The sequence below is a fragment of the Choloepus didactylus genome, chromosome 8 (genome assembly GCF_015220235.1).
Source record: "Choloepus didactylus isolate mChoDid1 chromosome 8, mChoDid1.pri, whole genome shotgun sequence".
Classification (NCBI taxonomy): domain Eukaryota; kingdom Metazoa; phylum Chordata; class Mammalia; order Pilosa; family Megalonychidae; genus Choloepus; species Choloepus didactylus.
In genome coordinates, this window is record NC_051314.1 from 1 (window position 1) to 109100 (window position 109100).

A 109100-nucleotide genomic window follows, 5' to 3' on the forward strand; every position below is an offset into this window, starting at 1 on the left:
TCACAAAGTCATAAATGACAAGAACTATAATTTCTGGGCACAAAACTGAATACTGAAAATGTCAGTAAATAAAATCCCAAACAGTAAGCTGTTATACATTTCATAATCTCTTCTTGGTTAATAAATAAGTATTTTAAACATTCATAAGGTGACATAAGTCCAAACACAAATCAAAATATTTGGGATGAAGTGAAAACAAAACTGCATTTATAAGCCAAAGCAAAGCCTGAACTCTGTTCACCTGCAAAGAAGAGAGAGGAAAACCAGGCAATCGCGGCCTGCACCCCTGCGGAGACTCTGGCTGAGGGTGGCAAGATGGTGTGTCCTCAGACTGAGGTCCTGACTCACCAGCTCGAGGCACTGCTGGCAGAGCTGTCTGCTCTGACCTCACAGAGGACCACAGTGATGATGACAGCACACAGGACCCAGGTCCCTCCTCTGCTCCTGGAAGCTTTCACAGTCCTCTCTGTTCACACCTCCCTCTTTAGGCTCCTAGCTTCCAACTGAAAAGCAATATTGTTACATTCCTGAATCTCCAACCTGATTGCTGGGGTCTTTGGCTTATCCAGATTATGATTCAGTGACAGACTGAATCACTCATTAAGCTAGGGTGAAAGTCAGGGTCTCATTGATTTACTCAGCAAAAAGGATACCCCCAAATATGGAAGACTGATTGTTGGGGACTATTTGGGTCTGTCAAAATGGCCAAAATGCTCCAGAGTGAAAACAGCTTCAAGGAAACAGTGTGTCACCCTCAAAGAAACCAGAATTAAAACAAACAAAAACCTCCATTTTATATCAAAGCAAAATGTGAAAAATAGGGAAAACTGTGTGTGTGTGTGTGTGTGTGCGCACGCGCGCACGCGTGCACGTACGTGCGTGGAGGGGTGTATGGAAACTCTACTTACTGAATAATTTTTCTGTAAACTTACAACTGCTCCAAAAAGTAAAGTCCATCAAGAACCGTAATGAAAATATCTCTGTGTATCAAATGATCACTTCTACTTTATGTTGCCATTATGTGCTCATTCAGGGAGGAACAGAGTTCATACATAGAAAAATGAAAAAAATCATAAAACTAGAATTTGTTTAGTATACTGTCATTTAAAACACTGAAAATTAATGTGTTTTATTTCTTTGTCAAAAACGTTATGGAGAGTAATGCTTGCTGCTGTGTATTTGACGTTTAACTTTTGTTATGGAGCACACATCTTTTCCTTGCTTGGATGAACTGTCACGCTCCTTTCCAAATTTGCATCAGCTTCCAACATTTTATCCGTTGCCCTTTTATGTTGTGCAGTATTTCTGAGAGTACTTTTAATGTGATGTTTGGGCAGCATCACTTCATCTGGGACATCTTCGTCCTTTTCTTCACAACCACTTTCCTCATTTGTGCTTCTACGTGAGATGGGGAATGTGAGCCTGAGACGGAAGGGGCAGGACCCTGTACTATGAAGATGGGGTAAAAAGAAGTTCCTCTACGTGGCAGAGCCTAAAAACAACCACAGCATTTCAGCTTCCTCCCCCAAGCTGTGGGCAGCGGACAGTGGGCTTAGACAGACCTTTCCCTTCCAGCTACAGTAACTGAGGCTCTGCATGAGGAGTCAGTGCACACTGAGACGCTGGGGGAGGGCGCGATGGGAACAGGGCTCCCGGGACTGGTCCAGGGCCCAGGGCTCCCTCCCAGCCTTGCACTCATGCCAGCCTGCTGCAGCTGTGCCTTGAGAAGTGCCAGAAGGGGGACATCCCACTCTCTATCCATGTATGGCACTGTGGACAGGGCCAACAATGAGAAGGGAGCCAGCAAGTGGGTGGTGTTGCCCCACAGTTGGGGGCTCACAGAGGTCTGGCTCAGCAGAGGGGACTGCAGGAGGATGGGGGTAGTACATACTTAAAGGGGAATCAGGACAGGCTGGTGCTCCCTGATACAAGGCACCTCAGCTCAGGAGCTGTCCTCCCAGTAAGTGAGGCTCAGAGGAAACAACTCCCCACCTCCACCTCCTTGCTAGACGTAAGCAAGGATCCTACCCTGAGCAGACCTCATCAGCAGGACCTGGAACTATTCAGAACAGATGGGGCTGGAGGCTACTCCCACATGTGAGACAGCAAGAGGAGAGGAGAGCCCAGGGCTGGGGCTGCGGGAGGCAGAGCTCTGGGGTGTCTCAACCATGCCTAGGCTCTGCTCTGCTCACCTCCTCACATTCTGCAAAGGTGAAAGATGCTAACGAGGGGAACTTCTGGGCACCCAGAGCTGATCCTCTCTTCCCTCCTGCCCAGGCTCCCTGGGGTCATGGCCCTGACCCTATCCCTCTCTGCATGTTCCCCTCCTCTCAGGGTCTTGGCCTCAGTCTGCCCTGACTCAGCCTCCCTCAGCATCTGCGGCTCTGAGACAGACAGTCACCATCTTCCGTGTAGATGAAAGCAGGAGATATAACTGCATTGTCACTGGAAGCAGCAGTGCCAATGGCAGTTATAGCTAGGTATCCTGGTGCCAGCAGCGCCCACAAACAGGCCCTAAAGACTTAACACAAGGGGTCGTTCCCAGACCTAGGGTTCCCAGCTTGATTCTCTCCCTCCAAGTCGGGCCACCTGGCCTCCCGGACCACCCCCATGATGCAGCTGCAGGACAAACCTGTGCATTCTCACCGCTCCTTTGCAAACAGCTCCTTTCCCACTGAGCCCAGAAGGAAGTGAGCCCAAACCCCACCTGAGCTCACACATGATCCCCTGCCTGGCCCCCCAAACACAAGGTTGAGTCCTTGGTGTCTGATGCCCTCTGCTCTTTCATCCTGGACATGGCAGTGGCTTTGGAATGGACACCCTAACACACTGCGGTTAAGAGGGAGCAGGCGAAATGCACCTGCTGCTTCTTTCCCCTGCCAGGGGCTCAGCAGGCAGACACAGCCTGTCTCCTCAGGGACACGGACGGAGGGAGTGGCAGCTTAGGGCCATCTTACCTGAAGACGTCTTCTGCCCACTCTGGTTCAACTTGGACTGGCCTCGAGTCTTGCAAGACTTCATTTCTCAGGTCTCTTATGGTTTCAGTGTCCCGTTTCCACTGAAGTCAAAGTACAGTTACCAAGACACTCTGCAAACAAAAAGATTGTGTTTTTTCCACATCCATTTATAAAGCAACGGTCTCTTGTGAAAACCTCTGCTATCAGGGCTGAGGTAACTGAAAACTAAGACCCAGTTCTGCCCTTTCAGTGTGTCCCTCCTCTTTGCCCTTCACTCTGAGCTCTGGGTCCTCACGGGCTGAAACAGGGACACAGTGGGTGACACGCCCGATGCCCATCACAGGTGACTGACCGCTGCCCTCCCACCCCTTCGTGCCCTTTGTTCTCCGTCAGGACGCACCTCCGTCCCTCCAGGAACAAGGCCTCGGGTGAATCTGCACCCTGGGCCTCCTGCCCCATGCTGCCCCCCACTTTCCAGCACGGCAAGACAGCCGGACGGCGAGGGCCAGGCCACTCGGTCTCAAGGCAGTTACCCCGTTAGCTAATGAGCTCAATCAATCAGCACACACGTGTCACTTCAACCACCCACAACTGCGGCTGCTCTCACCAAGCGGAAGCCGGGACCGACCCGAGGGAGCGCATGATCCGATTCTGCCCTCCCAGGAGCCTGCACTGCGATGTCCCCATTTCATAAACGGTGAGCAGAGCCCCAGGAGAGTTCCCGGTGCAGCCGGAAGTCACTCCGCGCGGGAAAGGAGGAACTGGGGTTTGAACCCACGCGGTTCTCGGCCATTCACCCTCCCCAGGGCGGTCCCGTGCTCAGGAGCTGAAGGGAGAGAACGAGGCGCCGACTCCGCGCGTCCCCGGAGTTCAACGAGCGGGAAACACCATCGGCATCGTCGGCGTCGCGGGTCCGACCGCACCTGGTCTCTCCTTCCCGAGGCCGCATCTCAGAGTTGCTCGGGGATCTGGGGGGGGGTCGCCCCGGGGGGCTGGAAGGGGTTTGTGACGTGGCAGGGGCGGGGGCCCATGGAGGAGCCGCGGGGAGGGCGGTGCGCGGGGCTGAGCCGTCCTGGGGTCCCAGAAGCTCTGGGCTTGGGGTGGGGGAGGGGAGGGGAGGGGCCGGGACTGGCGCGGGGGGGGCAGGGCTGGGCGCTGAGAGGCGGGGTCGGGGTCTCCCCCATGACCCACCCGCCAACTGCGCGGCTCCGGGCTGCGGAGGGCGAGGGCGAGACGGGCCCCGCCGAGGCCGCTCCTCCCTCGGATGTGGGGGTGCCGAGCGCGCCCCTCTCCCTCCCCCGGGGGTCGCCGCCCCGGGCCCGCGAGGCCTCCGCTCCGCGCCGCCCTTCGCCCCGTGTGCGCCCCGGAAGCGGCAGCCGCGCTCGGCCCCCGGCGACGCCCTCGGAGCCGCCTCTCCGGGGAACGTTTCTCCTCAGCCGCCCCCTGGACTCCCGTTCTCCGGCCGTTTCCACAGAAGCCGAAGCTCCCCCCGTGCCCCACGCGGCCTCCCGCAGCCCTGATGACTTCACCCTTCTCTGCCCTCTTTCCCGCGCCGGCAGATCCCTTCCCAGTCACCCCGCGGGGGAGACGCGGCCTCGGGAGGGGCTGCGGGGGCGGCCGAGGGGGGCACCCGGGGCGGGGCGGCTGGGGGGGCGCTGAGCCGGGAGGGGGCGGCGGGGCGGGAGCGGGTCCCCGAGCTGCGCCCCTTCGCCGTCGGGCCTCGGGTCTGCGGCCACCAGGGGCGCACAGGCTGCCCCGGGGCTGTCTGAACCGGTCTGAGTCGGGTTTGGGCACCTGCTTCTGCGGGGTCCGTCCCGGGGCTGGGGGGGTGGGGGAGTCAGGCTTTAGGACAGATGGGGAGAGCAGGACGGGTGAGGGTCCTTCCCTGGTGGAGAGAAGAGGCAGGAGTGGGGGGAAAGTGAGGGCGCCAGCCCTGTCATCCAAGCCGGGACAGGAGACTTCTTTTGGGTCTTATTGGGATCTTACTTTGGATCACTCTGGCTTGGGAAGTACTCAGCGTGGTTGGACTGTGCACTGTGTTTTTGGAAAGAGATGGGAGGGAGTGTGGTCTGGTACGTGTCCTGTCATTTCAAGAGACCCCAGATCTTTTACCGCAGGCCATAGGGCGGTCCTGGTGCCCCCAGAGTCACAGCAGGTTGTCAGGCTGGCTTTTCTTTGTGGACCTGCCCTGCTTTTCCCCCAGACATGTTCCGGCTTCTGAGCTGCAGAGCTTCAGTCTCCCAGCTACACAATGAATGAATGGATGGATGGATGGATGGATGGATGGATGGATGGAGTGAATGATTGAATGCATGCGTATAAATGAGGTCATTGCATTTATCCTCATTAGACCGGGGGTACGCATATAAAAACCTCCATTTTCTCGCCTGGGATGGAGACACTCAGCTGCCTCCTCCCTCGTTGACTCATTCAGCATTCTTCCTTGAGTGGGTGCAGATGCAGTGCTCAAAAGAAACACACCTGCTGTGACTGGTGAGGCTTAGCTGAGAACACAGGAAAAAAAAAAACACATGCAAACAAACCACGACCTTTGTTTTGAAGTAGCCAGTTGTATCTAATTCTTGAAGAAATAGGCGGCATGATATAGGAAGTGACAAAGGCAAGGGAGCTTGAGTGGGTGGCATTCTGGACATCATGACACACTGCTCAAGTTCTGACGTAAAGCCTTTGGCCAGTTTGAGAATAGGAAGAAGCCATGGAAAGGAGGGTGGAGGTGAGGGAGATGAGAGGGGCAGGGAAGGCTACAGATCATGGGGGAGAAGAGATAAGAGGGCTGGGTGTTTTGCTAAATGAAAGGAGGATCCAGTGTTATTCTCAAGTCCAGATCCATGTTTTATAGCTCACCATGGTGATGCTGGTGGGAGCCTCTGTGGAGGAGGGGAGAACCCTGAGCAGGCAAGACTGTCTAGGAGAGCCACAGAGGTGGACAGACGGGGGAGGTATCATGGTGTTGTCAGGTTGCAGGAGGTTCAGGTGTGGGGCAAGAGGGAAAGAGTGGCTGGAGGAAACTGAAACAAGTAGTTACCTATTGCTACATTAAAAATTACTCCAAGTATGGGATTATTTGGTTGTTTTTTTATTTTAATTTTTATTTTGTAGTAATGAAAATGTTCTAATATTGATTGTAGTGATGTATGCACAACTGCATGATGATATTGTGAGCCACTGATTGTATACTTTGGATGGTTTGTATGGTGTGTGAATATATGTCCATAAAATTGCATTAAAAATTACCCCCAAACTTAATGGCTCTAAACAATTAATATTTATCATTTCGTATTTACTGTGGTGTAGCTGAGTGTTTCTGGTTCTAGAGCCTCTCATAAGGTTACCCTCAAAAATATTGTCTTGGGTGGCTTCAATGGGTCTGGAGGATCCTGTCACAAGATGGATCTCTCACTTGGAAGGAGGCCTCATTTCCCCCTTGACTGCACCCAAGGATCCCAGAGACAATTTGAAGACCTAGGGGTAGCTTCCTTGACTGCTGCTCAGAGGGGCTCTGCTTGGCCATGGGATACCCATGGGAGAAAAGGTGAGGGGAACAGGTAATTTCCTGAGCTGTCCTCCTGTGGGAGCACATCTCCATGATGACTGGGGGAGGCAGCCCCTATGGCTACAGGCTTTGATGAGATCAAAACTAGACATTCCTCCTATGCAAACAGCACATTATGCAGGCACCTGCAGGTGGAGAGATCTGAGGAGACTATACTCCCCCTTCCTAGTACTCCTCTGGCTCGTATTCCCTTACTGACTGTAGGCCCATATACTTTACGGTACTGTTTGTTTTCTCTTAACCTGTCTGCAAATGTACCTTGTCCTTCTCCATGGAAATTACTTTGGGTAAATAACCACTTGCCATAGAACACCTTCCCAGCATCTACAGAGCGGTCTGGGCCCTATACATCTTTGTTGTGTTCCAGAGTCTCCTGGGAGCTGAGCTGTCACCTGCACAGCCCCTACCTGTCCTGGACGGAACCACCACCATTGGCTACTCATAGAGTTTTGCAAAGTATCACTCTGGTTTCGGGGTGACGGTGAAGGTGAAGGCTTCATTGGCAGGAGGGCTTCATATGGAGAATGATAAGCAGAGACAGAACCTACCTACAGCAGGTAGGTTTCCATCCCAGTTGCTCGTCTGAAATATCTGGAATCTGGCCCAGCAACATCTAGGAGCTTTAATAACACACACTCCACCTCTGGAAATACTGATTCAGTTGGTGTGGGAGATGGCCAGGACATGGGTGTCTTTACAAGGTCCTAGCCATGGCAACTCAAAATTTGTTTCACAGTTGAACCAAATGGGATCACCTGAGAGCTTGGTAGAAATTCAGGCTGTCAGGCCCAGCCCAGAATACTGTGCACTTTAACAAAATTCACAGGCAGTTCGCTTAATTTATTGAATCTGAAGAAGCAGGGCCTCAGTGACTCAAAAGCACAGTCGCAAGTAGGAAGCACAGACCCAGATCCCTGGCTTTGCTTGCACCTCCCAACCTCCCTCCACGTTGCAGGACATCCAGAAGCCCCTGAAAATAAGGGTGGGGTTCCTGGAAATTCTGAGGAAGAATAATTGAATTTATCTAATTGAATTTTCTAGGTGTGAATTTCCTAGAGTCTGTATGTTTAACAAATGTCCCAAGTCATTCTAATATTTGAGGAATTTTCAAAAACCAAATCTAAACATGTTGTCATCACATTTTTCTTTCTTTTCCCCTGAAGTATTTTTGCAAAGTTACATTCATCATCAAACATTTTTCGGTTGTTATCCAAAATTTTTCATCATAAGTTTAAACCCTGGAAAGGATGTCATTTCTGGCATGCTATAAATATCAACACTAAATGAATCTATTAACATAACTCTTTTAAAGGTTTCCAAAGACTATAAATAACATAGGATTTTGATACTTAACATCGTTTTTTTAACAAAGAAAAAATACACGAATGAGCTGTTATTAAAGGTTAAAACTTTTATTCAGTTGCTTTAACTCCCTCAACCCTTGTTTCTAGTCTACTTCCCCCACAAGGTTTTATGATAATGTGACAGACTTTATGCATGAAAATCTTTTTAATTACCTTCTCATATCTGCCTACATAAAAACAATTTATAAATTGAAATTTAAGTTTTAAAACTAATTTCCTGGGAGCATAGGCTTAAGTGTTTTTTTAATTGTTATCACTTAAATTATTAATATAGAATTGATGAAGCAACAAAAATACATTACAAGTATTGATACATAATTTTTTAATGTAAAAAAAGATAAAACTTCATTGGAAATGGAGCTTTCCTTACACTGTAAAGGAAAAAAAAACTCGAGAAGATTCAGGTGTGAGCCCTTATGTTAGTTTTATTACAAACTTGCTGCCAGGAAAAAGGCAAAGCCAACCAAAATCAAGGCAAGCCAAATGGAAGATTTACTCTTGGTAAGGACATGTTTTAGAAGAATAGAAACTGTTAGTAATCATTTCACTAAACCAAAAAGGAAAATAAAGGGAAAGGTCAGTAACTCCACTGAGAGTCATCTGCAGGAAGAATTTACTAATTATGAAAAACAAATTTTGACCTTTTGTGTTTCCTTCACAATCAATCAAAACAGGACAGAAAAATCCCCGGCCCCCTCCGCCCCCGGCCGTGCCCACCGCGGCTCCCCGCGCCCTCCCCCGCCGCCCGCACTCGCTGCTCCCCCGCTCGAGGCGCCCTGAGCACACCGGGGCCGCCCAGAGAGACCCGGAAACGCGGGGAAACGGCTGCCTCGGGCACGGGCGGCGGCGCCCACGGCGAGAATCTGCAGCAGCAGCAGCAGCACGGACACTGCTCGGGGGCAGCGCCCACCCAGGACACTGAGCCGTCACCGCTCGCTCCGCTGCTGACACCTGCAGCAAGATCGGCCGCCATCGCCAGGTGAGGACGGGAGAAGGCCGGGGCTGCAGCCAGCGGGGCATCCAAGGTGGATGGTGGTGATGGGAGCACAGCATTGTGCATACAATTAACACCTCTGCAGATTTCAAAGTGGGCAAATGGGAAATTTTATATTACATATATGGCATCACAATAAAATAATAAACAAAGCAAAACAAAAAGCATCGACCTGTGCAACAAAGTGAACTCTAATGTAAACCATGGATTTAGCTAATAATTATAATATTAATAACCGGGGAAAACTGCATGTGTGAGGAGGGTATAAGGAAACTGTGCTCTGCATGATTTTTCTGTAAACCTACAAATGCTCTGAAAAAAAAAAATGAATTAAAACTGAGCTACAACCGTGTGCCAGTTTGAATATATTGTGTCCCCCAAACGCCATTATCTGTGATGTAATCTTGTGTGGGCAGATGTTATCAGTGTTGATTAGATTGTAATTCTTTGAGTGTTTCTTTGGAATGTGCCCCACCCAGCTGTGGGTGATGACTCTGACTGGATAATTGCCATGGAGTTGTTGCTCCACCCATTCGGGGTGGGTCTAAGTTGGTCACTGGAGCCATATAAAAGAGCTGACATAACAGAAGGGACTCAGTGCAGCTGTGAGTGATGTTTTGAAGAGGAGCCACAGCCAAGAGGGGCACTTTGAAGAAAGCACAGGAGCTGCAGATGAGAGAGAGTTTGAAGACGGTCATTGAAAGCAGACTCTTGCTCCAGAGAAGCTCAGAGAGGACAAATACCCCAAGTGCAACTAAGAGTGACATTTTTGAGGAACTGCAGCCTAGAGAGCAACATCCTGGGAGAAAGCCATTTTGAAACCAGAACTTTGGAGCAGACGCCAGTCACGTGCCTTCCCAGCTAACAGAGGTTTTCCAGACACCATTGGCCATCCTCCAGGGAAGGTACCTAATTGCTGATGTGTTACCTTGGACACTTTATGGCCTTAAGACTGTAACTGTGTAACCAAATAAACCGGCTTTTATAAAAGCCAATCCGTTTCTGGTGTTTTGCATTCCAGCAGCATTAGCAAACTAGAACAAACCAGTAATGAGATGAAGGAGCCACTCTGAGACATTTCTGGCTGTTTCTGGGTGCTAAATGTCACCTTGACCACTTTCAACAAGCATCGTTTCCACCACCTTCCAAAGCTGACACTTCCTGGAATCTTCTCACCAGGATGCTGCTTTTGGAAGTAAGGAGGAGTGAATAGCAGCTTTGGAGAACAGGCACACCTGTTTGCTGCCTGAATCACAACCACATAAGGAGTTTTGGGTTGCAGGTCAAGACTGTACTGTTCCTCTCCCAAGAATTGGACTCCACGATTGCAGAGAGTGACAACATCAGATGGGAGCCATCCCTCTTCTTGTCTCCAAGTTCACCGGCATCGCACAGCACACACCTCAGTGAATCACAAATAACTGAGGGACCTGGATGATTTCCCAGTCTGAATGCTCTGATCCACTGTCAGGCTTTCCATCCTTTCACTGAATCTATTTCTAAATCTATCCAGATACGTTTTGTTTGTTTAACAAATGTTCTTGAATGCCAGCTATATTCTAGGTACTTAGGATATATTAGTGAATGAAACAGACAAAAAATTGCCTCTCTTCATAGGGCTTAAGTTCTATGAAGAGAGGCAGACAATAAACATAAATCACTAGTAATTAATTAAAAAAATAGATTGGGGTGATGTATGCACAACTGTATGATGGTACTGTGAACAGTTGATTGTACACCATGGATGATTGTGAATATATCTAAATACAACTGAATTTAAAGAAAAAGAATGAATGTGGACCCGTACATTGCATCATATACAAAACTTAATTCCAAATACAAAGACCCAAATATAATATCTAATGCCATAAAATTCTTAAAAGAAAATGTAGAGAACTATCTTCAGGACTTTAAAGTAAGCAATGATGTTTATATTTTACACCAAAGAAACAAACAACTAAAGAAAAATACAGATATAATGGACTTCATCAAAATTAAAAACTTTTGATAATCAAAGAACATTACCAATGAAGTGAAAAGAAAACCTACGAAATGAAAGAAAATATTTAAAAAGGTATCTCTGATATTACTACAATATGCAGAATACATATAGAATCTCTAAAACTAAATAACAAAAAGACAAACATCCAAATTTTAAAATGGGCACAATACTTGAATAGATGTTTCTTCAACAATAACAACAAAAGAAAGACATACAAAGGACCGATCAGCATGTGAAAAGATGCTCAACATCATTAGCCATTAGAGAAATTCAAATCAAAACTGCAATGAGACACTCACTAGACGGCTGTTATTAACAAATCAGAAAATAACAAGTGTTGGTGAGACTGCTGAGAAGTAGGAACCCTCATACATTGTTGGTGAGAATGTAAAATGATGCAGCCGGAAAGTTAAATGTAGAACTGCCATATGAGCTGTCAATTCCTCTCCTACCCATATACACCAAGGAATTGAAAGCAGGGACTGAAACAGATATTTGTACACCAGTATTCATGACATCATTGTACACAATAGCCAAAAGGTGGGATTAACCCACAGTCCATCAACACATGAATGGATAAGCAAAAATACAGTATATCTATACAATAGAATATTATTCAGAAATAAGAAAAGGAATAAAGTGCTAGCACATGCTAAAAGAAGGATGAAACTTGAAGACATGAAGTTGAGTAAAATAAGCCAGACACAAAAGGCCAAATATTGTGTGACTGCTATTATATGAAATACATAGAATAAACAAATTTATGGAGACAAGAAGCAGGAAAACAGTTACCAGGGTGCTTGAGAAGAAGGAATTATTGCCAAATGGGCATGAGTTCTGGTTTGGGATGAGGAAAATAATCCAGAAATACATAGTGGTCAATGTCACACAAAATTGTCAATGTACTTAATGTCACAGTGTTGCCCACTCAACATGGTTAAAATCATTTTTATGTTATGTATATTTTTCCATAACTGAAAAAAATTTAAAAATCAACCAAGAAAATAACATTGATAGAATGAAGGACAAAAACCACATGATCATCTCAATTGACTCAGAAAAAATTTTTTTTAATTCCCACACTCATTTCTAATAAAATCATTCAGAAAGCTAGGAATAGAACACTTACTCAGCATGAAAAAGGGAATTGATGAAAAACACACAGTTAAAATAAGCTCAGTAATGAAAGACTGAAATATTTCCCCCTAAGTTAAGGAGCAAGACTTCATAAAAAACAAACTGAAAAAAAAAACCAACTTTTGTACATAAAAGGAACTTCTCAAGAAAGTAAAAAGAAAAAACCTAAGATATTGGGAAAAATACTTGTAAATCATATGTATGATAAAAGTTTAATATCCAGAATAGAATACTACTAAAACAACAAAGAGACTAATATGCCAATTTAAAAACAGGAACGCAATTGAATAGACATTTCTCCAAAAAAGATAAACGAATGACAAATAATCACATGAAAATTTGCTAGACATAATTAGACAGTTAGTGCATTGGCTAATTACACATTAGAGAAACACAAATAAAAAGGAAGAACTACCACTCTTCAAAAAATAGAAAATAAGTCCAAATAAATTTTTGTTACTTGAGAGGATGTCAAGTAACAGAAACCCTCATACACTCCTGGTGGGAATATAGGACAGTGAAGAAACTGGAACCCACTTAGGCAATAACTCAATTAGTTTAACGTAGAATGACCATATGATTTAGCAATTCCACTCCTACTTGCATACTGAAAAGAAGTGAAAACAGATATACAAACAAAAACTTATACACAAATTGTCTTAGCATCATTTAGCATTATTTTAAATAGCCAAAATGGAGGTTTTAAATAGCCATTTAGCATTATTTTAAATAGCCAAAGGTGGAAGCAATTAAAGTGCCCATCAAATGATAAATGAAACAAAATGGTATATACCGACAAAGGAATAGTATCCAGCTATAAAAAAGGAATGGAGTTCTGGTACAAAATGAAACATAGATGAACCTTGAAAACATTATGCTTACTGAAAAAAGCAAGAGAAAAAACTATGGCATAGTTGCACTTATATGAATTATGTAGAATAAGAAACTACAGGGAGACAGAAAGATTACCGGCTATCAGGGGCTTGGGGTTGGTGGTGGAGAGTCACTGATAATTGAGGAGAGTTTCTGTTTTGTGTGATGAGAAAGCTTTGGTGGTGGAAGGAGGTGATAATTGCACAACATTCTAGATGAAAACAAGACCAATGAACTGCACACCTGCAAATGGTTAAAATGGAGAAAAAGAAATGATTAGAAGGGGTTTTCCTTGGCTCTTAATGAGCCTCCAGGTGCTCAATTATGACTGTTTATTCAAGGACTTCCTAAAGTGGAACCTGCTGACATGTGTTACAAGTAATGGTGCTAAAAACATTGTGTGGATTTGGGTGTTCTTTTTTCACTTTTATTTTTTATTCTTGTTCTGGTTCTTTCTGATGTAAGGAAAATGTTCAGAGATAGATTGTAGTGATGAACACATAACTATGTTATCATACTGTGGACAGTGGATTGTATACCATGGATGATTGTATGGTGTGTGAATGTGTTTCAATAAAACTGAATTTAATAAAAAAAAAAAAAAACATTTTGTGGAGCAGGAAAAAGCTTACAGTCAAACAAAAACTTGGACACAAATTGTCTTAGCATCATTATTTTAAATGGCCAAAGGTGGAAGCAATCAAAATGTCCACCAAATAATAAATGAACAGAATGGTATATTCCTACAATAGAGTATTATTGAGCTGTAAAAAGAAATTGAGTTCTGGTACAACCTGAAACATGGATGAACCTTGAAAACATTACTCTCAGTGAGAGAAGCGACAAACAAAACTATGGCATGGTTACACTTATATGAATTATGTAAAATAAGGAAATACACAGAGACAGAAAGTATAACATATACTTTAATTTGCTCTCGTGCACACAACCAGCATTGACAGATGCACATCTGCCATCAATTTTGAAGACAGGGAACACTCACCTAGATGCTCATTAAGTGAAATGGTGGTGTCCATTCTTCTCATTATACCACGTGTTACAAAATATAATTAACAGTACTGAATTATATATGAAAATCTGGTTTAAAACCATAGGACTAAAAAATACAGTGAACCCTATTGTAAATACTGGGCTATAGTTAATAGTTGAATTATAAAAATGTTCTTTCATGAATTCTAACAAATATACCACAATAATGCAAGGTTAGTAATAGGGTGGTATATGGTTCCAGGATCTCCTGGAACTTACGTTCCAGTATTAATAAACAAATTACCTAAGGAAATAATACAGCTTATTGGAATATAATGAGTTCTATGGGAAAAAGTAAACAGGGAAGCAGAATAAGGTGGAGGAGGGCTGGAACTGTAAACACTGTAACGTTTAAATAAAGACGGGACGATGGGTCCGCGGGGTCCAGTATGAGCGTGAACCCGACGGTCTCCCGTGTGCAGAGGCCCAGGAACGCACCCGGGTCTGAACAGGATCGCTCTGGCCGTGAAGGCGGAGTTGGAAGGGGGAACCGCTCAGGGGGTCCTGGTGCTGAGCTTCCCCTGGTGACGGGGAGGGCGTCTGGGTTCTGTGTGTTTGAAGGTGGGAAGTGGGGTGTCGGAGAAGGAGCACAGAGGGGCTGACAAGGTTGTGGGGATGGAGCTGCGGTTGGTGACGTGGGAGGCGGCGGGACCCACCTTGAGGCTGGCGTGGTGGCATCGGGACAGGTGACAGGTGTTGCAGGTGAAGTGGCGCCAGCTCCGTCCTCCCCCTGCGTCCATCCCGCAGTCAGGGCAGAAGAGCAGCATGGCTTTAGCTTCCCATCGCCCCCCCTCCCCCCGGCCCCACCTACCTGGCGGCCCCGCAGCCACACCCCACCTGGATCTCGTTTTTGGCGGCGGTCCCTCCCTCAAAGAACCAATAGACTCTAATTACTCGCTTCTAGCCCCCGGGGCAGGACACCTGTGTCAGGCCCCAGAAAAAGAGTCTAACACATAGAAGGAATGTCTGATAACGGGCCCTGCTGCTTATCTCATAAATACCAGGTGTGCCATAAACTAAGGGTTGAAGGCTGTTTTAGGAATCCCATCACAGTGGCACCTAGACTCCAGGGGGCAGACAAGGCAAGATCAGATATCCCCATAAAGATGAATGACCACAAACAAGCCAAAAGGCCTGCTTCCTCCACATAGATAATATAGTGCACATCAAAGAAGACTAGTGTGTTAAAACCCTAGTAACCAGTCAGCAGAAACTGATAAGCACTCACCCAGTCGAGGCCCAGAACACACTCAGCAGGACCTTCCCCCCCAATATCCAACGTGGGTTTTTCCTTTTAAAAATGCTGCTCTCAGATAGAGGGCTGGAGCCATTTTTCCTTTCTTTCTTTTCTGATGGCTCCCACCTGCTTTCTTCTGCTTTCTTCCTCTAATAAACCTTAAATTCTCTACTTAAACCATGACTCACTGCGTTTGTGTGGATTCTTGAATGGCTCTGAACCTAACAACCTGGGCTTCTCATTGGCAGCGCGGCTCCGCCGCTGAGCAAGGGGCTACCTGCACTTGTGCACATGTGCACCCCTGACCCCGGGAGCCGGGGGTAGGGGCTCGACCCTGCAGCAATCCGGGCCTGGAGCCGAGGAAGGAGTGAGGAGAGGGTGAAGAGAGGGTGAAGGAGGCAGTGGGCAGATTCCAGGCGGGTCCTGCCCAGGTGCTGCAGGACCCCCTGCTCTGCATGTACCCACCCAGGTGGGCGGGGGTTCTTCCCCGCCGGGAGAGCCTCGGGGGCGCCGACCTCCCCATCCAGGTGCTGATGGGGCCCGCTGTGTCCGAGGCCTGAGGAAGGCGCCCCAGGGCACTATCTCAGCCTGACAACCACCTACCTGCTCAGTTTAGGTCCACCCGGCCCCTCCCACGTTCAAAGCGGGTTCATGGAGACCATGGAAGCACCTGGAAGCAGTTAGGCAACACGGCAGTGAGCTAAACACGGAATAACCATATGATTTAGCAATGCCAGTCCTGCTTGCATACTGAAAAGAAGTGAAAACAGACAGTCAAACAAAAACTTGGACACAACTTGTCTTAGCATCATTATTTTAAATAGCCAAAGATGGAAGCAATCAAAATGTCCATAAAATAATAAATGAACAGAATGGTATATACCTACAATGGAGTATCATTGAGCTGTAAAAAGGAATTGAGTTCTGGTACAACCTGAAACGTGGATGAACCTCGAAAACATTACGCTCAGTGAAAGAAGCAACAGACAAAACTATGACATGGTTGCACTTATATGAATTATGTAAAATAAAGAAATACACAAAGTATAACATACACTTTAATTTGCTCTCGTGCACACAACCAGCATTGACAGATGCACATTTGCAATCAATTTTGAAGACAGGGAACACTTACTTAGATGATCAGTTAAGTGAAATGGTGGTGTCCATTCTTCTCATTATAACATGTGTTACAAAATATAATTAACAGTACTGAGTTATATATGAAAATGTGGTTAAAAACCATAGGACTGTAAAACACAGTGAACCCTATTGTAAATGCTGGACTGTAGTTAATAGTTCAATTATAAAAATGTTCTCTCATGAATTCTAACAAATATACCACAATAATGCAAAGTGTTAGTTATAGGGTGGTATATGGTAACTCTGTTTTTTATACATTTTATGCCTGGTATTTCTGTAAACCTACAACTTGTCTAACAAAAACATTATTCAAAAAATCAAACATATTTTTAAAAGTAAAGGTGTTCAAAATACATTACAAAAGAGAAATTCTGAGTTATAAAACTGTGCATCACCCATTTGCTAAATATCAACTTTATTCTAGGTAATTAGATTATAACAGAGGAGACAAAGCAAAAAAAAAAATCCCTGATCTCCTAGAGCATATGTTCTTGTATTAATAAAAAATTACCTAAGTAAAAAGGGGCGGGGGGTGGGCTGGAACTGTAAATACTTAAATAAAGACGGGACAAGGGGTCCGCGGCGCCCAGTGAGAGCGTGAACCCGACGGTCTCCCGTGTGCAGAGGCCCAGGGGCTCACCTGGGTCTGAACAGGATCGCTCTGGCTGTGAAGGTGGAGCTGGAAGGCGGAGCCGCGCAGGAGGTCCGGGCCAGGGATGAGCTTCCCCAGGTGATGGGAGAGCGTCTGGGTTCTGTGTATTTGAAGGTGGGGAGTGGGGTGTCGGGGAAGGAGCACAGAGGGGCTGACTCGGGGGTGTTGGGCATGGAGCTGCGGTTGCTGACGCGGGAGGCGGCGGGACCCACTTCGAGGCTGGCGCGGTGGCGTCGGGACAGGTGTGGCAGGTGACAGGTGTGGCAGGTGACAGGTGTGGCAGGTGACAGATGTGGCAGGTGAAGTGGCGGCGGCTCCGTCTCCCTCCTCCCTCCATCCCGCAGTCAGGGCAGAAGAGCAGCACCGCGACGGCTTCCCCCGCCCCCGGCCCCACCTACCTGGCGCCCCCACCTGGAGCTCATTGTTCTTGGCGGCCGCCCCTCCCTCAAAGCACCAATAGACTCTAATCACTCGCTTCCGGCCCCCGGGATAGGACATCTGGGCTTCTCATTGGCCAGCGCGGCCCCGCCCCGAGCAAGTGGCTTCCTGCACTTATGCGCATGCGCAGGCCTGGCCGTGGGGCATGAGGCGTGGGGGTGTTCGACCCTGCAGGAGTCCAGGCCAGGGCAGGAGTGAGGGGAGGGTGAAGAGGGGGCGCTGCCTCTGAGGCGGTGGACAGATTCTAAACGGGTCTCCCCAAGGTCCTACAGTACCCCCTGCTCTGCATGTACCCACCCAGGTGGGTGGGGGGTTCTTCCCCGCCAGGAGAGCCTCGGGGGCGCCGACCTCCTCGTCTAGGTGCTGATGGGGCCCGCTGTGTCCGAGGCCAGAGGAAGGCGCCTCCAGGCACTATCTCCGCCTGACAACCCGCCTACCTGCTCAGTTTAGGTCCACCCGGCCCCTCCCAACGTTCAAAGCAGGTTCATGGAGACCCCAGGAGCTGAAGGGAGCCTATAAAAATATTTTCAGAAGGGCCCCGAGACCACCGAATCCTGGCAGGGCGGGCTGCTGATCAGGAGGCGCCGCACCAAGGCCTCCCCGGCAGGCTCCAGGGTGCGGGTGTCTGAGGGATCTTCCGCAGGTTTCGGAGGCGGGGCCAGGAAAGGCCTCCCCCGGCCTCTCCCCTCAGCAGGGTCTAGTCCAGGCCACGGAGTGGGACTTTGAAAACTATCCAGAGGCTCATCCTCTGAGCGGTCCCCGGAATTCCCCCCGAACAACACTGGGCATCTTTGCTGAGCCTCCCAGGCGGGCTGGTACATGAAGGGACTTGAAAAATCCTCAGGATGTTCCTACAACCAAGAAGCTACAACCAGGATCTAAACCAGACCTACGGGCCTGGGGACCCCAGATCTCCTGCTCCAAGTCAGATTCCAGTGGTTTCCATCATAAAACGTGGACATAAGAAGGTTTTGTGGTGCATCGTATGCCCTCAGATCCTGAAAAGGGATTTGGATTACCCTCCCACAGAAAATTAAAAGTGGCACTGAAAATTTCAAGAGACTCATCTGTTGACCGGGTAAGCAATCTAAGTTGTATATGAGATCCCTTCCTCAATGTCCACAGACCTGATTGCTGCATCCAATGTCAGGGGAACAATCCAGAGACAGGCTCATATGGGAGTGGGTCCCTCCAGAAGGGGACTTGGAGAATTTGAGGAAAACTATTTGCAACCATCACCCTAAACTCAGCCCTGTTCCTTAAACCTGATCTTCTCCCTAACCCTCACCCTCACCCTACCTCTACATGTACACGCTGGAATCTGGCCATCTGGTCCACATTCTTGACATCATAATAGGTCAACCACTGTGGTTCAGACATCTCTTCTAAATGACCCTCTCACTCAACACATCCTGCTGAATTTGAAAATGATACACAACATGTCTCCCAGGTGGAGCCCAAAGACAAAGCACACTCTGTGGGAAGGGAGGGCACCTGAGATTTGAGATCACTTTTCCTGACCAGGAGCCTGAGGGAGGATGGCCTCAAGGGTCAGCACAGCCACATTCCAGCCACCCAAGGGGTCCTCGGAAAGAATTTTGGTTGCCCCAGAGACCACCTCGTCCCACTGAGGATGGCTGAGACAGGATCAGGGGAAAGCCAGACAAGGGAGCTCCCCAGCCAACAGGGCCTGGTTCTGGCTATGGAACTGGACTTGGAATCTCTCCCAGAGGTGCAGACAAGCTGGGCACTGCCTCAGGGGCCTCCAGGCAGATGGGATCTGGGGCTAGTCCTGGAAGATCCTGGCGGATGGGCACAGATTCACAGCTGGGGACATTTTCTGGAGGCTCATTGAACAGAGGGAAGAGGAGACAACTGGGTCAGGTAAAGGGAATCCATTGCCCAAATTCCCATAGGGCAGGATGCATGAGTCCAGATTCAGTAGGGCAGGCAGCAAACTGGCAACTCTGATGAAGGTGTTTGATGAACTCCAGCAAACACTTTGCTGGCTAGCCAAAGAAGAAGTGAAAGTTCTCTATCTTTCTCCCTTAAAAGTCTTCAACTGATTGGATTAAATCCAGATGATTGAATTCTCTCAGTGCAGAAGACATGCCCTTCATTGATGTAATCAGTCACAGGTGCAGTCAATTGACTGATGGTTTAGTAAACCAGCCTTCCGGTTTATGAACCAGCCACAAACATCCTTGTAGTAACAGTTAGGCCAGTGATTGCTTGACCAGACAACGGGGCACCATCACCTTGAAAAGTTGACACAGGAACCTAACCACATAATCTCTCAGGGTATCCAACACACCCCCTGAGGGGGCTTGAAAAGTGTTCGGTTGAATGCAAACTGTTTCTGGTGGTCCTTACTAACAGCTATTGAGAAAAAAGCATTTGCCAAATCAATAGCTGCAAACCAGATACCAGGGGATGTGTTGATTTGCTCAAGCAATGATACCACATCTGGAACGGCAATTGGACTCAGCACCTAGTGAAGTTTATGATAATCCACTGTCAGCCTCCAAGAACCTACTGTTTTCTGCACAGGCCAAATAGGAAAGGTGAATGGGGATGTGGTGGGAACCACCACCCCTGCATCCTTCAAGTGCTTAAGAGTGGCATTAATATCTGAAATCATTCTAGGAAGCTGGTATTGCTTCTGATTTACTATTTTGATAGGCAGGGGCAGGTTGATGGCTTCCACTTGGCCTTTCTTACCATAACATCCCTCACTCCATGAGTCAGTGAACAAATGTAGCAATTCTGCCAGGTGCCAAGTATGTCTATTCCAATTATGCATTCTGGAACTGTGAAAATAACCACTGTACCCACTGTGAGATGTACCTAAGCTAAAACTCCATCAATCACCTGACCTCCATAAGCCTCTACTCTGTGGTGGACCAGAGTGACATTTTGGGTCTCCTGGAATTAAGGTCACTTCTGAGCCAGTGTCTAATAATCCCCAAAATATCTGAAATCAGTGCACAGTTATCCTGGTAAAAGGCCATAGGTCTCCTTGGGGAAAGGTGGGAGGAAGATTCACAGTATAAATTTTTGGCAGTGTAACAGGGTCCAACCCCAAGGATACCCAGCCTTCCCCTCATTCAAGGGGCTCTGGGTCTATAAACTGTCTCAAGTCTGTGAATTTATTAAAGACCTGTGACTCTGTTTTTGTAATTCAAGTTAGACTTTTGTTCACTTGACCTAGGATTCTTTGCTTCTACAGTTCAAACAAGAGTTTAGTAGGCTGCCCACCTATTTTAACTCTAGGTACCCCCATGATCTACTAGCCAACCCCATAAGTCTCTGTGTGTCAGATTATTTTGAATACTGCTTTGAGCCTGCTGTCCATTATGGTAGCCATGCCCACCTTGTCTTTGGTGATAAAGTGCTGCCACGTGGCTTCTGCTGACTTGGAATCTGATTATCCCCAGAGAAGGGTGACTACAGAGTTCATCAAGGATGATGGAGCTAGTCTCAAAAAATTTATTCCTGAAGATGGCAGTGTGGTGAGGTGTAGGTTGTAGTTACTCCTCTGGGGCAGTTGGTAGAAAGCCAGGAACTGCATGGATGAGACACTGCAGAGGAATTCGAGATGAACAAACTTCGTACAACACTCACTGATGTGTGGAACAGCTGAGATCAGCAAAATCTGTAAGTTCTCATGGCACAGTCCCATGGCAGGAGGGGCCATCAGTTCTGGGAACCAGGAGGGAGAACGAAAGCTGCAACCATAGATAAACTGGAGCAGACACTGGAAAATCTGGGAGCTGTCAGTCCAGTGGAGATGAGTTAGGGCTAGAAAAACAGCAAAAAAGAAAAAGAAGAAGAAAGCAAAATAAAAACAGAGACTTTGGAGTTAGGTGAACATAATACAGAGAAGGGAATGGCTCCAACACAATCAGACGCATGCAAATCCAGGGAGGGAGAGCCCCGGTCTGAAAAGCCAGCTTCTCTGCCTCTTTGATTGTTCCTTTATTGCCCGCAACACCTGGTCTCTTAGCATTTCGATAGTCCATTAGATCTGCAAGGACCATAAATAGTGCATACTGGGCCCTTCCTCTTTTTTTATTTTTTTTTTTCTCTTTTTCTAAAACAATTATTCTAAGAAGCCCACTACAGAAAGCCTCAAAGACTTGCAATTTGGGCCCAGGCAAGAGCAGACCTAAGATAGCTCTGAGAGACAAAGCAATAAGTCTGGTGGTGGAGAAAGTTCACAGAACACCATAACTTCCCAGCCCTTTTGGGAACTCAGATTCCAGGGGCTAGAATTCATTAACTAGCTTTAGTCAGCCATGTCCCTGACAGGGTCAGGGTCATCAGGAGAACTAAAGGCTCCCCTCCTCCTTACATGTGTGGGGGAACTGCAGGCTGACAAGAACCACCTGCTGAATAGCATAGGAGAAGCACATAGTCTAAAGGCCTCACAGGAGGGTCTCATTCTCAAGGAAACTCCATACCCTCCTCCTGAGACCTGGGCCTCTCTGGACTAGGAAAACCTGACTGGGGTGGAACATATCTGAGGAGATCACCACACAAAAAGGCTATATAGAGTCAGGGCAAGAAACAGAAAAACAAGAGGTGAAAAACTCTGATCAACTAATCAGAATCTAAGTTAAAGGTCTAGAATAAGCTGAACCAAACACCAAAGGTTAGAGAACAAAGCCAACCAACAAAAAAATCTGAGGTAAATGAGTGAAAACAAGCTCCAGAATAAACTAATCAAGAAAGTCAGATGCCTAGACAGCTTAAGATAACAAGCTATACCAGGAAACACGAAAGTATGGACCAGCCAAAGCAACAAACTAATAGTTCAACTGAGATACAGGAATTGAAGCAATTATTGCTAAATCAATTCAATGAGCTGAAGGAAGAACTAATTGGAGATGTTCAAACAAATCTACATCAATTCAAAAATTAAGTCAATGAACTGAGGGAAGACATAGCAAAAGAGATGAAGGATATAAGGAGGACACTGGATGACCATAAGGAAGAATTCATAAACTTGAAAAAGTAAATGACAGAACTTATGGGAATGAAGGGCATAGTGGAGGAGATGACAAAGACAATGGAGGGATACAACAGTAGATTTGAACAGGCAGAAGAAAGGATCAGTGAATTGGAAGAAAAGACATCTGAATTCACACACATGAAAGAACAGATGGTGAAAAGAATGGAAAAATATGAACAGGGTCTTAGGGAGCTGAGTGACAACATGAAATGCACAAACATCTGTGTTATGGGTGTCCCAGAGGGAGAAGAGAGGGGGAAAGGGGCAGAAAGAATAATAGAAGAAATAATCACTGAAAATTTCCCAACTCTTATGAAAGACAGAAAATTAGAGATTCAAAAAATACAGCATACTCCAAATAGAATAGACCCCAACAAATGTACTCCAAGACACTTACTGATCAGATTGTCCAATGTCAAAGACAAAGAGAAAATTCTGAAGACAGCAAGAGAAAAGCAATACATCACATATAAGGGAAGCTCGCTAAGACTATGTACAGATATGGTGAGAAGACAGTGGTATGATATATTTAAGATACTGAAAGAGAAGAACTCTCAGCCAAGAATTCTATATCCAGTAAAACGGTCCTTCAAAAATGAGGGAGAGATTAAAATATTTTCAGACAAGCAGACACTGAGAGAATTTGTAACTATGAGACCAGCACCACAGGAAATACTAAAGGGAGTGCTACAGGCTGATAGGAAAAGACAGGAGAAAGAGGTTTTGAGAAGAGTGTAGGAATGAAGATTATCAGGAAGGGTAAAAAGAGAGGAAGGAAAAAATAAGACATGACATATTAAATCCAGAAGACAAAATGATAGAAGAAAGTACTGCCCTTATAGTAATGACACTAAATGTTAATGGATTAAACTCCCCAATAAAAAGACACAGACTGGCAGAAGGGATTAAAAAACAGGACCCATCTATATGCTGTCTACAAGAAACTCACCTTAGACACAAGGACAAAAATAAACTGAAAGTGAAAGGTTGGAAAAAGATATTTCATGCAAACAGCAACCAGAAAAAAGTGGGAGTAGGTATATTAATGTCAGACAAAGTAGACTTCAAAAGTAAAACAATTAAAAGAGACAAAGAAAGACACTATATATTAATAAAAGGGTGAATTCATCAAGAAAACATAACAATCATAAATATTTATGCACCAAGCCAGAGTGCCCCACTCTGGCAGCCACTGAGAACACAGAAAGGAAAAGTATATAACTCCACAATAATAGTTGGAGTCTTCAATACACCACTCTCATCAATGGATAGAACATCTAGACAGAGGATCAACAAGGAAACGGAGATGTTGAATTGTATGATAAATGAACTAGACTTGACAGACATTTATAGAACACTACATCCCACAACGGCAGGATACATACTCTTCTCAAGTGCTCATGGAACATTTTCTAGGATAGACCACATCCTGGGTCACAAAGCAAGCCTCAACACATTTAAAAATATTGATATTATGAGAAACACTATCTTGGATCATAATGGAATGAAGTTGGAAATAAATAACAGGCAGAAGATTGTAAAATTCACAAATATATGGAGACTAAACAACACTGTCTTAGAAAACCAGTGGGTAAAGGAAGAAATTACAAGAGAAATTAGTAAATACCTCAAGGCAAATGACAATGAAAACACAACATATCTAAACTTATGGGATGCAGCAAAGGCGGTGATGAGAGGGAAATTTATTGCCTTAAATGCCTATATTAAAGGAGAAGACAGAGCAAAAATTGAGGAATTAACTGTCCACCTGGAGGAAATAGAGAAAGAACAGCAAATAAATCCCAAAGCAAACAGAAGGAAAGAAATAACAAAGATCAGAGCAGAAATAAATGAAACTGAGAACAGGAAAACAATGCAGAGAATCAACAAAATCAGAAGCTGGTTCTTTGAGAAAATCAACAAAATTTATGGACCCCTAGCTAGGCTAACAAAAAAAAAAGAGAGAGAGAGAGAGCAGATGCAAATAAATGCAATCAGAAATGGGAAACAAAACATAACTACTGACCCTGCAGAAATAAAGGAGATAATGAGAAGATACTATGAGCAACTATATGCAAAAAAACTGGACAAATTACATGAAATGGACAACTTTCTAGAAAAGCATAAACAGCCAACATTGACCCAAGAAGAAATAAACAACCTCAACAAACCAATCACAAGCAAAGAGATTGAGTCAGTCATCAAAAAGCTCCCAAAAAAAGAAAAGCCCAGGACCAGATGGTTTCACATGTGAATTCTACCAAGCATTCAAGAAAGAATTAATACCAATCCTGCTCAAACTCTTCAAAAAAATTGAAGAGGAGGGAAAGCTACCAAACTCATTCTATGAAGCCAACATCACCCTTATACCAAAATCAGACAAAGATACTGCAAAAAAAGGAAAATTATAGACCAATCTCTTTAATGAATATAGATGCAAAAATCCTCAACAAAATACTCGCAAATAGAATCCAGCAGCATATTAAAAGAATTATACACCACGACCAAGTGGGGTTTATTCCAGGTATGCAAGGCTGATTCAACATAAGAAAATCAATTAATGTAATACACCACATCAATAAATCAAAGCAAAAGAACCACATGATCATCTCGACAGATGCAGAAAAGGCATTTGACAAAATTCAACATCCTTTCTTGATGAAAACACTTCAAAGGATAGGAATAGAAGGGAATTTTCTCAATATAATAAAGGCAATATATAAAAAACCCACAGCTAACATCATACTCAATGGGGAGAGACTGAAAGCTTTCCCTCGAAGATCTGGAACAAGACAGGGATACCCACTGTCACCATTGTTATTCAACATTGTGCTGGAAGTTCTAGCGAGAGCCATCAGCCAAGAAAAAGAAATAAAAGGCATCCAAATTAGAGAGGAAGAAGTAAAACTTTCACTGTTTGCAGATGACATGATTCTATATCAGAAAGGTGGTTTCCACCTCATGCAGATTTCATTCTTAAGGATCCCTGGGATGAATGAACTCTGGACATAGGAGGGGCCACAACCTCCTCTCCCATAAATAGTGAGGTCCCAGTGAGCTCTGCTTATACCAACCACAGGTATACGGTCTAGTATATACAAGTATCGCATTTACCATCCAAAAGTCAAAAGACTACATAACAAATAAATAAGAATAAGTAAAAAAAAAAACAAAAACAAAAAACCACATGATCTTCCCAATAGACACAGAAAAATCTTTTGACAAAATCCAATACCTTTTCATGATAAACAAAACAAACAAACAAACCAAAAAAACCTCTCAAAGCAGGAACAGAAGAGAACGTAACATGGTAAATGGCATCTATGAAAAACCCACAGCCAGCATCAGACTGAATGGTGAAAGACCCCTGGACTCTCTGTCCCCCAAGCTCTGTCCCCAGTGCTCTGTCCCCTGGATGTTTTGTTCCCCATGCTCTGTCCCCTGTGCTCTGTGTTCCGGTTGCTCCACCTGCAGAGGGAGCCTCTCTGCTGACTCCTACCTGCTGCCCTGCCCGGGGGTCTGGGAGCCCAGGGAGGAGGTGCCCTGGGCATGGGCCCTGCTGTTCTCCCTCGGGGCAGGGGTGGCCCTGAGCTCTCCTCTGGCTTTTCACAGAGAAGGGGGCACTGCTTGGCTGGAGCAAAGAGGAAGAACCTGACGATGCTGAGCTGTGAACCCCCTCGACTGACCGCTCCATGGGTGGGTGAGAGGCTTCCCTTCAGGTCCAGGTCATTCAGAGCCATGCAGGGGGAAGCTGACATCCACACTTCCTCCACCAGGGGCTCCAGGGTCCAGAAGACGTCTTGTCCCAAAAGCAACAGCCCCTAGGACAGCGAGAAACCGGATGCACCCTCCCTAGGAGTCAGGATGCCGATGTTGGACTGAAATGTTGCTCTAATTTCCTTAGAGGAGAAAACCCGTGGTTCTCCACCAGAGATAGAATCTACATGAGCATTTGGGGAGTGGCTTAGCTTCACCCTGAGGTGCCCATTCCTGGGGCTTCCCTGAGAACCAAGTCAGTACAGAAGGTGAGGATGGGTCTCCGTGGGGGTCAACAGGAGGGGAGGCTCCTGCCGCAGACGGGGGAGGCAGAAGTTCCTGTCCAACATTTTCAGGGCCGGAGCCACTTGCTCAGGTGCAGGACCTGTCAGACGTCCCTGGTAAGTGTCAAACGGGCTGTTCCCAGGGCAGCAAATCCCGGGTATGCCTGGGCAGTGTGAGAGGCGTGGGAAGCCAGACCTAACCTCTGGCACTGCTGGACCTCCCAAGAGGGCCAATAACAAGACTGCATTTGCCGGGCTGACGGCTTGGAGGACGAGTGTCCATCCTCCGGAGGACACTGTGCATCCGTGCCTCTGGGGAAACCCTCGGGCAGCCGCCGCCCAGGACACATTTCAGGTGAGGGATCCAGAAGATGAGGACAGGCCTCCATTTAAGGGTGACGCTGGCTGAGCTCATGCCTGGAGTAGAAGGTCTGTGGCCCATGAAGTGGGGGAGTCCAAGGACAACATGCCCAGCAAGTGCGAGCCGACCCCCGAGGTCCTGCCCTGGCTCGTGGACCAGCGCGGCTCTCGGCCGAAGCCCAGGGACCAGCCCTCATGCTGGGTTGGAGGCGAGGGGCCAGCTGTCTCCGGTCCAGAGCCTTCGGGTCCCAGGGAGCCCCCCTCCATGGGGTCCAGTCCCTTGCGCTTGGGCACTGCTCTGTGTCATCGAGACTCCTCACGTGGAAATCCTGGAAGCCTCAGCAGACACCTGAGTGACACACACGTCCAAAGGGGAGCTCATTGTAATCAGAAAGGAATGCCTGGTCACACGGAGACAGAGAAGGAAAACATAAGGAGACATTGCTGAAGCAGGATTTTTTGAAATATAGTTAGACTTAACTTTTTAGTAAAGTTGTAGATTTACAGGAAGATTGTGCAGAAAGTACAGCATTCCCGTATAGCCCCTTCTACCTCCCTCATTTTCCCTCTTATCCTGCATTGGTGTAACTTTGTTACATTTGATGAGCCAATATCGATACATTGTTATTAACTAAAGCCCACAGTTTGCACAGGGCTCACTATGTTGAACAGCCTTATGGGTTTCGACAAGTACATAATGTCAGGTATCCACCATTACAGCATCACCCAGAACAGCTTCACTGGCCTCCACCCCAACCCCTGATCTTTTTCTGTCTCTAGAGTTGTGCCCTTTCCAGAATGTCATGAAGCTAGAATCAGTTGTGTAGCCTTTGGACACTGGCTCCTTGCACTTAGCAACATGCATCTAAGGTTCTTCCTTGAATTCTGTGGCTTGAGAGCTCATTTCCTTTTATCGCTGATGAGATTCCATTGCGTGGATGTGCCAGTTTGTTCATCCATTCGCCTCTTGCAGGACACCTAGGTTACTTCCAGTTTTGAGCAGTTATGAATAGGCTCAAAAAACATTCATGCATAGGTTTTGTGAGGACATCAGTTTTCAACTCATTGGGAAGATACCAAGGAGCATAGTTGCTGGGTTGTAGGGAAGCCTTCTGTGCTAGTTTGAATGTATTATGTCCCCCAGAAAATGCCATATTCTTTGATGTGATCTTGTGGGGCAGATGTTTTAGCGCTGATTAGATTGGAATCTTTTGAGTGATTCTGTGGAGATGTGCCCCACCCAACTGTGGGTGATAACTCTGATTGGATAATTTCCATGGAAGTGTGTCCCAACCCATTCAGGGTGGGTCTAAATTAAATCACTGGAGCCATATAAATGAGCTGAAAAAAAAAAAAGGAACTCAGTGCAGCTGTGAGTGACATTTTGAAGAGGAGCTACAGCCAAAAGGGACACTTTGAAGAACACACTGGAACTGAGAGAAGAGCTTCAGCTTACAGAGACATTTTGGAGGTGGCCTCTGAAAGCAGACTTTTGCTCTGGAGAAGCTGAGAGAGGACAAATGCCCCAAGAGTAACTTAAGAGTGACATTTTTGAGGAGCTGAAGCCTAGAAACCAGAACTTGGAGCAGATGCCAGCCATGTGCCTTCCCAGCTAACACAGGTTTTCCGGACACCATTGTCCATCGTCCAGTGAAGGTACTTGATTGTTGATGTGTTACCTTGGACACTTTATGGCCTTACGGCTGTAACTGTGTAACCAAATAAACCCCCTTTTATAAAAGCCAATCCATCTCTGGTGTTTTGCATTCAGCAGCATTAGCAACTTAGAACACCTTGGTTTAGCTCACTAACAAACTGCCAGACTCATCCAAAGTGGCCACACCATTTTGCATTCCCATGTTGTAGTTGTTTGTTTTTAAGCATCTTCTCTAACCTTCCAATCCTTCGCTGGGCTCATGAGGCCACCTTGTTCCCTGTTGTTTTCTTACAGTGTCCTCGGCCTGTGGAAGATCTGTACACTCCCCAAGGCCCCCACCAAAACAAATTCTCTGCCTCAAATCACTATTGAGAGGCTGAGAAGCCCTGAATTTCTAGCCCAATGTGGGAGTAGTTTCCATAAGGAGCCAATCTGTTCCCCGTCAAGCTGTAGCCCCTGCCCAGTCAAGTAAATCCAGGGTCAGGGGTCAGACCCTCTGCTTGAAGATATCAGGGATCAGTGCATCCTGAGAGAGAGAAACTGGGCCATCGATTCTATGCACAGACACCACTGAGCATGAATTTGTAAAGCAGACAGAAACAATTCTCTCTGGATATGTTAGGTAATGTGGAATGTAATGTGTGGGCAGTTATGCCCCCCCCCCCCCAGAAAAAAATGTCCTCACCTCCATCTCAGAACCTGCGATGTGGCAAAGAGGACTCTGGCAAAGGGGTGGAGCTATGGCTCCCAAGACAGGAGATCCTTCTGGACAATCCAGGCAGGCCTGGGGGTCAGGTCAGAGGTCCTTGTTAGAGGGAGGCAAATGGTCAGGGTTGGAGAAGGAGGTGAGTCAACGAAGCAGAGGTTGGTGTGAGGGAGGGACGGGCGGCCTCCAGGGGCTGGAAGGGCAGGGAAGCCATCTCCCTTCAAGCCTCCTTCTCCAGCAGGACCTGGCATTGGGGATCTCACAGAGGTCCCGGGAGCCAGGTCAGAGTCAGAGCCTGATGTCCCAGGGGGGGCCCACACTGGGACTCTCCCAGCAGTGCTGAGGACCTGGACACACAGCAGCTCCCCTAAAGCACATGCAAAAAAGGAAAGGACAAAATAATGTGGATGTCTGACAAGCTGCAGCACGGATGAACCTGGAAAACAGCTCAGCTCAAGAGGCCAAGCACTAAGGCCACACATGCTGTGACCCCGGCCATGACATGCCCAGAAGAGGCTGAACCCCAGAGATGGAGAACAGAGGAGGCAGCAGGGGCTGCGGGAGGGGTGCGGGGGGTGCTGCTGATGGGCACAGGGGCTGCTTCTAGTGGCAAAATAGTGAGGAACTGGATAGTGTGATGGCTGCACAGCATTGTGCCTGTCTTAAAAACCACTGAACTGCACACTTCGAAATGGTTAATTCTGTGTGAAGTGAATTTCACCTCAATTAAATTGTTTTGAAACATTGTTAATCCTATCAATGGCTTCATATCAATCTGGAAAGAGAATTAAATTAAAAGTTCTGCAGAGAGATTCCACCTGTTTTAATCACTCAGCAACTACAAAGTTTGCAATCAGGGCTTGCAACGTACACAGCAGACCCTAGATCCCAGCACTGGGCTCTCAAGGCGTACACGTGCCTCCAAAGCAGTGACCTGCAGAATCCACTGGGAGAACCTTATTATGAGGCTGGGAGCCCATCACCAAGTGGGGGGATGGCCGTGCTCGAGCCCCCACCCCAGCCCAGCCCATCTGCAACAGCCGGTCGCTCGAAGCCATGTTTGGAAGCGCCGTGACGTTAACTCGAGGAGTTGGGGGCTTTCATTTTACACCAAGGCCGCTGGTCTGTCAGAACCAAGCAGACAGAGTCAAGGTCAGTCCCAAAGGTTTCTGAAACAGGGGGCTTCAGGTGATCAGAGCAAGTCTAGTGACTTCAAACCACATGTTTAAAACATAATTTTAAAAAAACCCACGATGAGTTAGCCCTTCACACCCAGTAGGATGGCTGTAGTGAAAATGACAGATAATAACAAGTGTTGGCAAGGATGTGGAGAAATCAGAGCCCTCAAATGCTGCAGGTGGGAAGTAAAATGGGGCAGCCCCTTGAAAAACAGTCTGGCAGTTCCTTGATAAATTCGACATAGAATTACCATATGACCGAGATACTCCACTCCCAGGTGTCTACTCAAGAGGAATGAAAACACAGTTTCACACGAAATATTATACATGAATGTTCATAGCATCATTATTCACAATCGTCAAGAGGTGGAAGCAGCCTAAGTGGCCATCAACTGATGAACGGATAAAAAAATGTGGTCTGGCCCCACAATGGAATATTATTCAGCTATGAAAAGGAATAAAGTTCTGGTTCACGCTACAACATTGGATGAACCTTGAAAACATGGTGCTGAGTGGAAGAAGCCAGCACCAAGGCAACGTTTCCTATGATTCTGTTCACAGGAAAAGGCAGCTCCATTGAGACTGAACGTATCTCAGTGGTTGCCAGGGGTGGGGAATGGGTGCAGGGTTTCCTTCCAAGATGACGAAAATATCCTAAAATCAATTGATGATGGTTGCAGAACTCTAAATATACTAAAAACCTCAAACTGTGCACTTAAGATGGATGAAATGGGCAGCATGTGAATTACATCTCAATACGGCTGTTAATATATATAATAGATATAATAATCTTTATGTAACAGGTGAGGGCTGCACAAAGCTTGAAAAGTGTATTTTCCCAGGGAAGCCACTAAGCGAGCTCCCACGCATCTTCCTCCTACTTCCCAGACGCTCTGGCGGTGGCGCCTTCCCTGCCCTCGCTGATGCCCCCAGGTACCCCCACCTCGTGGCTCCCACGGCAGTTGCTCCGGGCTCAGCCCGTCCAACTGGAGGCCACCGACAGGTCCGAGTACTCGGGCCCCCGAGGCAGCAAGACGTGACCTGGACACGGTCATCCCACCGCCCACGGCCGTTTCCCTCCGAGGAGGAGCCGCAGCTGCCTCTGTGCTCCGGAGCCCATGGCCGGCCCCACACCCACAAACAGCCTCTCCGCAGCTGCTCCCTCAACTGCTCACAGCTCTCCCGTCCAGTGCGGCCAGCTGTTCCGTGTGACCCACCCGTCCAGTGTGGCCGGCTGTCCAGGGAGGCCGTGCCCTTGCTCCCCAGGAGACCCATCTCCCGTCCTTGTGCCTTTGGCTGTGGGCTCCTCCAGCCGCCTCCCCACTGTCCTTCACCCAGCAGGACCCCGCCTGTCTCTTGCTCCCCCACCACCACTGTCACCCACTCCAACTCCATCCCTATCTTTCCTGTCCATCTGTCCACACTCTGGACCCACATCCCCTCCGTGGACCCCTGCCCTCCCCTGTGCAGTCAAGCCCCTGGCAGTGGTCAGACTCGGTGCTCCCCCTTCTTCAGTCCTCACTGTCTCCTGCCTGCCCTGCCCTCCCGGGGTCCCAAACCCTTTCCTGCTCAGGACCCCGAAGGATGCCCTCAGGCCGGGACGCGGGAAATCTCCATTTAACATCCTCCCTGGCGCCTAAACGCGCCATCCACAGGTGACGGCAGGTGGCTCCCACCAAAGAGCCAAGATGTAAAAATGCTCAGTGGTGCACTTGCCATCTTTATTCCTTTTCTTCTTTCTTTGTTAGAGGAGTTGTCGGTTTACAGAACAATCCTACATAAAATGGAGGATTCCCATACACCACCCCCTCCAACACCTTGCACTGGTGTGGGGCACTTGTCACAACTGATGAAAACACGTTCTTATAACTGTACTATTAATTCCGTGGTTTACAATATGGGTCACTGTTGTGCATTCCATCAATTTTTTAAAATGTTTTATTCTGTTACTATATTTATTACCTAACATTCCCCCTTCTAACCACATTCAGATGCATATTTCAGTGCTGTAAATTACCTTCACAATGTTGTGCTACCATCACCATCATCTGTCACTAAAACATTTCTAGTTTACACTGTATCTAACCCTTACAGCAAGATATTTGGGGGTTAAATGATTTACCAAGTCAGTGTTTTCCAAATTTTTCCATCAATTGTTGACTTCAGTGGATATGGCATGGAAAAGTGTGTAAAAATATATGTTACACACACATATTAATGTGTTACAATTATTAATGTTAACATATTAATACATTATATAATAATATAATGAGCATATTATATGTGTAAATAAGTATATATCCATTACACATATCTATATTCCTAAATATCTATATCTGTTAATCTCTATCTATCCATCCATGTCCATAAGTGCATGTGTGTGTGTGAAAGTATTAATAGTGGCCTATATATATAAGCACAGAAATTCAAACAGCAAGCTCATTTATTAGCATCTCATCTGAAGCTCCATCTTAAGGAAGACCATTTGTCTTTATTTCTATCCTCATTGCATGTAGAGTATAAATATACACATTTATCTCCATACATCTTAGAATTTACACCATGGGCTCTAATGAGTGCAAGTGACACCTGTGCCAGGGAGCCAGGTCTGAGCCGTGCGTGCCCACTCGCCATGAGAACGGCCCATCTCCACTGTTTCCGTGCATCACAAGCTTTCCCACATCTCCATTTCTAGCTCCATGTTCTAGTCCATTCTCCTCTCTGATCAAGTTCCTCACCTGCATGATGGTCTCCTTACCTGTGCAATGTTCTCTTACATGTGCAATGGCCTCCTTACCTGTTTGATGCTCTCCTTGCCTGTATGATGGTCTCTTTACCTGCCCGATGGCTTCCTTACTTGCATGTGATGTTCTTCTTACCTGCATGATGGTCTCCTTACCTGTGTGACGTTCTCTTTACCTGTGTGATGTTCTCCTTACCTGTGTGATGGCTTCCTTACATGTGCCATGATCTTCTTACCTTAACAATGAGGTGAGACTGTCACAAGGTTGCCTGAGCATCAGATGAGTCACCTGTGGACGTGTGCATCTCCTCAGCAGCTGTCCTGACCTGGTAATTTTCCATCCCTCTGAGCACACCTGGGCTCGAGGCCCTGGCAGCCAGCTCAGGGGTTGGACAGAGGTATGGGGCCAGGAGTCTGCTTTCCCACCCTCTTCCCCTCACAGGCCCACCTGAGGGTGGGGGCTCAAAGCAGCCACATGAGTGGTGGTCCCGAGCTGACTGCTGCCATGAGTTCTGCCTACTCAGGGTGGCACCAGGGAGGTGCCTCACTGCCTCCCCAAGTCGCAGGGCCCTGGAATGCTTCCCAAGTCACAGGTTAAACCAGCCTGGGTGGTTGTCCATTCAAGTGTGAACACACATGCAGGTGGTAAGGGGATCTCACTGCAGCTCACAGTGTTGACTCCCGAGCTTCATGAAGCTGGGTTTTACACAACGGGGAGTCCCTGTGGACCCCCCTGGGGCTGTGGCTGCCATGGAGGCAGTGCCCCCTCCCCAGCCACCAGGTCATTCCGCGCCCAACCACGGCTCACGGCTCTTTGAAGGGGGGCAGACCCCGGGAATTTCACAGCAGGGGCGAGTGGTCCCTCCCCCAGCAGGGAGGAAGAGAGGGGCACGCGGCCGCGGGGGTGGCGGCTCCGCGTCCCTTCAGGAGGGCGCGCCGGCACAGTCCCAGCCGCAGCCCCTCGACCCCCGCGTGTCCCTGCCAAAGCCTCCTTCTCCCAGCCGGGGGTGGGGGTGGGGGTGGGGGGATGTTCCCGCCCAATGCGGGGTTCCAGCCACGTGCTCGGGGCGCCCCGTCTCCCAGGCTGGGTCTGCGGAGCCCCCTCCCAGAGCCTCCGTCCCCCTTCCCTGCATGCCGGGCTCCAGGGCTCCCCCTCCTGCTGCCCCCCTCACCCTTCACGGGGTCCGCGCCAGCACCTGTCTGCACTTCATCCTGGGTGGAGCAGCCCCTCACCCCCAGAACCTGGGGGTGTGGCCCTACCTGGAACTAGGGCCCTTGCAGATGTGCCGGAGTTACTGTTCTTGAGATGAGACCGTCCTGCCCTGGGGGGGGCTAAATCTTAAAGGCACTGCTGACCTCATAAGACGAGGAAAGCACAGAGGGGACCCAGGCAGAGCTGGGGTGATGCAGCCGCAGCCAAGGGGCGCCCAGGCCCCCAGAGCGAGGAGGGGAGGGGCAGGACGGACCCCACCCCACGCGGAGCTGCAGGGGAGCGCGGCCCCCACCCTGGAGTGGATGCGGACTCCAGGCCCAGGAATCAGCTTCTGCTGTTTTAACTCCAGCGCTGAGGGATCGGCTGGTTCAGGCCTCCGGGTTTGCCCGGCGGGGTCAGGACGCCCCAGACGCGAAGTCACGTCTACTCGTCTACTCCGTTCTGGGTCGGGTTCCCGGACCCGACTGACCCCGGATCCCGAATGATGGGCTCTGCTTGGGCCGGGGTCTGAGGGAGGACGGGGTGGGGGGTGTCCGCTCGGAGCCTGGGGCCCGTGCCCCTCTCCTCAGCGCCGAGCGGCCTGGGGACGGCCCGGAATGAGGGTCTCAGCGACCCCGGGGTGGAAGCCTGGGCTGGGGGGCGAGCAGGACAAACCAGGGACGTTTCTGACGGACAAGGGCAGCTCCGGGGTGTTTTGTTTTTAAAATGGTGATTCATGCACATCCACTCACCATGTAATTTAGATGCTGTGGACACATTTTTTTTTTTTTTAATTTTTATTTTGAAATAATTTCAAACATACAGGACAGTTGCAAATACAATACAAACCCCATACAGAGAACTCCAACACCCCCCCACCCCCAGATATCCGTATCTACCAATTTTACATTTTGCTACCTTTACAGTACCTTTCTCTCTCCTTCCTCCCTCCCTCCTTCCCCTCTTCTTTCAACTGTATATATTATCTTTCTATCAATTATCTGTCTACCCATTTATCATCTTCTGAACATTTGAGAGCAGGTTGCACATATCACACTCCTTGAACTCATAGCAGTTCCATGTACATTTCCTACGAACAAGGATATTCACTTATGTCATTAACTTAACTGCAGTTAACTCAAGAAAATTAATACGGATATGAAGTTTAAATTCTATATTCCAATTTTTCCTTATGTCCCTTTGAGCTTTTCTCCTCCATTCTTAGATCCACTCCAGTATCATATATTACACTGATTGTCATTAACTCTTAATTAACTTTTTTTAAATTAACTATATCAAAAAAAAAATTTTAAGGACAATAAATATACAGTAAAAAAAACATTTCAAACAAACCATAACAAGGGAGTAAGAAAAAGACAACTAACCTAAAATAACTACTTTACTCTCAACATGTTCCTACTCTACCCCAAGAAAATAACCTAATATAGCAACATTTCTGTGAACTTGTTCCTACCATACCCATTAAAGATTAACAAACCATAGTCATTTCTGGGCATTCTCAGAACATTAAATTTGCCCACAATAGCTTATCTGTTCTTATTGGGTTATCGTTCCCCCTTCATTAATTGCTCTCTGTTGCTAGTTCCCCTACATTCTATATTATAAACCATTTATTTTAGGAGTGTGTTGTTAAACCTCCAGGTGTTTGCAAATTTTCTAAGTCTCTGATGGTTGACTTCTAATTGCATTCCATTGTGGTCAGACAATGTGCTTTGAATAATTACAATTTTTTAAAAAATTTATTGAGGCTGGTTTTATGTCCCAGCATATGGTGTATTCTGGAGAAAGTTCCTTGATCATTAGAGAAGACTGTGTATCCTGGTGATTTGGGATGTGATGTTCTACATATGTATGTTAAATCAAATTCATATATCAGATTGTTTAGTTTTTCAGTTTCCGTATTGGTCTTCTGTCTGGTTGATCTGTCTATAGGAGAGAGTGATGTGTTGAAGTCTCCCACAATTATTGTGGAAACATCAATTGTTTCCTTTAGTTTTGCCAGTGTTTGTCTCATGTATTTTGTGGCACCATGATTGGGTGCATAAACATTTATGATTGTTATTTCTTCTTGGTGAATTGCCCCTTTTATTAGTATGTAGTGGCCTTCTTTGTCTCTCATAACATCCTTGCATTTAAAGTCTATTTTATCTGAGGTTAATAAAAACCCCATTTTACAGACGCAACCCAGGGCCATGGGCGTGTGGAGAGAGGGGGAAGAATGGATAACTGGGGGCCAGTGAGGGGGCTGCGGGCTAGTGGTAGGCAGAGGACTCTCAGTGAAAAGCAGGGAAGGGAGGGAAGGAAGGAGGGAGGGGAAAGGAAGGGGAAGGAGGAGGGCAAGAGGTAAGGGAGGGAGGGGGCAGCAGGGGATGGAAAGAGCTGAAGGACCTGGATCTGGAATGTGAGGGGAGGAGAAAGCAGAGGAGACAGAGGCGCACAAGAGGAGTGCCCGGATGTCCACCCAGGACGACACTTGGCCCCGAGCGTTCCAGGGAGGAGAGGAGGATGCTGGGGAGAGGAAGGGGGCGAAGTAGCCGGCACAGGGGGGCGTCCTCCAGGGACATCGAGCCCTGAGGCGGCCTCAGCCAGCGCTGCGCAGAGCCCGCTGCACTTGTAACCACCCCGCCCACCCCCAGCCCCCTAGCTCCAGTCCCGGTTTGCAGCCTGCCCTGGGGAGGAGGGTGCCCAGCATACCTGCTCCCAGTGGGCTAGGCCATGGAGACTTGGAGGACAAGACCAGCCCGTGGGTCCTGAGTGGGTATCCTGGTTGCAGGCAGGGTCAGTGGCCAAGGGTAGCGGGGGTCCACAGGGTGGGCATGGCATTGGGGGTCCAAGTGGCAGGTGGTGGTCCTGGCGCAGCACAGGGGCCACTCAGGGTGCCAGAGGCTGCAGAGGGCCAGCACCCTAGGAAGGACGCAGAGCACATGCTGACCAAGTTTGCTCGGGGATCAAAGGCCTCACAAGCACCCCGAGAGATGTTGCAACCTGGGGCTCCGGAGGTGAAAGGGCTGAGAGCGAGGTCCTGCTTTGGGGTTGGGGTGACCACGGCAGGACGAAGTGGGAGGACAGATGAGCAGGACACACAGCCCAGTTTCCCATCCTCATGGTTGGACATCGAAGACCTGTGCACTGAGTAGGACATCCCAGTGTCCCTGGGGGGGTCTCCCCTGACTGCGAGGACCCCGTGCACTCAGTAGGACATCCCAGTGTCCCTGGGGGGGGGGTCTCCCCTGACTGCGAGGACCCCGTACACACAGTAGGACATCCCAGTGTCCCTGGGGTGTCTCCCGTGATTGTGTGGACCCTGTGCACACAGTAGGACATCCTGGTGTCCATGGAAAGCAATAAGTCCTATGGGAAAAAGTAAACAGGGAAGCAGGATGAAGGGGGGGCTGGAACTGTAAATACTGTAATGTTTAAACAGAGAGGGGACGATGGGTCCGCGGCGTCCAGTGCGAGAGTGAACCCGACGGTCTCCCGTGTGCAGAGGCTGAGGAGCTCACCTGGGTCTGAACACGATCGCTCTGGCGGGAAGGGGGAGCTGGAAGGGGAGCCGCGCAGGAGGTCCCGGGGCTGAGCTTGCCCTGGTGATGGGGAGAGCATCTGCGTTCTGTGTATTTGAAGATGGGAAGTGGGGTGCGGGGGAAGGAGCACAGGGGGGCTGCTTCGGGGGGGAGGGGGATGGACCTGCGGTTGCTGACGCGGGAGGCGGCGGGACCCACTTTGAGGCTGGCGCGGCGACGTCGGGACAGGTGTGGCAGGTGACGGGTGTGGCAGGTGAAGTGGCGGCGGCTCCGTCTTCCTCCTCCGTCCATCCCGCAGTCAGGGAAGAAGAGCAGCACCGCGGCGGCTTCCCATTGCCTCCCCCCGCCCCCGGCCCCACCTACCTGGCGCCCCGCAGCCTCACCCCACCTGGAGCTCATTGTTCTTGGCGGCCGCCCCTCCCTCAAAGCACCAATAGACTCTAATCACTCGCTTCCGGCCCCCGGGGCAGGACACCTGGGCTTCTCCTTGGCAGCGTGGCCCCGTCCCTGGCGCAAGGGGCTTCCTGCGCTTATGCACATGTGCACCCCTGACCCCGGGAGTCGGGGGTGGGTGCTCGACCCTGCAGGAATCCAGGGCTGGGGCCAGGAGGCAGGAGTGCGGAGAGGGTGAAGAGGGGCGCTGCCTCCGAGGTGGCGGGCAGATTCCAGGCGGGGCTCGCCCAGGTGCTGCAGGACCCCCTGCTCTGCATGTACCCACCCAGGTGGGCGGGGGGTTCTGCCGGGAGAGCGTCGGGGGCGCCGACCTCCCGACCCGAAGCCTAGGAACGCACCTCCAGGCACTATCTCCGCCTGACAACCCGCCTACCTGCTCAGTTTAGGTCCACCTCGCCCCTTCCACGTTCAAAGCAGGTTCATCGAGACCCCAGGAGCTGAAGGAGCCTGTGAAAATATTTTCAGAAGCACCCTGAACCACCGGATCCCGGCAGGGCCGGCTGCTGATCTGGAGGCACCGCACCAAGGCCTCCCTGCAGGCACAAGGTGTGCGGGATCTGCGGGTCCTCCGCAGGTTTCAGAGGCGGGGCCAGGAAAGGCCTCCCCCGGCCTCTCCCGTTAGCAGGGTCTAGTCCAGGCCACTGAGTGGGACTTTGAAAACTACCCAGAGGCTCATTCCCCTCTGAGCCTCCCAGGCAGGCTGGTACATGATGGGGCTTGAAAAATCCTCAGGATGTTCCCACAACCAAGAAGCAACAACCAGGATCCAGACCAGACCTCCGGGCCTGCGGGACCCCAGATCTCCGGGCTCCAAGTCGGACTCCAGCAGTTTCCATCAGCAAACGTGGACATGAGAAAGTTTTGTGATGCATCATGTGCCCTCAGATCCTGAAAAGGGGCTCAGAATACCCCAGAAAATTGAAAGTGGGACTGAAAATTTCTGGAGGCTTATCTGTTGACCTGGTGAGCAATCTAAGTTGTATATGAGATCCCTTCCTCAGTGTCCACAGAACTGGCTCCTGCATCCAATGTCAAGGGAACAATCTCAAGAGACAGGCTCATATGTCAGTGGGTCCCTCCAGAAGGGGACTTGGAGAATTTGAGGAAAACTATTTGCAACCATCACCCTAACTTTACTCCTGTCCTTAACTCTAACGATAAACTTAAACCTAATCCTCACCCTAACTCTACATGTATACACTGGAATCTGGCCATGTGGTCCACATCCTAATAGGTCAACCAGTGTAGTTGATACTTCTTCCAAACAAAGTTCTCACTGAGAACATCCTGTTGAATTTGAAGACAATCTACAACACGTCTGCCAGATGGCGCTCAAAAACAGCCACACTCTGCAGGAAGGAAGGGCACCTGAGCTAAGGATCACCTTTTCTTGCCAGGAGCCCAAGGGAGGACGGCTGTGTTTACTCGAGTGTCCTCCCAGGGTGCCCTGGCATGAAGGGTCAGCAGGGCTGCATTCCGCTCACCAAGGGGCCTGGGAAAAGAATTCCAGTTATCCCCGACCACCTGTCCCACTGAGAACTACCTGTCAGGGGAAAGGCCAACCTGGGAGGCTCCCCAGCCAGCAGGACCTAGTTCTGGCTCCGGGAGTGGACTTGCAATGTCTCCAAAAGGCTCAGACCAGCTGGGGGCTGTCTCTGGGGCTCTCCAGGCAGATGGGGTCTGGGGCTGGTCCTGGCAGGTGTTGCACGGGTGGGTGCAGAGTTGCAGCTGGGGACGTTTTGGGAGCCTTATTGAACAAGGGAGAGGAGGCACCTGGGTTGGGTGAAGGGAACCTGTTGCCCAGAGCCTTCCAGCCAGCCAGCTCCCATCCATGCTTCTGCAGAGGGTTTGGAGGATTTCCGTGACATTCAGCCAACAAGAGGGCACTAAAGGGTACCAGGGAGTGGCCAGGTGTGTGGGGAAGTCAGAACAGCAGTTTCTGGCATCCAGGTACGGTCTTAGCATCCTGAGGGCGGAACATTGACCACCAGCACAGGATGTGACTCAGGCCTCTCCTGGGCCACTCAAGCCACCGGGTCCAGCTCATTGTCACTCTCCCCAAAGCTTTAACTGTCATGGAGACTGTCTCCCCAGATGTGGGAAACTGAGTCTTCCATGTTGCCTGAGGCATATCTGGGGTGGTGGCTTGGAATGCTGAGCCGCAGGCCTGTACAGAATGCCATGCAGGCCCGCCCTGTAAAGATGTGTGTCTTGTGACTACCATTGTCTTAAACCTAGATTGTATTCACCTGATGTAAACATAGGTCTCTGGCGGGCTCTCCCCCACCTGAGCACCTTTAGCATATACACCTGATCTTCTGAAATAAATAGCTGGAGCAAGGCTGCATTGTCGTCCACTTAGCACGAGATGCGAGTGGGCCCCCTGCTCCCTTAATTCTTAGCTTTGTGTCCGTGTCTCATTCCTGTGTCGCCCTGTCAGCAATACCCAGAAAATGAACACACCACCTCTCCTTCACCCTAACTCGAGATGGGGACACTGGATGTGGCCACGGGTCCCTGTCCTACACATGGCCAGGGGACAACCTGTGTGGGCCGGCGCCTGGGGGCTCCCTCGGGAAAGGTCCGCCGTGAGGCTACCAGGGGCGGCAGAACCCGTGCCGCGGGCCCGGAGAGACCCCAGAGGCTGCACTGGCTTCCCAAGTGTTGGAAGTTCAATAAGCTCCAGCCTTTCTTTTTTAACATGTTATTTTCCTCTAAGTACTACTTCAGCTGCATTCCTCAAGTTTTGATTCACAGTGTTCAGTTTTGACCCCATGTGTAAAGTTGGAAGTAATGTCTGAACATATGAGGTCTTTCTAGTCACTGGGTTCTAACGTAACTGCTGTGTGTTCAAAGAACATGATCTGTTTCATTGAATTTTTCAGACATGCTTTATGGGTAAGCTTGTGTTTAACTTTTATGTCTTTTATAAAACATTTTTTATTTTATAAAATTTATAAATGAAAAGAGTGTATTTGCAGCTGTTAGGTAGAATATTCTAAAAATATCCATTAGGTCAAAATTGTTAATTACATATATATCCTGATTTATTTTGTCTGAATCACCTATTACTGAGATACATTAAAAAGCTCACCAATAATGGTAGATTTGTCTATTTCTTTATATTTTGCCTTGTACATTTTGAGTGCATGTTATTAGGTGCATACCAATTTCGAATTGTTAAACATTCCTGATAAGTAGAACTTATCCCTACTAATGCCTTTCAGACTATTTTTCTATCAACACAACTACACCAGCTTTCTTTTGATTAACATTGGCCAGATATATTTTTTCCCTTTGACTTTCAACTCTTCTGTATTCTTTCTTTAGCTGTGCCTCTTGGAAAGGAAAATCAAAGTTCTGACTTTGGCATAAAGAAGACCTAAAGTACTAGAGGGGATTAGAAAAAGCCCTTTGTTTCTACAAGGTTACTTCTCTACAGTGACCTAGACTTAGGCAAGGGTGATTAACTTAGGGTGCAATATAAAATGTAAATACATATATTTTCAGGTATATATAGGTGTGTATATATAAATGCATATATATTCTGTGCATACAAATCATCTCAAATGTTATAACATAGCATATGGCTCATAATTATACTCCAAAGAAGTATAGTCATTGAATAAAAAGAAAAAATTAGATATAATTGTCTTAAACTTATGACTAATTCTCAGGTATTCTTTTTGTGATGATTTTTCTCTATGCAAGAGAATATTTTTCTTGCCTGCATATATTTTTTAAAATTTTAATGTTTATGCCACTCAAACTGGATGCAATAATTACCACAAACACAGGAAAAATTCTAGTAAAATTTTTTTCTTTAGTGATAGTATCCATATTCAATAGCATGAAATAAAAATTTACGTGGCCTTCAATTGAATTGTATGTCATTTTCTTTTAGAATGTCCCTCTTTTCTTTGAAATAATTTCTAAACCACTCTATGTGCTCAACCTTCTGTTTAACATTCAGATATGGATTTTTGGAAAGACCACAGGTCACCAGCTCCATGAAGTGGCGAATTGGTCCTTGTTTTGGAAAATCCTCCAGATATTTATCCAGAAATATGTGTTCATGAAATTCAGAACCATCATCATTGAAACCTAGGAAGTGAGAAACAATATTTTACATTATCATTTTGAATGTCAAATCTACACCATAAAATTAGCATTAATGAGGTAAAAATACTATGGTTAAAGGCATGAACTTTGGAACAAGACCTCGGTTTGCCTCCCAGTTTAACAACTATGTGACTTTGGGCAATTTAATAAACTCTGAGAATTGGCTTTCTCCAGCATAAAAAGAGGATCAAAGGACACCTTCTTCATGGAGCTTTTGTGAAGACTGAATACATATAATGCATATAATGGTGTTTTACACTGCATGGTATACTGTTAATGTTCAAAGGGTAGCTGCAATGACTGCTAATGAATGTTTTAAAAGATTAGAAGGAAATACATTGAAATGTAAAGAAACTTTGCTATGGTATAGTCAGGTTTTTTCCCTGCAATTACCAACTTTTCTACAATGAACATGTTTTTCTAAAATATGCATTTGTTTTCTTGAAAGAAATAAAGATGTGCATGCTCAGAGAAAAAATTTCAGAAACTATATTTCATACAATGTACAAACTATCAATTGTAAGACTTGCCATTACTTATGTTCTGTGAAGAAAGGAAAAAAAAAAAAACAAACCATTGCCAATTAAACTATCTGTTCTGGTTTGAATCTACTATGCCCCCAACAAAAGCCATATTCTTTAATGCAATCTTGTGGGGACAGACTTATTAGTCTTTTAGTCAGGGTGGGACCTTCTGATTGGATCATTCCCATGGAGGTGTGAACCTGTCCATTCCAGATGGGTCTTATTTAGATCACTGGAATCCTTTAAGAGCTCAGGGAGAGAAGGAGCTGAGAAGCTAAGAGAAACATTTTGGACAGAAGCTAAGATAAATAACCCAGAGTTTGCCCCTGGGAGAAGCTAAGAGCTGATGCGGACCCAGATGTTTGAAGATACAGAAAGCCATTTGGAGATGCTAAGAGATGAAGCCCAGAGTTTGCCCCAGAGAAGCTAAGAGAGGATCCCCAGACACTTAGAGAGAAACACCCTGGGAAAACAAGCAAGGACACACAGGAGCTGAGAGAGAGAAGCTAAGAGAGACAGAAGCCCAGAGACATTTTGGAGAAAGCCATTTTGAAACCAGAACCCGGGAGCAAAGGACCAGCAAATGCCAATCACTGATCATGACAGGAACAAGGAAAATCATAGTATAAATGAGAAAAGACCATCGACAGACACCAGCACTGAGATGAGCCAGATGTTGGAATTATCTGACAAAGATTTTGGGGTGGCCATCATAAAATCACTTCCACAAGCAATTACAAATTACTTGTAATTTGAGACAAATGAAAAAGCAACCTCAGCAAGGAAATAGAGGTTATTATAGGAATGAACTTGACGAGAGATGAACAGAATTTACTCACTCTGTACAACAAAGAGAAAACAGCCTAGAAAGAAAATATTTGGAAACCATGTATCTGATAAGAGACTCATATCTTGCATATATAAAGAAATCCTGCAACTCAATGACAGTAGTACAAACAGCGCAATTATAAAATGGGCAAAAGATCTGAAAAGACATTTCTCTGAAGAGGAAATACAAATGGCTAAAAACCACATGAAAAAAATGTTCATCTTCACTAGCTATTAGGGAGATGCAAATCAAGACCACAATGAGATATCATCTCACACCAATAAAAATGGCTGCCATCAAACAAACAGGAAACTACAAATGCTGGAGAGGATGTGGCAAAATAGGAATTCTTATTCATTGCTGGTGGGAGTATATAATGGTATAGCCACTCTGGAAGACAATCTGGTAGTTCCTCTGGAAACTAGATATCAAGTTACCCTATGATCCAGCTACCTCACCTCTTGGTATATATCCAGACCTGAAAGCAATGACATGAATAGACATTTGTACACCAATGTTCATAGTGGCATTGTTCACATTTGCCAAGAGTCCTTCAAAAGACGAGTGGATAAACAAAATGTGGTATACACATACGATGGAATACTATGCACCAGTAAGAAGCAACAAGGTCCTGAAACATATGATAACATAGATGAACCTTGAAGACATAATGCTGAGTGAAATAAGCCAGACACAAAAGGAGAGATATTGTATGTTACTACTAATGTGAACTCCATGAAAAATGTAAAATAAGTGTCTTATAATGTAGAATATAGGGGACCTAGAGATAGACAGAAGCTAGTGAAGGGGGAATGATAACCTTATATGTATAGATATGATAATGAGGGTGAACTTAATGGTACAGGAATGGTCAGGTGTGACTATGGTTCATTAATGGGATTATAAGTATCAATGACTCAATGAAAACAAACATGTTTGCAAATGGTTGCTTAAAGGCATGTAACCCACAGAATAGCACCACAAACCTAAATAAGGGTTAGCATGATATATTTATAAGATATGACACTGTTGTTGTACAGAGGGTTAACAACAAAGTGGTACATGGAAAAACTACCCATTACATATTAAAGACTATGTTTAATAGGAGTATCTTACCACCACTACACTCATACTAGGGATGAATAATTAGCAGCTGATAAGAGCTCTGGGATGTATTATGTTATGGTAATGATTTAAAGTTGAGAAGGATGAGGATTGTAAAACTAAGTGTAGATAATGTAACAAACTGACCATTTAGCTTGGAATAGCATATATATTAAGTGAAATTAGGAAAATACTATTTAACAAATCAAGCCCTCAACTTGAGGCTTGTTCTTGTGAAACTTAGGGTTGTAAACGGGAGGCTGAGGCCTCCTATAATTATGCCTAAGAGGCACCTACAGGGAACCTCTTCTGTTGCCCAGATGTGGCCTTTCTCTCTCTAAGCCCAACTCGGCAAATAAATTCATGCAGCCACCACCACCACCACGAGGGACATGACCCCCAGGGGAATGACTCTCCCCGGGAACACAGGACATGACGTCCAGGAAGGAGCCAGGCCCTGGCAGTGAGGGACTGAAAATGCCTACTTGACCAAAAGTGGGAAAAAAGGAAAGGTAACAAGCGGAGGTCACAGTGGCTGACAGATCCCAAATAGAGTCGAGAGGCTATCCTGGAGGTTTCTCTTATGCAAGCTCCAGCGAGACATTCCAAATGGCCACAGTATGCCATGCCCTTACAAATAGTAGTCCCCAAATACCTAGGTCCCTACCTGAGATTCTGTAAATACTCGCTCAGTTTCTCTCTCAGAAACTTAAACCCACCAGAGTGTTCCTATGCCAGACAGTTCCTAAAACCCAGAGGCAACAGCCTCTTTAAGAACAACAACCAGATGCAGTCCCCTCCCCATGGTGTCCACACCCCCTTTTCAATATGAACAAGTTAGTGTGCTCACTGCCTAGACACCCCTTTAGATGGAGAAAGAGATTAAGTGGGAGGAAGCGGTAGCAACAAACAAGATAAGATGTAACAAAGATCTATGAATACTGAAACTTATACATATGTAGATGCTGGGGTGTTGGAATGGCTGGAAGGAGGAAAATAACATGGTGGAATCGTAACCTATAAACATCCTTTGAAATTTGCTCTATAGCTATTCATTAAATTTTGCTTTGAAAGTCTTCACCTTTCTGTATATACCCATTGAATTTTGCTTTGAAAGTCTTCACCTTTCTGTATATACCCTATATTGCATAATAAGGAAAGAACTGAAATTGTGGAACCATAACCCATAACAATTTTTGTACTTAACTATATAACTGCTTGTTAAACTGTACACTGAAAGTTAACAACTTTTTGTATACATGTTATATTTTACAATAATGGAAATAGCTGAAGTTGTGGAAGAGTGACCCATATTATTTGAAATTTGCTAACTACTTGTTAAATTGTACTTTGAAAGTTATGTATACATGTTAAAATTCACAATAAAAAAATAGTTTCCCATTGTAATAGAATAAAATCTGAATTCTAAAAAAAATAAAAAATAAAATAAAAAAACAAAACAAAACAGAGCAAAAGGTTGAAAGAGATTGGCTCTGAGAGCAGACCTGATGGGTGGGGAAAGAACTGGTTTATACTATAAGCCTATGGTACTATTTGATTACTATGATTTTAGAAATCACATTAATTTAAAAAGAAAGAAAAGAGAGTGGGAGAAAATATTTCCAATATATATATAACAATTGATGGCTTAAACTCTACAAAACATTGACACGGATAGAACAAACAACCTAACAGAAAAATAAGTCAAAGAATATTGTGCTGGTTTGGATATATTATGTCGTTCTCACCCCCCCCCCCCCCCCCGAAAAGCCCTGTTATTTAATGCAAATGCAATCTTGTAGGGCCAGACCTTTTAGTCTTCATTAGGGTGCAACCTCTTGAGTGACTGTTTCCATGGAGATGTGATTTACCCAACTGTGGGTGATACCCTTGATTAGATTATTTCCATGTAGGTGTGGATCCTACCAACACCTTGATTGATTCAATGGATTGCTTAAGAGAATTCAAGGTTGACACAGACACTTGGAGACCCTTGGAGATGCAGACAGAAAGATGTTTGGAGATGCTAAGCCCAGAGTCTGCCCCGGAGTAGCTAAGAGAGGATCCCCAGATGTTTACAGAAAAACGCTCTGGAAGAAAAAGCTAGGATGCACAGGTGCTTAGTGAGAGGAGCAGACAGAAGCCAGAGACATTTTGGAGAAAGCCATTTTGAAACACAACCAGGGAGCAAAGGACCAGCAGATGCCAGCCACATGCCTTCCTCACTGACAGAGGTGTTCTGGATGCCATCGGCCTTTCTTCCGTGAAGGCTCTTGTTGAAGCCTTAGTTTAGATACTTTTATGGCCTTGGAACTGTAAACTCGTAACCTAATAAATCCCCTTTATAAAAGCCAATCCATTTCTGACATTTTGCATAACAGCAGCATTAGCAAAGGGAAAAAATCACACACTGTATTTTGCTGGTTTTCTGCTCTTTTTAGAATTCTAACATTTCTTCATATAAATTGTGCTGAGCAACTCAGTAACTTCTTAATTCAAATATTCTCCCCAAGAAGTAGTTTTAGTTTTACAGATAAGAAAACTGAGCCAAGAAGGTTAAATAATTCTTTCAAAGGCAAATGGCTAATAACTGACAGAACTGCAATCTGTACTCAGGTTTGCACAACTAAAAAGCCTTTGGTCTTTTTCCCATACCCTCATACCTTTTGGAATAAAGAAACTGAAATACTTTAAGAAACAGACATGTTATGTAATACTTAAAACACATCATATTATATCACTGGCTATTATCATCTGAATATACATAACATTAAGAATTTGCTAAAGAGTATGTAAGTCTCTGAAGTCTTTCTTATAGCAGGTAATACTTTAAGGAGATACAAGTAAGTATTTCTGATATTTAAACTTCCAATCCACTCATTAACCCAAATAAACAAGAGGTTATCAAAAATTAAAGTATTATAGTGACAGAATACTGCAAAGGTTAAAATATGGATTATGTCTTCCTAAGACTTATTTTGGTGTTTGCATCTTACCATAAAAGCAAATGGATCTCTCCTAACTGAAAATGCACCTATAAAATCCAATGGAAATCCTTACTTGATGACAACATGGGTGCCACAGAAAAATAAATAGCATAGCATCCCATTACCTTTTTCCTTTTACTCGAGGAAGAGGTAAGATCTCCAGGAAAATCCTCAGGAAAGGGCATAATAGTCTATTACCATTCAAAGCATCTAGATTATACAGCCAAAGATTTCTAAAGAATTCCAATCTCCTAATAGTTTTGCTTTGAGTGGCTTATATAAGTACCTTACAACTTAATGCAATGTTTTATGAATAAAAAACAACATAAGACTTTAAGAGTTTTAAGTTTCAGCAAAATTGATGTCTATTCATTCACATAACTCAGTAATTAGTGTATTCAAAGATTCACCAGGTAATCTGTGCAAACTGTCATCATTTGTGGTTCTCAACACTTTAATATTGTAAGATTCCCGATGCATTTGTGCTGTAAAATTTTATTTCTTCATTTTCCTTACCAGACATCTAGAACTAAATAAAATTTCAACAGTCTTTTATAAAACACTGGCAGCATGTTTATGACACCATGTTTACACAACCTTTTGAAATTCATGTAAAAATCTAGACTACAAAACTGAACATCTACCAGAAATAAAGTCAATCAATTAATTTTACAAAACCTCTGAGGTTAAAACCTACCTGCTTCATTGTTAACTGGGAATTCCCAGAGTTTCCCCTCTTTTGTCCATTGGATCATTTCTTCAAAACCGTTCTGAAAGGGCTGTTGATTCACTGAGGCTAACTGCTTAGCAAATTCCACATCCCAAAGCGAAGGTGATGTTTCTGCATAATAAAACATTTCAAATAAGTACAAGTCAATGTAAATATATTTCTTTCTCAAAATGTGACAATCAAGTCTTAATTGATACTACATTTTCAGACCTTAACACTCATATAACTAAACAGTACCCAAATAATGAAAGATCACTCATTGAGGGCTAAAATCACAATGAAAATGACAAGTAATACATGTTACTACGATTGCTAAGCCTTAACTTTTGTTTTATTACAATGACAGGTATTCAGCCTTGAAGCATCACTGCCCCAGCCACTGGAAAGGAAAAAAGGAATTTGAATTTTATTTAAGGATTTTTCTAAGGGTGGATAATTTTATACAGCGTGATTTTTATCTTTAAACTACAGCCTGTTTATTATCTTTACTTTGAGAGTCTGTGAAGAACAGGACTAGTGTACCTGTTTGGATATATTATGTTCTCCAAAAAAGCCATATTCTTTAATGCAATCTTGTGGGGGCAGACTGATTAATCTGTTGATTGCGGTGGAACCTCTGATTAAGTTATTTCCATGGAGGTGGACCCCGCCCATTCAGGATGGGTCTTGATTCATGGGACTACTTAAGAGAAATCTGGAGCTGGAGCAAAGAGAGATGCTTAGAGATGATCGGAGATGCTTGGCGATGCAGACAGAAGGATGCTTGGAGATGCTAAGCTAAGAGATGAAGCCCTGAGTTTGCCCCAGAGAGAACCACCAGATGCTCAGACAGAAATACTCTGGGAGAAAGAAGCAAGGAAGCACAAATGCTTAGAGAGAGGAGCAGACAAGCCGAGAGACATTTTAGAGAATGCCATTTTGAAACGCAATCTAGGAGCAAGCAGACACCAGCCACGTGCCTTCCCAGCTAACAGAGATCTTCTGGATGCCAATGGCCTTTCTCCAGTGAAGGTACCCTTTGTTGGTGGACACTTTATGGCTTTAAGACTGTAACTGTGTAACCAAATAAACCCCCTTTTATAAAAGCCAATCCATTTCTGGTGTTTTGCATTCCAGCAGCATTAGCAAACTACAACACCTAGTATTTGTGTAATACTAGTATGCTATACCTATTATAGTCCCTAGTATGCAATATATAGATTTTTCCCACATACCCTTCTGTTGTCAACTCTCTCTGTTCTGGTGTCATAACTTAGAAGTATACCATGCAAGCATATATCTATATTTGTGGTGCTCACCTGTGGAAACATGCCTTTAAACCCCTTTCAATCTTATTTGCCTTCAATACAGCTCTGATACTTACAATCCCATTAACAACTGCTACCCCTATCCATTACCATACCTTCGAGTTCAGCATCATTTACATATCTGAACATATTAGATTATCATTTGCCAACTAGGTACTATCTATCACTAGGTCCCCAATATTCTACATTATAAGACATTGATTTTACATTGTTCAGAGAGTTCATAGGGATATTCTATCCCAAGCTAAATGGTCAGTTTCTTACATTATCTTCAATTAGTTTTACAATCCTCATCCCTTGCAACTTTAAACAATTATCGTAATACAATACATCCCAGAGCTTTTATCAGCAGCTAAATATTCATCCCTAGTATGAGTGTAGTGGTGGCAACATATTGCTATTAAAGTCTTTAATATGTCATGGATAGGTTTTCCATATACCACTTTGTTGTTAACCCTCTGTACAACAAGTGTCATATCTTACAAGTATATCATGCTAACCCTTATTTAGGTTTGTGGTGCTACTCTGTGTGTTACATGCTTTTAAACAACCATTTACAAACATGTTTGCCTTCAATGAGTCATTGATACTTATAATCCTATTAACGAACCACAGTCACACCTGACCATTCCCATACCATTAAGTTCACTCTCATTATCATATCTGTGCATTAGGCTATCATTGCCCCTTCACTATCTCTAGGTCCCCTATATTCTACATTATAAGACACTTATTTTACATTTTTCATGGAGTTCACATTAGTGGTAATATACAATATTTCTCCTTTTGTGTCTGGCTTATTTCACTCAGCATTTTGTCTTCAAGGTTCACCCATGTCGTCATGTTTCAGGACCTTGTTCCTTCTTACTGCTACACAGTATTCCATCATATGTATATACCACATTTTGTTTATCCACTCGTCTTTTGAAGGACACTTGGATTGTTTCCATCTCTTGGCAATTGTGAACAATGACACTATGAACACTGGTGTACAAATGTCTGTTCGGATCACTGCTTTCGTATCCTCTGGGTATATACCGAAAAGTAGAATTGTCAGACAATAGGGTAATTCAATACCTAGTTTTCTGAGAAACCACCAAACTGTCTTCCAGAGTGGCTGTACCATTATAGCGGACACCAATGATTATTATATTTGTTCACTTCATGTAGTCCATCATTTCTCTGAAATCCATTTCAAATTTTTTAACTTTTTTCCCCATTTGTTCTTTTGTGTGCTCACATTCAATTCCTCTGCCCTCAAGTTCATTCATCCTTTCTTCTGCCTATTCAAATCTATTATGTCTCTAGTATATTTTTAATTTGACCCACAGGGTCTTTTATTTCTATAAGATCTGCTATTTTTTTTAATTCTTCTTTCAAATTCTTTATGTTCATATAGTCTTCTTGATTTCGTTTGTCTTTAGCCATCTCGTTGAAATTGTTTTGGAGATTTGTTTGTACTTCTTTAATTAACTGCTCCAAATTTTGTCTCTTACGGCTTTTCAATTTGTTGGTTTGGCTTGTCTGTATCTTCCGGATCCTTCAAGTGCTTTGTAATTTTCTGTTGGCTTTGGGGTATTTACTTGCCTTTTAGGGTTATTTTGGGAAGTGCAGAATTATTTGATCATTTATATATAATTTGGTTTACTGAAGTGCAGTTTCCCTAACCTACCTGCAGGTGGCACTCTCAAGTCAGTGTTCATGGAACTTCTGTGCAGCGGGCAGAGTCCAAACTAGGCGGCGCACCAATCAGTGCACCAGATCTTCATGTGCAGCGGGGAATGCCTATCCCGCGGCTACGATGCAGGCCTGAGCAGGAAGGCAAGCAGCCTGACCAAGGGCACCCCACAGGTGGAATGTGGGCCCTGCCTGCTGGTTCTCTGCCTGCCATCTGCCTGTGAGTCTCTGGGGTGTGAGACGGGCTCCTGATCACCGGCATGGCGCCTCTCCCCTCCCCATTTCTCACCGCTGCAACCATCCCCAACTTCCATGAGGGGACAGCAAACACCACCGACTGGGTTCCCTCACAGGAGCTCCCTGATGTCCGGCTGTGGGGATCACCCTCCAGCAAACTGTCAAGGTAGGTGCATGGGAGTGGAGAGCCACTGCTCACTCTCTTGGCGGTTTTGATGTTGCTAGCCAGGACATCCAATGGTAACACACTCACAAGGTCCCTCCAGCCGACGTTTCGCCTCCATTTTTGTTGGTGTCCCCTCCATGTCCTGGGGGGACCTTCTATGGCCACTCCCACCCTGAAACCGCAGTCCCTGGTGTCCTCTGGCCCCTTTCTAGTTACTTTCACGGAGGAAAAGTCCGTTCCACCTCACCTCTTCCACCACCTTTCTCCACTCACTTGCTTTTGAAATTTATGATTGCAAAGGGGCACGAGGAAACACCTGAGGGGGAAGTTCAGGACTTTGACTGTGGTGGATGTTTCATGGGTACACATTTTCAAAACACATCAAATTGTACACTTTAAATGTGTGCAGTTTGTTGCACATAAATTATAGTTCACTAAAGTTATATAAAAAAAGTAAATGAGTCCCACAAATATCTATCCTTTAACCCACTTTTTTCCCTAAAATTTTACCCTTTATATTTTTCCAAAACTTTGTGATTTTTTTTCATTTTCCCCAAACTTTTATGATCTAATTTTTTTCTTTTCTGTGTGGTACTGCTTTCTAAATAAATTAGGATCATATCATTTGGTGACCTCCTTTTTCACTTGATAAGGGCTGCCTGCATGCTCCATTACCTAAATGTATCACACTCAGTGAATTCCTATCGTTGAACACCGTGATCACTTACACGTTTCCTCTTTTAAATGCTGTACATCCTTATAGTTAGAATTTTGCAAATACTTCTTTAAAATAAATTCTTAGGAATGAAATTTCTGGGTCAAAGGTATAGGTCACATATGATTCAATCTTTTGCCTCTTTACCACACTCTGCCAAGCCCCTAAACTAGCCCAACTAATAGCTCATTTATTCTTCTACCCATGTAAGGCTTATTTCACCTGCTTTGCTTTTTCTGTTTCTACAAGCTTTTATGTGTACGAACACAAAGGATCACACCCTGATTGGTGGATTTAAGAATGCTGACCTAGAACATTTGAAGCCGAAAAGATCACAGCAATTACGTTTAATTATTCAATTGCCCGTGTTTACAAAGTCATCATAACAGTAAGATAACAATGTATTCAAACAGTGCACACTGGCCAGCCTGTCTCCCCACTATTAGCAGTGGTATACTTGCTAATAGCCGCACTACTTTTTGAACGTCTGCTGTCTTCCAGGTACTGTACCTGATACTTTTCCTAGATTAGCTCATCTAATTCTTGAGATGTTCTAGCCCATTTGATAGGTGGAGAAACAGAAGCTCAGAGAGGTCAGTGTAGCAGAATCTTAATTTGAATCCAGATCCACCCAACCAAATCTCTTTCCATTAAATTATGTTTAATTAAGACTCTCAACTCTGGATTACTCTAGGATAACCAAGAGGGCCTATGACTATATCCTTGGTTGCAGCTCTGTGGGAGTGAGAGGTAGGAATCACGGAGCAGAGGAATGCATTCATTCATTCAGTCAATAATTAAGGAATGCCAACTATATGTCAGGTGTTGTTGCAGGTACTGGGTAAACACCAGTGAACAATTACTAAATGTAAGTTTCCACAGTGTTCTATCCTTGTATTTAATAGGGAACATAAGACCTTCTTTAGACTCATATATGTATAGCTAATGGAGTTAAACAATCACATAACTTTGTTCATTTTCATTATTAGCATATAATCATTTTATTCTTTTATAAAATTCATAGAATTTCAATGTTTCCATTCTGGTTTGCTGGTCCAAGTGCCTTCCCAGCTGACAGAGGTGTTCTGGACACCATCGATCTTTCTTCATTGAAGGTATCCTCTGGTTGATGCCTTGGTTTGGACACTTCTATGGCCTTAGAGCTGTAAATTTGTGAACTTATAAACCCCCATTGTAAAAGCCAATCCATTTCTGGTATAATGCATTTCTGTCAGCTTCAGCAAACCAGAACAGAAACACTGAAATTCTATGAATTTTATAAAAGAATATGAAGATGCACTTGGTTGGCATCTGCTCGTCCTTTTCTCCCAGGTTGTACTGCTTTCAGCTTCTGATTCCAGTGCCTTTCTCTTTCTAAGCATCTATGGGACCTCACTTAACCTCTCCAGGGCAAACTCTGGATTTCATCTCTTGGCTTCCCTTGGCTGTCTCCAGGTTCTGGCTATTTCTGTGAGTCCTTGCTTAGCATCTCCCGGGGATTTCTGGCTGCATCTCCAAACATCTGTGTCTGTGTCAGCTCTGGCTCTCTCTTTCTCTTCCCCTCAGTTCTCTTAGGGACTACAGTAAACCAATTAAGACCTACCTTGAACGGGCCAGGTCACATCTCCATGAAATAAACTAACCAAAAGGTCCCAACCACAATAGGTCTGCCCCAAGATTGGATTAAAAAACCATGGCTTTTCTGGGGTACATAATAGATTCAAAACAGCACTGCTTCCTTGCCAACTAACTTCTGTCCTAGGAATAAAATTTCAGATTAAAAATCCAAGAATCCAAGTACCTCCTGGTTGTTCATTAGATTGACAATAGCAGCTGTCCTGACAAATTCCCTTTCTGAAGCAAGCTTAACGGATGCCATTTTAAACAGAAGAAAGAGGTGATCCATTCTCCATGATTACATATTTTATGCTTTCTTTTCATTGTACCCAACAGAATGCACTTTTTATAATACAAGAAGGGGTTATTTTCTCAGCTTCATCTTCAGTTCAAATGAACAAATATTTATTGAAGGAACTCCTTTCCTCGATGGATATATACTTTAAGGCTCAATTTGTTGAAAAATGGGGTTAAGATTTAAGATAATCCTTTCTATGTGTAAATCACTTGGCTAGGTACTATAAGGTATACAAACATGAATGAGACCTAACCACTAATATCAAGGAGTTTATAAAGTAGTGGGAAAATCAGATGTTTATATGAGTAACTGATGTAAAGATTAAATGAGCAATTTTAGGCTGGCCTAGGAATCCAAACTATTTACATAACATTGTTTCTACCAAGTTCCAAAAATCTAATTTACAATCTTTAGGATCACAAGTCACTTGTAAGCTAGAGACCATTTGTATTGAGAGTTTATTTATCAGTAAACCAAATTTAATGTCAAATAAGAGGGGACTATTTGACTTCCTACCCAAACACACTAATGCTAAATATACACCCAGAATACTCCTCCTGCCATCTTCTGAACAATCACGTCACTTTGAGTCAGTAACTTCTATAAATGTTATCTTCTCTTACCGATAGTGAGCTGCCTACTGACAGGAATCACAACTTATTTACCTTAGTATAAGGGTGTGGGGGGTGGGGGAGTGGGGACAGTTGCAAATGGTGATTATTGATGTTCTAACCCAAATCAGTACTTAATCTATGGCTCTGGATTCATCTGGCTAGTAGTACTTACCGCCCTTTGTCTCGTGGGATGTAACATTTGCAGGGGAAACCTGACCAAGACTCACTGATTGCAGTCATTAGGACAGAGAGATTTACTAAAACACCTGACTTTCCTGCAATGAAAACATTAAGGATGTATTTGAAAGATGGAATGTTTCTCCACCTGAAAAACATCATTATTCTTTTCTTAACAAACCTGCTTCAGGTATCTCTTCAGTAATTGCCTTAATATCAAAAATATTAAGTCTCTTCCCCTTGAATATATTTTTCTTAAAACTAAAAAAGAAAAAAAACATATTTTAATGAATATTTTTTTTATACTATCAACCATAAATTCTATATGAGAAAAACATTTTTAGATGAAATATTCAGTGTAGAAATTAAAAATAATTCCACTAACTCACATCAGGCATTATAACTAATTTGCCATATTTTTAGGACAACTAAAAATAGGAACATAGGTACTTAAATGTTTGCTTCATAATACATCAGACCAGTTAAAATTGTTTAATTTCTATATCTAATTGAAAATATTAGCTTAATTTGCCACAATTTTTATTTGCTCCATTTCAAATTAAGGTATCATAGAATTTAATATTGTGGAAAGCTATCAAAATATGCGAAATTAGAAGTTATTAAAGTCAACATTTGTCTTAGTTTCAGGGCAGAAAACACTACAATGCTGAATTACAAATTATAAAAGATTGCACATGTAAATCAAAACACTCTAATTTATAAAGCATTCTGCAATTTAAAAATAATTATCTTTATTTATAAAACTGCTTTTAATTAACTATTGAAATTAATGTCAGAGTTCACAGGTAGTTTTACCTTGTATATTTTAATCACTGCTTTATGCATCAATTCATACTCATATGAATAAAATTATGGCATATTAAAAACCAGTTTATAAACTGGAAGACTAGTTTCAAAAGTAATTTTGAATTATTTTATGGACCAAATTACTTTTTTCTACTACATGAAACCAACTGAAGAAATGTAAATACCATATTAAAATTAGATAAAGTGATCTCAAATCATATAAGCTTTCCTCCTCCAGGACCCATGTCTTTGCAAACAAAGGTATTTATGCTCCAGAACTGTCGGTAACACCTTGTATTCTTCTCTCTACTCAGCATTCCCTCAACTAGGGGTCAGATCTACAGGATGATTTATTAAAGGAACTCAGTGTAAAGAGGAAATGACTCACAGGATTAGCGGCCCTCCAGAGTATGGAACCGTAAAAGAGGAATGTACTAAAGAGGAAAGGAAGGTAACTAACATTTGCTCCTAAGCAGTTTACGTGTTTCCTTTCTTTTCCTCAAGAAAACCATTTAAGGTTTTGCCATCAGCATTTTACAGATGGAGAACAGAGACTGAGGGAGGCTATGAACTAGCAAGTGGCAGTGCCTGGGCTCCGAGCCAGGCCAGTGCTCCGTATCTCACATCTTCAGACTCCAACAGAAGGAATCAGTTCAGGGTGTATTTTTGGCTATGGATACTGGCCTGTGCTGTCCCGGCCAATCACCCCGCATGTAATTCCTGCCAAGTATGAGCAGGAGAGAACAACTTGGTAATTCAACATTGCTTAGTCAGCTTTTTAACACAGTCGTATCCAAAAAACCCCTTTCCTATGTTTTTAGCTTTTTAACACAGTCGTATCCAAAAAACCCCTTTCCTATGTTTTTAGCTTATTCCTTGTTGCTTTCTGATGTTTAACAGCAGCTAATATCATTAGAAATCAAACTATGATATACCATTCTGATGTACTACAGAGTAATATTTCAAAAAAGACTGATTCATTTAAATATTCTTGAGAAATCTTATATAAAACTCCAGCCATATATTTTATTTATTCAATAATATGTCTTAGATAATAATTACTTTAAATTAGTAATTAAAATAATCTCCCTAAGTCACTTCAACTTCTGAAACTTCCTGTCTAACAGCTGACCAACTTTTCCAATCTTCCTCTATGAATCAATAATTTAACACTAGAAGGAGCTGAATCAAGTTCCTGAGATAATGGTTAAAACACATTCCAGGGAATATACAAAGCATTGAAAATACTGTAATTGTGAGCACATCCTGCTATAAAAATGAGTTAGTCTTTGTAAGACCATGTCAGATACCTGCTTCCCCCTCCCCAGTGACCACTTCCTGGGCTTGAAGGAGAGAAAGAACATAAACTTTATTTAAATACAGAACAACTTTCAATTATCAAATAACTATGTAGGCATTGCTTATTATCTTTAAGAACAATGAATTACCAAATTCAAATGTCCACAAATAATCTACCACTTTAAGGTATTACATGTTTTCCTTTCAATTTCTTTTTTGATGTTGGGTTATTTCTCCAAGGTATGAAGAAAGATGACCAGATTGAGCGATATAAAGGGTATATTATACGAATATATATTGCTAGGCACTTATATTTGAAACATTCATTCAGTCAGAATTCAGTCAGCTCCACTTATTCTAAATCTGGAGTCTCCTATTCAAAGTGGTTAGATGTGGGGCAGGGCCTCTTTAGATTTATTAAATAGAAAAATGTAGGACTACTAAGCCCTAAATATTTTCCCTTCCTAGGAAATGGTATATGGAGAATAAGAAAACATATATAAATGCATCCATACTGCTCAGATACCTATCAGCAATCAATACTGACAAGTAATAAAGTAAATCTACAGTTAATATAAAAACACACCAAGCAAACAAAACAAAGAGACTACAAAGCCTGCATACCTTTTTCTAAGATCAGCAGTCTTTTCCTCGTCAACAAAATTTTCTGGTCCTTCATCAAATTGAATCTGATGCTCTGGTCTTCTATTAATTCTAGCTATAGCCGATTTGGCAACTTTCATATCTGATATTATGTTACTGAAACTGAAATAGTAAAAAAGGTCAAGTGCATTACAAATTTCAGCCATAGAATACTAATAAACTTTCTTAAACAGACAATTCATATCATTTAATTCTTATTTAACTTTTATTCACTAATAGAGCTAAAGAAGTTAGGTTAAAAGTCAAAATGAAAAACAAACTGTTAAGAGTTATGTTTACTTCTTGCTTTTAAAGATGCTCTTCTGAAATATTCACTTAAACATAAACTAAAAGTGTCACTTATGAGACATCATCAAACACTAAGAGAAGGTTAAAGGACAGTACACCTAGACAGTACACCCAACAGCTACACCCCATCACCTAAATTCAGTGCCTATTCAAATTCAGCTGTGTTTACTTGTTGCCCTTTATTTATTCAAAAATTGATAAAATGGGTCAATTGACTGGCAATCCAAATATCCATATTTTTCTTTTGACTTCCTGAGATAAATCTGTGGTACACCCTCACTGACAACTACTAATTGAAATCACCCACTGTGCCGGTTTGAATGTTTTATGGCCCCCAAAATGCCATTATCTTTGATGCAATCTTGTGTGGGCAGACATATTAGTGTTGATTAGATAGTAATTCTTTGAGTGTCGCCATGGAGCTGTAGATGATAACTCTGATTAGATAATTTCCATGGAGGCATGGTCCTGCCCATTCAGCATGGGCCTTGATTAGTTCACTGGAGCCCTATACAAGCTCAGAGAGAAGCAGCAAGCTTGCTACAGCCAAGAGGGACACTGTGAAGAACACACAGGAGATGAGAGAGGAGCAGCAACTTACAGACACATTTTGGAGAAGGCCTTTGACAGCAGACTTTTGATCCGGAGAAGCTAAGAGAGGACAAAAGCCAAGGGCAACTAAGAGGGACATTTTTGAGGAGTTGCAGCCCAAAGAGGAACGTCCTGGGAGAAAGCCATTTTGAAACCAGAACTCTGGAGCAGACGCCAGCTACGTGCCTTGCCAGCTAACAAAGGTTTTCTGGACGCCACTAGCCATCCTCCAGTGAAGGTACCCTATTGTTGACACCTTATCTTGGACACTTTATGGCTTTAAGACTGTAACTCTGTAAACAAGTTATAAAAGCCGATCCATTTCTGGTATTTTGCTTAACGGCAGCATTAGCAAACTGGAACACCCGGTAAAGTACATAGCATCACCACTCACTATGTTTTAGCAGCAAGTAGTTTAACTGGCATAAAAAATGAGAGATGAAGAGGCTGAGTAGAAAGATGTCAAACTCACACAGAAGGATAAGAGGGAAAAAAGAAGGGGACAGGCCTGAGAACTTTCACACTGTGTATACTGTATACAACCAGCAATATATTTAACTGAAAAATTTTAATCTTCAGAGAAATTATTTTATGCTGTTATTTATTTATATTAACATTATTGAATTCACCTTTTTTTTCAGGGACAAGAAATTACATAACTTCTTATAAGAAAAGTGGAGCCACCACTTTTAAAAACTACAGTCTTAAGATATAAAGTGTTTTAATAAAAATTGCTAAAATTCCATTTCTGCAGGGTGTTTTATATACAAATGTATGTATTAAATATGTATTGCTCACCAACCACATGAAAATGGTCTATTCTGAGACTGAAGCGTCACTGAGAGAACTACTCATGCCACTAACCTAACTTTCCGTCTTTCTTCATCTTTCTGAGCCCTCCATTTCTCCTCATGCTGCCGTAGCTGTCTGAGCAGCTCTGACTTGGTCATCTGCTTGTCAAAAGGGAGAGACTCTGCAACAGCAGATGCAGCTGCCACTAACTCAGGACTCAGAGACTCATTTCTGAAAAGAAAATGAAACACAAATGAGAAAGGAAAAACAAACATCACTTATCATTCCATTAGTTTAGTGAAAAGTAAAATGATTTGGGGGGAACACTTCTTGCTGTTCACAGAAGCATCACTTGAATCAATTTCTGACAAAAGCAAGAATTCTCAGGCATTAGGTATTAATTTTATATAAACTTTGAAACGGTAAAGGTCAACATTAATGGACACTTGCTGAAGCACAATATTAACTCAGAACAATGTGAGGCTTTAGCTCCAAAAATTTTGAATTCATGGAATATTTAATAGGATGCTATTTTATTTCAAAGACAATACATGCTGCAAGCAAATATAAAAATGGCCACACTTGTTCACAGCAGCTTTATTCTAACAGCCAAAAACTGGAAACACAAATGTCTCAGGACAATGGTAAAAAAAACTGTGATCCAGTCATAAGATGGGATACAACTCAGATCATGCCAACAACTTGAATGAACCTCAAACACTGGACTGAAAGAAGCTGCACACAAAAGAACATATATGGAATGCATTTATCTCCCATTTTGGAACTGGTAAAACTAATCAAACATTTTAAAAATCATAACCATGGTTGATTCAGGACAGAAGGCTGACTAAGAGACTAAGAGGTGAAAATGAGAGTGCTGTCATGTTGGTGAGTGTGGGGTCACATGGCTTAGGGTTGGGGTTTGACAGCTAAGATCTGTATATTTCAATGTATGTAAATTTCACCCAAAGAAGAAAAGAACCCAAATCACAATCATCAAGTAGGAGATGGGGAGTGGGTATAGAGAGATGATACACGAAAAGCAAAATGCTGATAATTGTTGAGGATGGGTGACAGGTACAATGACATTCATTATACTATTTTGTTTACTTTGCATATGTTTGAAATTTGCCACAATAAAAAGCTAAAAAAACGGCTACTTCTAAGTAAATTAGGCTAATAGAAAAATACGCCAGACATAAAATTATTATTTACAACTTTTTTTTTTTAACTCATTGAGATTTGCTAAAGTTTTACTACATCTGGCTTGCTATAAACTGTTATTTAATATGCAAATCAAAATTCTCAAATCCCTGAAGTTGTTGGGGGGAACCTTTTTTGTTGTTCACAGCAGCAAAAAGGGTGAACAGATTTTAAGTACTTTAAGACCTGGGAGATTTAAAATCGAATGGGAATGGAAGAAAAGCAGGAGAATAAAAAGGGGAAATAAAACAATTAGTCTTAAAAAATGCGCTCCTTACAAAACTGTTATCTGCAACAAAAGCTTAAACCTTATCCTCAAATCACTGTATTTCTTTCAGAAACTATTTGCAAACTGTAACTATTATTATATGTATTTAATCAGGGTATGCAAAGATCATGGATGAGCACTCATTCTCTAGAACCAGGCATTTTACATCAATGATTTCCTTCACAGTCATGGTCTCTGACTTTATCACTTGAAATGTGCTAATTAATTCAAATAGTGGGAGAACCACTGGCCTCTGTCAGTGAAATAAGATGATTTTTACATTCAGGGATCTATCTGCATAGGTTCTAACAAAGTCATGAAAGCATGTTAAATTATCCTTTAACAATCTACCTACCCTATAATTCACAGACTGCGGGTATACTTAGCTTTATTGCACTTCACAGATACTATGAGTGTTACAAATTGAAGGTTTGTGGCAACCCTCCGTCGAGTCAACCAAGTCTTTCAATGCCATTTTTCCAACAGCATGTGCTCACTTTGTGTTTCTGTGTCACACTCCGGTAATTCTTGCAATATTTCAAACATTTTCATTATATTTACATCTGTTACAGTGATCTGTGATCTTTGAGGTTACCACTGTAATTGTTTTAGGGCACCACAAACAACACCCATATAAGACAGCAAACTTAATTGGTAAATGTGTGTGTTCTGACTGTTTCACTGACCAGCCATTCTCCCATCTCTCTCCCTCTCCTTGGGCTTCCCAATTCCCTGAGTCATGAAACCAACTACCATGCTGTGAAGAAGCCCAGGCCATACGAGAGGCCATGTGTACGTGTTCTGGACAAGAGCCCAAACCAATGTCTCAGCCAACAATAAGCATCAACCCGCGGAAATGTGAACCAGCTCTCAGATGAACCTTCCCTCACCTAGGCTGAGTGGGGCAGAGATAAGCCAGCCCACAGCACCCAGCCCCAAGTACAGATAAATTCTGTCATTGTTTTAAGCCACCGAACATTAGGTTGTTTCGTTATGCAGCAACAGGTAACTGAAACAGATTTTGGTACCTGGATGTGGGGTGCTGCTGTGACAGAAAAACTAAACATACGGGAAAGGCTTTGGGAATGGACAGTGAGTGGAAGCTGAAAAGATGTTGAGGCAAGTGTTAGTGAAAGCCTAGAGGGCTCACCGAGTCTGCTGGTACCCGATGACCCTAGAGGAAGCTGTCAGTGAGGGCTTTAAGCAAAGTAAATGTTACCGGGAGCTGGAAGAATGGGATCTTTTGTTTAACAACACTGTTGCTTATGGTAATGTGGAAAGTAGGAAATATACTTAATGAATTGGATGATCTAGCTAAGGAGATTTCCAAGCAGTGCTGAAGCCTCCTGGCTTCTTAGCTGCCCATGGAAAATGTGAAAGGGGAGAAATGAGCTAAGTAAGAATGTTCCATATAAAGAAGCCAGTACTTGCTGGGATCAAAAATAGAACAGTTCCTCATTCTCAGCCCCTATACACAGAAGATGATGCTAAAACTTAAAAAGGCTGCTAGACAGAGATCACATCCAGCGTACTGTATGAAAATAGGATCTAAAATGACCATGCTGCTAAGATCTCTGTTAAGATGCCCCCAAAAGCCTTTCAAACACACAGCAGGATTCTAAGAACCCTCTCCTAGGGAGCTCAGTGTAGAGATGGACTCATCCCAAAGATCTTGGTTCCCAGCATCCGAAAGCCAGAGCACCACTGTGAACAGAAGGGCTTTCAAGGGACAACCATGTGGGTTCTCAAGGCCAATCACAGTCTTAAAATTAGATTGCTACATTCCTCCATGAAGGTGGGATTTCAGCAGAGGCAGTGATAATAGAGCAAGTACCCTGTGAAAATCGATGTGGAACAGGAAATGAAGGTGGTAGTGTCCAATCTGATTTCAAGGCTGGGCCATAAAAAATAAAACAAAACAACTTTCTCTTGGGACACCTGCCTTTGGAACCCAGCCACTGTGCTGTGAGGAAGCCCAGCCCACACAGAAAGACCAAATGCAGGGGTTTCCACTGACAGCCCCAGCTAAGGTCTCAGTTGACAGCCAGTATCAACTGCCGGACAAATGAGCAAGCAAATCTAACAATGACTCCAGCCCCAAAACTCCCAAGTCTGCCAACTGGGGTCCCAGACATCATGAGCACAGAATAGCCTTTCCTCTGCTCTGTCCAAATTGCAGACCATGGAAGCCATGAGCAGAATAACTGGTTGTTTCATACCACTAAGTTTTGAGGTGATTTGTTATGCAGCCATGGTAACTACATCAATGAGGGTTCCAATATGACAGTAATGTCAAGGATGACAGTAAAAGACACTTCTTTTAAAAAACTTCAAACAAACATACCTATTCACCAATCTTTTGATGTAGGGCCAAAGCCTCTTCTTTGAACACAGGCTTGCTAATAGGAGTTTTAAGACATATCTTTATATATACCAAACCCATAACACATCCAATTTTGGTTTCTTTAAACTAGAAAAGTGGAGCAAGAACTTAAAAATGCTAACAAAGCAATCTGATTGCAGGATTCTCCTAGATTTTTGTCTTATTCACATCTAATCAGAAAGCAGTTTTCAAAAATCACCTTTACTGAATCTTTCTAAAGCATTCAAACCATTTTAACTATTTAATAATTGATTAAATTGCATAATTATAACAAAAAGCACAGTGAGTCACAAAAAGGTCTACAATTAAAAAACAGAAAAAACACACAAGAACCTCACTCTTGACAGGCATACAACTCGATTGCAGAAGTATGTGAGAGTGCCCCAGAGCTTCCCGCCAGCAGCAGGCCACCAATAGAGGGATGGGGAGTATTTAAGATGACAAGTTGGTTAGCTAGAAGCAGTGGATTAAAAGAACTTGTGCTATATATCCACATGCACTGTACTGTACAAAATATTTACTAGCACGGAGAAAGGTTCACAATAAATTGCTATATGCACAAATCAGGTTAGAAAATAGAAGGGTCTCAATTTTGTAAATAACTATGAATATCTGTAAGCACAGAAAAAAATTAGAACATTAAAATATAAATAGAAGTTATTTCAGAAAGATAGGGTTATGAGTGATTATTTTTTCTTTATGGTTTAAAAATGTTTTCCTACATTAAAAGAATTACTTTTTCATTTAAGTACATGCATGTGTGTGTATATATTTATAAATATTTATTTATAATTATTTGTTTTTGCTTCTAAAAAGAGGAGGAGGTCCCTATTATAGGCAGTTACTACTGCTTCAATTAACCTACTCTATACTTCCCAATTATACTTTCCAGAGGCCCTTTTGATACAACGCAACACAGTATCGAAACCAGGAAGTTCCATAAAAATGTTAAGTCATTCTGAAAGACATGGATCTAACATCTCTGTTTGTTCTGCTAATGGAAGTCAGCGATGGGTATCCTAAAACCACCTGGTTACTTGAATTGATGATGTCATCGATGTAAGACACATCATTACTTTATCACTAAAACAAAATGCTGCACTTAAACTGTGACACAATGGTAAGATACCCTCATTTACTCAGAATCATTGAAATATAATATATTTTTAACAAGCACAAGTAGTTACAATCCTCTGAGGAACCCATATAAAAGGATGAGAGCACTGATAACTACTGGTCAAAGGAAGCGATCATCAAACTTGCATTTAACATGTTAAAACTGGATCCTAGAAAGAATTTTTTAAATGGAAGAGTTCAACTAAGCAAGTCCTTCACAGACATAAAGCTACCTTCAAATAAGACTGCAAAAAGTATTTGTTAATTAACAGCTTTAAGTGGCAATTAAATAGCAGTTAATATCACTGATGAATGTTAAGAGGATGTGTTGAATTCTCAATTAGATCACTACTCTTTTCCTTTCTCTAGATTTTTTACAGATATCCCTTCTTAAACATAAAACAATAGCATTTCTCAAATATTACAAACTGATTATTCATTGATTAAATATCTCATGTATTCTAACTTTCAAAAAATTTCTAAAAAAGAAAACTTACTAGAGTTTCAAAAATTAGTTTCAAATAAGAACATTCAAATTTCAATTTAATTTACCTCTTACTTGTGGTATTTTCTGTAGGTTTTTGAAGCCTACCAACTGTAGCCTCCAAACTTTTAAGTGGTCTTCTGTTGGGTGGCTTGGTTGTTTGTACATTTACTTTGCTTAATTCAACTTTCATGCCCTTAATAATAGTTAACAAGTCTTTTTTCATGTTCTCTTTTACATTGTCTTGGTTCTTTGACATTCCTTTGGACAGCTCATTGGTTGGAACAGACTGTTGCTCATCTTTCTTACTACATATCACACTGTTAGTGCCAAAGTATCTCTGGATATTATTTTTTGTCCTAGAAAAAAATATTAAAGAAAAAAATGAAAAATACAATGCAAAATAACAAATAACTCAAAACTGCTTCTTGTGTTCTACAAATTTTCACTTCAAGTCCCTTCCATTTGCTTTCTTTAACAACCGTAACACCAACAATTTACTATTTACTGAGCATATACTTTGTGCCCTAGCCTTGTGAAAACATAGTTTACATACATTGTCTCATACTGACATCAATTCCATGATATACGTATTACCCCCCACTTTGCAGATAAGGAAACTGGAAATCAGAGAAGTTAAGTAACGTAGCTCAGAGCTTACTCAGGCTCAAGACAGGCCTGTGTGCCCCAAGTGGGTGACAGGAGGGCTGAGAGAGCCCTTTGGTCCCCAGTCTGTTGCCTCCCCCCATGTACCCAAGGGTCCTGTACAAATGACAGTTTCTATGTATTCTACAACAGTAAAAAGGTTGGGGAACACTGACATGGCTAATAAATGGCAACTATTATTCTCAAACTCCAATATGACTGCTTCTCAAGTCTTGCTCTTAGCCTAATATATCAACACCTCTTTAAAAGTCAAAATTAAACAACAATAATAAAGACGTTTCTAGCAATAAAAAGTGGTTACTTTCTTTTAAAACAAGAATTCCTGGGTGTTATTCTAATCTGATCAGCATTTTCATTGAGCTAAAGAGAAGACTGAGTGGTTAGGGTTCTCATTCTGTTCTCTAAATTAAACAAATTTATGAAAAAGAACAATGTAAGTGAGCATATCTATTCAGACCCACGCAAAAGGATTCCTAATGCTAAGTAACTGAAATAGCTGAACATCTTCAACTATAGTATATCAAGTATACACATCCAGGTAGTTCTAGCTACACACAAGAGCCTGACCCAAAAACTCTGGGATTTAGGAGGCAATATAAAGAAAGAGAAAGTTAAGGGGCAAGACTATTTTTTTGGGGGGGGAGGTCGGCAGGGAATAGAATACATTTTATAGAAATTTTATTTTGCAAAAGTGAAAAACCTCTTTTGATATTTGATATTGAAGATCAAACATATGGAACTTTTAAAACTAATGAATGCATTAGTTTCAATAGGGAGGTATAAGTTGTAAAAAAGGGATTCATTCAACAAAATGATATCTACTCTGTCCTGGTCACTGGAGATATATTAGTAAATATGAATTTCATGCTCCCTTCCTTTACAGAGCTAACAAGCTAGAGTAGTGCTTCCCAAACTTTAATGTGCATGGGAATTACAGGAGGACTTGGAAAAACACAGATTCTTGTCCCCACCAAGAAGTTCTGATTCAGTAGGTTTGGAATAAGACTGAAGAATCTGCATTTCTAACAAGTTCCTAAGGGGATAGTCATGCTGCCCATCAGAGGACTACCTCTGAGTAACTGTTACTTATGCTATTCAACCCTTACTATCTCACAGGTGTTACTTTTGCTATTTAACCCTTATGATCTTACAGGACAAGTTTATTATTCCCATTTCACACAAAAAGAAGCTGCTGCTGACACTGATTAAGTCAGTGACTCCCAACCTTTCAAGGTTATAAGTATCACCTGGGGCCCTAGGCCCTTAATAGAAGAAAAACGGCAATTTCCAAAAATGGTGAAACAAACTATTTGGTCTGTTTATGAAGACGTCAAAGCCTATCACATCAGACACTCAAAAACTGGAATGAAGACATCTTGGTGGAGAGTCACCAGGGTTTCCTGCTTCAACAGTGCTTGAACGGAACCAGCGCTCGCTGCCTCCTGTCCTCAACTGCCCACCATGATGACCACGTCCCTGTCGCAGGTGTGCTAGAACTACAACCAGGACTCGCCAGAGGCCACCATCAACCTCCAGAGCAACGTGGAGCTCTATGCCTCTGAACGTCTACCTGTCAATGTCCTACTACTTTGACTGTGATGATGTGGCTTTGAAGAACTTTGCCAAATATTTTCTTCACCAGTCTCATGAGGAGAGGGAACATGCAGAGAAACTTATGAAGCTGCAAAACCAACAAGTTGGCCGAATCTTTCTTCAGGATATCAAGAAACCAGAATGAGACAACTGGGAGAGCGGGCTGAATGCAATGGAGTGTGAATTACACTTGGAAAAAAAGGGTGAACCAGCACTACTGGAGCTGCACAAACTGGCCACTGACAAAAACAACCCTCACTTGTGTGACTTCATTGAGACTCATTACCCGAATGAGCAGGTGAAGTTCATCAAAGAACTGGGTGACTACATAACCAACTTGTGCAAGATGGGGGCCCCAGGTTCTGGCTTGGCAGAGTATCTCTTTGACAAGTACACTCTGGGAAACAGTGATGAGAGCTAAGCCTTATGCCATCTTCCCCAGAGCCATAGGTGACTTCCGTGGTCACCACAGCAGTTGCATGCATATTGGGTTTACCTTTACCTTTTCTGTAAGTTGTACCAACATCCACCAAGTTCTTTCATTTGAACCATTCCTTCAAATAAAGTAATTTGGTACCAAAAAAAAGTAATGAAAAACCAGTTGCATAACTATTATCCTCATAATCAATATTCTGAATACAAACTATAATATCATGCAACATATGGTACAATCCAAATTAGGAAAATGCTTTAATTATTACTTTACATCTGAAAGTTAAAATACTACTAAAGGTATTATAATGGAAAGGTGCCAATCAGGAGAACGAATCTCCCATCTAACCCTTACTTCAATATTTCTTTCCAAAACTGTTACAATACCACAAAAAGTAATTTATATTTATTATAGTTAAATCATGTATAGGAAGTAACCTCATAGCACTAAAAAATAACATTGTATACCTAACCTCCCACCTGAGTTCATTTCCCTTGAGAGCATCTCATCCACACTCAAATGCAAGACGTCCAAAACTACATTCAAGAGCTCCCCTCTCAGAATGACTTTATATTTTTCACCTCTCTGTATTGTTTTGGCCTCTTAGCATGAATATGTACTCTAAAAACCATGCTATATTTTAAAATCTCTCGAAAGCCTGCTCCTTACCCTCTTCTGTCTCCATTAATGATGCTCTGACCCTCCAAGACAACAGCTGGTATCTCTGCTCTGACCACCCTATCATGAAGTCATCATATGTCAATTCTACCTGCACAATTTTTCTTCTCCATCCAACAGATCCTTCCATCCCCACTGCTACCAACCTGCTTCAGGAATGTAGTTAACCAAACATGGCATATATGCAGAATTAATTCTAAGCATGCCACAACTCCTTTTCCTGCCTGGCAACTCCAACGGATGGTCCCCCTTGAGGTTTTATCTGACTTCTCTTCCAGAAAGGATTCCCCAAAACTCTCCTATTTGCTCCCAGGCAATTACCTGTTGACTGAATGAAGAGCACTCGGTTACCTACCGTATCCCAGCACTTACTTCACTATGCTTGTATTTCCTTCTTGGTGGAACTATTAGCTCTGCGGCGAGAGGACTGTCACATTCGGGGCTTAACACCAGTAGTGGCAAGCTATCAGCACGAGCTAAAGAATAAATTAAAGAGGCAAGAATGAGACAGTAAAGAAGCCTCGGAAGCAAAACCAAAACGCAACAACTTCGGTTTTGGAGCCTGTATAAACTGAAAGGCGAGAAGACAGACGCAAGACGGAGGCGGCACGGCGGGTAACAGAAACAACAGAAGAAAACGGCAGAAGTCTGCAGATAATCTCTGTAAAACGAAATAAAACAAAATACAGTTACTACGACCAAGAGATTTAAAACGGAGTCGGGAGGTCATTCTGGAGATTACTCTCACACAAAGTTTAGCCAGATGTCACAAACTGCCGAAGTATGCAAAGCCTAATTAGCAAGTTCCTCAAAACCCGAAGGTCATTCCAACACCAGAAACAAACCACAAGATAAGGAACTCAGTAAACCTGGAGGCCATGCGGTAGGTCCGGAGTATCCACCAATCACAAGCACCTGAGTAACCGTCTCTTTCTTTAAACAACCTTGCCCGGAAGCGCCGAGAGGAGACGCAATCTGGGTTGCCACCTGCATCTATGCTCCCCAAACTGCAATTCTAAGACTCCCAAATAAACGCCTTTGTTGCTTTGTAGCTCAGTCTGTTAATTCTCTGTCAACACCATGGACCAGTCCCTTTATCTTTCTGAGATTTCGCTTTCCTCAGATTTAAGCAATGATCTATGATCCCGCAGGTTACAAGGCAGGCCCCAGGAGTCCCGAGAAGAGGACTCGGGGGTGGCCTGTGACCCGCGGGGCCGAAAGGCTCCAGGGCGTACCTGGCCGTTCGCCGACGAGCGGCGAGGAGCAGAACACCCTCTGCGGTTGCCTCGCGGCTCCCACTAGACAGAGCGCGGAGGGAACGCGGGCGAAGAGCTCGGAGAGCCCCGGCTCCAACAAACATGGTGGAAGACGCGGCTGAACCCGGGACGCGGAGAGCAGCACGTCCCTCGGCCAAACAGGTCCCCCACGCTTCCGCTGCCCCACCGGGGGCGCTCGCCGCCCTTCGCCCTCCGGCGGACAACAGGAACCCGAAGCTGTGTTCCGGCCTCCACGCCGAGCGAAGCGGGTGCCTGGCTGGCGAGCATGCGCGGGTGGCGGCGGCCCGCGGAGTGAGGGGCCGGGGGATGGGGGGCGGCAGTGGCCGGGAGGCCCAGAGGGAAGGGATAGGAAGAGGGTGGCCAAGAGGGGAGGGACGGTGTGGTCAGAAAGGTGGGACTGGGAAGCCATATCTGGGGCCAGAAAGACAAGGCGATTTGCGTCGCTTTGGCGAGAGGACCCAGAGTACGTGTTCTCAAAATAAGCCGTGGCCCCCAAAGAAGATTAAAAAATGACTACATGGCACGTTGCGGAATAATTACAGGTCGGGAACGGGCACCCTCCGGCCACTATGGCCCCTGGCGGCCCCGCGACCCCACGCTCCCGGGCTCTGGCGCCACCTCGCGGCCGCGTTGTGGTTGGTCCCGGGGGTCGGCCCGGGGTCCCACCTGGGGACAGGTGCCTGGGATCCCACCTGGGATACAGGTGCCTGGGGACAGATGTCTGGGGTCCCACATGGGGACAGGTGCCCGGGGACAGGTGCCTGGGGGACAGGTGCCTGGGGACAGGTGTCTGGGGTCCCACCTGGGGGACAGGTGCCCGGGGACAGGTGCCTGGGGGACAGGTCCCTGGGGACAGGTGTCGGGACAGGTGTCCGGGGTCCCACCTGGGGGACAGGTGCCTGTGGGCAGGTGTCTGGGGTCCCACCTGGGGGACAGGTGCCTGTGGACAGGTGTCTGGGGTCCCACCTGTGGGACAGGTGCCTGGGGACAGATGCCATGTCCCATCGGTTGCCCAGGGCCGCCCTCTGGGACTGGGACCACGTGGTCCGTTCCGGCTTCACAGTCAGTGTCCGGGCGAGGTGAGGGCGAGGGCGAGGTGGAGTGCTGGGTTCCAGGTTGGAGAGGGCCCGATGACTGGTTCAGTGGGGGTGAAGCTGGAGAAGGGCTTGGATCAAGTTTCCCAAGTGACCGTGCCCTCCGAGGCCGGACCCAGTCTGAACCGAGTGAGGTGGTGGGAAGAGGTGCCTCCCTCAGACCCACGTCCCTTCGGGTGCTGATCGAGGCTGGGACTCCAGAAATGCCAGCGTCACCCTCATGAGATCAGGGCATGCCGGGCCCGCGGAGCTGTCCCGGGGAAGGCAATGCAGGCCTGTCCTCAGCTCTGCTTCCAGCTGGGAGGTCTGAGGGTGGACTACAAAATTTTCTTGTTCCTGTGAGGCCCGCGAGGAAACTGCTCAAGATGGCCCGGGACCCAGGGGAGCGCATGGCAGACCTGCACCGGACTCCCTGCTATTGCCTGGTGGTTATAACAGCCCATATTTTTGAAGTTCCCTCTCGCGTCGGGCACGGTGCTGCAGCCGCTCCCCACACCCCCGCACACCCCATCCAACCCCATGGGGGGCCCAGGGACCGGCGGCATCACAGCCCTCTCCAATGGACTGAGGACAACGCTGCACAGAAGATCCTCCGCATAGCCTTCCAGGTGCAGCCCCTTGGGCCCAGAACATACCCAGGTGACCAGACAGGCCCAGGAAGGCCTGAGGAAATGTTTCCAAGCCCCCATGTGGAGAAGGCAAGTTAAGCAAGTTGAGGAAGAGGGTGTGAGGCCTGTGCTTGGTGGGTCCCCTGATTGGCAGGCGTTCCTGCGGAGACTCGGTGTTGTTGGTTCTTAACAGAAAATGTTTTTAAACCCTCCTTCTGGTCTTGGGTCCCACCGAGCCCACCTAAGAGGGCTAAGGATGCGGCAGGACCAGAAATCCTACACGTAGCAGGGGCCATTGTGGGTCAGCTATGCGGGGCTGGTTAGGTGGGTGCTGGTGCTTCTGGGTGGTGGGCGAGTTAGCAGTGGGAGAGGTCGGGGCAGAGATCCGTTGTTCTGGGATGGGATTCCTGGCAGGGTGGTGGCTTAAGCAGACTTTTTTTTTTTTTTTTCAGTTAGAGAAGTTACAGAAAAATCATACATAAAATACAGAGTTCCAACATACACCTTGCATTAGTGTGGAACATTTGTTACAATTCATGAAAGAACATTTTTATAATTGTACTGTTACTTATAGCCCATTGTTTACAGAGTTCCGTGTTTGTGTTGTATTGTCCTATATGTTTATTTTTGTTTGTTTTTACTTTGGTAACATATATACAACCTAAAATTTCCCATTTAGCTACATCATAGAAATAAGTTTAACCAAGGAAGTGAAAGACTTGTACACTGAAAACAAAATATTGCTGAAAAATTATAGAAAACTTAAATGTGAAGAAACCTGTGTTCATGGATTAGAAGACTTAATATTGCTAGGTTGTCAGTACTACTAGAAGCAATCTACAGATTCAACACAATTCCAATCAAAATTCCAGTGGCCTCTTCAGAAATAGAACTGATTCTCAAATGTATATGGAATCACAAGTGTCCACAAATAGCCAAAACAATCTTGAAAAGGAAGAACAAAGTGTGAGGTCTCACTTCTCGATTCAAAACTCACTACAAAGCTGCAGTAATCAAAATAGTGTCATAATAGTATAAGGATAGACATATAGAATAATGGAATAGAATTTAGGGTCCATACATGTATAGCCAATTGTCAACAAAGGAGCTGAGTCCATTCAATGGCTTGTGAGAAGGCCACATGGGAAGGAACTGTGGGCAGCCACTAGTAGCTGAGAGCAACCCCTGGCTAAGAGCCAGCAACAAAACAGAACCCTCAGTTCTGCAGCCTCAAATAACTTAATTCTGCCAACAACCCCATGCACTTAGGACAGTATCCTAAGCTCTAGAAAGGAAAACTGACTGACACCTTGATTGCAGCTGTGTGAGACCCTGAGCTGATCCAACAAGCTCGGTGTACTCCAGTCTGGATCAATTCACAGCGATCCACACCTAGATAAATTATAATCATACTGCCAAATGCCAAAGAAAAAGAAAGAATTTTAAAAACAGAAAGAGAAAAGCAACACATCACATTTAAGTGATCCTTAGTAAGATTAGTATGTGATTTCTCATTAGAAACCATGGAGGCCAGAAGGTAATGGGATAACATATTTCAAGTGCTGAGTGAAAAAATTTTCTACCATGAATAATATATCTGGCAAAACTATCTTTCTAAAATAAGGGAGGGTGACATCATCAACATGGTGACATAAACAGCTACTGAAAACTTCTATCCAGAAATTCAACCAAAAAAAGGACAATTCTGAATTGTTTGAAACTCTGGAGGAGGGTATAGATGGAGAAGTACCCTGCAAATGCTGAATTGAAGAAAGAGGATAAATATCAGGTAAGAATCTTCTGTCCTGGACCAGCCAGTCCTCTCCCTTCGCCCTTACTCAGTCTCTGAGGCACAAAATCAGCAGACTGGAACCTTCCCACCAGGGACACAGATTTTAAAATCTCTCCCAGCAATGAGAAATACCCTGTTTGAAGATCTGGTGGACAGGGGAGGATATTTCAAGGCCCAGGTTAGTAAGTGACAAAGAGACTGAGAAAACATGCACAGAGATTGTGTTTCCAGCCCCAGATCTGAAAGCCCTTTCCCCACCCTTGAGGGCAACAGCCAGCGGCCATTTCCTTTTGCATGAACAGGAAAATTTTACAAGAAATACTAAAGGTAGTGCTACAGGCAGATAGGAAAATACAGGAGAGAGAGGTTTGGAGAAGAGTGTAGAAATGAAGATATCAGGAGACAGAGGGTAGAGATCAGGCATTTGATGTTGAAGGAGTATAGAATGTTCTAGAGGATTGATTGTATAGATTGAGAAATGGATAGCACAATACTATGTGACGGTAGCACAATATTGTAAGTATACTGAAAAAAGATGACTGTGAATATGGTTGAAAGAGGAAGATTAGGGGTATATGTGACACCAGAAGGAAGGATAGAATATAAAGACTGGAACTGTATAACTTAGTGAAACCGAGAGTGGCCAATGGGTGTGATTAAATGTATGTTCTAGTTTGCTAATGCTGCCAGAATGCAAAACACCAGAAATGGATTGGTTTTTATAAAAGGGGGTTTATTTGGGTTACACAGTTACAGTCTTAAGGCCATAAAGTGTCCAAGGTAACACATCAGCAATCGGGTACCTTCGCTGGAGGATGGCCAATGGTGTCTAGAAAACCTCTGTTAGCTGGGAAGGCACATGGCTGGCATCTGCTCCAAATTTCTGGTTTCAAAATAGCTTTCTCCCAGGATGATCCTCTCTAGGCTGCAATTCCTCAAAAATGTCACTCTTAGTTGCACTTGGGGTATTTGTCCTCTCTTAGCTTCTCCAGAGCAAGAGTCTGCTTTCAAAGACCATCCCCAACATGTCTCTGTAAGCTGAATCTCCTCTCTCAGTTCCAGTGCGTTCTTCAAAGTATCCCTCTTGGTTGTAGCTCCTCTTCAAAATGTCACTCTCAGCTACACTGAGTTCCTTGTATTTGTCAGCTCATTTATATGGCTCCACTGACCAAGGCCCACCGTGAATGGGTGGGGCCACGCCTCCATGGAAATTATCTCATCAGAGTTATCACCTACAGTTGGGTGGGGTGCATTTCCATGCAAACAACCTAATCCAAACATTCCAACTTAATCCCCACAAATATGTCTGCCCCACAAGATTGCATCAAAGAATATGGCTTTTTTCTAGGGGACATAATACGTTCAAACCAGCACAATGTATAAATATAAGAATGTTTTTACATGAGGGAGGAGCAAGAAGGAATGAAGTTGTGAGGTATGCAACAAAGTGAACGAACCATGAGGACAGTAGGTTGAGTGAAATAAGCCAGAGATGAAAAGACAAACATTATAATGCCTCACTAATATGGACTAATAATAATGTTCAAACTCAGAATTGAATCTGGGAGCATGGGTTATCAGGGGAAGGCTTAGGTAAATGTTCCTAGATTGTAAGATCTTACAGCAGTCACATCTATGTATGAGTTGTAATAGTTATTTCTAAAGTTTGAGATTCTGAGCTGTTTGTGTGTGACATGGTCAGTCCGTGGAGCTTCAGGTGTCTGTGTGGGGCTTGGGGCTCAGAGACAGAGTTTGACAGCTGTGACTGTTGGCATTGCCCCATGAATCTACTGTTAAAGAGGCTGAAAGGGAGATCAAACTTCAATTGGAGATGTGAACTAAATGAACTTGATTGAGATTGGGGTAGATCAGACTAAAGGGTAGAGGATGATATTAACTGTGTTTTAAAACTGTGGCTTCTGTGTGGGACCAAAGAAAAAGATGTTTATTTGGTGCAAAATCTGTATTTTCTGTAGCACACTGTATAATTTAACTTGTATGGTCAGTTTACTCAAATGCCATAATTACATGGAACCTAGACTAGGGGGTGAGATCTTGTTGGTTTGTACAGGTTAGAGTGAAGCCCCGATACAACCCAGAGTAATTTGGGCAGAGAATAAAAAGTATTTGCAAAGCCCCCCTGAGGGAATGAGGAAAAATGTGGAAATATTAAACTTCCCCACCTGGGGAATTCCTGATATTCTCACAAGCACTGCAGACTACCAGCTTAGTAGGCCGAGAGCTTGATCTTGGGGCTTGCCCTTAGGAAGTTTGTTCCTACAAAGGAGAGGCTAAGCCTACTCATAATTGTGTCTAAGTGTCACCCCCAGAGGGCCTCTTTTGTTGTTCAGATGTTGCCCCTCTCTCGAAGCCAACTCAGCAGGTAGACTCACTGCCCTCCCCCCTACATGGGACATGACTCCCAGGGGTATAAATCTCCCTGTCAACGTGGGACGTGAGCCCTGGGGATGAGTCTGGACCCTGCATTGGGTAACTGAGAAAGCCTTCTGGACCAAACGAGGGAAGAGAAATGAAACAAAAATAAAGTTTCAGTGGCTGAGAGATTTCAAATGAAGTCACAAGGTCATTCTGGAGGTAACTCCTATGTGTTATACCCCTTTTTAGTTTTAGTTTTTGATTTATTAGAATAGTTAGGAGGGAATATCTGAAACTGTTGAACTGCAGTACAGTATCCTTGATTCTTGAAGGTGAATGTATAATGATATAGCTTATATGGTGTGACCATGTGATTCTGAAAACCTTATGGCTCACACTGCCTTTACCCAATGTATGGACAAATGAGTAGAAAAATGGGGACAAAAAGTAAATGAATAATATGGGGGAGGAGGTATGCAATGTTTTGGGTATTCTTTTTACTTTTGTTTTTATTCTTATTTTTATTTTTTTGAGAAATGAAAATGTTCAAAAATTAATTGTGATGAATGCACAACTATATGATGACACTATGAACAATTGTTTTACAGTTTGGATGATTGTATGGTATGTGAATATATTTCAATTAAAACAAAAGTCCAAAAAAATAAGGGAGAAGTTAAGACATTTCCAGATAAAAGCCGAGAGAGTACATTAACACTAGACCTGCTTTAAAGAAATGCTAAAGGGAGTATTAATGTTGAAAAGAAGGAAACTAGATAATAACTCAAAGCTGTATGAAGAAATAAAGACCTCCAGTATAAGCAATATGTGGGTAAATATAAATACCACTATTGTAATTTTCATTTGTAAAACCATTTTTACTTCTTATATGGCTTAAAAATCAAAGCCATAGAAATTATCATAAGCCTTTGTTACTGGGCATACAATGTATAGTGATGTAATTTGTGACAAGCACAACATAAATGTGAAGGATGAAGGGATTTAGGAACACAGTGTGTGTAGGCTATTGAAGTTAAGTTGATATCAATGAAAGTTAAATTGTAATAGATTTAGGACATTAAATGTAATCCCCTAGTAATCACACACACACACACATACACACACACACACATACACACACAACCTAAAAAAGCTACAGAAAGAATAATGAGAATTGATTCAAAATGGCTCATTAGAAAATGTCAGCTAAAGAGAAAGGAAGACAGTAGTGGAGGGAAGGAGGGGCAAAATGGCAGAGGTAAGTCTTGTCTTATCAGTAATACCTCAAATGTAAATGTATTAAACTCTCCAATCAAAAGGCAGAGATGGGCAGAATTAATAAAGAAGCATGATCCAACCATATGCTGCTTACAAGAGTCTTATCATAGATCTATTGACACAAATAGGTTGAGAGTGTAAGGATGGAAAAAAAATGCTCCAAGCAAATAGTAACTAAAAGAGAACTGTTATGGCTATAATAATATCAGACTATTGATAAAAGAGTAAATTCAGTAAGATGATATAACAATTATAAACGTATACACACACCCAACAACAAGACCACCAAAAAAATGAAGCAAACTGACAAAATAGAAGAGACATGGTTCTACAATAATATTTGAAGATTTCAATACACCACTTTCAATAATGGATAGAACATCTAGACAGAAGATCAACAAGGAAACAGATAACTTGAACAACACTATAAACCAACTAGATATAACAGACATATATAGAACACACATACAGACCATGTGTTAGAGCACTAGAGATATCCCAAAAAACTTGAAAATATTGAAATCATACAAAGTAACTTTTCCGACCACAATGGAATAAAGGTAGAAGTCAATAATAGAAGGGAAATTGGAAATTTTACAAAAATGTGGAAATTGAAACAGCACACTCTTAAACAACCAATCAGTTGAAGAAATCACAAGAAAATATTTGGAGACAAATAAAAAATAAAATACAACATACCTAAACTTATGGGATGCAGCAAAGGCAGTAATCAAAGGGAAATTTACAGCTAGGAATGTATATGTTAGAAAAGAAGATCTCAAGTCACTAACCTAACTTTGCATCTAGAGGACCCAGAGAAAGAAGAGCAAAGTAAATTCAAAGTTAGCAGAAGGATGGAAATAATTAAGATTAGAATGGAGATAAATGAAATAGAGAAAAGAAAAGTAATTGATAGAATCAATAAAACTGAAACTTGGTTCTTAGAAATATTTAATAAAATTGACAAATCTTTAACTAGACTGACAAAGAAAAAAGAGAAAAGACAAAAACTAAAATTAGAAATGAAATTGTTGACATCGCTACTGGCCTTACAAAAACAAAATAATAAAAAGACTACAAGACTACTATGAACAGTTGTATGATGACAAACTAGATAATCTAGATGAAACAGAAAAATTCCCCAAAAATGCACAAATTACCCAACCCGAATCCAAAAGAAACAGAAACCTGTAACATGTACAGAGATTTAATCAATAATCTAAAGCCTTCTGCCTGCTCTAATCTGCTGTTGCACTCCTATTGAATTTTTAATGTCAATTTTTGTACTTTTCAGCACCAGAATTTCCATTTGGTTCCTCTTTCAATTCCTGTGATGGTTAGGTTCATGTGTCAACTTGGCCGAGTGATGGTGTCCAGGTGTCTGGTCAAGCAAGCACTGGCCTAACCATTACTGCAAGGACATTTGTAGCTGGTTAATAAACCAGAAGGCTGGTTTGTTAAATCATCAGTCAATTGGCTGCAGCTGTGACTGATCACATCCATGAAGGGTGTGTCTTCTGCAATGAGAGAATTCAATCAGTTGGATTTAATCCAATCAGTTGAAGACTTAAGTGAGGAACATAGAGACTAGCCAGTGAAGCCTTTCCTGAGGGTTTCATCTAACACCTTCATCCGAGCTGCCAGTTCGCTGCCTGCCCTATGGAATTTGGACTCGTGCATTCCCACAGTTGCATGAGACACTTATATAAAATCTTATATGTATAGATATCTCTTGTTGATTCTGTTTCCCTAGAGAACCCTAACTAATAGAATTCCTATCTTGTTATTCATATATTGTTTTCCTGATTTCCTTTAGTTCTTTGTCTCTTTTAGTTCAATGATCCTATTTAAGAGAGTTGATCTAATATCTTTGATTACTAATTTCAGTGACTGGGCTTCCTCCAGAATAGTTTCTGTTGAATTCTTTTTTTCTGTGACTGGACCATATTTTCCTGTTGCCTTATAAGTTTTTTTTTATTTTTTTATTGAGATTGTTCACAAACCATACAATTATCCAAAGATCCAGAGTGTACAATCAATTGCCCATGGCAGCATCATACAGCTGTGCATCCATCACCACAATTTTTTTTCAATTTTTAGAACATTTTCATTACTCCAGAAAAGAAATAAAGACAAAAAAAGGAAACTCAAATCCTCCCATATCCCTAACCTCCCCCCCCCCCATTATTGATTCACGGTTTTGGTATAGTACATTTGTTATTGTTGATGAAAGAATGTTAAAATACTAACTGTAGTATATAGTTTGCAATAGGCATATATTTTTTCCTATATGCCTATTATTAACTTCTAGTTATAGTGTCATACATTTGTTCTAGTTCATGAGAGAGATTTCTAATATTTGTACAGTTAATCACAGACATTATCCCCCACAAGATTCACTGTTTTATACATTCTTTTAACCTCCAACTTTCCTTCTGGTGACATACATGACTCTGAGCTTATCCTTTCTACTACCTTCACACACCATTCAGCACTGTTAGTTATTCTCACAACGTGCTACCGTCACCTCTGTCCATTTCCAAACATTTAAGTTCACCTATTTGAACATTCTGCTCATAGTAAGCAACCACTCCCCATTCTTTGGGTTCATTCTATATCCTGGTAACTTATATTTCATGTTTATGAGTTTACATATTATAATTAGTTCATATCAGTGAGACCCTGCAATATTTGTCTTTATGTGTCTGTCTCATTTCACTCAATATAGTGCCCTCAAGGTTTCTTCATCAACCCATTTTTTAAAGACAGTTTTGTTCACACACCATACATTCCATCCTAAGTAAACTATCGTTGGTTCCCTGTATAGTCATGTATTTATGTATTCTGCACCATCACCACTATCTATATAAGGACATCTCCATTTCTTCCACAAAGAAGGAGGAAGAGTCAAAGAAGGTAGAGGGACTAAAGAAAAAGAAAAAAGAGAGAGAAAAAATACATGACAGATAGAAAGCAACAAAAGGAAAGATAGCATTAAACTAAAGTAGAATAAAAAGCCAGACAACATCACCAATGCCAGGAGTCCCATACCCTTCTCCGTGCCACCCCCCATATACATTTAGCTTTGGTATACTGCCTTTGTTACATTAAAGGAAGCATAATGCAATATTTCTGTTAATTATAGTCTCTAGTTTGCATTGATTGTATTTTCCCCCCAATCCCGCCCTATTTTTAAAACCTTGCAGTGTTGACATTCATTTGTTCTACCTCATGTAAAAACATATTTTTTCCTTTTATTACAATCATTGAGCACTCTAGATTTCACTGAGTTACACAGTCCTAGTTTTTATCATTCCTCTTTCATTCTGGTGTCCCACATGGTCCTAACCTTCCTCTTCCAACCATGCTCACAGTAATCTTTGTTCAGTGTACTTACATTGCTGTGCTACTATCTCCCAAAATTGTTTCCCAAACCTCTCCCTCCTGTCTTTTCCTTTCTGTCTGCAGTGCTTCCTTCAGTGTTTCCTGTAGAGCAGGTATCTTGTTCACAGCCTCTTGTCATTGTCTGTTTGTCAGACAATATCTTAAGCTCTCCCTCATATTTGAAGGACAGTTTTGTTGGAAATAGGATTCTTGGTTGATGGTTTTTCTCTTTCAGTATCTTAAATATATCACCCCACTTCCTTCTTGCCTCCATGGTTTCTATTCATAAATAAGCACATAGTCTTATCAAGCTTCCTTTGTATGTGATGGATCACTTTTCTCTTGCTGCTTTCAGTATTCTCTCTTTATCTTTGACATTCGATAATCTGATTATTAAGTGTCTTGGCATAGGCTTATTCAGATCTCTTCTGTTTGGGGTACCCTGCACTTCTTGGATCCATAATTTTATGGCTTTCATAAGAGATGGGAAATTTTCATTGATTATTTGCTCTGTTATTGCTTCTGCCCCTTTTCCCTTCTCTTCTCCTTCTGGGACACTGGTGACATGTACATTCCTGCATTTCATTTTGTCCTTAAGTTCCCAGAGATGTTGCTCATATTTTTCCATTCTTTTCTCTCTCTATTCTTTTGTGTGTAGGCTTTCAGGTGCCTTATTCTCCAGTTCCTGAGTGTTTTCTCTGCCTCTTGAGATCTGCTGTTGCATGTTTCCATTGTGTCTTTCATCTCTTGTGTTGTGCCTTTCATATCCATAGATTCTGCCATTTTGTTTTTGAACTTTTGATTTCTACCTTATGTACGCCCAGTGTTGTCATTATACACTTCATCTCTTTTGCCATATCTTCCCTAAACTTTTTGAATTGATTTAGTATTAGTTGTTTCAGTTCCTGTATCTCAGTTGAAGTGTAAGTTTGTTCCTTTGATTGGGCCATAACTTTGTTTTTCTTAGTGTAGGCTGAAGTTTTCCATTGTCTAGGCAGCTGGTTTCTTGGTTACCCCAAGACCAGAATGGGTTCAGGTCTTGGAAGGAGGAAATAGTATCCAGTTTCACTGAGGGTGTCTTAGAAGATTGATGCCCTCTGTGAAGCCTCAAGTCACTGTGCTTTTCTGCCCAGCAGGTGGTGCCTGTCAGCCTGTGGCTCCAGACCGGTGTAAGGAGCTGTGGCCTGTGGCTGTTTTCCCCCAGGCTCTGGGGTCTTGTTCTGAATGGAAGGCGGGTAGCAGAGCTGGGCCCCACCTCTTTCCTCTTAGGGAAGATAGACCCCACTAGGGAGAGGTCATTAGTATTTGAATAGTCTCTCTGCCTGTGCTATCGCCACTCTTGTCTGGGTCAGAGTACTGGAACTGAAAATGACTGAGGCTTTCTCCACTGAGTCAAAAAAGGGACAGAAAGCCCCCTTCAGGGCCAGTCCACAGCCACCCTCCAGCTCTCCGAGGTCAGTTGTCACCAATAGCCTCTGCCTGCTTGTTGGGGATTCATAGCTTTTATTAGCGGTCCATGTTTGTTAATTAAAACCCCAGCTGGAGTTCAGCTGAACTATATTTGCTTGCTCAGAGAAAGCTGCTCTCTAGCACTGTGAGGCTTTGCAGTTCGGGCCTTGGGGGTAGAGGGCTCCCAGCTTGGATTCACAGTTTTTACTTACAGATTTTATGCTGCGATCTCGGGCATTCCTCTCAATTCAGGTCGGTGTATGATGAGTGGACAGTCACGTTTGTCCCCCCACAGTCATTCCAGATTATTTACTAGCTGTTCCTGTTGTTTATTAGTTGTTCCAGGGGGGCTAACTAGCTTCCACTCTCCTCTATGCCACCATCTTCTTCCATCATCTTGTAAGCTTTTAATTTTGTTGTTGCTGTTGTTGAGAACTGGACATTCTGAGTATTATGTTATGGTACTCCTGGAAAGCCAGTTCTCCCATTGCTCAGTCTACTAGACCAAGAAAAAGAAGGAAAGAAAAGAAAGAAAGATAAAAGAAAAGAAAGGGAACAAAAGAGAGAAGAAAATAACCTAACAATCAAAACACCCCCTGAAAAAAGTACACTGCCTCTCCAATCTCTTGGCAGATGCCGGTAGGAATCTGGAAGCTTCTGCTCCTGAGGCCAAAACAGAGGCATCCATGCCATTCCCTCAGGGATCTGCAAAGACAAAACACAGGAAAGAGAAAGAAAGAGAAGAAGAAAACCACCACCAACAGAAGAGGCTCACTGTTCTGTACATCCCAGCAGGTGGTGTGAGGCCAGAAGCCACTGCTGCTGAGAGGCCTGAGCAGACGCCAGTGTCCACACTGGTCCCTCAGGCACCTGTCAGATCAAGAGACACAGAAAGAGAGAGACGGAGAGAGAAAGGAAAGAAAGAAAACCAAACAAAAACTCCCGGTGGATACTGGTGAGAGGCCAGAACCCTTGCTGATGTGAGGGCTGCAACCACAGCCAGCCTGTGGATCCACCGGACCAAGAAACCCCCACATACAAAAGGAAGGAAGACAACCACAAAAAGTGCTCTGGCTCCCTACATCCCAGTGAAGCTGGTGGGAGGGCGCTGCTGTGGAGAGGGCCAAAACCGAGGCCAGCACCTGTGCAGCCCCTCAGGGATCCCCCAGACTGAGCTTGATCTTCAACACCAACTTTTGAACGATGAGGCTTCCTCTGCCTGCCTTGGCCCTAGCCCTCTGCATCTGGAATCAGGGCTGCCTGCACTCTCCCCTCCTAATTCTGTACCCCAGAATTTGACAGACCTACAGAGCCATTCACAGACAGTGCTGGCCTGAGACAGGGCTCCACCAGCAGGGAAGGTAAAAACGCCCACTGTCACGCAGACTGGTTAAATGCTGCCTTTTAGATCCTCAACCCATGTCTGTGACCTGGTGCTTGTCACACTGTACAGTAATGTCATCTCACTTGTCCCCACACCCTTGAACATGTTTCCTTCATCCTTCTTCCACTGACTCAGCCAGTTTTGTTGAGCCAAGCAATTTCTAGGTCTTGAGTACAGGACCTCCCAGAGGTGACAGAAGCTGACACAACCACTCTCCTCAGGGTATCAGGATATAAAATATTCTAAGGGGAACACACTGAGTGCTGCATAAGAGGATAAGGAGGAGGAACAACTTAAAGTAGTGAGAGAAGGCCTTGCTCTGGAAATGATATTTAAAATGACACCCCTAGGTCAGGAATTGTCTCACCGATGTATTTGTTCTCTGGTACTGGTAGAGACCCAGCACACAGCAGACTTCAATGTTTAATAAATTAGTAAATGAGTCATGTATGTGAAAACACTTTATAAGCCATAAATGTATCACACAAATGTAAGTCATTATCATTTTGTTAAAATGGGGAGCTCATTAGGGTGATACTCTCCTAATGGGAACATAACTTACTGGAGCTTAGTTCTGCAAAACAATAATAATAGCGGAAAACTTCGCATCTGCATCTGAAGCTCCACTCCAGTCTTCCCCCAAGAACCATAGGGATGAACTTGTTTATGTGTGCATAACCGAAAGAGCCCCAGATAAATCCCACAACTTCTCCAGAGTGATGTTTCTTTAAGCATGGTGTTGACAATGTCAAGCATCTATATGAAAAGGCTTCCACATCCTGCACTGATTAAATGGCAAATGTTAGCCTAGAGCAGGTCACAGGTAGTCGAGCCGCTCCAGGTTCATCTTCTGCCTCTACCTCTGACGTCCTAGGCTCCAACCACGGCAACCACTCACCGCGGCCCTTCGCGCCTCGGCCTGTTTATGCACTGCCCCGGTGTTTGGGACGCCCTCCACCCCTCTCTAAAGGGAAACCCTGCAGGAAGAGCGGAGCAGCTTGTGCGTGGGCAGCCCTTGCAAACTCTTCCCGACAGAGCTGGTGTCGGCCTTCCCCTCGCCCCTTCGGGAGGGTGGCACAACCTCAGGGCAGCACGCTGGACTCAGGTGCCAGCTGGCTAGCTGTGTCACCCAGCATAAGTTACTGAACGCTTTTCTGTCTTTTTTTTAAAATTCTATTTTATTGAGATATATTCACATACCATACAATCATCCATGGCGTAGAATCAGTTGTTCACAGTACCGTTATATAGTTGTACATTCATTGCCACAGTTTTTGAACATTTTCATTACCACGCATAAAAAAGAATAAGAATAAAAGTTAAAGTAAAAAAGAACATCCCATACCCCCCATCCCTCCCTATTATTCATTACTTTTTGTCCTCCTTTTTTATACTCATGTGTCCATACACTGGATAAAGGGAGTGGGAGCCACAAGGTTTACACAATCACATGGTCACACAGTGTAAGCTACATAGTTATACAATTGTCTTCAAGAACCAAGGCTACTGGGCTGCAGTTGAACAATTTCAGGTATTTCCTTCTAGCTATTCCAATACACTAAAAACTAAAAAGGGATATCTATATAATGCATAAGAATTAACCTCTAGAATGACCTCTCGACTCTTTTTGAGATCTCTCAGCCACTGAAACTTTAGTTTCATTTCTCTTCTTCCTTTTGGTCCAAGAATATGTTCTCAATACCATGAAGCCAGGGCCAAGCTCATCCGTGGGAGTCATGTCCCATGTAGAGGGGAGGGCAGTGAGTTCACCTGCAGAGCTGACTTAAAGAGAGAGGCCACATCTAAGCAACAGAAGAGGTTCTCTGGTGGTTACTCATAGGCAAAATTTTAAGTAGGCTTAATCGAGGGCTTGGCCTTCTAAATTGGTAGCCCCCAATGCTTTTGAGAATATCATTAATTCCCCAGGTGGGGAAATTTAATATTTCCACATTTTTCCTCAATCCCTCAAGGGGGCTTTGCAAATACATTTTTATTCTCTGCCCAAATTGCTCTGGGATGTATTGGGGCTTCACACTAACCTGTACAAACTGGATTTCATTCCCTATTCAACGTTCCATGTACTTAGTTGTTTGAATAAACTGACAATACAAGTTTATAAGTTATATAGTGTGTTACAAAAAAATGTAGATTTTGTACCTAATAAACATCTCTTCATTTGGTCTCACACAGAAGTTGAAGTTTTAGAAACACTGTCGATATTGTCCTTTACCCTTTAGTCTGATTTACCTTAGTCCTAACCAAATCCATTTCGTTCATGTCTCTAACTGAAGTCTGATCTCATTTTTCTGACTCTTCAGCATTTGCTGTATGGAGTAATGCTGACATTCATAGCTGCTGGACTCTGGCTCTGGGTCTCAGGTGTCACACAGATACCCTAAATTCCAGGAACTGACCAGGTTATAGAGAAACAGCTCAGCATCTTGGAATTTAGAAATAACCATTACAACTCAGAAATAGATTTAACTGCTGTGAGAACTTACAGTCTAGGAACCTTTACAATAAGCCTTCCCCCTATAACCTGTGCTCTCAAACTCAATTTTCACAGTTTGCATGTTATAGTTAGTCCATATTAGTGAGACATTATGTTTTCCTTTTAATTTCTTGTTTATTTCACTCAACATACTGTCCTCAATGTCCATTCACCTGGCAACTTTACTCCTTCTTGTAGCAGCTCAATATTCCATTCTATGTATACACCATAGTTCATCATTCCGCTCATTAGTCAGCATACCCTTAGGCCACCTCCATCCACTCCAAATTGTGAATAGTGACACCATAAACCCCACTGTGCAAATGTCCATTTGTGTTCCTCTTTTCAGTTCTTCTAAGTATATACCCAATAACCTACTTTCAGGCAACCCCATGTTTAGCTTCCTGTGGAACCACCACACTGCCCTCCAGATGGGCTGCACCATTCTATTTCCCCACCAGTGGTGATTAGGTACATCCCTTTGTCCACATTTTCTCCAGCACTTGTATCCCTCTGTTTATTTCTTAGATACTTTTATTCACACACCATCCATTCCATTCTAAGTAAACAATTTTGTTCCCTGTATAATCACAGTTATGCATTCACCACCACTACGTATATAAGGACATTTCCATTTCTTCTACAATGAAAGAGGAAGAGGTGAAAAAAGTAAAAAGGAAAAAGAAAAATAAAGAAAAAGAATGACAACTACAAAGCAACAAAAGAAAAAATAAAATTAAAATAAAATACAATAAAAAAGTCAGACAACACCAATGCCAAGAATCCCATACCCCTCCCTTATATCCCCCTCTTATAGACATTTGGCTTTGGTATATTGCCTTTGTTACAATTAATGAAAGCATATTACATTGTTACTGTTAACTATAGACTCTAGTTTGCATTGATTGTATTTTTCCCCAATACCACCCCATTTTATGCAATTTTATTGAGATATAATCACATAACATACAATCATTCAAAGCGTACAATCAGTCGTTCACAGTTTCATCATATGGCTATGCTTTCATCACCACAATCAAACTTTGAACATTTTCTTTACTCCAAAAGATAAGATAAAAATTTTAATAAAAAAGAACATCCCAAACATCCCATTCCCCTTCTCCCCCCATTGTTCATTTACTTTATAAATACAGTTTAATTGAGATATATTCACACACCCTACAGTCATCCACAGTGTAAATCAATTATTCAGAGCACCATCATACAGTTCTGCGTTCATTACCAGAATCAAATTTTGAACCTTTTCCTTACTCCAAAATAAAAATAAAAGCAGAAAAGAACACCTAAATCTTTCCATCCCCTCCATCCCAGCCTATTCTTCATCTAAATTTTTGTCCCCATTTTCCCACTCATCTGTCCATACACTGGATAAAGGGAGTGTGAGCCACAAGGTTTTCACAGTCACACAGTCACATTATGCAGTCTACATAGTTATACAATTGTCTTCAAGAATCCAGGTCACTGGGTTGCAGTTTGACAGCGTCAGGTATTTCCCTCTAGCTATTCTAACACACTAAAGACTAAAAGGTGATTTCTATATGGCACATAAGAATACCCCCCTGAGTGACCTCTCAACTCCATTTAAAATCTCTCAGCCACCGGAACCTTATTTTGTTTCATCTCTCTTCCCCCTTTTGGTCAAGAAGATCCTCTCAATCCCACAGTGCTGGGTCCAGGCTCATATCCAGGAGTCATTTCCTGTGTTGCCAGAGGGATTCATACCCCTGGAAGTCATGTCTCATGTAGGGGGGAGGGCAGTGAGTTCACCTGCTGAGTGGGCTTGGAGACAGCCACCCCATTTTTAACACCTTGCAAAGTTGACATTCATTTGTTCTCCCTCATGTAAAAACATATTTGTACATTTAATCACAATCATTGACCATTTTAGGTTTCACTAAGCCACACAGTCCCAGTCTTTATCTTCTATCTTTCCTTCTGGTGTCCCACATGCCCCTAACCTTCCTCTTTCAACCATACTCACAGTCATCTTTGTTCACTGTACTTACATTATTGTGCTACCATCACCCCAAATTGTGCTCCAAACCTCTCTCTCCTGTCTTTTCCTGTCTGCAGAGCTCCCTTTAGTATTTCCTGTAGAGCAGGTATCTTGTTCATAAACTCTCTCAGTGTCTGCTTGTCTGAGAATATTTTAAACTCTCTCATTTTTGAAGGACAGTTTTGCCAGATAAAGAATTCTCAGTTGGCAGTTTTTCTCTTTCAGTATCTTAAATATATCATACCACTACCTTCTCACCTCCATGGTTTTTACTGAGAAATTGATACATTTCTCTTGCTGCTTTCAGAATTCTCTCTTTGTCTTTAACATTTGATAATCCGATTGTTAAGTGTCTTGATGTAGGCTATTTGCATCTATTCTGTTTGAGGTACGCTGCACTTCTTGGATCTGTTATTTTTATGTTTTTCATAAGAGATGGGAAATTTTCAGTGGTTATTTCTTCCATTGTTTATGCCCCTGTTGCCTTCTCTTCTCCTTCTGGGACACCCATGACATGTACATTCATGTGCTTCATGTTGTCATTCAGTTCCCTGAGACACTGCTCATATTTTTCCATTTTCTTTCCCTATCTGTTCCTGTTATGTGTAAGATTTCAGATGTCCAGTCCTCCAGTTCATGAATCTTTTCTTCTGCCTCTTCAAATCTGCTGTTGTATGTCTCCATTGTGTTTTTCATCTCTTCTATTGTGCCTTTAATTCCAATAAGTTCTGCCAATTGTTTTCCCAAACTTTTGAGTTCTTCCTTATGTTCACCCAATGTTTTCATATCATTCATCTCTTTTGCCATATCTCCCCTCAACTTGTTGATTTGATTTTTGAATTGATTTGGGAGATTTGTTTGAATAATAATTAGTTTTTTTCAGTTCTGGTATCTCAGTTAAAGTGTAGGTTTTTTCCTTTGTCTGGGTCATATCTTTGTTTTTCCTAGTGTAATTTGTAATTTTTTGTTGTCTAGGCATCTGGTTTCCTTGATTACCCCAATCAGATTTTCACAGACCAGGTGGGCTCAGGCCTTAGGAGGAGGCTGTATTCAGTGTCACATTCCCTTGAGCGTGAAACCCAGCAGGTTGTCAGACCTTCCCTTGAGGCCTCTAGACTTGATGCCTTTCCCTTCCTGTTCAGCAGGTGGTGCTTGTCCTCCCGCAGCTCCCCATGGGTGTAAAGAGGTGTGGTCCCTTTAATTCCTGGTGGATCCTGCCTGGCCAGGGGCTGAGGGTGTCAGAAGCCAAGTTTAAGCTGTTTCTGCAACTCCCCCACCCCCCCCCAGGCCCTGGGGTCTGAGTTCTGAAGGGAGGGCAGCGACTTGAGCTGGGCCCCACCCCATTTTCCTAGGGAAGATACACCCTTTAGGGAATTGTCTTTTACATTAGAGTTTTTCCTTTGTCTCTGACTCTGTTAACTCCACCCTTGCCTGTGTCAGTGGCTGACAATTGAAAATACCTGAGGCTTTCTCTAATGAGCTACTTGGAATGAGATGGAAAAAAAAAAGGAAAAAGAGAGAAAGTACCTTTTTTCGGAGCCAGTCCCCAGCCCACCAGTTACCAGTCAAGAATTGGAGTGGGGTGCAGTTCTCTGTGCCCCTTTTCTTGGGACGCAGCCCTTTCCCAGTATTCTGAGTCAGTCATCTCCAAAAGCCTCTGTTTTAATTTATTTATGTATTTTTTCCCCATCAACCCTGTTTCCTCTCTGCCAGGAAGAACCTCAGAGTCCTTTCCTGCCTGCCCTGAGTTTATCTGTGCTTGTAGCTTGTATTCAGTAGTCCAAATTTGTTAATTAAAACTGCAATTGGAGCTTGGTTATTTTCCCTCTCTCCTGGGAGCCTGCTGCTTTTTCCACAGGAAAGTGTTTCAGCTCAGCCTGCCGTGCCGGTGGGGAGGAGCGCCAGCTCCACAGTTTGGGAGCTTTACAGTTCTGTGCTGCAGTCTCAGCCGTCCCACCCATTCCAGGCTGGTGTACGTGTGTACAGTCACAGATGTCCCCCAACAGTTGTTCTAGACTATTTACTAGTTCCTGGATATTTAGAAGTTGCTCTAGAGGACTAACTAGATTCCACACCTCCCTATGCTGCCATCTTGCCCCACCTCTACCCTTTTTGTCTTTATTTTCTCATTTGATAGTGATTGTAAAATCTGTTCTTCCCTCAGACGTGTTTACAACAGGTTGTATAATGTGAATTGGGTGCTTGAACAGTGCTGGGTACATAGTAAGCACGGCCTAGCAGGTATAAGCTTTGAGGCATTTCCTGTGGATAACTACAGAGCCCCAGGTTTTCTCTAAGTTATGGTAGAACCCAGCCTAAACAAAACCAGGAATGGGAGGCGGGGCAAGATGGCAGACTGGTGAGCTGTATGTTTTAGTTACTTCTCCAGGAAAGTAGGTAGAAAGCCAGGAACTGCGTGGACTGGACACCACAGAGCAATCTGACTTTGGGCATACTTCATACAACACTCATGAAAACATGGAACTGCTGAGATCAGCGAAATCTGTAAGTTTTTGTGGCCAGGGGACCCGCGCCCCTCCCTGCCAGGCTCAGTCCCGTGGGAGGAGGGGCTGTCAGCTCCGGGAAGGAGAAGGGAGAACTGCAGTGGCAGCCCCTATCGGAAACTCATTCTGCTGATCCAAACTCCAACCATAGATAGACGGAGACCAGACACCAGAGAATCTGAGAGCAGCCAGCCCAGCAGAGAGGAGACAGGCATAGAAAAAAACAACACGAAAAACTCCAAAATAAAAGCGGAGGATTTTTGGAGTTCTGGTGAACATAGAAAGGGGAAGGGCAGAGCTCAGGCCCAAGCTCAGGCCCTGAGGCGTGTATGCAAATCCCGAAGAAAAGCTGATCTCTCTGCCCTGTGGACCTTTCCTTAATGGCCCTGATTGCTTTGTCTCTTAGCATTTCAATAACCCATTAGATCTCTGAGGAGGGCCCTTTTTTTTTTTTTTTTTTAAATCCTTTTTTCTTTTTCTAAAACAATTACTCTAAGAAGCCCAATACAGAAAGCTTCAAAGACTTGCAATTTGGGCACATCAAGTCAAGAGCAGAACTAGGAGAGCTCTGAGACAAAACACAATAATCCAGTGGCTGAGAAAATTCACTAAACACAACTTCCCAAGAAAAGGGGGGTGTCCGCTCACAGCCATCATCCTGGTGGACAGGAAACACTCCTGCCCATCGCCAGCCCCATAGCCCAGAACTGCCCCAGACAACCCAGTGTGATGGAAGTGCTTCAAATAACAGGCACACACCACAAAACTGGGCGTGGACATTAGCCTTCCCTGCAACCTCAGCTGATTGTCCCAGAGTTGGGAAGGTAGAGCAGTGTGAATTAACAAAGCCCCATTCAGCCATCATTTCAGCAGACTGGGAGCCTCCCTACACAGCCCAGCAGCCCAGAACTGCCCTGGGGGGACGGCACTCACCTGTGACATAGCACAGTCATCCCTCAACAGAGGACCCGGGGTGCACAGCCTGGAAGAGGGGCCCACTTGCAAGTCTCAGGAGCCATACGCCAATACCAAGGACTTGTGGGTCAGTGGCAGAGACAAACTGTGGCAGGACTGAACTGAAGGATTAGACTATTGCAGCAGCTTTAAAACTCTAGGATCACCAAGGAGATTTGATTGTTAGAGCCAACCCCCCACTCCCTGACTGCCCAGAAACACGCCCCATATACAGGGCAGGCAACACCAACTACACACGCAAGCTTGGTACACCAATTGGACCCCACAAGACTCACTCCCCCACTCACCAAAAAGCCTAAGCAGGGGAGAACTGGCTTGTGGAGAACAGGTGGCTCGTGGACGCCACCTGCTGGTTGGTTAGAGAAAGTGTACTCCACGAAGCTGTAGATCTGATAAATTAGAGATAAGTACTTCAATTGGTCTACAAATCCTAAAAGAACCCTATCAAGTTCAGCAAATGGCACGAGGCCAAAAACAACAGAAAATTATAAAGCATATGAAAAAAACAGACGATATGGATAACCCAAGCCCAAGCACCCAAATCAAAAGATCAGAAGAGACACAGCACCTAGAGCAGCTACTCAAAGAACTAAAGATGAACAATGAGACCATAGTACGGGAGACAAAGGAAATCAAGAAGACCCTAGAAGAACATAAAGAAGACATTGCAAGACTAAATAAAAAAATGGATGATCTTATGGAAATTAAAGAAACTGTTGACCAAATTAAAAAGATTCTGGACACTCATAGTACAAGACTAGAGGAAGTTGAACAACGAATCAGTGACCTCAAAGATGACAGAATGGAAAATGAAAGTATAAAAGAAAGAATGGGGAAAAAATTGAAAAAATCGAAATGGACCTCAGGGATATGATAGATAATATGAAACGTCCAAATATAAGACTCATTGGTGTCCCAGAAGGGGAAGAAAAGGGTAAAGGTCTAGGAAGAGTATTCAAAGAAATTGTTGGGGAAAACTTCCCAAATCTTCTAAACAACATAAATACACAAATCATAAATGCTCAGCGAACCCCAAATAGAATAAATCCAAATAAACCCACTCCGAGACATATACTGATCACACTGTCAAACACAGAAGAGAAGGAGCAAGTTCTGAAAGCAGCAAGAGAAAAGCAATTCACCACATACAAAGGAAACAGCATAAGAGTAAGTAGTGACTACTCAGCAGCCACCATGGAGGCAAGAAGGCAGTGGCACGATATATTTAAAATTCGGAGTGAGAAAAATTTCCAGCCAAGAATACTTTATCCAGCAAAGATCTCCTTCAAATTTGAGGGAGAGCTTAAATTTTTCACAGACAAAGAAATGCTGAGAGAATTTGCTAACAAGAGACCTGCCCTACTGGAGATACTAAAGGGAGCCCTACAGACAGAGAAACAAAGACAGGACAGAGAGACTTGGGGAAAGGTTCAGTACTAAAGATATTCGGTATGGGTACAATAAAGGATATTAATAGACAGAGGGGAAAAATATGACAAACATAAACCAAAGGATAAGATGGCTGATTCAAGAAATGCCTTCACGGTTATAACGTTGAATGTAAATGGATTAAACTCCCCAATTAAAAGATATAGATTCGCAGAATGGATAAAAAAAAATGAACCATCAATATGTTGCATACAAGAGACTCATCTTAGACACAGGGACACAAAGAAACTGAAAGTGAAAGGATGGAAAAAAATATTTCATGCAAGCTACAGCCAAAAGAAAGCAGGTGTAGCAATATTAATCTCAGATAAAATAGACTTCAAATGCAGGGATGTTTTGAGAGACAAAGAAGGCCACTACATACTAATAAAAGGGGCAATTCAGCAAGAAGAAATAACAATCGTAAATGTCTATGCACCCAATCAAGGTGCCACAAAATACATGAGAGAAACACTGGCAAAACTAAAGGAAGCAATTGATGTTTCCACAATAATTGTGGGAGACTTCAACACATCACTCTCTCCTATAGATAGATCAACCAGACAGAAGACCAATAAGGAAATTGAAAACCTAAACAATCTGATAAATGAATTAGATTTAACAGACATATACAGGACATTACATCCCAAATCACCAGTATACACATACTTTTCTAGTGCTCATGGAACTTTCTCCAGAATAGATCATATGCTGGGACATAAAACAAGCCTCAATAAATTTAAAAAGATTGAAATTATTCAAAGCACATTATCTGACCACAATGGAATACAATTAGAAGTCAATAACCATCAGAGACTTAGAAAATTCACAAATACCTGGAGGTTAAACAACACACTCCTAAACAATCAGTGGGTTAAAGAAGAAATAGCAAGAGAAATTGCTAAATATATAGAGACGAATGAAAATGAGAACACGACATACCAAAACCTATGGGATGCAGCAAAAGCAGTGCTAAGGGGGAAATTTATAGCACTAAACGCATATATTAAAAAGGAAGAAAGAGCCAAAATCAAAGAACTAATGGATCAACTGAAGAAGCTAGAAAATGAACAGCAAACCAATCCTAAACCAAGTACAAGAAAAGAAATAACAAGGATTAAAGCAGAAATAAATGACATAGAGAACAAAAAAACAATGGAGAGGATAAATATCACCAAAAGTTGGTTCTTTGAGAAGATCAACAAGATTGACAAGCCCCTCGCTAGACTGACAAAATCAAAAAGAGAGAAGACCCATATAAACAAAATAATGAATGAAACAGGTGACATAACTGCAGATCCTGAAGAAATTAAAAAAATTATAAGAGGATATTATGAACAACTGTATGGCAACAAACTGGATAATGTAGAGGAAATGGACAATTTCCTGGAAACATATGAACAACCTAGACTGACCAGAGAAGAAATAGAAGACCTCAACCAACCCATCACAAGCAAAGAGATCCAATCAGTCATCAAAAATCTTCCCACAAATAAATGCCCAGGGCCAGATGGCTTCACAGGGGAATTCTACCAAACTTTCCAGAAAGAACTGACACCAATCTTACTCAAACTCTTTCAAAACATTGAAGAAAATGGAACACTACCTAACTCATTTTATGAAGCTAACATCAATCTAATACCAAAACCAGGCAAAGATGCTACAAAAAAGGAAAACTACCGGCCAATCTCCCTAATGAATATAGATGCAAAAATCCTCAACAAAATACTTGCAAATCGAATCCAAAGACACATTAAAAAAATCATACACCATGACCAAGTGGGGTTTATTCCAGGCATACAAGGATGGTTCAACATAAGAAAATCAATCAATGTATTACAACACATTAACAAGTCAAAAGGGAAAAATCAATTGATCATCTCAATAGATGCTGAAAAAGCATTTGACAAAATCCAACATCCGTTTTTGATAAAAAACACTTCAAAAGGTAGGAATTGAAGGAAACTTCCTCAACATGATAAAGAGCATATATGAAAAACCCACAGCCAGCATAGTACTCAACGGTGAGAGACTGAAAGCCTTCCCTCTAAGATCAGGAACAAGACAAGGATGCCCGCTGTCACCACTGTTATTCAACATTGTGCTGGAAGTGCTAGCCAGGGCAATCCAGCAAGACAAAGAAATAAAAGGCATCCAAATTGGAAAAGAAGAAGTAAAACTGTCATTGTTTGCAGATGATATGATCTTATATCTAGAAAACCCTGAGAAATCAACGATACAGCTACTAGAGCTAATAAACAAATTTAGCAAAGTAGCGGGATACAAGGTTAATGTACATAAGTCAGTAATGTTTCTATATGCTAGAAATGAACAAACTGAAGAGACACTCAAGAAAAAGATACCATTTTCAATAGCAACTGAAAAAATCAAGTACCTAGGAATAAACTTAACCAAAGATGTAAAAGACCTATACAAAGAAAACTACATAACTCTACTAAAAGAAATAGAAGGGGACCTTAAAAGATGGAAAAATATTCCATGTTCATGGATAGGAAGACTAAATGTCATTAAGATGTCAATTCTACCCAAACTCATCTACAGATTCAATGCAATCCCAATCAAAATTCCAACAACCTACTTTGCAGACTTGGAAAAGCTAGTTATCAAATTTATTTGGAAAGGGAAGATGCCTCGAATTGCTAAAGACACTCTAAAAAAGAAAAACGAAGTGGGAGGACTTACACTCCCTGACTTTGAAGCTTATTATAAAGCCACAGTTGCCAAAACAGCATGGTACTGGCACAAAGATAGACATATAGATCAATGGAATCGAATTGAGAATTCAGAGATAGACCCTCAGATCTATGGCCGACTGATCTTTGATAAGGCCCCCAAAGTCACCGAACTGAGCCATAATGGTCTTTTCAACAAATGGGGCTGGGAGAGTTGGATATCCATATCCAAAAGAATGAAAGAGGACCCCTACCTCACCCCCTACACAAAAATTAACTCAAAATGGACCAAAGATCTCAATATAAATAAAGTACCATAAAACTCCTAGAAGATAATGTAGGAAAACATCTTCAAGACCTTGTATTAGGAGGCCACTTCCTAGACTTTACACCCAAAGCACAAGCAACAAAAGAGAAAATAGATAAATGGGAACTCCTCAAGCTTAGAAGTTTCTGCACCTCAAAGGAATTTCTCAAAAAGGTAAAGAGGCAGCCAACTCAATGGGAAAAAATTTTTGGAAACCATGTATCTGACAAAAGACTGATATCTTGCATATATAAAGAAATCCTACAACTCAATGACAATAGTACAGTCGGCCCAATTATAAAATGGGCAAAAGATATGAAAAGACAGTTCTCTGAAGAGGAAATACAAATGGCCAAGAAACACACGAAAAAATGTTCAGCTTCACTAGCTATTAGAGAGGTGCAAATTAAGACCACAGTGAGATACCATCTAACACCGGTTAGAATGGCTGCCATTAAACAAACAGGAAACTACAAATGCTGGAGGGGATGTGGAGAAATTGGAACTCTTATTCATGTTGGTGGGACTATATAATGGTTCAGCCACTCTGGAAGTCAGTCTGGCAGTTCCTTAGAAAACTAGATATAGAGTTACCATTCGATCCAGCGATTGCACTTCTCGGTATATACCCGGAAGATCGGAAAGCAGTGACACGAACAGATATCTGCACGCCAATGTTCATAGCAGCATTATTCACAATTGCCAAGAGATGGAAACAACCCAAATGTCCTTCAACAGATGAGTGGATAAATAAAATGTGGTATATACACACGATGGAATACTACGCGGCAGTAAGAAGGAACGATCTCGTGAAACATATGACAACATGGATGAACCTTGAAGACATAATGCTGAGCGAAATAAGCCAGGCACAAAAAGAGAAATATTATATGCTACCACTAATGTGAACTTTGAAAAATGTAAAACAAATGGTTTATAATGTAGAATGTAGGGGAACTAGCAATAAAGAGCAATTAAGGAAGGGGGAACAATAATCCAAGAAGAACAGATAAGCTATTTAACGTTCTGGGGATGCCCAGGAATGACTATGGTCTGTTAATTTCTGATAGATATAGTAGGAGCAAGTTCACAGAAATGTTGCTATATTAGGTAACTTTCTTGGGGTAAAGTAGGAACATGTTGGAAGTTAAGCAGTTATCTTAGGTTAGTTGTCTTTTTCTTACTCCCTTGTTATGGTCTCTTTGAAATGTTCTTTTATTGTATGTTTGTTTTCTTTTTAACTTTTTTTTCATACAGTTGATTTAAAAAAGAAGGGAAAGTTAAAAAAAAAAAAAAAAAAAAGGAAAACAAGGAAAAAAAAAGATGTAGTGCCCCCTTGAGGAGCCTGTGGAGAATGCAGGGGTATTCGCCTACCCCACCTCCATGGTTGCTAACATGACCACAGACATAGGGGACTGGTGGTTTGATGGGTTGAGCCCTCTACCACAGGTTTTACCCTTGGGAAGACGGTTGCTGCAAAGGAGAGGCTAGGCCTCCCTGTATTTGTGCCTAAGAGTCTCCTCCTGAATGCCTCTTTGTTGCTCAGATGTGGCCCTCTCTCTCTGGCTAAGCCAACTTGAAAAGTGAAATCACTGCCCTCCCCCCTACGTGGGATCAGACACCCAGGGAAGTGAATCTCCCTGGCAACGTGGAATATGACTCCCGGGGAGGAATGTAGACCCGGCATCGTGGGATGGAGAACATCTTCTTGACCAAAAGGGGGATGTGAAAGGAAATGAAATAAGCTTCAGTGGCAGAGAGATTCCAAAACGAGCCGAGAGATCACTCTGGTGGGCACTCTTACGCACACTTTAGACAACCTTTTTTAGGTTCTAAAGAATTGGGGTAGCTGGTGGTGGATACCTGAAACTATTAAACTACAACCCAGAACCCATGAATCTCGAAGACAGTTGTATAAAAATGTAGCTTATGAGGGGTGACAGTGGGATTGGGAATGCCATAAGGACCAAACTCCACTTTGTCTAGTTTATGGATCGATGTGTAGAAAAGTAGGGGAAGCAAACAAACAGACAAAGGTACCTAGTGTTCTTTTTTACTTCAATTGCTCTTTTTCACTCTAATTATTATTCTTGTTATTTTTGTGTGTGTGCTAATGAAGGTGTCAGGGATTGATTTAGGTGATGAATGTACAACTATGTAATGGTACTGTAAACAATCGAAAGTACAATTTGTTTTGTATGACTGCGTGGTATGTGAATATATCTCAATAAAATGATGATAAAAAAAAAAAAAAAAAAAAAAGCAATATGTATTCCAGCTGTTTCTATTTGCATCTCAATAAAATAAAACCTAACGATTTTTAAAGAGGAAAAAAAAAAAAAAAAAAAAAAAAAAAAAAAAAAAAGGCGGGAAAGTTAAAAAAAAAAAAAAAAAAGGAAAAAAGGGAAAAAAAAGGTGTAGTGCCCCCTTGAGGAGCCTGTGGAGAATGCAGGGGTATTCGCCTACCCCACCTCCATGGTTGCTAACATGACCACAGACATAGGGGACTGGTGGTTTGATGGGTTGAGCCCTCTACCACAGGTTTTACCCTTGGGAAGACGGTTGCTGCAAAGGAGAGGCTAGGCCTCCCTATAATTGTGCCTAAGAGCCTCCTCCCGAATGCCTCTTTGTTGCTCAGATGTGGCCCTGTCTCTCTAGCTAAGCCAACTTGAAAGGTGAAATCACTGCCCTCCCCCCTACATGGGATCAGACACCCAGGGGAGTGAATCTCCCTGGCAACGTGGAATATGACTCCCGGGGAGGAATGTAGACCTGGCATCGTGGGACGGAGAACATCTTCTTGACCAAAAGGGGGATGTGAAAGGAAATGAAATAAGCTTCAGTGGCAGAGAGATTCCAAAAGGAGCCGAGAGGTCACTCTGGTGGGCACTCTTACGCACACTTTAGACAACCCTTTTTAGGTTCTAAAGAATTGGGGGTAGCTGGTGGTGGATACCTGAAACTATCAAACTACAACCCAGAACCCATGAATCTCGAAGACAGTTGTATAAAAATGTAGCTTATGAGGGGTGACAATGGGATTGGGAAAGCCATAAGGACCACACTCCACTTTGTCTAGTTTATGGATGGATGAGTAGAAAAATAGGGGAAGGAAACAAACAGACAAAGGTACCCAGTGTTCTTTTTTACTTCAATTGCTCTTTTTCACTCTAATTATTATTCTTGTTATTTTTGTGTGTGTGCTAATGAAGGTATCAGGGATTGATTTGGGTGATGAATGTACCACTATGTAATGGTACTGTAAACAATCGAAAGTACGATTTGTTTTGTATGACTGCGTGGTATGTGAATATATCTCAATAAAATGAAGATTAAAAAAAAAAAAAAAAAAGAGCAAACCAGAAAACCTCTGTAATTCGGTGTTTTGGGAGCCTGGGCAGAGGGTGGGGTCGCTGCCCCCTGCCGGGCCGTGTGTGTCCTGAGGGAGGGGGTCCCCGAGGGGCGGCCTGGCCTTCTGGGCGGCGGGGGAGGCTGGTGGAGCAGGGAGGGGTGGCGGTGCAGGCAGGAGGGGCTCGTGCCTCGGGGGCCCCTGTCGCTGAGTCTTGGCCTTCAGTAGCAGCCTCTGAACCGCCTTGTAGAGGAGGTCGAAGTGCTGGGGGCACAGCGGGTGTGGGAGTGAGGGTGGGGGTGCCGGACGGGGGCACCTGCTTTGGGTTGGGACATCCGACTCTAGCAGCAGCCCCAGGCCGGCCCCCCACTACCCAGAGCTCGCCAGCAGCCCCCAGCCCGCCAGGCCCGCTCACCTGGACAGCCGTGTAGGCCATTCCAAGGTAAGCGCCGATGCAGACGGCCAGAAGCAGGTCAAAAATGGCCGGCTTGACCCTGGGGGAGGGAAGGGGGCTGCGGGATGAGGAGAGGGGTGGCACGGCCCAGCTCGCCACAGTCCCCTGGGCTGTAAGGCACACCGAATGGGAGCGGATTGGCCGGGAACACTGGGCTCCCAGGGGGACCCCTGACGGCCACTCACCTGTACGTGTTCATCACCTGCTTCCGCTGGTCATAGAAGATGAACTTGGGGTCCCTGGGGAGAGATAGCGTTTTCAGGGGGCTCCTGGTGATGGGCAGAACTGCCCAGTCACATCCTGTCCCCAGAGCCCCTTCTCTGAGGCTGTGGTGGGCAATCCCATGGCTCAGGAATGAGAACATCTTGTGTGTGTCAGCACAAGGGCACCAGCTGACTATTCTGGGAAAGGGCTTTTATTCTAAATAACATCCTTCCTGTTAGTTTTTTGAGTATTAAAATGTACTTTTAAAAATGAAATACAATGCCTGTTGAAATTTTACTGGTCTGGGAAACATTTCTGTAGAGGATGGGGAACCACAGTTGGATGTGGCTGCGGGTCCACTTTGAGCCTCGGTTTCTTCTTCTACACAGGTTTCCGTCTCCTGGGAGATATGAGTGTCCACGAGATGGGAAGAGGGTGGTGAGCCAGTGCAGGGGGGAGAGGGCATTTCCTGCCCGTGGATGCCCGGTGGGCATCTCTCCCACCCTCAAGGCCCTGAGGTTCTTGCTTAGCCCACCCGGGGAGCTCAGGAACATCAGGTACAAAAAAAAAAACCCCAATACCTGGGGGCCTACAGTGGGGAGAAGCAACCCGAGGGCAGACGGGACCCTGGCGTGAGATTCACCTGAGGCCTGAAGCAGGAAAGGAACACAGAGGGAGGGTGGAGGGTGCAGAGTTGCTAGATGAAATCCCAGACGGCCAGTTAAATTTGAGTTTCAGGTAAACAACAAATAATTCTTTTAGCATAAGTATATCCCAAACACCACACGGGACATACTTATACTAAAAAGCACAATTCATTGTTTATCTGAACTCCAAATGTAACCTGGTCTCTTGTACTTTCTACTTTTTTTTAGCCCCCTCCTGCATTTTTATTTGTTACATCTGAGGCCCTCAGGGTTGGAAGATTCTAGAAGCTCAGCAGGGGCGATGTCCCACTCGCCTGCGAGCGACACTGTTCAAAGGCGGAAGGCGGGACCGTGTGAAGTCCGCGGGGTGAGCGGGGCCCTCACCGCTTGTCCGCCTTGGCGTGGTGCTGCTTCACGTCCTTCAGGTAGCGGCTCAGGTAGTGCTTGAGTGTGCTGAGGAAGGTGCTGCCCTTGCCCAGCAGCTGCGCGGCCTGGGGCTGGTGGGTGAGTCAGTCCATCACCGAGTCCAGCTGCTTCTGCTGGATCTGCTGCAGGGGACGGCCCTGAGGTCACGGGCCCCCACCCGGCCCCCCGCCACCCCTGCCTGCCCAGCCCGGCCCCTTACCATCTGCTTGGTGAAGACTGGCATGTCTGGAGGGGTGCCCTGCAGGAAGAGGAGGACACGGCTCTGCGTCCAGCCCCGCTTGGCGGGCAGGGGTGTGGGCGCTCGCAGCCGTGGTGGTGGGGGCACAGCTCACCTTCTCGGTCAGGTTGTAGATGACGTGTCAGGGCCTCGGCCATGACCCTCGTGTTCCGGGTAAGGGTCTTGGAGTCGACCCGTGACCCGTGAAGGGCGATAGAAAGTATGCCTTTCTTGAACCAGGATCGTCTGGGACCACCCTGAAGCAAATTATAAAAGGCGGAAAGGCGACCGCTTCTTGGGTCACGTCGCTGGGCCTCGGGCTCTTCTTGAAAAGCGGGGAGGGTCCTCTCCGTCCCTCCTCACGTCCACCCTGAGCCTCCACGGGGCAGAGAACCTGGTTCGCTCTCTGAGAGCCTGAGGTCAGGGTCCGAAGAGGCCCAGGTATGTCCAGCCTGCATCTGGCACACAGGGCTTGACCTCTCAGGGCCTTGACTTCCTGCCTGGAAAACGGGCTCATCTGTTAAGGTCAGAATGCTGAGGATGCTGCTGGCAGGCAAACCGTGTGATGCCCCGTGCTCGGTGGTATGGGCTGAACTGTGCCCCCCAAAAAATGATAGGCTGAAGGGCTTACCCCAAGTCCCGTGAGTGGGCCACTGTTTGGAAATAGGGGCTCTGAGGATGTGAGTAGTAAAAACAAGGCCAGACTGGAGAAGGGGGGCCTCATCCGATGTGAATGGTGGCCTTGGAGGAGAGAAATGTGAACACAGAGACCCACAGGGGAGACGGAGATGGAGACTCGGGTGATGTGGCTACAAGCCAAGGAATGCCACGGAGGGCCCCGGAAGCCACCAGAAGTCAGGAGGGGGTCAGGGAACAGGTGCTTCCCTGGAGACTAGGAGGGCAAGACTGTTGTTTAAAAGGGGCATTTTGCAGTTTTCTCTGACTTGGGAAGCTGTACCAGGTCTGCAGGAAAACAACACAGAACACAGCCACCCAGCATGATCTGAGCCACGCGCAGGCAACCAGAAGAAACGGCAAAGAGCGGCAGGGAACAAGTGGGCAGCGAGGCGGTCGTGGGGTGTTGGGGCCGGGAGAAAGCATCTTGTCCTGGAATGGGAGGTGGCAAATGTTACCCCCTAACCCTAACCCTAAATGTTACCCCCTAACCCCTAACGATTAATGCACATAAGTGAGTAATGTTCCTATACACTACTAATAACATAACTTAAGAGGCAATCAAAAAAAAAGAAATACATTCACAATAGCAACTAAAAAAATCAAGTACCTAGCAATAAACTTAGGGTTAAACTTAACCAGGGATGTCAAAGACCTATTGTTCTAGTTTGCTAATGCTGCAGAATGCAAAACACCAGAGATGGATAAGCTTTTATAAAACGGGGGTTTATTTCGCTACACAGTTACAGTCTTAAGGCCACAAAGCATCCAAGGTAACACCTCAGCAATCGGATACCTTCACCAGAGGACGGCCAATCGCGTCCGGAAAACCTCTGTTAGCTAGGAAGGCAGCTGGCGTCTGCTCCAAAGCTCCGGCCTCAAAACGTGTTTCTCCCAGGACGTTCCTCTCCAGCAAGCTTGCTCCTCTTCAAAACATCACCCCCAGCTGCACTCCGTTCCCTCCCCCCCCCCACCCGAGTCAGCTCATTTATATGGCTCCACTGTTCAAGGCCCACCCTGAATGGGCGGGGCCACTCCTCTATGGGAACATCTCATCAGAATTAGCTCCCACAGCTGGCTGGGGCACATTCCAAAGAAATCCAACCGTCACCAAAACTCCTGCCCCACAAGACCACAAAGATAATGGCATTTGGGGGACACAATACATTCAAACTGGCACACCTATACACAGAAAATTCCAAAATTTTACTAAAAGAAATAATAAAGGACATAAGTAGGTGGAAAAATATACCATGCTCATGGATATGAAGACTAAATGCTGTTAAAATGTCAATTATACCCAAACTGATCTACAGATTCAATGCTATACAAATCGAAATACCAAGCTACTTTGAAGACTTGGAAAAGCTGATTCTCAAATTTATTTGGAAGGGAAAGGAGCCTCGAATTGCCAAAAAACATCCTATAAAAGAAGAACAAAGTGGGAGGACTTACACTTCCAGACATTGAAGTCAACTATAAAGTTACAGACACAAGCCAAGTGCATTCCCAGCTAACAGGTCTTCAAGGTGTCAACGGCCTTTCTTACCTTGGACTCTTTATGGCCTTAAGACTGTAACTTAAGACTGTAGACCCCCTTTATAAAAGCAAATCCATTTTTGGGGTTTTGCAAAACGACAGCATTAGCAAACCGGAACAGGAATCAAATCGAGAATTCTGAAATAGACCCCCAAATATACAGTTGTCTGATTTTTGATAAGGCCCCCAAGTCCACTGAACTGGATCAGAACAGTCTCTTCTACAAATGAGGCTGGGAGAACTGGATAGCCATATCCAAAAGAATGAAAGAGGACCCTACCTCACACCCTATAAAAAATTTAACTCAAAGTGGATCAAAGACCTCAATATAAGAGACAGTACCATAAAACTCCTAGAAGATAATATACAGAAACATCATGACCTTGTATTACAAGGTCACTTCTTAGACCTGATACCAAACACAAGCAATGAAAAAAAAAGAAAAAGATAAATGGGAACTCCTCAAAATCAAAAGCTTCTGCATCTCTAAATTAAAAGCTTCGGAACCTCTGATGTGCTTATAGACGTCAGGGACTGGTGGTTTCATGGGCTGAACCCTCTATCACGGGACTTCCCTTGAGAAGACTGTTGCTGCAAGGGAGAGGCTAGGCCTGTCTATAATTGTGCCTAAGAGCCTCCTCCTGAATGCCTCCTTGTTGCTCAGATGTGGCCTCTCTCTCTAGCTAAGCCAACTTGGCAGGTGAAATCACTGCCCTCTCCCCTATGTGGGATCTGACACTCAGGGGAGTGACTCCCCCTAGCAATGTGGAATATGACTCCCGGGGAGGAATCTACACCCAGCATCATAGGATGGAGAACATCTTCTTGAACAAAAGCAGGATGTGAAAAGAAATGAAATAAGCTTCAGTGGCAGAGAGATTCCAAAAGGAGCCGAGAGGTCACTCTGGTGGGCACTCTTACGCACAATATAGACACCCTTTTTAGGTTCTAATGAACTGGAATAGCTAGCAGTAAATACCTGAAACTATCAAACTACAACCCAGAACCCATGAATCTTAAAGACAATTGTATAAAAATGTATCTTATGAGGGGTGACAATGTGACTGGGAAAGCCATATAGACCACACTCCTCTTTGTCCAGTATATGGATGGATAAGTAGAAAAATGGGGGCAAAAAAAAAAGGGACCCAGTGTTCTTTTTTACTTTCATTGTTCTTTAATTTTTATTCCTATTATTTTTGTGTATGTGGTAATGGAAATGTCAAAAATTAATTTTTGAAATGCTGGAGAGGATATGAAGACATTGGAATTCTTATTCTTTGCTGTATAATGGTACAGACACCCTGGAGGATACCTTGACAGTTTCTCAGAAAACTAGATATTGACAAAGAAGGACACTATGTACTAATAAAAGGGACAATCCATCAAGAGGACATAACAATTATAAATATCTATGCACCGAGCCAGAGGGCCCCGAAATACATGAGGTGAATGCTGACAACACTGAAGGGAGAAATAGACACTTCTACAATAATAGTTGGAGACTTCAATACACCACTCTAATCAATGGATAGAACATCTAGACAGAAAATCAGTAAGTAAAAAGACATTTTGAATAACGTGCTACATGAACTAGACTTAGACATCTACAGAACACTGCACCCGACAACAGCAGGACACACATTTTTCTCAAGTGCTCATGGATCACTCTCCAGGATAGACCACATGTTGTGTCACAAAGCAGATCTCAATAATTTTAAAAAGCTCAAAATTATACTAAACATTATCGCAGACCGTAATGTCAGAAATCAATAACAGGTGGAAGGCTGGGAAATTCACAAATATATGGATGCTACACAACAAACTTCTCAACAACCAGTGGGTCAAAGAAGAAATTACAAAAGAAATCAATAAATATCTCGGGGCAAATGAAAATGAGAACACAGCATATCAAACTTATGGGGTGCAGCATAGGCAATGCTGACATGGAAATTTATTGCACCAAACACCTATATTTAAAAAACAGAAGGAGCCAACACTGAGGATTAAACTTCTCACCTGGAGGAACTAGAGAAACAACAGCAAACTAACCCCAAAGGAAACAGAAGGCAAGAAATCACAATTAGAGAATAAATAAATGAAATTCAGAATTTGAAACAATAGAGAGAATCAACATAACCAGAAGTTGGTTCTTTAAGAAAAGCAACAAAATCTATGGACCCCTAGCTATGCTTAAAATGAAAAGAAAGGGGCAGAATGAAAACAAGTAAAATAAGAAATCAGAGGGGGGACATGATGAATGACCCCACAGAAATAAAGGAGATAAAGAGAAGATACTATGAACAACTGTATACTAACAAACTAGGCAACTTAGATGAAGTGACAACTTCCTAGAAAAGCACGAACAACCAACACTGAGTTGAGAAGAAACAGAAGACCTCGACAAACAAACACAAGTAGAGTTTGGATCTGTCATCAAAACACTCCCAAAAAAGAAAAGTCCAGGACCACATAGCTTCACATATGAATTCTACCAAACATTCAAGAAATAATTAGTACCAATCCTACTCAAACTTCTAAAAAAACTTAGAGGTAAAGCTACCTCATTCTATGAAACCAACATCACCCTAATATCAAAGCCAGACAAAGGTACTACAAGAAAATAAAATTACAGAACAATCTTTTTAATGAATATAGATGCAAAAATCCTCAACAAAATACTTGCAAATCTCATCCAGCAGCACATTAAAAGAATTATACACCATGAGAAAGTGGGTTTTATTCTAGGTATTCAATGGTGGTTCAACACAAGAAAATCAATTAAGGTAATATATCACATCAATAAATTAAATGATCATCTCAATTGATGCAGAAAAGGCATTTGACAAAATTCAGCATCCTTGCTTTGTTCTTCCTTGAACACTTCAAAGGATAGGAATAGTAGGAAACTTCCTCAACATGATAAAGGGAAGATATGAAAAACACACAATTAACTCATATTCAATGCGGAACAACTGAAAGCTTTTCCTCTAAGATCAGAACAAGACAGTGATGCCCACTGTCAACACTGCTATTCAACATTGTGCTGGAAGTTCTACCTACGGCAATTAGGCAAGAAAAAGAAACAAAAAGCATCAAAATCAGAAAGGAAGAAGTAAAACTTTCACTGTTTGCAAATGACATGACATGTAGAAAATCCCATAAACTCTACAGTAAAGTTACTGAAAAATGAGTACAAGCAAAGTGGCAGGATACAAGATCAATGCGCAGAAATCAGTAGTGTTTCTTTCTGTACACTAGAAAGGAGCAATCTGAGGGGGAAACCAATTTTAAAAAATTCCATTTACAATGGCAACCAAAAGCATCATGTATATTGGAATAAATTTAACCCAGGATATACAAGACTTAAACACAGAAAATTTAAAAAAAAAAAAAAACCACGCTAAAAGAAATCAAGGAAGACCTGAATAAATGTAAGGACATACCATCTCATGGATTGGAAGATTAAATATAGTTAACATGTCTATTCTAACCAAAATGATTTGTAGATTCAATGCAATAGCAATTAAAATCCCAAAAACTTACTTTGCTGAAATAGAAAAACCATTAACTAAATTTACGTGGAAGGGCAGGGTGCCCTGAATAGCTAAAAATGTGTTGAGAAAGAAAGATGAATTGGGAGGTATCACACTACCTGATTTTAAAACATATTACAAAGCTACAGTGATCAAAACAACACAGTACTGACATAAAGATAGGTATACTGACCAATGGACTCGAATTGAGTGTTTAGAAATAGACCCTCTCATCTATGGACAACTGACCTTTGATAAGGCGGTCAGATCAACTGTAACAGAGCAGCCTCTTCAACAAATGGTGCTTGGAGAACAAGATATCCATATCCAGAAGAGGGAAAGAGGACCCCTATCTCACATCTTATATGAAAATTAGCTTATAATGCACCAAAGACCTAAATATTAGAGCTAAGACAATTAAAACTTTTGAATAAAATGCAGGAAAATATCTGAAAGATCTTCTGATAGGAGGTGGTTTCCTAGACTTTACACCCAAAGCCTGAGCAGTAAAAGAAGAAATACATAAATGGGATAACCTCAAAATTGAAAAGTTTTGAGCATCAAAGGGCTTTGTCAGGAAAGTAAAAAGGAAACCTATGCAATGGGAGATAATATTTGGAAACCACATAACATATAAAGGTTTAATATCAAGAATATATAAAGAAATCCTACAACTCAACAACAAAAAGAACCGAATTTTAAAATGGGCAAAAGACATGGACAGACACTTTTCTGAAGAGGAAACACAAATGTCTCTAAAACATATGAAAAGATGCTCAACTTCACTAGCTATTAGGGAAATACAAATAAAAACCACAATGAGATACCATCTCACAGTTACTAGAACAGCCATTATAAAAAACAAACAAACAGAAAACTACAAGTGTTGGAGAGGATGGGGAGAAAGAGGCACACTTATTCACTGTTGGTGGGAGTGTAGAATGGTGCAACCACTCCGGAAGGCAGTTTGGCAGTTCCTAAGGACACTAAGTATAGAATTCCCATATGATCCAGTAATCCCATTACTAGGTATATACTCAGAAGAACTGAAGGGTATGACACAAATGGACATTTGTAAACTGATGTTTATAGCAGCATTATTCATGATTTCCAAAAAATGAAAAAACAGCCCAAATGCCCATCAATGGATGAATGGATAAACAAACTGTGGTATATACATGCAATGGAATAGTACACAGCTGTAAGACAAAATAAAGTCATGGCACATGCAGTAATGAAGATGAACCCTCATTATGTCAAGTGAAATTAGCCAGAAACAAAAGGACAAATACTGTATGGTCTCACTAACATGAACTAAGTATAATGAAGAAACTCTGAGAGTTAAAGTTGAGAACACAGGAAATCAGGAGGTAGAAAGAGAGTAGAGATTGGGCAGTTGGTGCTGAAGGACTACAAAAGGTTCCACAGGATTGATTGTCAGGATCCAGAAATGGATAGCATGATACTAGCAGATGGTAGCACAATATTGTAAGTAAAATAAACAAAACTGAATGTGAGTATGATTCAAAGAGGAAGGCTGGGGGCATGTATGACACCAGAAGGAAAAATACAGGATAACAACTGGGACTGTATAACTTAGCAAAACCCAGAGTGGACAATGATGGTGATTAAATGAACAAATATAAGTTTTTACATGAGGGAAAACAAGTGAATATCACCATTGCAAGGTATTGAAAACGGGATAGTGCATGGAAAAAATGCAATCAATGAGAACCAGGGTCTATGCTTAACACCACTATAGCAATATTCTTTCATTAACTGTAACAAAGCTAATATACCAAAGCTACATGTCAATAAGAGGGAGCTATAAGGGAGGGTATGGGATTCTTGGTGTTTTTGTTGTTTTTTCTCCTTTTTATATGTCTTTATTCTATATTTTCTTTTTTTCCTCTTCGTCTTTCTCTGCAGAAGGGAAGAGTTCTCATAAAGATTGTGTTGCTGAAAGCATTACTATGTGATTACACCAGGAGCTATGTATTGTTCACTTATGATGGGATGTATGGTGCGTGAATAAAACTTTAACAAACAAGCAGAAAGGTATCAGTGCTGGAGAGAATGTGCAGAGAGATACACCTGTTCACTGTTGGTAGGGAAGTAGAACGGTGCAGCCCCTCTGGAGCGCAGTGTGGTGGCTCCACAGGAGGCTAAGTATAGGGCTGCCATTTGATCCTGCAACCCTGTCTTTGATATATACTGGGAAGAACTGAAAGCAGGGACATGAATAGGCATTTGCACACCAGTATTTACGGCAGCAGTAATCATAATTTGCAATGGATGGAGGTGGCCTAAGTGTACATC

At 43.5% G+C, this 109100-nt stretch overlaps 2 protein-coding genes and 1 long non-coding RNA gene across 7 annotated transcripts; 1 reads left to right on the forward strand and 2 right to left on the reverse strand.

Annotated features, from left to right (window-relative positions):
- Positions 1 to 348: 348 nt before the first annotated feature.
- Positions 349 to 4674, reverse strand: LOC119543408. Of its 2 annotated transcripts, none has more exons than XR_005218576.1 (3): positions 3565 to 4674; positions 2958 to 3058; positions 349 to 503 (listed from the first exon to the last, which is right to left on the reverse strand). It is a non-coding gene; the product is annotated as an uncharacterized LOC119543408 (long non-coding RNA). The 2 variants fall into 2 exon arrangements; XR_005218575.1 differs by having other exon boundaries at positions 2958 to 3088.
- On the forward strand, positions 3562 to 9235 carry LOC119543407 (lysine-rich arabinogalactan protein 19-like). Of its 4 annotated transcripts, none has more exons than XM_037848220.1 (3): positions 3562 to 3654; positions 6899 to 7088; positions 8570 to 9235. In XM_037848220.1, exons 2-3 carry the CDS (start codon positions 7056 to 7058, stop codon positions 8876 to 8878), a joined length of 342 nt encoding a protein of 113 aa, XP_037704148.1. In that variant the 5' UTR covers positions 3562 to 3654; positions 6899 to 7055; the 3' UTR covers positions 8879 to 9235. The 4 variants fall into 4 exon arrangements, 2 of the variants coding, with proteins under 2 accessions (XP_037704148.1, XP_037704147.1); XR_005218572.1 differs by lacking the exon at positions 3562 to 3654 and adding an exon at positions 4041 to 4476; XR_005218574.1 differs by lacking the exon at positions 3562 to 3654 and adding an exon at positions 4821 to 6510.
- Positions 9236 to 42112: 32877 nt separating this feature from the next.
- Positions 42113 to 70174, reverse strand: LOC119542422 (28S ribosomal protein S31, mitochondrial-like). Its single transcript, XM_037847175.1, has 7 exons — positions 69913 to 70174; positions 65376 to 65666; positions 59926 to 60084; positions 58144 to 58284; positions 55595 to 55674; positions 48573 to 48716; positions 42113 to 42413 (listed from the first exon to the last, which is right to left on the reverse strand). Exons 1-7 carry the CDS (start codon positions 70035 to 70037, stop codon positions 42184 to 42186), a joined length of 1170 nt encoding a protein of 389 aa, XP_037703103.1. The 5' UTR covers positions 70038 to 70174; the 3' UTR covers positions 42113 to 42183.
- Between the last annotated feature and the right edge of the window lie 38926 nt (positions 70175 to 109100).

Coding starts and splice junctions, on each gene's coding strand:
- LOC119543407 (XM_037848219.1), top strand. CDS start 4,140: ATGACCCACCCGCCAACTGCGCGGCTCCGGGCTGCGGAGGGCGAGGGC.
- LOC119542422 (XM_037847175.1), bottom strand. CDS start 70,037: ATGTTTGTTGGAGCCGGGGCTCTCCGAGCTCTTCGCCCGCGTTCCCTC. Junction 65,667..69,912: donor GCTCGTCGGCGAACGGCCAG/GTACGCCCTGGA, acceptor ATTTTTTTCTAG/GACAAAAAATAATATCCAGA. Junction 48,717..55,594: donor TGAAGAGATACCTGAAGCAG/GTTTGTTAAGAA, acceptor TTTATTATGCAG/AAACATCACCTTCGCTTTGG.